The sequence below is a fragment of the Musca autumnalis genome, unplaced genomic scaffold (genome assembly GCF_047663935.1).
Source record: "Musca autumnalis isolate F117 unplaced genomic scaffold, ASM4766393v1 scaffold_3, whole genome shotgun sequence".
NCBI classification, from domain to species: Eukaryota; Metazoa; Arthropoda; class Insecta; order Diptera; family Muscidae; genus Musca; species Musca autumnalis.
Genome location: NW_027411866.1, coordinates 36507707 through 36632389, shown reverse-complemented (window position 1 = coordinate 36632389; position 124683 = coordinate 36507707). Strand labels below are relative to the sequence as shown.

Here is a 124683-nt window from a genome sequence, read left to right as displayed (position 1 = left end):
GTTTCGAAAATCTTGTTATGTCAAGACATATCGGAAATTACGAGAAAAAATAGATAATTAAGAGCAAAATTTTCACCGAAAATAATGCATTTCTTCAATAGGTTACACCACGTTCTTTCTTGGCAAATTTACTTAATTCTTTTGACATTTATGCATTCATGTAGGACCGTTTGGTAAAAAAATATAATTTTCTACAAATAAAAGTCATTGTTTTTGCAATTTTATCAATCGTAACCCTCGTGATAGTAAGCGTAAAACTTCAGTCGCACGGAGACAGTATAAAGACTTCTACAGTTTGATTGTTCCTCATAATTTTCTACAGTTTTCGATATAAAATGATTTTTGAAACCCTATTCTAATACTTCAATACATTTTGTGCCAGATATAAGACAGAAATTGCGATTTTTACGACGTAGAAACCAAAACATGTCTTTACGTTGCCTTAACCCGGATTACGTTTCGTTGCATTTCCGAACGCTGACAACATTTATTTTCATATAAGACCTTGAATATTATTGCAGAAGGACTGCTATTAGCTATTTCCGTTCAAAATTCGAGAAAAATTTGCCATACTTAATCGTTTCTTTGACATTTTTCTTAAGTATTTCGGATGTTCGTCCGACTTTTTATTCATGCAAAATGTTTAATTAAATTATCGCTATTTTTACATTTTTCTACAGCTGAGGCAGTCTAAAAGAAGAAAACAACAAAAATTGGTGGTATTTTGCTTTAAAAATCCTTAAATACGACAAATATATAGTGCATCTAGGTGTACGAATACGAACTTTGCCACCCACACAGGCGCCATCTATACCTAAATGACGGAATAAATTAAAACTTTATTTTCTTATTTTTAAATCTTTCTTCGTTATAGTAATCCCCATAAATTGTGTCATATTTGCATATAAAATATGGAATTAATAACGAATTTATTCATTTTTGAAGTTTGTACGAATATGAACTTTGCATACTGTATGTATGTATACAATACTTTGTTTATTTTATGCTAAGGACTAAAAATAATGTATACAGTAAGATTTTTTAGAAATAAAAGAAGCTATTTAATGAACATAACCTCAAAACAGACTTTTTAATAAGATAATCTATAAATGTTTTCTTCGAACAGTGGGTCTTTCTATTCCAAAGAGCAATATCCGCAATAAACCTCAAGATGTCTCTTCCGAGAAATGTTTTCTTCGAACAGTGGGTCTTTCTATTCCAAAGAGCAATATCCGCAATAAACCTCAAGATGTCTCTTCCGATTTTTTACTGAAATGTTATGCAATGTTATATGTAGGGTTTATAGTAATATAGCTGAACATACCCTATACCATGAAAGTAAATATTTGCAAGAAAGCTTAAGCTGGCTACACACGATCAGTTTTGACTGTCTAAAATAATAAAAAATTTTAAAACGATCCGAGAGATACTCTAAAACTACACTTTTTTCACTACACTTTCATTCCATTTGCGTTGCATTTTTTTGTGGAATAATGTTCGTCCCATTTATTCAATTGCATTTATTGGATTATTGTACATATTTTATTGTTGCACAGAACATACGTATTTATATAAAAACAAACCTACCTTTATTTTAATTTGTTTTTTATGTTTATTTTATTTGTATGTGATTTTCAAAAAAAAAAAAAAATGAAAACAGAAAATTCAAGCAATGCTTGTTTGTATTAAAAAAAATGAAAACTGAAAATTCTTTGTTGTATTGTTTTATTTGTATGTGATTTTCAGGAAAACGAATACTGAAAATTCAATTATTGTTTTGCTTGTATTGCTTTGTCACAAACAAATAATTTTTTATATACCGATTTACTCATTTTTAGAATAAAAAATGAATATCACAGTGATATTATTCAAGATTTTTTAAACTGTTGGCGCAAGGAAGACGCCAACAAGGATGTGCGGTGAAAAGACATGAACTACTTTTGACTGCCCACTGTCGTAGCAGGGATTTCCCTACATTTATGAAGGACTGTATCATCCTTGACGCACCAAATTCAATTTTAAAGCCTTTAATGTATGTAATTCATATATGAAGACGAATGCAGTATCGATATACATAGATTAATATATTGATATTGCAAAAGCATTGCATATGCTACAGTTCACAGCGCACGTGACCAGTGAATATTTCACTTGTCCCGCTTGTCCTTCTGTGGTGCCAAGTCAGCATCTTGGAGATCCACCTTCATTGAAAAATCAGCATGGAGATCCGCCGCCTTCATTAGAAAATCAGTATGGAGATCCACCGCCTTCATTGAAAAATAATGATCAGCAGAATTATACAGATGAATTGAATGATAATATTGAAGATGATGATAGCATTCAAAATTTACTATTTGCTGTATTCAATGAAGATAGTGGTCAAAATGCTGATAGCGAAGATGACGATGGTCAAGATGATGCTGAGTGCGGTGATGATGGTGGTGGTCAAGGTCAAGGTGGTGAGCGCGAGCTTAATTTGGACAATTATGATTATGATGATGCGGAAGATAGAGAGAAAAGATTACAAAAACGATGGAGGCAGTTATGGATGGAGGTTTTAATATAACCTTTGCCGCTAGATATTTTAAAGTGTCAAGAAGCACTCTCGGACGCAGGATTAAAGCAACACGTGAAAGCCAGATTGAAGAATATGAAGAAAATGCTTCTGATGAAGAAATGGCTGCAGAATACAGGAGAAGAAAAAGAATAAGAATTCAAAATTTGATTATAAGAAAAGGACGTGATTATACACCTGAAGAAATGGTTAAGGCAATATTTTTATGTAATAGTCCAGATTTGGGTATGAGCGTACCGTACTATGCAGCTATGTACAATATCCAAGAACGTAGTTTACGAGAAAAACTATACGGAACATAGACCTGACAGAAACACCAATAAGAAAATATGAAAATTTGTAATTTGTAACATTGAATCTCTTGCTCCAAATGTGCTGATCCAAATGCTACAAAATGTAAACAAATCCACGACTTGTCTTTGTAACATTAGGTGTGTTCGTTTACTCAATAATTTGTACAAATTTGTAAAAGTCCAGTAACTTCTTGTAATCGACAAATGTCTTTTGCATAGCACTGGAGAGTAAAAGAACAACATCCAGTAACAATTTGTACAAATTTTGAGTAAATGAAAACACATATTGAATCTCTTGCTCCAAATGTGCTAATCCTAATGCTAGAAAATGTAAACAACAAATCCACGCCTTGACTTTGTAACATTGAATCTCTTGCTCCAAATTTGCTGATCCAAACGCTAGAAAAGTTAAACAACAAATCCACGCCTTGACTTTGTAACATTGAATCTCTTGCTCCAAATGTGCTAATTCTAATGCTAGAAAATGCAAACAACAAATCCACGCCTTGACTTTGTAAAATTGTACACAATGAACCTCTTTGCTCGAAACTTGCTGATCCAAACGCTAGAAAAGTTAAACAACAAATCCACGCCTTGTCTTTGGCGGCTCCAAAATTTAAAGAACAAATCCACGTCTTGAAAACCAGTGAAGAAATAACAGCCATTTCATTGTGTACCACCCTAGAGCAAACCCGTTCGTTGGTATTGATATGGTTACGAAGTTTTTCGGCAAATCACACACACGCGACCCGAACACAAAGTAAGAGAGCAAATGTTTTGATTTTTTTACTTCAGTTTTGTACTGAATGTCATGCAAGCAGGTTGATGCCGCTTTATTTGTTTTTCTTTTTTTTTTGGTACACTGAAAAGATTTTGCAGTTGTACAGCAAATACATATGTGGAGGGAAGAATTTGAAAATGATTTTTTGTTTTGTATTAATATTTCTAATGACGCAGAATGCCTCATCTGCAATGCAACAATAAAAAATGTATAGTGAGTGTCAAAAATATTCGGTATTCAATTTCACCAATAATAACAACTCAGTATTTTAGAAGCCCATGCCCAATATCAAAAAAACCAAATACTTAAAAAAATGTTGGTCCTGTGGCAATTAAAAAGTGTATGTAACATGGATCCATGGCAACCCTATAAGCGAGAATAACAAGGAAAACTTTGTTAACCCTGTTTTCTATGCGTCAAAAATATTCGGTTTTCGTAACTTTTGTTAAATATTTTGCCAAAAAACAGGTCATTATCGAACTTTTTCTGCAATATTAGTATACATTTTAATAGTTGCAAACAGTATCTTTGTTCCTGTGTGCAAAAATATTATATTTTATAGCAAATTATTAAAATTTAGCGCTAAGGAAAAACACAATCCCAGAAAAGAGAAAACTGGCAATATTTCATTATAAAAACAGCAGAAATAAACGGAAATTTTGCTTATTTTTTAATATTTAGTCGAATATAGTTGAAATAATGTGCAAAAACTGGGAGGGAAGGTAGAGGAACCTCCGGAAAAATTGCGGCTAAACAGCCTTAATTTTCTTGAAATTGGTCACTGAGTCCTAAATGACTTTCAGAAGATAGAAAATATGCACTTACATTACAAAAAAATCGTAAGGATAAAGCCATTCATGGCCTTGTAACAAATCACAAACCATCGGCTTAAAGTCCATTTAGACTACGCTGGATTTAGCAATTATCTGGTTTTATTTGACATATGTGGTATGAAAATGACAACTTAAATCCACTGGATTTGCTAAATCCAGCATAGTCTAAATCAGCCATAATTTACGAAACCAAATATCTAGTTCAAGTTTCGCCTTGATGTACCTTCAAAACTTGATGTACATCAGAAACTTGGTGACATGGAGCTAGTTTTGAATGCCTAAGCAGGAAAATCAGTATACCACCAAGTTTCCGGCCTTTCTGTGTACTCCAACACAAAAAGTACAAAGGAGCTTCTAGGAGACATGTATTTATCAATGACTTACGATGTGTTACAAGGCCATGAAAGGCTTTATTCTTGCGATTTTTTTGGAATGTAAGTGCATATTTTGTATCTTCTGAAAGTCATTTAGGACTCAGTGACCAATTTCAAGAAAATTAACGGCGGTTTAGCCGTAATTTATCAGGAGATTCCTCTACCTTCCCTCCAAGATATTGGTTTTGCCTAGCTTATGTGTTTCACGAAATCGAATATTTCTATATTTTCGTGACTTTTGCACATTATTTCAACTTTATTCGACTAAATATTCAAAAATAAGCAACATTTCCTTTTATTTCTGCGGTTTTTATAATGAAATATGACCAGTTTTCTCTTTTCTGGGATAGCGTTTTTCCTTAGCGCTAAATTTTAATAATTTTCTATAAAATATAAAATTTTTGCGCACAGGAACAAAGATTCTGTTCGCAATTATTAAAATGTATACTAATATTGCAGAAAAAGTTCGATAACTACATGTTTTTTGGCAAAATATTTAACAAAAGTTACAAAAACCCATGGTATAAGTAAAGAGGTAGATTTAAATGGAAAAATCTATAGAACCCTTGTTTTTCCTGAATTCCTAAAACATCAAAATTAGTAAACAAAAAAGCAACAAGTGGGTTTGTTTATATCACTTTATTTTGAGCATTTTATAAAAAACGCGAAAAATGAATGAAGTGTCAAGGTTTCTCCACATAATCGAATTGTGGATATTATGAAATGATTGTTTCAATGCAAAGCTGAAGAATTTCTTCCATACAAATATTCTAAAAACAATTTTAAAAATCATTGAATTCGATTGTTTTTAAAATTGTTTGGCATATTTTTCAAACAATACACACACATACACAGATTGTGTACTTTGTTTTGACATTTTAGGAATACTCGAATGAAAAAAATTAAATTGACTGAAAGCTTTAGCTAACCTTTCTTATTAAACCATGCAAAAACCGAATATTTTTGACGCATAGAAAACAGGGTTAACAACGTTTTCTTTGTTATTCTCGCTTATAGGGTTGCCATGGATCCATGTTACACACACTTTTTAATTGCCACAGGAGCAACATTTTTTTAAGTATTTGGTTTTTTGGATATTGGGCATGGGCTTCTAAAATACTGAGGTGTTATTATTGGTGAAATTTAAAACCTAATATTTTTGACACTCACTGTATATCCATCTTACATTAGGCGTCATTATAATACGCATACAAAATATCTTTTAATGACAGGAAATGTGCGAAAAAAAATAATATGAGTGGATAATTTTCACTGTGAGGTAGAAATCGATGTTATTTAACAATTTTTATTTTTTTATCTAAATTTACCCGAATTTCGTTAATTTTATTTTATTATATTTATGTAAGTTAAGACCCTAATGTACAAATATAAAAAAGAACGAAATCGCTATCATTAATCAACTCTTAGCAATCGCAGTTTTAATAAAAGAAACTGAAGTGGATACTTTTGACTGTGATTCACTGTATATTATTTTAAATTTTAGTCATACAACGCGAACGCGCCAACAATATGTATTTTTTCTATTTGAAAATTTTGCCTTTTTAGGCGAAGATCATTTTTAGTATTATTTTTTTAACTTATTAATCGAGCTTTATATATATATAATGCAAATGAAAAAGGAAAGCCAACGATGTTTGACTCTGAACGCTAACACGTCGTGACAACTTTTTTCCTGTGTTTTTTATTTCATACTCAATTTACTGTTTATATAACCTGGTACCTTTTTCGTACATCTGGAAACCCTCCTGATTTAATTATTCTGAAGGTAATTTTTTTTATAGTTGATGACAATCCGTCCTAGCGAACTAAAGAAACTCATTAAACGTCTTAGTTTTCAAATATCCCCGGTTTAAAACCTACAGGACCCTGTTTACATGTAATATGAACTGGTACTCCCTTGGTCCATATGGTAACCTTCCTAGTACGGATATTCGATGACTAATATTGTTGATACTTGTTAGTAGTTACTCCCTGTTAAAAATAAAATTTATAAATTGTCCTGATTTTCAGGTATTTACTGAAAATATGGGGTATATTGGAACCTCCATTACATTTCGAAAACATTTATTTGACAACTTGCATTACATGTAGTTATTGCTTTCCGTTATTTTTGTTGGACCACGTGGGTTAATTTTTTATTTATACATCCAATCTTGTCTTAAATAAGTCGTCCAACTAATTTTTGCAAAAAACCCGACATTTTTATCACAATTATTAGTAATTTTTTCATTAATTAATACAGAAAAAATTTAGTTTTCTTGGTTCGAAAACAATTACTTGACAAACTGTATTTTTTCTATTTGAAAATTTTGCCTTTTTAGGCGAAAATCATTTTTAGTATTATTTTTTTTTTTAATTTATTAATCGAGCTTTTTTATGATCTATAATGCAAATGAAAAAGGAAAGCCAACGATGTTTGGCTCTGAACGCTAACACGTCGTGACAACTTTTTTCCTGTGTTTTTTATTTCATACTCAATATGAAAATCATCACCCTTTTCTGTTCTGTCAGTGTAATTTTACCCACACATAAACAATTTAAGCGCTCGCTCTTCTTGGTCGGCTATGCCCTAGAGGCAAGGCTTTTTACCATTGACCATACCAACAGCCATCATCATTGTTCTTCCATCAATTACTGACTCTTTCCGAGGCTGAGGATTCAACTCTTATGAAATTGGATTGTTACAAGAATGTTAGTGACCACGGCGCATAAGTGCTTTGAGGGCAGGAAATGTACGCTAATCGGACGCAATCATCATTAAAAATGTAAACACATAGAATAGCAAGTATGAGACCTTTGTTCACCTAATTCTGTTTTTACACGATTGTTGGTTGTTATAACACGGGCCGATGTAAAGAATTTCTATAGAAAGAAGACCATGTGTTGATATTTTTTAAGTAGAAAATCTTCAACCGAGTTATTTTATGGATTGATGATCTTCAACAATACTAATATTTTATTAAAATATCGCCAGATGGCATTTGGAAGACTGTTTTTCCAAAAATCACATTGAGGAGTCTTTTTAGAGTCCTATTGGTGATCAAAAATTGATTAAGTCGCTTGTATGACCAGAAAGGGACTCGAAAGTGACTCCCTGTAATGATTAAAAAGAGTTTAATTAAAAATACAACAACAAATGTGTAGGAATCACAAATAATTTATTGAGGTGTTTAAAATGTGATCATTTTTTTGTTATTTATGGTCACATTTTGATCATCTCGAAGATTGAAAAATGCTTAATCAAAAAAGGGTCATGCAGGTGTTTAAAAAGTGATTATAATTCTGATTAAAACTGAAAACTTTGGAGTAAATGTCAAAGAGTTTGATTTTTGTTCATTTATAAAAGTTTCGGGAAGGAGTGAACATAATTTTATTTAAAAGTGAAATATAACCAGTAGGAAAAGACCAAAGTCGGGCGGGGCCGACTATGTAATACCCTACACCAGTCGAAATATGTAAAAATGGAATAATTAGTATACATTCCAATACGCAAATTGGAGCCATATTTGGAGAAAATCGTTAAAATACCTAAAATCGGGAGGTACCGTTATATGGGGGCTACAAAAAAACATGGACCTATCTTAACAATTTTAAGTGGCGAAATTTCGTGGCCACTGGGAACCACATATGTATGTAAAATTTCAGCTAGTTCAAGCAAAAAATGTGGCTAAGATCCCTAAAATACCTTAAATCGGGAGGTATCGTTATATGGGGACTATACCGAACCGTGGACCTACCTTGACAATTTTTAGTGGAGCAATTTCGCGGCCATTGAGAACCTCAAATGTAAAATTTCAGCTAGTTTGGGCAAAAAATGTGGCTAAGATCCATAAAATACCTTAAATCGGGAGATATTGTTATCTTCACAATTTTTAGTGGAGCAATTTCGCGGCCGTTGGGAACCTTAAATGTAAAATTTCAGCTGGTTTGGGCAACAAATGCGGTTAAGACCCTTAAAATACCTTAAATCGGGAGGTACCGTTATATGGGGGCTATACCAAAACTTGGACCGATATAGCCCATCTTCGAACTTGATCTTCCGACGGCTAAAAAAATGGTATTCCCCAATTTTCAGCGAAATCGGTCAACAAATGCGACCTGTATGTTGCGAACGGACGGACGGACGGACATGCATAAATCGACTCAGAAAGTGATTCTATGTATATCCCTAGAAGGAACTATGGGTCTATCTCGCTTCCTTTTGTATGTTACATACAAATGCACTAACACATAATACCCCTTACCACATAGTGGTGTAGGGTATAAAAATAAAAGAATATATATTCTACAAGATTTAAGATTTATTTTACAATCTTCCCAAAAAGGGTAAGCAAATATATTTTCTTTTTTATTTGCTTATAAAATATATTTACTTTTTTATTTTGCCTTACTTTTAGTAAAAAGGATAATGTCAGCTAAACAAATAAGAACGGAAAAAGCCCAAATAAAAAGATTGGCAAAAAAGAGGCCGAAAATTTAATTTCGCCAAAAATATACAAATTGGATAAATTTGCAGATCATAGTGAAGAAAATGTTCAAGAAGCTGATGAGCCAATACAAAATTTGAATGAACACGGTGTTGAACGTGACTATTTTTACGAATCAAGTGAAGGGAGTGGAAGTGATGCAAATGAATTTAATTTATGTGAAGGACTAGCAAACTGGGCAATTCAATTCCAAGTGAGCTTTGTTGCAATCAATAGCTCTGTTCCTTTACGTTCAAGAATCTTCAAGTTTTACAACTTTTTACTCGAAACGCGTTCCTTTACTTCAGACACAATTCAATTCATATGAGAGCAGTTTTCAACTTTTACTACTTTTGCCGGTTTTACCATTTTCAAGAGTAAAGGAACAGACCAAATGCATTGTTGAATAAGACTTGTTTTCATTTCATTTATTTCAAATAATATTACAAATTTTTGGATACAATTCATAAGGATTTAGAGTTCAAGAATACATCTTTTTCTTCTATGATATTAATAAAAAAAATTAAAATATGTATACGTATTTAAGCATGACTTTTTGGAAGGAAAAATTGGAAAAACATATTTGAAGACTAATAAGACTTGTTATTCCTCTTATTATTATTATGTTCTCTTACTATTATTATACTTATAATCTTTTTTACTTTTATTATTAAACTTTTAATCCTTTGATCTAGTCAAGTACACATCTCAATTTCCATGAAATGAATTATAATTTGAAGTACAAGTTATGTTATTTTTATTATATTTCAAAACGAAGATTAATTATTTTTATTTCGAATAAAAATCATGTAAATATAATAACTTGTTGTTTTTATAATACATGTCTATAGGGACACCCGTATGTTTACAAATCTCATACGTGATTTATAAAATCCTAATCAGGCATACATTACTGATAAATGTCTCAAATTCTACACATAAATGAGTTAAAAGAGACTCGTAAATGAATATATAAATGAGTGATGTATGACAATAACTAGACTCATAAATGACTCCCCCAAAGACTCATAAACGATTATAAACATTACTAAAAAAGGCTCGAAAAAGAGTCCGAAATTAATCTACAAATCACCAATAAATGCTTGAAATACGACTCGAAAAAGACTTTATATACCATCAGAAAATGAACAAGAATGACTCGAAACTAATGCAGAGGAAGACTCATTTGTGATTTGCTTAGACGAGTCGCCTGAGGTTATGTTTTTCTACCGACAAAGGAGTCATTTATGATCAGAAAATGAGCTCATATTCCAGCTTTTTAATCGTGCAGCCGGATCAAAAAAGACTCGACTTTGATTAGAATTTTAAAAAAATGCTGGCTGTGTCCCCAGTATTAAAAAAAATTGAAGATATTTTAAAAAAAAATTCCTAAAAAATTCAAGCTATTTAAAAAATCCACGAAACACACCGAAATAAATCGAGAAACTGAAAATGGAGATAATGCGGAAAATGTTTACAAAGCAATAACATATGTACCTGGCCTCTCTGAAAGATTCTGCAATTCCAATATTTACAATAAGGACCGTTACCAATTAGCATTAAGAACTAACAATAATGTCAATAATTTATTTAGCAAAACGAAATGTAGGATAAAAAAGGAAAACAAGTGCAATGTAGTATACAAAATTAAATGTAAAGGCCTGCGCACATAAGCTGCCTTGCCTGCTTACTTCTGATAAAAGAATAAAAAAGAAAAGGGCAACCCAGTTCGAAATTTCCTCGGCCTTCTTAATTCTTTTATTTTCATTATGTCAAAAAATGAAGCAGGAAAGCAAGGCAATCAGGCAGAGCAGCTTATGTACGCAGGCCTTAAGGGGGACGGAGCCAACATATGCCAAAAGGTATATGTTGGTACAACAAAAACAAAATTAAAAACTAGCCTTTCCGGACATAAGTCGGGTCAAAAAACGGACAAGCCCATGGAGCAAAATACGGCCTTAGCAGCACATTGCACTTTGACGGGACATAAGCCAAATTTTAATGAAGTTGACATATTGGCACAAAAAACAACTACAAACGACGATTTACATTAGAAATGCTACATATAATTAAATTACCAAATGACATTAGAATGAACTATAAAAGCGATACAGACCACTGCGCACACCTGTACAGAAACTTAGTACAAAAGCACACACGTCATAAAAGTTACAGGGTGTTTTTGTAAAAATGCTTGCCTGTCACACGAACCGTTCGTACTAAAACGTATACGTTCAAAATTTGGTTCTTGTAAAATTTTACGAACCATTCGTTTTTATCTGAAAGCTTTCGTCTATTTTATAAAAGCTTTTATATTTCAGGGTTTCCATGATACTTATTTTGTGAATTTTGCATAGGCATCTGCACGTAAAATGTGTTACTTGATGGCAACCCCGATACACAGATGTCAAACAAAAAATAAGAAAAAAATGTAATCAAATTTGTCCAAAAATAATAGTGATAATATGAAGAAACAGATGTACATATACGCGTGTGCTTCTATGGAAATAAATAAAACTGCATTCCCTTCCAGTTTTCGTGTGTTTTGTGCCATTAATTACTCAAATTATTTAATTTTCTTTCAAAACGATGGGTCTTTTCCATTCGTTTATTTTTGACGTATTCGTTCGTCTGATTTTACGAAAACCAAAAAATTACGAAAATAAAAAGCTTTCATTTGTTTGTCACACGAATACAAACGTCAACCGCTATGAAAACCAAATTGTATCCTCGTTCATGAAATCGACGAACGAATGGGCAAAAACTTTTTACAAAAACACGCTGTTAGTTTAGCAATATCGGAATAAATAAAGAAAATCATTAAATGAATGTTTCAGTTTTTTCGACCTTTTTATTGTTAATAAAAGAAGAGTTTTTTCGAGCTTGAGGCCTTTGTTGTTTTATTTATTTATTTAATTTCCAATATTTCGAAATTCTGTGAATTTCATCTTCAGGGAAATGTTGTGTAAATACTAAAAATAATAAAAACTTAAAAACTACTGTAGTGTTCCTACTCCGTCAAGTTGAGTGCAATAATAGAACTTGACGGAGTAGGAACACTACAGTAGTTTTTAAGTTTTAATTATTTTTAGTATTTACACAACATTTCCCTGAAGATGAAATTCACAGAATTTCGAAATATTGGAAATTAAATAAATAAATAAAACAACAAAGGCCTCAAGATCGAAAAAACTCTTCCTTTATTGAAAATCATTAAAAATAAACAACGCTTTTTACTGACCTTAAGCCGAAAAATATCATCATATAAAAAAACCACGATATTTAAAAAATATTGTTAATAAATTCCAAGGCATTTTAACAAATCCTTGGTCTGTTCCAGAACTGCAAGAATCTATGTACTAATTTTAACTAATTTTTCCGATAACATAAAGGAAAAAATGTTATCGTAGTAAAAAATAGTAGCTTCTTGCAGGTTCTGGAACAGAGCACCTATTAAAATAGTACATAATATTTTAAAAAATATTTTAAGAAAAATCCACGACATTAAGAATGTTTTAAAAAAAAATCTCGCCATTGTGGTGAAGGTGGACCCTCTCAAATAGGTTTGTTCCGTGTCATTCCCGCAGTACTGCGTTCTATCCTTCGGATGCTGTCAGTTGTGAATATTCCGTAGAATTGTCCGATTTATTCTTGATCCCTTCACGCTTTAGATGTTGATTTGATTGCGAAGGTTGTCGCAATTGTGATTATCAAAAGTAGGTAATTTATAATTGCTCTGTTCCAGAACCTGCAAGAATATACTAATTTTTACTACGATAATTTTTTTTTCCTTTATGTTATCGAAAAAAAGTAAAAATTAGTAGATTCTTGTAGACTGGAACATACTTTAACTTTCCCATATTCCCGCCTTTTTTAAGTTGAGCAGAGATACTACAACACTTACAACACTACAACTCTCAATGCGAATATCCGAATATCTATGCGTCGCAATGGACCACCTATGCCTCAAATTCCGCCCACGATTCCCCCACGCATGATATCGCCGACACCCTTTATTATTGCTGGCGGAAAAATTAAGAAGAATAAATTGAGTCCCAACAAAAAGATTATCAAGGAAAGGGCCGTACCGTTAAAACACTAAAAAATTTAATAAATCAATATCCAATCGACAAGCCCTGGATGACCAATGAAATACGCAAAGAACATGATAAGAAAGCTGATATTGTAAATCGTCTGAAAGGTAATAAGGACGATGAATTGTTTGCACAATTACAAGTTTAGCGTGACAAATTTGTGGCCATGTATGAGGCTGCCAGAGAGGAATATTTGAAAAAGGAAGCTGCATCGGTAAAGACTAAGGTAAATTTATTTGATAACACCTGAACAATATTATATGTAGATTTTATGCTTTTGTGTCATCGTACAAGGAAACTTAAATACATACATATGTAATTAAGCAGCGGAAATTGCAAAGAAATGCATTTGTAGAGAAATTACAGTATAGTCAACATTATCGAATAAGCCATGTGAAATAATATGGGATAGCTATAAAATGTAGTAGGTAATGAGGAAAACAAAGTAATCAATTTTTGATGACAAGAAGCATATAAGCGGAACAAGCCGAACTTCAACCAGCATGAATTTATACATATACACTTTTAGTGAGGAAAAAGAGAAATAACCCTCAAGGTGACTGTGGCTGACGACCCAAAGCATCGTTTTAGTTACGAAATCTTTGTCAATAGTATTCATATTCCTCGAGCTTAATCAATTTCTCAATTGGCAAATAAAAATTCAAAGATCGAAAAACTCCAAATAAAACACAATCAAGTGGTATAGTTAGACATGATTTTCGAGCTTGGGAAGTACACATTCAATCATTTCCACTCTAAACCAGCCATAATAACCAGTATCTTAATTGGTATTGGCATCATATTTTGCGGTGCTGCCATGGTCTATAATGTATTCGTTTGGCAGAAGGAGAAAACCATTAGCTATCGCAGTCCAGCCGCAATGCAGCACATTTCATTGATATCACAAATTGGTCCCCTTACACCACCAGTTCAATTCCTAAATCATCATCCGCAGCACTTGAATTTTAATCAATCGGCTATAAGCAATCTCTTGCATCCCACGTCGATTACCCCAGTCTCACCCAATCATTCGCATGGTAGTTTTAATCCCCTGACGGCCTTAAGTTCCTCGTTTATAATGCGTCCTTCTACGGCCACACCGCCCACTCCTAAACCCATTGCCAATGGTAATTGTTTGTCACCAATGGGTGCGGCGGCTGCGGCACGAGAAGCTAGTGACTCTGTTAGTCCTGGCCTACCACCCACACTGGATATGAGCAATATCACGAGCATATCATTGCATGAATTGTCTACATTAGTTTAGAGATAAGTATCTCGCTTATTGTTACTTGTAATTGCCGTCTATAGTTTTAGAGATATAGGACCCCCAACAATATTAAGCATGGAAACTTCTCTTGCCTGATCCAGTGAAAGTGTACTTATATAGTTTTAGAAACAATTGTAAATATTTGATATATTTTTATTTGTATGTATACAATACTTTGTTTATTTTATGCTAAGGACTAAAAATAATGTAAGATTTTTTAGAAATAAAAGAAGCTATTTAATGAACATAACCTCAAAACAGACTTTTTAATAACATAACCTATAAATGTTTTCTTCGAACTAACAACAGTGAATCTTTCTATTCCAAAGAGCAATATCCGCAATAAACCTCATGATGTCTCTTCCGATTTTTTACTGAAATGTAATTCAATGTTATTTGTAGTGTTTATAGTATTATAGATGAACATACCCTATAACATGAAAGTAAATATTTGCAAGAAATCTTAAGCGGTCTACACACGATCAGTTTTGACTGTCTATTTTTCGGAAATATCGATTACTATTAAACTATCCAACAATATCAAAACATTCTGTGGTTGCCTGATGACTGGCAAAAATGAACGGACACACCGACAAGCAACCGATTATTTGAGCAAAACTGATCGTCTGTACCCCTTTTACGTAAGCGCGCTTTATAAAAATGAGAAATCGAGTGTATCCATTTTTTTCAAAATCTCTTCTGAGATGAGAAGAAGCTTAAAAAAAGGTCCCCAATTTATTTCTGCATTATATATACATACTCAATGCTATAATGTAACGATCTCAGAAACGTCTTAATTACAAAGGTGTGTGCAATGACACTACAATGATACTTCAGTGGGTCTTTATATTCCAAAGAGAGTTTCTTCTTATATTAGCAATATGATCTCAAGGAATCTCTACCCATTTTCACTGAAAGCGCTACAACATCACAACAATGGCTCTTGAATGGATATTTGTATTACAAAAAGTATGTCTATATTCTATTGGGTGTAGTAAATACAGTGGATATAAATTTTCAATTCCATTGCGTATTTACATAAAAGAGGATAACCCAGCAAAAAAGGTCTAATGTAAACCATTGGTATGTTCCAGAACTACAAGAATCGACAAAACTGTTAAAGTAACTACACCATGTGATAGGTATTTCCATAAGCTTTCATACCATACCCATTTTGTAGTAATCGGTTCAGCAGAACTGGGTCTAACCCGGTTTTGAATCTGGACTTTCGGGTCAAATAACCGGTTAACCGAATCCGCCCCGTGGAAACTATACATTAACTCAATAAGCCCAATTGCTGCAAATATCAAAGAATATATTGTTTGTACTGCTGTTTAGTTTTGAAATAATGTGGGTTACGGGTGGGTCTTCCGGCATTTATGGTAACGATATATAAAAGAGCTTAGTGATAAGTGAGTGAGTGAGTGACATGTATATCATCGCCCAGACGATTTTGCTAGTATATTATAAAAATAGCTAATTTTTTTTTAAATAATATTTTCCAGATTTCAATCCAAATGGCAGTCTAACAAATGTAAATGTAGTACACATGCTTCCACCGCAAATTCATCCACCCAAACCGAGAATGCTTCCACCGCAGATGCTTCCACTCAAACCGACTTGGTATGGGTGAAAGCACCACCAGCAACATCATCCCGTCGTGCACTACCACAACCTCAAATGGCATCAAAAGCCGCCCGTACATCACCACCATCACCATTTCTATCATCAACCTGTCTTACCACCACACCATCAACAACACCCCGTCACCGTCCTACACTACTACCGACGCCAACAACCGCCCGTACACTACCACCATCACCATTTCTCACAACCCATCTTAGCACACCATCAACAACACCCCGTCACCGTCCTACACTACTACCGACGCCAACAACCTCCCGTACCGCCCGTACACTACCACCATCACCACCATTTCTCACAACCCGTCTTACCACCACACCATCAACAACACCCCGTCACCGTCCTACACTACTATCGACGCCAACAACCTCCCGTACCGCCCGTACACTACCACCATCACCATTTCTCACAACCCGTCTTACCACACCATCAACAACACCCCGTCACCGACCTACACTACTACCAATAATGACGCCAACAACCTCCCGTACACCACCACCATCACCATTTCTCTCATCAACAACCCCCCGTACACGACCACCTTTTCGCTGTATAATGAGCCGTATATGTACACCAAATCCCCCCCCCCACTAAGTACCCCCACCACTAAGACACCAACACCACCCACCCCAACCACCACAGCAACTAAACCCTCAGCCCTTGCAAAACCACCCCCTCTCACCTCACCTGATGACACTGATGAAGACAATAAGTATCTGAAATCTATATAAATATTGTTCAAGATATTCAAAGGATGGAAGGGCCTGAAGGGGAAGGGGCTGAAGGGATGGAACGGCCTGAAGGGGAAGGGGCTGAAGGGATGGAAGATGCTGAAGGGATGGAAGGGGCTGAAGGGGGGATAGACAGGGCATTACCAATGCTGCTTGCCTCTATTGATGCCAATAAACAAAGATGCCAAGAACGGCAGAACGCACGTGCAACGTGCACTGTGGTAAGTTTCAAGTTTTACATTATTAAATATATTATTACATGTATTTGTATTTTCTTTTAGTGTAACAAAGAATTATCTGTCTTTAGTATGAGGAGACACATGGTGACCCATTCCACTGAGAAGCCATACACATGCAAGGAATGTGGGAAAGGTTTTGTGCGATCCCTCCAATTAGAAAACCATATGAAAACGCATACGAAACCTTACAGATGCACGATTTGTCAATCGGAATTCCTAGCGTACTACGAGTAAGTTATCAAAGTCTACTTTTATTTACTTTTACTTACTTTTTAATTTTTTTATTGTTAAATTCTCTTTTTCAGGCTTAGGGATCACGTGAAAAATGTACATCCTCAAAATTAGATGCAAAATTTTAAATGAAAAACATCCATTTCCTTTTGTTTTCAGGTCGCATATTTTATTATACTTAATTTTCATTTATCTCACTTCTTTTAAAAAAATGTAAAAAATATATAATAATTTAAATATTTGTATTTAAAGACAATTTGTCATTTGTACATAAGTACTATGTATTTTTATATTAAACCCGGCAATCGTTTGTAAATTTGCAATTTGGCAATTTGTTTGTAAAAGTGTACAATTTGTATATTACATATGTATGTATGTATACATACTACATTCGTTAAACTTATATCTATTGAATATATGGAAAGTAGTATTACATAGGTATAAACTTATGTATATTGTACATGGAGAAGGCAACATTGGAATGACTTTGTCTTTTATATATTTTTCAATAAAAATAAAATTAAACAAAAACGATTTTACAGAATTACATACAAACTCATAAACTGCAAAACATACATACATACGTTTTTCTTTTCGACGAAATAATGCATATATGCCCGAAATACTTCTATAAAAGTTCATCGTACCCGATTGATGAACCAATTCAACCGTTGATAAGATAGGGTATCATTGCTTTTCGGGTCATTTGTTTGTTTAGGCACAATTCAGCGATTTAGTTTTAAAGTTTAAACAAATAAAAATATTAATAATAAATACAAATAAATAGAAAATATGTTTTGTATAAATAAATACTTTTGTTTCATTCAATAGCACCTCTCTCTGGTCCTTAATGCGTGTGGTGGGTTGTTTTTGTACAGATTCCTGCTTAACATCTGTCGAAAAACTACTACTGGACGATACTCTACTCTGAAGATTTCCCGTTTCCACATTGCTACCGGCTGAGGGTGGAGGTCTTAGATTATTTGGTATGGAATTCTGTTTGTTGGCATGACGTTTAAGTCGCTGCTCTGATTTATGTACAACCCAGAAGATTTTGGTATAACATGCAATAATAATCAGGCATGGTGTGTGGTTTTACTGCTGTGACCATGGTCGTCTTCACGAATCGAACAAGTGCCCAGTTTCGGATCATACCCAAATGTACCCCAAGCTCCAACTAGAGTGGGTAACTGCATGCCATAGGAGAATACCCAGCAAAATACAATCATTGCAGCAATCCAGTGCCGTTTATAAATTTTTCCATAGGAGTTGTGATGGGCAATCATAACATATCTGCAAAGAGGTGCGAGAATGGTTTTGGAATGATATATGAATAAAATCAAATAAGGATATTTATGTTCCACGTTAGCAAAATAATGTCGACTTACCTATTGATCGTTATCATAGCTATACACAGAAGCGATACACCAATATTGCCGTACTGAATGAAGGGAATCATTTTACATAGGACGTCTCTTGGCTCCCAGGTTCCCTCTATGAAGCGATAGGCGCTGAATGGTAATACCAGAGCACAAAATAATAAATCGGCTATACATAAGCTGGAATGACAAAAAGGGGGAAACAAAACATTTTTTAAAAATATTATTCTTTCAATGCAAACAGAAAATTGTAACACGTATGTAACAATGGTGTACTAGGCGCGTCTTTCCGGGTGGCGGATGGGAAGGGGGTCTCTGCGATGTGTGGGGTCGGATCGGGTAATTCCCTTAAAAAATTAACTAAGATGTGAAAAAAGAATATGGTCAGCAGCAACCACCATTACCACCCCTGCTACCACCACCTACAATTACCGGAAATGGTAATGGCAATACCACTGCACCAACACCTGTAACCCCCATCAATAGTCATTTGACACCACCAAATGGTCTCAGCGGTATTGGGAACAATTTACACACCTATACAAATCAACATATTGCCTTGGCTCAAGTGGCTGCGAACAGCAACAACAACAACAATAATGATGGTAGCGGTGGTGGGGGTGTTTCGGTCGCAGCTACTGCAACTTGCAGTGGTAATGGCTTGGCCAACCACACAAATCTCCACAACACCACTCAACACACAAACTACACCAATTATACAAATCCTAATGTAACAACCATGCACAATAAGTCAAAACATGATCCTGGTCCGAGGGAGGCATTAACAAGTTTGGGTCTTTTGTGTTTGGGTAAGTGGATTTGAGTTTATGTTAAGTTTTAAGAAACTTTAACTTATTTTTAATCTTTGCAGTTTCCTTGCTCCTGGCTTTGTTGTCCTTAATTTTCCTGCTTAAAATTTCTCCAAATGCCAGAGAAGATGCCCTAACACGAAGCTCTCCAGAGGATTTTATTATTGTCTACGATGTAACGCTGGCCCTGTGTGCCCTATCGCTTTCTTTGAACTTGTGTTGCCTGTTGGTGTGTGCAATACAATTTTTGTTTGCTGTTAAGTTGGTGAGATCACCGATGTTTGATGGAAGGTAAGGAAATGAGGTTAGATTTTTTAAATAAACAACACCTAACTCCACTTTTTATTTTATTTCTTTTTTTAGGGACAATCGTTATTTGGAAAAGTCTAGTACAAGGCGCACCTGTGCGGTGGGTGGTTTCTTTATATCCATACCCATTTTCTTAACTGGTAAGTGCGGCAAAATTTAAATATAAACTTAAAAACTTAACCTCAAATTTTCTTTCTTTTCCCTTCCCTTACAGGCATAATTTTGTACACCTTCAATCATTTCCACTCAACACCAGCCATAATAACCAGTATCTTAATTGGTATTGGCATCATATTTTGCGGTGCTGCCATGGTCCATAATGTATTCGTTTGGCAGAAGGAGAAAACCATTAGCTATCGCAGTCCAGCCGCAATGCAGCACATGTCATTGATATCCCAAATTGGTCCCCTAACACCACCAGTTCAATTCCTAAATCATCATCCGCAGCACTTGAATTTTAATCAATCGGCTATAAGCAATATCTTGCATCCCACATCGATTACCCCAGTCTCACCCAATCATTCGCATGGTAGTTTTAATCCCCTGACGGCCTTAAGTTCCTCGTTTATGATGCGTCCTTCTACGGCCACACCGCCCACTCCTAAACCCATTGCCAATGGTAATTGTTTGTCACCAATGGGTGCGGCGGCGGCGGCACGAGAAGCCAGTGGCTCTGTTAGTCCTGGCCTACCACCCACACTGGATATGAGCAATGTCACGAGCATATCATTGCATGAATTGTCTACATTAGTTTAGAGATAAGTATCTCGCTTATTGTTACTTGTAATTGTTGTCTATAGTTTTAGAGATATAGGATCCCCAACAATATTAAGCATGGAAACTTCTCTTGCCTGACTGTCTATTTTTCGGACTGTCTATTTTTCGGAAATATCGATTACTATTAAACTATCCAACAATATCAAAACATTCTGTGGTTGCCTGATGACTGGCAAAAATGAACGGACACACCGACAAGCAACCGATTATTTGAGCAAAACTGATCGTCTGTACCCCTTTTACGTAAGCGCGCTTTATAAAAATGAGAAATCGAGTGTATCCATTTTTTTCAAAATCTCTTCTGAGATTTCTGAGAAGAAGCTTAAAAAAAGGTCCCCAATTTATTTATATTCAATGTAACGATCTCAGAAACGTCTTAATTACAAAGGTGTGTGCAATGACACTACAATGATACTTCAGTGGGTCTTTATATTCCAAAGAGAGTTTCTTCTTATATTAGCAATATGATCTCAAGGAATCTCTACCCATTTTCACTGAAAGCGCTACAACATCACAACAATGGCTCTTGAATGGATATTTGTATTACAAAAAGTATGTCTATATTCTATTGGGTGTAGTAAATACAGTGGATATAAATTTTCAATTCCATTGCGTATTTACATAAAAGAGGATAACCCAGCAAAAAAGGTCTAATGTAAACCATTGGTATGTTCCAGAACTACAAGAATCTACAAATTTTTACTATTTTTTTCGATAACATAAAGGGAAAATTGCTATCGTAGTAAAAATTAGTAGCTTCTTGCAGGTTCTGGAACAGAGCACATATTTGTGGGTAAAATTACACTGACAGAACAGGGTGATGATTTTCGTATTGAGTGTGCAATGAAAAAATATACAGGGCAATCATGAATATTTCCCTCGGAATTTTCCGCACGGAGAATAATTTTAAAAAGTTAAATTCTTTTAATATCAAATATCTTAAGACGTTGAAAACTACTTGAGTCATTCAACTATGAAATATTCTCGGACAATCAACAAAAAAAAATTCAGTTTTTAAGCATAAATATGGAATTAAAAAATTGCGAAATTGGGGAAAGGGAACAAATTCCGCACGGAATATTTATTCATGATTGCCCTCATATTGTTGGCGCGTTCGCTTTGTATGACTTAAATTAAAAATAATATACAACCCAATCATGAACATCATTTCACCGCCTCCTCTCGCCTCCTTCCTTATTATAACCATCATAAGGGAGAACAAAATTCACGTTCGTGAGAAAAGTAGCTATCATAAATGTAAAAAAGTGAGAATGTGAGGCATTTTTCTCCCACTACAGAAATCAAGGTGAGTTGAACAAAAAAATGTAAATATGAACATTTTTTACAGAAAAAAATCGACGAAAACAAATATTTTGCATTTGTAATGATAATTAATTGCATTTATATATGTATTTGTGTTTTACGTTGAATGGAACAAATAAAAAACAATTAGAAATTATTTTGGAAACTGTACATGTTCATCCGTGTTTTAATGCAGCAAGGAAGACCTCATCAAGTTTGGCGTAATTTGGAGTCGGAGCTGAAGTTGGCCAATATTTTTCAGATATGGGAAGCGTTCAGAATCATTGGATGGCAACAGAAATGGAAGAGGACCCAATCAGAAGCATCCCCTTTCTGCAATTGTTGTTCCTCGATAGAACAATGTGCATATTACTCAATGTGCATACATATGTACAAACTTTGCTGCAACTCAAGATAATAAGTGACATATCGTAAGTGCCTTTGAATTGTTCTTTGTTCGCTAAGGTTCCCAGCAAAATATTCGGTGCCAAAGATGCTATTCAAGCATGAGTGCAAGTGACATGTCACCTTTTTACCACCTCAATCATTCTTTTTACAAGACCGTTACCCCCAAAAAATCCAAATCATTTTGGATGGCATCTTCAATAAACCAGTGGAATGGTATCTTAACCCAACTTGGCATGACATCACTAACGCTTTGTCATGTCATATGCCACGAACAAGAAAGAGTCAAAATATGAAGGATTAAATTCATAAAGTAAAATATAAAAATATTTGTTCTGTTCCAGTACTGCAAGAATCTACTAGTTTTTACTATTTTTTTCGATAACATAAAGGAAAAAAATGTTATCGTAGCAAAAATTAGTAGCTTCTTGCAGGTTCTGGAACAGAGCAATTATAAATAAAAACATAAGTCCCAATTTACATTGGGCGAGTTTACTTGCGGCAATTGTCAGTTTGTAGGTGAGAGAGGGTGCTGAGAGGCAAAGGGTTACCATATGCCTCACCTCTCTCTCCTACAAAATGACAATTGCCGCAAGTAAACTCGCCCAATGTAAATTGGGACATAACAAAAAGAAAGATAACACTTGATCTGTTCCAGAACTTGCAAGAATCTACTATTTTTTACTACGATAACGTTTTTTCATTTATGTTATCGGAAAAAATAGTAAGAATTGGTAGATTCTTGCAGTACTGGAACGGACCAATTATGAAATTGGTTTAAATGTTGAAGAAAGGAATTTAATTGAATTGTACTTAGCATTCATAAAATTGGTCCTAATGCTGGAGAAAATATCGGATGTTTCACGTATTGTATTTATTTACAATTATTGAAATTCCTTCAAATGCTGAAGATGGAATCTTTCACAACTTCATTTGAACTAATACAAAAGATCCATTGAGATATTGGCGGCATCGCATGGAACAACTTCCACAAAATTTTGCTTGATTTTCTTTGTATTCCTCAGCGTTTGTCGTTTCGGCCATCATCCAAAATGCAATATTAAACATTTTCATTTTTTTGCCATTTAATGAACTTTAAACGATATTTGTTCCTTTTTTGCAATTTGCAAATTGCAGAAATTTTTCGGGCGTAAATAAACAATTTTTACATTGTATCTGTCAAAACAAAAAAAAAAAAAAAAACAGCTGTTACAGATGTTGCCACATTTCAAACATTTAATATTTTTATCAATTACCAAGTATTTTTAAAGTGGATTATTGATAAAAAGTATTTTTCGTTTTAGAAATATTAATTTAATTTAAAATAAAGTAGTGTTTTATAAAAAAATTACGAATTTAGTTATTGCAAAATTATTTGTAAATAAAATAACGATATGGCAACACAAATTATATTTTCAAGGGTTCACAAAATGCGGCACTATTTTCAATTTTCCAACTTGTTAACCCTTCTTCACTTTTTTCGCTCCTCCCTTGTCATTTGTGATAGGTCGAGAAGTGAGCTGCAACTCACTCGTAAGAAGTATTCATGATCGCTATGATAAATGATAAATAACTAATTTGAAGAGTATTTTTCTTCATATGTTATTTTTTTTTTTTTTTTTTTTTTTTGAGAGAAAAAAGCAGATTGTATATAATCTTCAAAAGGTCTACATTTCTTGACCAATTCCAAAGCAATCTTATATGAGGCCTTGATTGTGACACTATCATAATTGCCTTTGTCTTTTATAATATTAAGACACCTATTATTTTTATTTGCTGGCATATTATTTTTTTCGCTCATTTCCCGTCATTAAATGATATTTTGTATGCGATATTTTGTAATACTGTCTAATTCATTTGAATTAGGTAGTACTTGACCTTTAGTCTTTTACATGAAACTGAGCGTGAAAAAGCGGCGTATTTCATTCTGTTCACACCTTTAATTTCATTTTCTTCGACGTTGCAATGACCTGTGACCCAATTCAAAGCATCGGTCGCAAAACCTTCGATTTAGAGAGTCACATGTCCAACTGTATCCATTTCAATATTGGCTTAAGGTGTGAACAGAATGAACTACGCCGCTTTTTTCACGCTCAGTTTCATGTAAAAGGTTAAAGGCCAAGTACTACCTAATTCAAATACTGCCTAATTCATTTGAATTAGGTAGTACTTGGCCTTTAGTCTTTTACATGGAACTGAGCGTGGAAAAGCGGCATATTTCATTGTGTTTCTACCTTTACAGCTTTGCAGAGATTTGGGTTGGAAGGCACTAAAGGTAGAAACACAGTGAAATACGCCGCTTTATCACGATCAGTGAAGTATGTTCACATTTATTGGCTTGAAGTTCATTTGTAATGGTATGTAATCACTAAAGGCCTCGGTACATAAGCTGCTTTGCCTGGTTGCCATGGTAGAACAAATACAAGGTAAAGTTAATACTACAACAAATACAACTCGAACAACAACCACAAAGGAATTTGTTTTTGTTTGTAAACCTTAGTGTCAACGTAAATGTAAACAAAACAAGGAAATGTCTATAAATTATTGGAATTTAAAAAACTAATATTTTTTCACATTTGATTGAATATTTTGGAAAACATGAATGAAAACTCGTTAGATTTTCAATTTGAATGTTTCCATATCATTCCACTAAATGCATAATTTTTCGCAGAAAGTAGAATACTTGCAAAAATGTTTCGGGTCGCTGGTAATTCATTGAAAAAAGAGAAGATGTTTCAATCATTTGCTTTTGAAAACAAAAAAGCACATGTTTATTAGGGCTTTATTCTTTTCAAGTTTAACAAAATACCACACATATTAACAAATATTGTACCGCCTCTATAAGCGATGTTTTAGTGTGCGGCATGTCGTTCGGACCTGGAGGAGGTTACATGTCAATGATATGAAGCCGTCTTTATGTGAAATAGTTTTTTTTCTGATGAATAAATTTGTTCTTCAAAAATATATATCCCTAATATACATCGAACATAGAAATAAATACATAAAATGTCGAATGGAATTTGACACTAACACTACAACCCAGTTCAGTCAGCTGGGTATTGCTGCTACCTTTTCTTGTTCTACCATGCCTGGTTGCCTTGCTTTCCTGCTTCATTTTTGAAATAATAAAAATAAAAGAATAAAGGAGGCCGAGCAAATTTCGAACTGGGTTGCCCTTTTCTTTTTTATTCATTTATCAGAAGCAAGCGAGGCAGCTTATGTACACAGGCCTTTATTGTCTCCGAGCTCAGTATTAGTTCTGATCGCCGTAGAATCGCGTCGTGATCTTATTCGCAGCTGCGCCATAAATTTAGATCCTTGAGTGATCCGTAGTTCACTCTTGGCTGCCAATTACTGCACTACAAAATCCAGTGTTTGGAAATCAAGTAACACACTGAGGGCAGCCTTTAAGGCCTGAGTACATAAGCTACCTCACCTGCTTACCTTGCTTTCTTGCTTCATTTCTGACATAATAAAAATAAAAGAATAGAGAAGAAAAGAGCAACCTAGTTCGAAATTAGATCGGCCTTCTTTATTCTTTTATTTTTGTTGTGTCAGAAATGAAGCAGGAAAGCAAGGCAAGCAGGCGAGGCAGCTTATGTACCCAGGCCTTTAGAGTGCTCTTCATGGCCACCAGTGATTAGTATTGATGCCGCCCTTTAACTAAAGGTAAGGTCACATTAGGAAATTATTTGCTACAGCGTCAGTGTGTGCGCTTACTGAGAGTAAGCGCACACTGACTGCCGCTGAAGCAAATATTTACCTAATGTGACCTTGCCTTTACGAACTTAACTTGCTCAACACCAGAGAACTATAAGCAGGACTTAGGAGTACGATGGTCGTGAAAATCCAATGGATGACTTGTGGTCTCAGTCCCCAGCTATTAAACTTCTACTGGCTCATTTGTCGTCATTTCTTTTCCACATTATTTGATGGTCCTGAATAATGGCGAGGAACTTGGCTTCTAAAGAGATCTGAAGGCTGACTCCATCCAGAATTGGGTATTTGGTGCCACTACGATACAAAAGACTTTCTTACCTCACAGCTGTCGTAATAGATCTTCCATTACCCACCTAAAGAATACCAACTGACGATGACGTGCGATTCTTACAAACTGACATCCCAAACTGTTGAGAGATAAACTTACACTTTGGATTTGCTTTGGCTACCGATTACCTAGCATCAAATTTTTGATTGAGATTTCATGTGGCGTCTATCGATTAGTTTTCACACTACTAGTAGTCCCCAACTATTAGAACCATTAAACCTTGGCTATTATGGGGGCTTTTTGGGGAATACTCGAATTTTTAATATCAACAATCAGATATTGACTGGCGCCCAACGCAAAAATTTATAGAGGACGTTGATTGTGGAAGTTTACTACCGACTACCTTATCTAGCTGGTGACGTCTGGCGCCCAACGTTATCGATGTACTAGCACTTTAAGATCTTTCCTGACGGGGGATGATTTGTATGGTGCATAGGCAAACTATAGCACTCGACACCATCTGAGGTGCCGTCGCACCGGCTAGATCTTAGCATTCTCGTGTAAGTGGGTCACCGTAGACATGAGGGGATACCCTACCCTGTTGCAGTTCACAGGGCTATATTCTGGCATGTTTCTTTCATTACGTGCGCTTACAACGACATATCGCGTTGTATCTTCTTAACAAGTTTTCTTTATAAATTCCCGAAGTTCTGCTGGGACTTCAGAATCTTGTTCCTACTTCTCACCTTAACCAAGGTGTGTGACGCGCGGATTACTTGTATAAGCTATAGAATCTGACCCCAAGGACTTTGGAGTAATTAGTGGTCGGAGTTATTGATCCATCGACCTGCACATATAGTGGGAGCTTTATCTCCACAGTCCATTGGTCAGTATGATTCACCTTTGTTGGCAACTTGTCAGGCTTCCACCTACCATAAGTTGATGACTTTGCTCAGATATGTATGTAGTCGACTCCTGCTTCATCCAGCTTCTTTGCCATCACCTTTGAAATTCCATCAGGTCCAAGCGCTTTGTGTTAATTTACTTCTCGTGCTAGGTTTACATTTACGAAATCCACTCGATTTCAACTGTCAATTCCTCTGCGCATACGTCAAATGAAAACTCATTTGAAATCCATTGGACTTCATTTGACGTTTAAACAATGAAATGTAAACCAAGCATGGGAAAACATCTGCAACATCACCCATCATAAACTGTGGTGGTTTCTCCTCGGCTGAAAGAGATCACAAACAACGTAAAACGTTTCTCTTCGCCCTGTCGCTCTGACCCTGGCTCATTCATTGGTTTACTATCTACATTTTTTCTGTTGGCTTTCTCATGGTTGACGAATGTGCCGCTTTCAGAAGTGATAACGTCGGTAACTATGCTGATGTTGACGATAATAGAAGATGGACAGAAATAACACTTCGCCAGGTGATGTTGTCAGACCACACGATGGTTATGTTTGGCGAACTCTGTCGCTTTCCACTAATACTATGAGGGAGTCCTCATCTATCGTGAAAAACACAGGCCACTAGCCTGCTTTGAGGTTGATGGACCACCGGTCGTATCAGACAAACTTGTTCCATTTTTCCCTGAGGAACTGGTCTTGTTTGTTGATACCGAATTTGCAGTTATCTGTTTATCAGATTTCTTAAGCTTTAACAGCAGTCGCAGACGGAACTGCTACACTAGCTGATGCCTTCTTTGGTTCCTCTGGTTCTACGACTTTGGAGCGGGAGCCAGCATGGTGGAGTTCGATCATGTTGTTGGGCCCAATAGAACAAAGTTGACTGGTCCTGCCGGACAGATTGCGACAATCTGACTTGACTGACTGGATCCAGGGTAGGCATCGCAATATTTCGACTGGATCCGGAATAGATCCTCTGTAGTCATCGCAGTTTTTGGAAGGGTCAATATCTCCGGCCAGGCAACGAAATCTGTGCAATAGGTAGCCAACGCTTCACAACTTGAAGATACTTCATCTCGGAGCGCGTTACAAAGGAAAGCTTCAACCTTATCTCCTGCAATTCCGCCTGCGAAATATCTCCTGGAAATTTGTCCACAAACTTGGAGCAGTACGAGTGATCCATGTGGATGAAGACATCCACAGCCTCATGCGCCAAGACGTCCTACCTGGGATTGACAGGTCTGTCGGAAGCGACCGAAGTTTCATACTCTGGCGAGCTGCTCCTTTTGGTGCTTCCTAGAGCAACTGAGGAGGAAGTCACTCGGTTTGATTGAGATGGGATGACTGTAGTGTTCATCTCTTCGACCGTTGCTCACTGGATAACATTACCGACTCAGACCTAAAGTCACACTCTCCCTAAGGAGATCGAGCAGTTTTCTGATCTGCGTCTGCATTGCGTCACTCACAACGTCCACTTTCGGTAGGTAGAAGATTTGTCTGGTTTTAGAATGGAAATATGCGAGACACCTTCCAAATCTCCGGGAATTGATAGTTCTAGGACTTTTGTGAAGCCGTCGAAATTAAGGGCTTGTATGATTTGGCTTGGAGATAATTCTCTCAATTTCATTGGATGTGAAGGAGATGGGCTGCAAATCACGCATAGAGACTTGCATTTCCGGAATACAGCTCGGCTGGACCTGTTTGGCAAGGTTGGTTGTTGCTCAATACGGAGAGCCAGAGATTGACGAAGGAAATCTCCAGAAAGCTTGAATAATTGGCTGTAACTATAGTGGAGCATTCCTCATTGATGAAGCTAACTCATACTCATCTATCTGGTTTGCAATAAAAACACCGCGTGGGTTGTTATGCAGCTGAGGATTCCATATCAATTGATAAGCATTGAAATCGTCAAGGACAATTCCATTATCACTTTGGAGATATCAGTATCATTGGAATGAACTGAGATGACTATGACTTCAAGGAAAGGTTATGAGATTCTGATGCCATAGGTGTTGCCGCATGGTCTTATTTGGTTTAAACCGTATACAATGTTGTTGTCGATAACAAATGACGTTACCTGGCAACCCGTCATTTCCCTTGGATCAGACCATCTCCCCATAATTGTCTCCATTAGCAGACCACCCGACTTCATCACCTCTGAACGCCGCACGTTCGTCAATCATAAAAAAGCTGATTGGCCGAGTTTCAGAGAGTTCACCAATCACCGCTTCAGAGAATTGCCCAATCCTTCTGATGTTCGGGTAGCGGAAAGGACGTTCCGGGGCATCATCACTGCTGCAGCCGCTCGCCATATCCCTGCTGGTCGAATACCCGAAGTAAGACCAAATTTCCCAGCAGAGGCGACGGGATTAGCAAACGAGCGTGATGAGCTTCGTCGTATCAACCCCAATGACCCCAGAGTCAGGGAGCTGACACTGGAAGTTAACAGGCTGGTCGGCGAGCATAAGCGGAACAAATGGTTAAATCATCTGAAGAGCTGCAACATTGGAGCCGGTATAGGTGAATTGTGGGCAACGGTTAAGTCACTCTCGAACCCTGGAAGAAGGGAAGATAGGACCTCAGTCACGTTTGGCGACGTTACGTTGACTGACCCGAAGTGGTGCGCAAGTAATTTCAATCGACAGTTTGTCGAGCATCCCGAGAGTGACAGGGCGAAGAGAAGAGTATTACGTCGCATCAGATCTCTTCCTGCCGAGGATGAACCACCACAATTTACAATGGATGATGTTGCCAATGCCATCAGGAACGCTAAATCATCCAAAGCGTTGGGCCCTGATGGAATCTCCATGGTAATGTTGAAGCAGCTGGATGAGCCGGGAGTCGAGTATCTCACCAAAGTCTTCAACTTGTCGCTAGCCACCCTCGTTGTTCCCGAAGTCTGGAAAATGGGCAGGGTGGTCCCACTACGGAAGCCAGGCAAGGATGCCAGCAAAAGTGAATCGTACAGACCGATTTCGCTTTTGTCGCCCGTAGCAAAGACACTTGAGGCCTTGATCCTCCCTAGTATCAGAAATAGCTATCAAGTTGCCGATCATCAACATGGATTCCGTAAGCAGCACAGCACGACAACAGCGCTGCACGCCATTACCACATATATCTGTAAAGGACTCAACCAGAGACGGCCGTGCGATAGAACAGTGATGGTGGCTCTTGACTTATCAAAAGCCTTTGATACAGTCAGGCACTCCACGCTGTTCGAGGACATTGAGCAGACAACCCTCCGGCCAAGCTTGAAACGTTGGATAGTCAACTATATGTGTGGACGCCAGTCGTACGTGGAATTCAGGAATAAGAAGTCCAAACCCCGTAGAGTGAAGCAGGGAGTTCCCCAAGGTGGGGTGATATCTCCGGAACTGTTTAACCTCTACCTCTCCTGTATTCCACCCCCTCCAGACGGCATTGAGATCGTGACGTATGCGGATGATTGCACGATCTTGGCGTTGGGTACCTATCCTGATGACATCTGTGAGAGACTGAACAACTATTTAACCGATCTTACCACCTTTTTCCATTCGAGGAATATGCAGATTTCCCCCACAAAATCTACAGCCACTCTGTTCACCACATGGACAGCGCAGTTTGGACGTGAGTTGAATGTCGTGGTCGACGGTAGCAGAATTCCGACCACAAACTGCCCTAAAATTTTAGGGGTCACATTCGACACTACATTCACGTCGTGCGCACACGCCACAGCTATCTGCGACAAGTTGAAAAGTAGGAACAAGGTCCTCAAGTCCCTGGCCGGCAGCACTTGGGGTGCAGATAAAGAAACCTTGTTGACCACATATAACGCGATAGGTCGGTCTGTGGTAAGCTATGCGGCTCCAGTCTGGTCCCCGAGATTGTGTGATTCGAACTGGAAAAAGATTCAAACTTGCCAAAATGCAGCCCTGAGAACAGCGACAGGGTGCCTCCTCAAATCTTCAGTGGACCATCTACATGAGGAGGCAAAAATTCTTCCTGTAAAGCAACACAATGAGATGCTTTCGTTGCAGTACCTGCTTGGATGTTATCGTGTGAGCCATCCCAATCACCATCTTGTGGGTAGGCCCGGCCCATTCAGGGAGATCAGGAAGGATATCCATGCTCTAGAGGGAGAGGTCCAACGATACAGGAGAGAACCCCTAGATCAACAAGCATATCAAGCAGGATTGAATAGCATTCACACGGACGCAGTTGCCAAGGCCTTAAGCAATTATAGTGTGAATAAAGTACTCGGAGTACTTCCTCCATCTATCGCAGCTGAGGAGCGTCAGCTGCCACGACAAACTAGAGTAGTTTTGGCCCAACTACGCTCGGGATATTGCAGTCGCCTAAATTCTTATTGGGCGGAAATCGATCGCACCGTGCAAAACATCTGCCCAGTATGCGGCATGGGCCCGCACGACACACAACACCTTTTTAACTGCCCCGCCAAACCTACCCATCTAACTCCAATGGATCTATGGCTACATCCCATCGAAGCAGCCACTTTTCTTGAACTGGAGATAGACCCAGAGCCAGATTGAACAGAGGAACGAACAAATAAACATAACAAAAACACTGTTACAACAACAACAACAACATAACTGTGAGAGCTGTGGTGTTGCGGAATCCATGTGAAATTCATGGTGTGCTGAAGATGTGCTACACGAAAATGTTCAGTCATGCTAGGTAGCAGTAGAGATTCCAAAACCTTGGCTAGCGGTGACAAGAGGGAGATTTGGATGAAATGATATGTTTTTGCAATGAAACACCCCCTCATTTAATTTTTTGATATTTGTATTTATTATGCAAAGCGTTTTCGCTTGAATCCAGAATAATAATTAACTCATAATTAGTAAAAACAATTTCGAAATATGTGTGTATGTATAATAATATAGTTTGTGTATATATGTAAGTATGTATAAAAACTATCCATGCAAACTGAAAAAAAAACGTATTGAAAAATAAACAAAACAATACACTAATGTTTGGTGGAGGCTCGACCACGTTTCTTAGCTTCAACAGGAGCTGGAATATAAACAAAAAAAGTATTTAGAAAACAAGACATAAAATGGATGTTGTCGTTTTCAAACTCACCATCCTCTGGTATGGACGAGAGCACCGAATTAGGCGATCCTTTATCCTTGGAACGACGTGATCGTGTATTTTTTTCACTACCCACTGAACTGGCAATGCTGGCGGCGTCATCATCATGGTCCTCCTAAAAAGCAAAAGAATTTTAGAGTTTTCTTACGTTTTTTTGGACGAGAGAGGGAGAGAAATATAGCCAGCTACTCATTCTCGAACTCATTCCTTTTTCTCTCTTCTCACCCACAAACTCTCTCTCTCTCTCTCTTGTCCTTTTTTTCTTACCTTTTCCTTAATCGATTTTCTAGTTGTCCTTCTTTTGCTGGTGCCTGTAACATTCGATGAGGCAGCACTGCGTTTGGAGGATACCGATTCGGCATCATCACTATCATGTGAGACATTTGTGGCCGAGGATGAAGGCCGCCCTCCCTTACTACTCGTCGTACGTTTATTTTTGGGCGGTGATTCCTTTGGTGGACTTTCCATATTGCTGGTTAAATTTGCTGATTTTTCCATCATTGCCAATTGGGTGCGTGTGAGGCGACGGGATGATGAATATTGAGATGAGGCAGCAGCTTCACCACTGTTAGGTGAAATTGATTTCTTCGCTTCCGTTTGTTCTTCCTGGGGTGGCTTTTCATCTGTGCTAACTTTACGTTTGGCAGCCGGTTTTCTTTGACTTTCGGAGGGTTTGGGTGAGGGTGGTATACTTTCATTATCCTCTTCGGGAACGGATAATATACTGCGTCCCCTTAAAGTGCGGGGTGTAACAGCTGCAGCCGTCTCTGATTGTGAACTAATGCTGTTGCGCCGTGTAATTTTGGGAGTTACAGGGAGTTCGCCGGCAGTAGTGCTGGAAAGTGAAGTTCGCCGTGTGCGTTTTGTTTGTGTAGTGGAAGCTGCGTCGGCATCTATTACCGAAGAATTGTGTTCACTTTCATTGGAATTAAGACGACTCCTAAAACGTGTGTGACTTGAGGGAGAATCCACACCAGCTGTGGAGCCATCTTCCGTAATGGCATCCAGTAGAATTGATCGCCTTCTTGTTGACACCTTTCCAGATGCCGGCACCGAGGTACCTCGTATGGAACGTGAGGTGGAGGCTTCACTTCCTTGCAATTTCTCTCTTTTACTGGGAGTGGCACCCAAATCTGCCTCTGTTTCCTCTTCCTCTGCTTCGTCTAGCTTAGATTTTGGCTGCAATGAGCTGGCCCTTAGGCTACGTCTGCGTGAGGGAGTACTGGGCGCCACCGCTTCTTCGGTTATAACACTTTGTGGTGGTACTGATATACCTCTGGTACTTCTTAGACGTGGTGAGGCAACCACTTCTGCAGAAATTTCCATGGGTGGTACTGAGGAACCCCTTATGCTACGTCTTGATGGTTTGGCGTCACTAGTTGTGGCGGGCTCACTGCTTTCGCCAGGTGCTACCGAGGAGGCTCTAATGCTACGCCGCGAAGCAGTTGTTGTTTTAGTGGTTGTCACTTCTTCTGTGGGAGGTACTGAAGTGCCTCTAGTTGCACGTCTGGGCGAAGCCGTGACAGTTGGTTGCAAATCCAAAGGTGGCACTGAACTACCTCGTGTTGTTCGCCTTGGTGAGGCCAACGCTGAGGGTTCTATTGCCGTTGATATGGAAGTTCGGCGCGTTCTTTTATTCCTATTGGGAAGTTCGGCTATGGTTTCTTTAGCTTCCTGCTCTTCTTGTAACTTTTTCCGCAATCTCATTTCAGCGGCTTCCGCTGCATTCATGGAGTCTTCATCATCAATGCGTAGAGTTATTTGTTCTTCTTCGGCGGCAGCGGTGGCAGCTGATGATTCTTCCTTGGTTGCATTGTCTTCCTTGTTGGTAGAGGAAGTTTCTTGGGAAGCTTCTAAGGGTGTATTTTCTTCCTTGTTAGTAGAGGAAGTTTCTTGGGAAGCTTCTAAGGTATCCATTTCTTCTGGTTCCTCTGCCACCTTTGGACTTTCAGTAGCTTTTGCAGGAGCTTCCATAGGGCCATCATCTGCAACCTTTGAGCTTTCGATAGATTCTTGTTCGATCCCTTTTGGGCTTCCAACAGCCTTAGTTTCGTTAACAACTGTACCTTCTTCTGTTGCTTCAGCTTTGTTTCCTTCCTCTATAGCCTCTTTGGGATCCGTAGTTGAAGTTTGCACTTCCGTTCCGGTTTCCTCTACGGCCATTTTAGAAGTTGTTGCATCTGCAATTGTTGTTTTCTCTGCCGATTTTGATTGATCTTCAGTCGGTGTTTCCTCTGCGATTTCCTTTGTTGAGCTGCTGATCTGTTGTTTTTCTTCAATGGCTTTTTCTTCCGTTACTTTAGTGCTGGGGCTAACAGCTTCCTGATCCACCGCTTTTACAGTGGTGGTGCTGACAGCTTCTCCGGCATCTTCTCTTTCAACTTTTTGTTTTAAATCGGCTTCATTTGAACCCTTGAACTCCTCCACAAACTTAACATCTTCACTATTGCTTTCCTCCTCTTGTTGATAGTTGGCGGAACTTTTTCGTGTATCCGATGATGAGTCATCTATAACCTCAACAACTTCATCATCCTCCTCTTCAGGTTTACCATTATCTGAGGTGTCCTGCGATTCAATTTCATCCTCATAATCATTATAGCCTGCTCCACCTTGCTCCGCATAATCATCATATTCATTGGTATCAAAACTACTTTCGCTATCAACATCGGCTCGCTCAGCAGCTTTTGTTGGTGATTCTTCGCCATCTGTTTCTCGTATTTCAAAGGGACGTCCATAGTCGTTGTCATCAATATAGGATGAGGATGAAGATAAAACAATGCACTCATCTTCATCGGAACTGCAAAGCAGATCACCCCAACCACGCTTTGGTTCATCTTCTGTTTCATCACTGATATCAGCCGGTTTGAGTATGATTTTTTCTTCTTCTTCTTCTTCTTCTTCTTCTTCTTCTGCTGTTTCCTCAATGCCTTCCATTTGTTTGTCTTCCTCATCTGCTTCTGTCTTTTGTTGTGGGGATATGACTTCTGTTTTGACTTCTATTTGCATGGAGGCCTCATCTGTTTTGCTTGTTTTTTCTTCTTCCTCCTCCTTCTTAGAGACTTCTTCAATAGCTTCCTTCTGTTTGTCTTCTTTTGTTTCCCTTTCTTCTCCAACAACATTTTTCTCTTCACTTTTAGCCTTGCCCTCATCTAGGTCCTTGGCAGACATATTTTCCTCGTCTTGCTTTTCATCTTCCTTGGAGGTTATGTCATCCCTTGCCGTTACCATAAGTGACGACTTAGCCGCCTGCAAAGATGTACTGTCCAATACCGAAAAATCATATGTACTCATACCCAATGTGGTATCCAACATTTGTTGTTTTTGTTCCTCTGTGGGTAGTTTTTCCTTGGGTAATCTTTCGCCCAGTTGTGCTGGTATACTGGGCATGGCAAATATATTATTGGAATTACCACTTGTTGAATTGGTATAATCAAATGAACCCACCACGGTGGTACATTCGGAAAGTTTTGTTGCTTTCACCTCCATTTTGGTGTCACTTTTAAATGGTGTTGAGAATCCACCCACCTTGGAGGAGGATACCTTGGGTATAAAATCATTTATTCTACTACTACCTGCCAGGGTACTGCGTGCTGATAAACTTCCAAACCCGCTGGAAGTTTGTGAAATGGGGAAATTTCTACTACCCACCTTATCTAAGGCTGTGGTAAAGGCCAAACTGGTTTGCGACTCTATTGTTTTTTGGGGGACCATTGGACTGCTTACACTTGCCAAGGATTTGCGTGTGGAAATGTTAAAAAGACTAGGACCAGCCGCAGTAACATAATGTTCGGAAAGGGTAACATCTTCCTTAGTTACAATGCCGCTTTCATTGGCATCTTCACCAACATCTTCTTCTGGTTTTTCAGTTTCTTCCATAGGTGCTGTTTGCTTTTCCACTGATCTTCTTCCACTTGCTTCCCGTTCTTTTTCCATTGATATCCTCTTGTCTTGGAATTCACTTTCCATTGATCTCCTTTTTTCTTCGTGTTCCTTTTCAATTGATTTCCTTCCTTCTTCCTGCTCCCTTTCTCCTGATAACCTGGATATGGGTCTCCTTGGCTTGGGACCGGTTATAAAACTTCCTCTACCACTCATTGTAGAAGAATCCAATTTGGAGTTATTTTGTGATGACAGGGGAGAATAGAAATTATCCTCAGAATGGTTGCTGGAGCTAACTGAACTTTTATTGGATTCCACTGACAAGGATCGAGCAATTTGTGGTTTCCTTAACCGGGAGGAAACTTCCAAGGTTGGAGGTGGTTTCGATACAGCCTGTTCTTCCTCTTCCTGGTCCTCACATTCCATATCTTCCTCTTCTTCTTCCTCCTCTGCTCTAATCCCTTCTCCTTGTTGGGAAATAATGGAGTTATTCAAATCCCTAGAGGGTAAGCGGAACCTTAAATTCTTTTCCTCTTCTTGTGGGCCAGCACATTCACTGGCCGTGGGTTTTAAAATTCCTTGTAATTCTTGATGGGTTTCCTCTTGAGTCCTTAGATTAGATACCGTTCTTTGGGTTGCCACAGGTTTTGTCAACAAATCCAATTGCTTATCCTCTGGAGTGGTTACCTCTGTTGTTGTTCTTTCAGTTTCCTTGAATTTAAAATCACTGGCATCCAATTTAACCGACTTTTGTTTATTCATTTCCATGAATTGTTTCAAATCATTGACAATATCCTGGCCTACCAAACGTCGTTTCTTTTTGGGATTTAATTGATTTTCCAATTTCTGCCTTTCCAATAGCTCCTGGTCATCCGTGGCCAATATCTCACTTTCAATGAGATTACGTTTCTCCCGCACCTTATAGGCCTGGGGATAGGATATGGCAGGCTTGTTAAGAAAATCCACAAAGTTGGTGTCATTTTGAGGCTTCCTCAGGAAGGGAGCATTATTGGAACTCAACAAATGTTTGGCCCCATTTTGGTGTCTTTCCTCATCCATTTCACCCCAATAGTAGGTGGCAAAATGGGCACTCAATGCGGAGCTGTGATAAATGCCGCCCAATAGACTATTGGCATTTTGTTTGATTAGTTGGCAACTCAATGGCACCGGAGATTTGTTGTCCACATCCTTTTTCTTGATTTTGTTCTTAATTCGAAAGTAGACATCCGTCAAGCCCTGGGTGACCGGTGTCATGGTGGTATTAAAAGCCGATAACACCATATTTGGTGTTTCCATTTGGGCCGGATTTGTTTGGTGGATATTTCCCCGTAAAGTTTTGGGCCGCGAGGACAACTCATCCATATACGAGACAGCCTCAATGTACTTGGATTTTTGTAGCAAATAAACAAAATGTAAACTTTCTGCACCCGGAGCCTTACTGCGTTTCAGAATGTTTTGCAAGACCATGCCCTCATTTTCGCTTAAAGCCAAATCGCGTATAACCCCAAATTGCCCTTGACTTAGGCAGCGCGTAAAGAAATATTCCAATAGAGAGTTGTCATTCTTCGAACGCACAAAGTGGAAGGCCTCGGATATTAAATCATTGGCCAAAAGTGTCTTTAGCTTTAGCATGGGAGAGATCAAGGAAGGTTGAGACTCCAAAATACGCAAGGCCAAGTTGGCTGCATCTTGACTCAACAAAGATTCCAATAGCAACTCCACCAACCACTGAGGATAGGTTTGATTTTTATTGAAAGGGGAAATAAACTCCTCCACAGCAGGCTGGCGAGAAAAATTTACACAATTTTACAATAAAGAAAAAATAAAAAATATATAACCCTTACCAAAAACTGACCATGATCCAAATTCCAAAATGACTGCACCGTCTTTATCAATGCTGCCGACAACTTAAACACACTTGGAAACTTAATAAAATTGGCCACCACATTCTTATAGGCCTCCTCATCAATGGCCATATTTAAATCCAAAAAGAAATACAATAAAATGGCATATTTGTTTTCATAATCCAATTCCGGCACCAGCATTACCCTTAACATTGCCTCCAAAGAATTTGGGGGATATAAACCATCACCATCATTTTCCGACCAATATTCATGTAAAATATTACCCTTACACGAGTGATCTATGAAGGCATCAATATACAAGAGCCGGCAACTGCCGGACTTTTTCGAAATGTTTAGGTCATTGATTTTACGAAAATATGATCTCTTTTTAATATAGAATTCTTTCAATTCTCTATATGGATAGGGTACCAATTCATATTGGGAATTCACTTGATTATTAAATGGTGAGGCCTCAGGCAGCAAACCAATATTTAAAAGCCACAGTAACAAATCTTGATAATTGGAGGCCATACGCAAAGAACTGTAGTTATTCTCTAGACTAGAATAAACTGGAAACGAAAGTCACAAATATAATTAAAACATAATAACAATATTGTATTCTTATCTTACCTCTTTCCGGTATTTGTTTGCGTCCAATTTGCAAAATCTCTCCCAAAAGATCAAACAGCAACTTTAATTGCCTTGTAATAAAACACAGTTCTTTTTGTTCCCTTTGATCCAAAGGATAGCCACCAAATTCGAAGAGACCCTTGCACAAATCATTGGATCTCGCTTTTATGGCGTTTGCCCTTTTCCATATCCAATCGGTAAGGGTGGATAGTGACAATCCTGTGGCAACAGCAAAATCACCCATAAAACTACCATCAATCCATGATTTGGCACAATCACGCAGCAGGCTAATGCAATTATTTTCCAATGCCGTGGATAACATAACCTCGTACTTCGCTTGCTACAAAAAGAAAAGAGAAAGACAAAAAAAACACACATAAAAAATGATCTTCATGGAGCATAAAATAATTTTTTTATTTTTATTATCGTATATAATGTAACATCGATAACTAACATCGCACAAAAAAAAACTATTTTTATATGTATTTTTTTTATAAAAGAAAGTAAACATTCGTTCTTCTTCAAAAGATCAAAAAGGTTTTTAACTTAACGCCTAAAAGTGTGCTTTAATTTTGTTTGTGTACATCAAACAATAATCAATTACAGGGCGACATATAGAAAATTACAACTGGCCAATTACAGGGTGATATAGAGAAAATTACAACTGGTTAAGAGCAAAAGAAAAATAATCACGGAATTTTACCGTTGTTGTTGTTGTTGTAACAAGTTAAGCCGTAAACACATCCAACGTTTCTAATAAAAGAATAAAGAAAAATTCTATTTAGCTTGCCCTTGCTCTTTTGTTATTTTATCACAAATGAAATGTTGGATGTGTTTACGGCTTTAAGCTCTATCGTGTCAGGGTTGCTTTCCGCAATAATACACATTTGGTTTAAGTTAAATTATAAACAAACGAAACATTAATGCTAAAAGTACTATATAAAACCCCATTATTTAGTAAGGATTTTTTTTTTTTTTGCTGGGTATAATTTGAGGTTGGCAAAGCAAGACGAAGAATCGACACTTAAGAAAATTCACACTTAAAAAACGTAATCCATTTGGTACGCACTTTTATATTTGTAAGGACTTTCTATTCCTAAAGTACAATATCTGTCTTCATTTTGCTGCCTCCACTTCGAGGTTGAATGTCAAATAACAGGAATATTATGAGATAATTATATAGTAACGATATCGTTATACTTAATTTACCATTTGTCGCACATTTTTAATAAAAATATTTATCAATTACACTGTGCAACAAAATTCAATTTTTTTCAAAATGATGGGAAAAATCGAGTAGATTATGAAAGTAGAGCTAAAAATATGAGATACGTGTATCGGCGTTTTAAAAGTTTACGTCGGAAAGTAACCAAAATAGGCGGGGCAAGTTCCGCCCATTTTTAATTTTTTCGAAATATTCGAGTTAAGACATCTTTGAATCCTTGCATTTCAGGTATATAGTGTCTTTGGCAATTTTACAGAAGAGAATGTGGGCAATATTTTTGTTAAAAACCCAAAATTAAAACATATAATTTCATCCTAATATATATAAATTTGTAATCTAATTTTTTTAAGGAAATAGTGTACATAGATTTATGGTTTATTTTGAAACTCATAGTGAAATTTTGTGTAGAATTTTTCATCTTTTGACACTTTTAACCCATAACCAAGTTTTATATTACTTCCATGTATCAACTCGAAAAAAGAAGGAAAAATTTTTCATCAAAAAAATTGGGAAATATTTTCATGTTTTTTCAGCAAAATTGATACTGATATTTTCATGCTATAAAATGTAAATAGACATTTCATTTCCTTGGTGTCCCATAGTGAAATTTGACGAAGAATATTTTTGTCTCTGACATCATCTCTCTAAAATTATGTTTTGTGGGACAATTTTAAATAAACTCAGATGAAGTCCGACTTTAACCCTAAAACGTGTTTTTCATTTTTAGAGATTCCTGGCGATTAGACAAGAGTTACAGATTTGGTGTATTCTGAGACCTATAGTAAAATTTTATGGCGAACAATTTTGTAGAATATTTGGATTTGATACAATCACATTTTTAAGGAGTTTTTGAAAGATTTTTGAAAAAAGGACAAAAAAGACCACTTTGATGAACCGCATGAGGGTTAAAATTTTTAACAAAAATATTGCCCACATACTCTTCTGTAAAATTGCCAAAGACACTATATACCTGAAATGCAAGGATTCAAAGATATCTTAACTCGAATATTTCGAAAAAATTAAAAATGGGCGGAACTTGCCCCGCCTATTTTGGTTACTTTCCGACGTAAACTTTTAAAACGCCGATACACGTGTCTCATATTTTTAGCTCTACTTTCATAATGTACTCGATTTTCCTCGTAATTTTTTTGTTGTCGCACAGTGTTATGAACTATTTTGTACCTATTTAACAAAACCGGTTAACCGGGTTTGAAAATTTTTCAAAACCGAAAAATGGTTTTTGCAAAAATGGATAATTTTGGTTAACCGAAAGCCGTTTTGTTTGGAAAACCCGGTTTGTTTTTTGGACACACTAATATGAATTGAGCCGGCTGCATCATCCGGATCCTAACAGGACTAAAACCAGCAGGCTTCTACTGCTATGGATGAGGGTGGTCTCCGAGTACGGCATTCTCACTGCACCTGCGTATTGCCTGCGCAGCTGCATTAGTGTGAATGCTATTCAAGCCAGCCTGATAGGCTCGTTGATCTTGAGGTTCTCTTTTATACCTTTGGATCTCTCTATAGATCATGAAGATCATTAAATAGTGACAGGGATGCTCACTGCGATAACAACCAAGCAGGTATTGTGGTACTGTATCGACAATATTCTGTTATGCTGATGCAGCTGTAAAACCTTCGTCTCCTCATGAAAATGGTCCACTGATACCATGAGAAGGCAGCCTGTTCCAGTTTTCAGGACGGCATTCTGGAAGGCTTGAATATTATTCCACTGCGTAGCGCTAACGTTTGCATACCGCGCTGGTGCCGCATAGCTTATCACAGACCGGCCAATTGCTATGTAAGAGGTCAAAAAGGTTTCTACTGCCGGCCAGCTACTTGAGGACCTTGTTCCTACTACTAATCTTATCGCAAATAGCTATGGCTTGCGCGGACGCCTTAAACATGTAAGAGAACGTAACACCCAACATCTTGGGATCGTTAGTGGACAGTGAACAGTGTGGCTGTGGATTTAGTGGCGGATATTTTCATATTTTCCAGATGGACATTTAGCCTGGCACATATGTATGACGATATGACCCGACTCCAAGATCGTACGATTATCTGCATACATTAAGATCTCTACGCCGTCTGGCGAAAGTGTGTATTTTTAGATATGTGGATTGGGAAACTCCCTGTTTCCCTGTACGGGCCTTCAATTTATTATGTCATATAGTTGATTATCCAACGTTTCAAATACGTATTTCGAACAGCTTGAACCGTATCGAAGCCATTCTAGGTCGAGTAAAACCCTCGTCTGATATGTGTGAATATGACATGTAAGGTTGATGTGGTAATATGCATTTTCCGGAATTCATATTGATGTTAGACGGGTAACTGTTTCTCATCATTAAAGGATTAGTGCCTCTGGGCACTGCAAAGTTGTGTAGGATGTTGCTGAAGACCTCAGTTCATTAACTTATACGGCTTGCTTCAAATTGGCACTAAGGACCAAAGGTGAAGAGGATACAGTTCTTCGGTGTTCGCATATCTGAAATCCTAACGTACGAATTGAATTCTTCGATGTAGTCGATTAAAAATGCGATTGAAAGGGTCTATTAGGTTGATATTTTGGTATAACCAGACCCCACTTTCAACGAAAGCGAAAAAAAAGTCAACAACGAAATTTCAATATTCCTGTTTCACAAATGACCTACAATTTTACTTACCTTAGAAAATGTTGAATTCAAATTCAACTCTGAAAATTGTGGCATTAGGCGGGTCCTTAAGATTTCATTGAAGCAATTACTTGGTTCCAAAAATATTGAAGCATTGCTAACACGCAATAAATTTATTAAACGATTTTGAGCACCTTCCCAGTTGTAGCGTCTGGAACCTTCGTTATGCAACAGGGAACAATCTGGAAGAAGCATTCAACACAGCAATTAAACATATATATATTCCAAAGAACCCCCTTTTCTCAACGTACATACCAAAACTCAAAGAATTTGGATAGAAATGTTCCTCAAAACGTTGCATAGAATTAAAATGTGTAATGGAACTGGGCTGTAGATAGGCATTTAAACCATTGCATTCTCCGTTCAAAATATAGCCCGCCAAATAACTTGGTTGTTGGCCATACATTAGTGTTGAAGGCATTTCCTCTTTATACCACTGATTCAGATCAAATATAAGCAGCTTATTTTTTCCTTCCAATACGGAATACCATGATATGGCACAAAGACAATTGGCATCCTCATAACTGTGGCTGGAGCGTGTGGAAATGGCTTGACAAGCCAGTACTTCACTTTTAGTTGCCTCCAGAGGCAATTCCAAACGGACATTACTGCTGAGAAATGACTAAGGAAGAAATATTGTAATTATTTCATTATACATAAAAGGAAATTTACTTCTTCTACTTACCTCAAAATAATATTGTCCCTCCTCAGCGGTAACATCTTCCTCATCCTCGCTTATACGCTTTTCATACATTAAATTATGCAACATGGCATAAAGATTTTCTCCATTCTCATGCAGAGTCCATATATACAGACATGGCCTTGGATCATCTGGTGGTTCAAGATAATCGATTTTTACCAATGGCGACATTGCAATCTCTGGCTTCGGTCTTGCTATGTAAAATATTTGCATTTCAGCCAAATCGTAGAGAGCCAAACGTCCATCTTCTAAGCCTATGGCAAGACCCATTATCAAATCGATGGATTGGATGTATTGTATGGAACAGGGACTTTCTATAACTGGAAGTAGAAGAGAAGAGATGGGAAATTAGAACGACTATTACTGTAAAAAACTTGTAACTTCGGTGCGCAACCGATGAAGGAGTGGCGAGTCCTAAATATTCGACTGATACATGCAACAGCGGCAAGACGAATAAAAAACAAAATGTTGGGAAAGCAACATTTTGGGAAGATGCTACTAATATTTTGCGACAATTCGGGACGCTTATCACAGAAAGTATGGAGTAATATACCTGGTTTTATAATGTTTTAACCACAAAGGATACTCTTTCGGTAAAATTTTCGAAACTATTTTCGAACAGCTATTTAACTGCACTTAAATTTTGAACTTTTGTGGGGAAGGTACGCGGACAACTCGGATATAGTCAATTTGAGGTTGAGAAAAATATTTGAATGTGCTAAGTTTGGACCAATATGAAGTATGGAGAAAATGTTATGTCGGGATGTTCCCGAAGGACTGGACCGATATGGTACATATTCCAACCTGACACATGACTAGATGAAACAATACGATGTGCAAAGTTTGAACAATAAAAAAGCGAGATTTATCTTGCGGATTTGCCATTTTAGTTGGCGACGTCAAGAATCGGTTTCATCATCGTTCGAGAGATATCGTACTCACCAACCACCTAGATAGAGGTACGGACATGGCTAAATCGACTCCAAATTATCTAAAATAAAATTTCGTCCAAACATACTTGGGGGGGTCTAAAACCATTATTTCAATAAGGCTGGGAGTATAGAAATGTGTTTATTTATATTTTTAATAAAAATATGATTGTTATAAAAATAATTTTTATTTATAAAAATTTTCTCTGTACCAGAAGAAACTTAACATTCTACTACCATAATAATGTTTTCCTTTATAATATCGAAAAAAATATTAAAAATAGTAGATTCTTGCAGGTTTTATAATATTTTTAAAAGTTGTATTTTTTCTTCAATTTTATTAACTTTCTCAGAATATTTTTTTAAAATAATTTTTATAATATAATTGTACAAAAATATTTTATATTATTCTATTGTTATTTTTAATTTTATTATAATATTTTTATTTAAAAATATCATTTAATTATATGTAATTTTCTTAATTTTTTATAATATTTTTAATTAAAGATATTTTTATTTAAAAATATTATATTATTAAAAAATATTATTTTAATTTTTTATAGAATTTTTATTTAAAACTGTATAAAAAATAAAAATTATTTTTATAAATTTTATTAATATATGTATGTTTTTCTTTAACTTTTTAAATTTTTTATATTTTTAGTTAAAGATTTTTTTTTATTAAAAATATAACATTTTTATTAAAAAAATATATATTTTTTAACTTAATTTTTTAATTTAATTTTTTTAAATTTATTTAATATTTTTTTATATTTTTATTTAAAAATATTTTTTCTAGTATTTTTATTAAAAAATATTTTTAAATAAAAATTATTTTTATATAAGGTTCATTAATTTATGGTTTGTTCCAGAACTGCAAGAATCTACTAATTTTTACTATTTTTCCCGATAACATAAAGGAAAAAATGCTATCGTAGTAAAAAATAGTAGCTTCTTGCAAGTTCTGGAACAGAGCATTAATTTTTCTTTAAATTTATATTTTTTTTATAAAATTTTTATATAAAAATAGTTTAAAATATTTTTATTACAAAATATAATGTTCTATTACTTTTATTTAAAAATACTACTTTATTTCATACATTTTTATTAATATTTTTATTTATTTATATATATATATCGATCATCTTATGAGGATGATTCGGAAATTCCAAGAAGAGGGACGCCTATAACGCAGAGCGAAGTAGAACGCGCTATAAAATCATTGAAAGACAGAAAGGCTACAGGACCGGACGAAATCCCATCAGAATTACTGAAACTTATTGATTCCAGCAATATACACCTACTAGTCAACCTTTTTAATTACATATACAACACTGGAAACTATCCACAAGAATGGCTAAAATCAACCTTCATAGCAATACCCAAGAAAAATAATGCAAAACAATGCAGTGACTTCAGACTCATTAGCTTAATGAGTCATGCCTTGAAGATATTTCTAAAGATTATTCATAGTAGAATATACAAAATATGTGAAGCACACATGGGAAATACCTACTGCATCCAAATTATAACACAAAAATGTAGGGATGCCCAGAAGGATGTATTCATGTGTTTTATTGACTACGAAAAAGCTTTCGATACCGTCAAACACGATAAATTAATGGAAATATTACATGATATAGGAATGCAAGACAATGAACTTATGTGCATAAAAAGTCTCTATTGGAATCAGTCGGCAAGAATTGAAGTAAGTGGAGAACCAACAAAAGAAATTGGCATCTCAAGGGGTGTTAGACAGGGCTGTCTTCTATCTCCCTTATTGTTTAATGTATATTCTGAGAAAATATTCCAAGAAACGCTAGAAGGAGAAAACGTCGGAATAAAAATTCATGGGAAAATAATTAATAACATAAGGTATGCGGACGATGCCACGTTACTGGCTGGAAGTATATCCGGTCTCCAGAAACTTGTGGAGAAACTTGCACGTGTAAGTGAGAAATATGGCCTTAAAATAAACATGAAGAAGACGAAATATATGGTCATAAGCAGAAAAAATTCCCATGCAGATGTGACCTTAAAAGTTCAAGGTACAGAAATTGAAAGAGTGCGATCTTTTAGATATCTAGGGATACTAATAAACGACCAATGGGATCCCTCGAAAGAGATTAAAAGTCGTATAGAGATGGCGCGAGATGCTTTTTGTAAATACAACAAACTTATGAAAAGCCATGACATAAACGTAACAACGAAAGTACGTTTTATAAAATGCTATATTTGGTCGGTGCTGCTATATGGAACAGAAGTTTGGACGCTTAAATCCTCTGATGAAAGAAAATTGGAAGCCTTCGAAATGTGGATTTACCGGCGAGTACTGAAAATACCATGGACTGCGAAAATTTCTAATGACGAAGTACTAAGAAGGATGAATGTAAGCCGGCAGTTAATAACAACAATAAAAAGTCGCAAAATAGCATATCTTGGACACGTATTAAGGAACAATAAATACAACATTTTACAAGCAATTTTAAAAGGAAAAATTGATGGAAGGCGTGCTAGAGGAAGAAAAGAAACATCTTGGCTCAAAAACATCATGGACTGGACAGGTTATACCGACGAAACTGATCTGCTGAATGCTGCAAGACACAGAGAGCTGACAACCACTATACTATAACATAAATATAATGCGATAAATATTAAAAAACAAAATGAATTGTACGATCACTTATATCCGGATAACGGATGAGTAAATAAAGAAGAAGATATATATATATATATATATATATATATATATATATATATATATATATATATATGTAGGTTAAGTTAGATTAGGTTGATACAAGATCAACACATGTCCGTATGGACATACACATAAGCCATAAATGAGTCCCGTTGGGCGCTCTAATTTTCGGGTCATGATTCAATTTTGTCAGAGCAGGAGTAGCTGCCACCATTATAGTATTTAGGACCATGCCAAAATCATGGATGTTAGGACTCGTATGTTAGATATAATCACTGGAGAATAGCCGTAGACTATTCCCGCATTTTCACATACAATATCAGGAACCTATGACTTATCTTTATGACGTTATTTTAGTTTATAGCACTAAAATACGTAATTTTTCAAAGTCCGATCTGGGTTATCAATATTTTCCCTATATATATTCACCATAGATATTTCAAAAACAGTTTGGATCGAGCACGCATAATCTTCTGAAAGAATTTATTATGAAAAACATCAATAAAATATATTTTGTGACCGCAGATAACGAAAATGTGAATAAAAACTGTAGAATATGCTCCTAAATCGTATATGAAAAGCGAAAGCTTCTGGAGATGTTGAATTTTAAGCTACTAATTTCTTTCTTAAACATAGTACACACGGTCCAACAAAACTGACAGTCATTGAGGTCTATTTCGTTAATATCAAAATCTAGCTGAATAATTACTTTCCTTATCACTAAATTATACCTTAAATGTTGTATTTCAATCATTTTTAGCTTATAAAAAAATTTTATTTGCCAGAAAATTGCCGTAAAAGTACGTTGAGTGTCAGTTTTGTTGGACCGTGTGTACTATGCTTTAAAGGTTAGCAAATAATTCTTACCTATAATATATAATTTTGCAAAGTAATTTTCTTAACAAAGTATTTTACTTAGATATATAGTTTGTTCTGGGACTTATAGCGAAATTTTATGTAGAATATTTCTTCTTTTAACAACTTTCGTCTAAAACTAAATTTCATGTTACTTTCATGCATCAACCCGAAAAATGAACAAAACAAATTTATTCAAAAAATATTTGGGTGTTTTGTCGGCAAATTTGATGTATATATTTTCTTGATATATATTGTAAATACATATTTCATTTATTTGGCGACTTATATTGAAATTTGATGCAGAATATTTTTGTCTTTGACGTCTTCTATCGAGAATGAAGTTTTGTGGGACAAAACGTAATAAACTCAGATAAAGTACAACATTAACCCTAAAACGTGATTTTACTTTTGGCAGATTCCTGGCGTTTAGGTACGATTTAGAGTTTTGGTGTATTCGGGGACCTATAGTAAAATTTTATGACAAATAATTTTGTGGAATATTTTGATTTGATACGATCTCATTTTAAAGGAGTTTTTAAACTTTTTTGAAAAAATGGACCAAAAAGACCCCTTTAGTGACTCGCATGAGGGTTAATTTTTTTCATAAAAAGATACCCCGTATTGTTGTGGCCACCGTGGTGCAATGGTTAGCACGTCCGCCTTGCACTCAGAAGGTCTGCGGTTCGAATCCCAGGCCAAGCAACATCAAATTTTCAACGGTGGCAAAATTCCCCCTCAGTAATGCTGGCGACATTTCCTGAGTATTTACGCCATGAAAAACTTCTCTACAAGTGGTGTCGTAAGACACGCCGTTCGGACTCGGCAATAAAAAGTAGGTCCCATATCATTGAGCCAATATGAATCGGCGTGCACTCATTGATATGAGAGAAGTCTCCCTTGTCCCTTCAGGGATGTTGTGGGAACATATGTATGTATGTATGTATTGTTGTCAGTAATATTGCCAAAGACACTTTAAACCTAAAATGCAAGGATTCCAAGAAATCTGATGTCGAATATTTCAAAATCTGTAGAAATGGGCGGAACTTGCCACGCCTATTTAGGTTACTTCTCGACGTAAACTTTCAAAACGCCGATACACGTGTCTTCTTTTTTTCGGTGTTCTTTCATAATCTGCGCGGTGTTTCTTGTAATTTTAAAAAAGTTCAATTTTGTTGTACAGTGTAATTGTCGGTAACTAGTTACAGAATCACAAAACGGATCACTATTTTTAACATTAATCGTCAACATTTTGCGTTTGTTCCGCTATGAGAAACTTCTTAGTCGGCTATGTTCGTAGAAAATTAATAACACTCCAAGTAAAACGTGACCCAGTGTGTTATCCCACACTACGAGCAATCCTCATCCTTTCAACCAAGCAAAAGGGAATCCACTATTATGTATATCTGAAGGCCAAAACTAGCGCCAGAAAAAAATTGGAAAATTTAAAATTTTTTTATTGAATTCAGTTTTATTTTCATTTTTAAGCATTTTTTATAAAATAACTGTTTTTCCTAAAACTTATAGTTTTTCCGGAATCGGGTGTCCGTTAAAACGGACAATGGCAAAATCAAGTTTTCGGAGACGGAGTCGGAGTCTACGAGTCGGAGTCGAGCAATTTTATTGACAAAGTCTCTTTTTTTGTTTGTTTAACTCGATTGTTCTTATTTTAAAAATATTATTACATAAAAAAATCTTTCAATATTTGTATAATTTTTATTAACTTAATTTTTTCTTTGGTATTATTTTTTTATAGAAATAAATAAAAATTATTTTTATATATTTTTTTTAATTTTAATTAATTTAATTGTTTTCTTTAAATTTATTAATTTTTTATAAAATATTTATTAAAAAAATATCTTTTTAATAATTTTATTCAAAAATATTTTATATTTATATTTATTTTTATATTTTTTATTTTATTACTTTTTTATAGTAGTATAATATTATTATTTTATTATTTTTAAATATTATTTTATTATTTTTAATTCTGCTAAAACAAGTCTCTCCATGATTATTTTTAATAATTTAATTTGTTCTTTATTTTTATTAATTTTTTATAATATTTTTACTTAAAAATATTGTTTTAAAATATTTTTATTCAAAAATATTTCATTTTTTAATTTAGTTTATTTTTAAAATTTTATTAATTTATTTTGATTTTTTTTTAATTTTATTACAATTTTTGTGTTATATATTTTTTAATATTTTATTTAAAAATATTATTTTACTATTTTTAATTTTCTTAATCTATATATATAAAAGAGCAACGCCCAGGCAAAACCGCTGAAGGTAGAACCTTGAATTGTAAATGTTTAGTGTTTGGAAATTCGTACTGGAAGGAAATGCTGTGTTAGTGAAGGGGTAAAGCCAGAAGTCAATTCTGAAATTTGCAATATGAGTCGCTGTTGGTGTATGTCTGTGATGTGAGGTCGTAGTTTTGGAAATTCGAAATAAAAAATATGGTAGCTGTGTAGGGATGTGATACGGCAGATCTTTTTTTTTTTTTTTTTTTTTTGATATTCTAACTACATTGTACATTACTAAAAGGACTTAAATCGATTAACCCCCTGTTTTTGTAAAAGTTTTTATTCTTCTCACACGAATTGTCAAATTTTGTAGATCGATTTACTCGCCTCAGGGCAAATGTAGAGCTCTGATTTTTAAAAGAGGAATTCTTAGCTATATATGGAACGCGTCTACGAAAAATTAGGTCCGTATGTCATCTAGGGGCTGAACTATGGATGCCTAAATTATTACGAATATAGACGAACGAACAAAAAATAGTTACAAAAACTGGGGGTTAATATTGGTAATAAAAATAGGTTTTACCCCCCGTTTACACATGCAAGTGGCAGTTCGAAAAACACAAATACACTCACACATATTCATTGCCACACCAACTAACAACCTCACTGCCGACAAAATTTTCTTGTCAGTAATCAATGTAAGTGCTTTGAAAGTAACTTCAATTTTTTTCCGAACGTCTACACATGCAAGTGTCAGTTCGAAAAAATTGAAGTTTCGACTATAATATGTATACACAACTGTCTGTAAGTTACTTGCATGTGTAATCATTGGGTTAGTACGACAGAATCTCCAGTGTTCACCATTTCCATATTAAATATTGTTGATAAAGGTATATATAAATATCAACAAAATATTTTTAAATAAAAATTATTAATAATTTATTAATTCCATTTTTCTTTAAATTTGTATATTTTTTTAAATAGTTTTTTTGTAATATTTATTCAAAAATATTTTATATTTTTTTAGATTAGTTTAATTTTTTTTCAATTTTATTATGTTTTTTACAATATTTTTATTTTATTTATTTATTTAAAAATATTACATACTTTAATATTTTTAGTTTTCTTAATTTTTATAATATTTTTATTTAAAAATATTATATTAATAAAAATATTTTTATTTCGATTATCAATTTTTTTTTTTGTTATCGAAAATTATGCCCAAAATGAAAATGGGCAAAAACTCTAAACAAAATCCCTCTATGATTACCATTCAAAAACGATGGACGTTGGTTACCCTGGCATTCTGCATTTCAAGTTTTTAGTACAACCTAAAACAGCTAGCCAGTGAACAGAACAAAGTGGAAAGGAAAAAAGAAAAAAAATTTAGCATACAATCGTCTAAATTGCTTTGAAACATTTGAAAACACTTTGGCCAACAAATGCGAACACATTACGAAGCCGTGCATTATGGAGTTTTGTGCTAAAACATTGTAAAAGAGTTTTTCGGAAGAAACATTATTAGTGTGGACGTCGTTGGATTTGGTATCAACTGCGTTGTGCCTTGTGCTGCTGACCCGTGTTTGTTCGTTTGTATGTAATAATTAATATTTCTTTCTACATGTGTGTGTGTGTGTTTGGTAAAGTGTGGTACTAAAAAAAAAACCGTGAAACTTTTTGGTCGCTACTATTCTGTTGCAACCCTGCTACTCGTTTGACGAAAATGAATTGAGCGACTCTGAAAAGATGAAAAAAAGTAGTGTGTCAAAAACGCGCTGTCGTCTGTCTTTTCTACCCATTGTCGTTCGCTCGTTTTGCTGCTAGTGGAAAATTGTTTTTGTTTAGTTTTGGTTTTTTTCCTTCCTTTCCTTGTACAAAAGTCAAACAACATTTGCCGATTGTCAATTGTGACAGCAGCGTTTTCAAAGGCAATGAATGAAAATTAAGACGGCCCCAAAAGAAATGTGTAAATAATTTAGATACTAACGGAGACGGGGACGGGCATATCATAATTTTCGGCCATTAAATTTCTTTTCTACACCAAACAACAAAAATTTTTCATTGGTAAATTCTTTTTTTCGTTAATTTTTTTGTATCTTTACTTTTTATTTTGTACATGTGTGTATTTTTTGCTTTGATAGTGTTGGTGTATTTAAAACTTAAAATTTATGTCAGAAAGGCAATTTGCGGCTGGGGTAACCAAAAGAAACAGTGGGCCCACGAAGTGCAAAAAATTCCGGTTCAAAAAATCAAGTGGAAAGCAATAATCATCTCATAGTAAAGTGTAAATGTGTGTGCTAGTGTGTTGTCAACGAACATGGAGCAGAGGAGGCGGCATTGCAAAATTTGGACATTCAAATGTTTATGTTTATTGTTTTGCTTGTCAAACAAAACATACATTGAGAGAGGGGAAGCAGGGAGAGAGACGTATGTATGTGAATGAGAGTCAATGTAAACAACAGTCTGCTCAAAATCAAACTCTCTGTGTTTATCTATTGCTCAACAAATGAAAAACCCCGCCAAAATACAATGTTATTGAACTGTACCGGAAAAAACAAAACAAGTGTGTGTCATCACAAATGAAGTGTAATGGGGGTGAAGTTGTGCGATCAGATTTGTTTGACAAAAAATTTGTGAAAGCCTATTTCCCCGCTATTGTCCCACTGTACAGTGTGCTGCTAAACCCCAATAAATGTGCTTAGCACTAACCACCTCCGCCGCCGCTTCAGTTCTGCTAGCTACCTTGTTGTTTCGTGTGTAAGAAATGTGAATGTACAAAATTTTAGCAAAGAGTTTTATACTTTTCGAAACTTATTTCATCCCTCTTCAGTGCTTGTTTTGCAGGGCAAAAAAGGATTAACAAATTTTGGAATGTATAATAGGACAGGTATAGCTTTTATAGCTGAGAGAAAAAGATCTCCAAAAAGCGATTTGTGACGTCACACTGTGTTTTAGCAGCATCACCAATATTTCTATTTTGTTAATGCCTGCCTGTCTTGTTTGCCTGATAGTTCAGTTCATGGTTATCTATAATGAATGTATTGGAATAATAAGCAAAGCAGAGTACAGTATCGTTTGTTGCTGTCTTCTATAGGAATAGGCAACAATAGAAGGGAATTGTATTGTGAAGTAAATGCCCTATTCCTAGAAGTAATGGAGAACAATCATAAGATGTGTGGGTTAGAAGCTCCAAAATCAAACATTTCATGGTCAGAAGGAGCTCTAAATCTCATGATGGCAATGTTCATTGACAGTTGGGTAAACATATTTTTGCTAGGAATAATATCCATAATGTGTGCTGCTCGCTGTATTCCACAGCAAACAGAAGAATTTATGGCCATAAGAAACTGGCTATAGATTGTACCTATTGCTTTGTGTATAGCCGAATAAGAAATTCCCACATGGTCGGTCAAATGTTGATGCCATTTTGGATATTAGCAATTCTTTTGTTTAGTCAACAATGACATAACACATTTAAAGGCGTACGCCAATCGAGACTTTAATGAAGATAACATGTCTGTTTACTTACCCAACAGGGCTATTGACTATTTGTGAAAGAACAGACAATGATGCTCTGTAAGGCCTCCAAATATAAGGAAAAGATCATAGAGAGGGCGGACGAGGTTCTACAAAGTCTCCAAATTTTTATGAATGTCCATGTTTTCATATTATTTACCCTTTTCCGGCCGCATAGGTACCATATATTGTCTGTCCAACACAAAGAAAATACACCACAATACATTCTTGTATTTTTCACAGATTGAGGGGCTAGGAGATCATTCAACCAAACAAAGAGTGGAGTTAACAACACACATGACCTTGATATACTCCCCTATTAAAAGTTATGTTGATCTAAATGTTTTGGAACAACCGACCGACCATTGGCCATGAGCCTTTGTGCTGTAATTCCATTTTGCAATATCTCTCCAGTAGCAGATTATGAGACACCTTCAAAATTTATAATATATAACAAAAGAGAAGGCATCTTGAATATACTAAGTGAACTTATGTGAAATATACTCAACCACAGATACAGGAGCGGCAAAACCATACAGAGTGAATGTAGTCCCATGGAAACATTGCCCGTTTCACTCAAGCAAACCAGAATTAAATTCTTCCAAATAAGATCAGTCCTCTTGCAGAGGTCGGAAATTTGCATATTGCAGACTCCATATTATGTTACTCTTCCTTCCTCAATGGTCTTTTGACAAAGCCGAAACAGACCAAAGTGAAGTTCTCTACGACCATCATCTGAAGTAATTGTCGGTAGTAATAAAATATCGCATTTTTATCTTTTCCCTAACATAACCACAAAATAATCCGGCAGACCATCGACATTTCCGTCCTTCTTTTGATACTATTAACGATGAGTTACAAATTATGTTAGTTTTTTCTTAGGCGGGAGGGTCCAAGAACCTTATTCCGAGGTAATTTACAAGGCATTTATTTATTTTGTTAGTTAACATAACCTCAAAAGTTTTATACTTAGTATCTAAAATTAATCTAGGACTACCACCTATAAAAAGTTGATATTCTTCCATAGTGTAGGACAGGAAGAAATGACTTATAGCGGTCGAAATTAATGTAATTTTCAATCTTTTTTTAGCATGGCGGTACTTCGACTACAAAATTCAGCAAATGTTGTTTTTTTTTTTTTTTCTTTCTGAGGAAGTTAACAAAATTTAATGTCAATTTCCCAATTTTATACAACATAACCTCAGCATTTGTTTAGTTCTATAAAGTAAAAGATCGATGTCAACTTGGATATACATATCTCAATTTTGTATTTTTTTTTTACAACATAACCTCAAAATGTTTTCATCATGCTATACACTAAAATATAAAAACAACACTATTTTGGAGAATTTTTTGGCCGAAATAATACTACAAACTTGGACTATAGTTGTAGAAATTATAAAATCCAACGATTTGTATTAGAAAATATTTGCAACCTAACCTCAAATTTAAGATAACCCCAAAATTTTTAATAAAAACATTAATTCCATTTTTTTCTTCTTTAAAATTTTAGGCACCCACACAACGTAGATAATGAATAACGAAGTAAAAGATAACCAAGAAGAAGAACCTGTCAATATTCCAACGAAGTCAACATTAAATCCCAACATGGAGAAACTAGAAACTCAAACCGAATCACAAGAAAACCCAATTGAGAAACAAGGAAAATCCAATGAAGATAGTAGTGAAACTTCACAGGATTCCAAAAAAGAAGAAGATAAAACAATCAGTGTTCTGAAGGAGTTAGACAAGGAACCTTGTGAAAGTCAGGAGCATATAGAAGAAAAAGAAAATAAACTGAAAAATGCCAACAATAATGATGTGGTGGAAGATGAAAAACTTATATCAAATAAGGATAAAGTGACAAAAGATGGCAGCGATGGTAAGGAAGATTGTAAAGAAACAGCTAAGGATAGCACAGAATCAGAGCAAAAAATCGACATCAGCCGCAGTGGTGAAAGAGAAAAATCAACAAAAGAAGATGCCTGTGAGGAAAAAAGTAGTGCTAAGAAGGAAACAGATTCCAATGGCGACTACAACAAAGTTTCTAATGACAATGAAAAATCTACGGAGACAGATAGTTCTCAGGACAAAGCTACCAATGAGAAAGAGAAAGAAGGAAACTCTAAGGAATCTAAAGTCAAAGAAAATACACAAAGAGATAAAATAGATGAAAAATATGAAGATTCCAATGAGGACTGCCAGGTCTCTAAAGGCAACGAAGACGTTAAGGAAGATTCAAATGCAGACTCCAAAGTCGCCAAAGACAATGATGTTTCTAAGAAAGATGCAAACAATGAAGACCAAGAAAAAGTACCACCGGATAACAACACAGATTTGAATTCATCTCGTCAAGACGACGAAGAAGACGTGGAATATGAAGATGTTGAAATACCTGAAAATGAAGAAGAGGAACTGATAGTGCCCGACACTGCTGATTTGTGTAATGGCGATGAAATGGAAGACGATGATGGTGGTGATGAGGGACAGGAAGAGGGAAATTGTAACAAAACAGATGAAGATGACAGCAATACCAGCAAGCCAATAGAGGAGATGGATGAAGAAGATGGAACAGAATTTACAAATCAAGAACCAGAACTGGTGGCGATAGAGGAGGCCAATGCAAAAGAAACCGAAATTGCCAATGATGAGGAAGATGAAGATGCTGGCGCAAATGCGGCCAATGATCCATTAAATTGTTTGGCAGATAGTCAAGAAGTGACAGAGGCCGAAGAGGAAACAACCAAGGATAGCAATGCCACCAGTAGTAAAACTAATGATGAAAGTAGTAATACCGGCAAGGAAAGTGAAACCAATGAAGCCACGTCAATGGACAAAGAAAACGAAGAAGACGATGACGATGATGAGGTATTATTTGTAGAAACACGCAACTCTCCCATTTGTATAGAATCAGATGAGGATGATGATACGGAAGTTTCCAAAACACCTACACCTCAAAGTGTGCCCGCCATTCCTAGTGCCACCACAGTAACCCAAGTTGAAACCCCTGTAACCCCCGTGGAAACTAGAAGAGAAACACGCAGCAGTGTGAATGCCAGGAGATCCAATGAAAGTGAAAGGCAAACAATCAATTTACCCAAGGCCACCATAACTGTACCCAAAAATCTAACAGTTACAAGGACAAGTGCACGCAAGTCAACGGCTAGACCGTCCCAGGCAGCAACACCTTCCTCCTCGCCATCAGTGCCGCCCGCTCGCGAGTCACCTCAAAATCGTCCCAAAAACTTCCAATATTTACAAAATGCCACAAATTTCCGACGTTCCCTACCACAGCAACAGCCAAGGCAGGTTGTGGACACCATTGAGCTGTTGGATAGTTCCGATGAGGAGAGTCAAGGCAGTTCTTCCTCCTCCTCCAATAATAGGGCATATTTAAATCGTTCCTTACCAAATCAGTTTGGTACACCACCCAAACGCACATTGATGGCTGCTAAAAATCCCAACAAGAAAAGTCCCAACAAAATGCCAAATTTCGGTTTTATTATGCCCAAAAATTTTCCACCACAAATCAGAAGGCAACCCCAGAAACCGGCACCACCGCCATTACCACCAGCCACACCCCAATCAAATTTCTTAAATAACTTCAAACTACAACCAGCCACGGTGGATGTGGCCAATCCTCCAGCCTTCTCAGCATTGCTTTCGAATAAGAATGTAATTATACCAAATGCTTTCTATGGTAATCCACCAGGCATAAGGACGCCAGATAGTGAAGTGGAGCGACGTTATGCCCGTTGGCTGGATACATTTATAGGACACTTTTGTAATCCCCAATTGGTGGCATCCCATTCCTGTTTATCATTCCTACAAAAGGCCTTAAAGTACACAGACTTTGTGCGCATCAAAGCCACACGCACCGACATGAACGCAGAAGCCCAAGGGGCTGCGGAACAACCCAACACTCAAATGACATTGGAGTTGCGATCAATATTTCTGAAAAGCTCCAAAGAATTGACACCTCACGGTAGGCGTTTTTGTGAGCTATGCTGCGCTATAGGTCAAAATAAACCCATTACCCTATTGGTCCATGCCGTAACCAGTAAAGTTATACTAAAAACATGTAATTTGGAAATACCCACTTCGTCGTCTTCCAGTGGTGGGGGAGGATCAGCGAATAATGCCAATTCCTCATCGGCCAATCGGAAACGTCAACTAGAAGATGATGAGGAGGAATATGTACCTGGTAAAAAGAAACAACACACTGCCGCCGCCGCCGCAGCAAGTTCGGCCGCTTCCGCTTCGCATGAGAATACAGATCAAAGTAGTGGTGATGGTGAGGGACCTAAGCGATCCTTACGTTCAAAGCGTAACAAACGTTTGGACAATAGCTTTAGCTACAACGAAGACGATTTGGCCGAATACGATTTGGAAGATGAAGATGAGCAGGCCGAACGTTTGGCCCGTGAGGCAATACAAAGGAAAATTGATCAGAAACGCATCGAGGCCCAAAGGCAAAGACAAAAGCAAGCCCAATCATTTGAAATGGCATTCCTTAAGACTTTTGCCCGCACAGCAGATGGCAAGATTTTGACAAATCTACCACCCGCAAAAAAGGGTAAGTTAGGATTAATAAACATTTTGGGTTCTATACTAAGACTTGTTATTTTTTATTCCTACAGCCGTAGCAGCAACACCACCACAACGGCGTCCTGTTGCGGTAAACCAACACCACATGGGACAGCACAGAGATGCCGAGGAACATTTAAGGGCAAACTGGATAGAAAATGTGGAAAATGAAGATACCCAAGTAATATCCGACGATGATGAGCCAAGGGAACATCGCATTTACAAGCAAACAAAACAACATCACCCCTCTCAGCTTCAGAGACAACAGCAACAACAAAATCAACGACAAAGAGCCCGAGCAGACACCACCACATCATCATCATCTGCCTCCTCTTCACCCAAAGAAAATCCTCGTTGTAACACCACGAATCCCCGCAATTGGCCCAAAAACACCAATATAAGTCACACCGTCATTTCCAAAAACAAAGATGTTTGCTTCGTCTGCAAGCTAAGTGTACAACGCATAGTCCACCACTATGTCAATGAACATCGGGGCTGTGAGGTATACAATTCACGTCTGGCCGCCTATCAAGTGGATCAATTAAAACGTGGAATGTGCAACATAAAAAATGTAAGCATCTATAAAAATGGTCAACCCCAATATGAGGCCTATTGCGTCTTCTGTCAAAAATATTCACGTTTTATGTTTCCCTATTGGGTGCAACATTTCACAATGCATACCGGAGAATATGCCTATCGTTGTTCCGCATGTGGTATGCGTAAACCGACAAGATCTCTGCTAACACAACATCAATCCCAGGGTTGTGCAGAAGGTGGTGGTTCAGTATTGGTGGACTATAACTATGACCCGAGAAAGATACGTGTGGAGGCCAGAATTTGTACTCTGTGCAATTATATCCAGTTGCACAGGAACAATATTGTTAAACATTTACATCAGCAGCATAATATTAAACAAATTCTGCCCAAACATATACAAACAATTGTATTGCTAAAGGAAGCTGCTGATGGAGGAGGTAGTGCGGCGGATTCTTCAATGTCCACTGGTGGGGAAATAAGAAATCACTCATCAAGACGTTCTTCGGTAGTTACCTCACAAAACAGCAATGTTTCATATACCATTATTGAAGACGACGACGATGATGATGATAATACCCTACTCTTCAGTGAAGATGCCCTACCGCCCATTATGACACAACAACAACAGCAACAACTTGTGGAAGCGACACAACAACAAAATCATTATTACAACTACATACCACCATATATGATGAATCAAATCAATCAACAGCAACAACAACAACAAAACTTCACCTGGGAGGACAATGACCCCACTGATGATTTGTCATTTATGATATGCGGCATGTTGGATGTACAAATGAATAATAATAAAAAGGACTAAAAGGGAACACCTAAATGCAACTTCCTAAATAATCCACCACCTCCCCTTACAAGGCATAGTTTTATATGATCCACACCTAATCCTCCAACTACTATCCATTCTAATTTGTATGCGAAGAAATCTAGTTTTTACAACAACAATTATAACACTTAAGTATATATTAGGTATAAAAAGTAAACAAAAAATTTATTCCACCTAATATTCAAAACCAATTAGCAAGAAAGCAATCAATTCAGAATACCATATGTTAAAAGAAAAGATACGTAAAAAAAAGATGCGAAAACAAGAGATTGTTATTTGTTGTGGAGAATTGAGCAGAGTTAGTGAGAGCTGGCAGAAGATGAGAATTATATTTATATGAATTTTTGATTTTCAATTAATTAATTATATATATTTTAAGTTTTTTTTTTTTAACATAGAAGCTGGAGTGGAGTAGAACGCTTTAAGGTATTTGTTAAAATTACAAGAAAATCTATTTAAGTTTTTTTCTTTTATTTTTTTAATATTATTTTGTAATTAATAAAAACCAACATCAAATATCAAATTCTTTGTAATTTAAATAAATCGGGCAAATGGAGTCAGCTTTGTAGACCTAATCATGCAATTATTGCAGTCATTTCAAGCAATACAAAAAAAAAAACAAAACAAATGAAGTAAATTGCAATAACTGTGGAGGAGGTGTCAACAATAAAAGCACAATGATAGAAAACAGTTTGGGGTAGAGTTCCACAGTGCGCCTGATATAACCGCCATGCCCTGTGCGATATAACTCTTCCAAAAGGTCAGAGATACATATATCGAATTTGGCCCCACTGGCCAGAGGGGATTGATTGGAAGCGGCAAATTCCGCTTCTGGGACGGAGGAGAATGCTGTACAAATATGCTGTACACAAAAAACTTCGCTGATATGAAAGTGAAGTAGAGAGTGGTTGCTTTTAAAGGGTTGCTTCGGACTGAGCCATGTTAACAATAAGTACGGACTGTGTTGCATCATGCCCATAGTTACCCCTGCAGCAACCACAGACGCGCAAGCATTTAGAAGTGAGTTTCTCACGCAAGCTACAAAAAGCAATCGCATTCGACTCTTATTTTCTCTAAAAAAAACGACACTTTAGAATTTTACAATAACAAAATTATTGCAGTCCTTTTTTTTTGTGTCGTCTTGAATAACTACTTAGTGCCAGGGAAAAAGATGGAAATGCGATTATTGATTGTTTATACAAACAATCCTTACGGTGTGCGACTATAGCGTGTCAGACACTTTCTATCGCCTATGCAGACACTTTCGTTTGTTTAAATTCATTTAAGGCGTGTGCAAGACATTCGGGAATTCACCGTGTATCCATTTCACATCACACATGCACTTCACCTGTGAAAGCAATTGATGTTCTGTATTTCACGTGAACAGAGCTTTCATATTTCACGAAAGAACTTTGGAAAGCTTTATTACAGCTTTCAAACTTAATCATTAACAATAAAAAAATATCAGTCTGTGTTGGCGCATCAACGAATACACATGCGTGTGGGGGTATGTAACGCTTTGTTCTTTTGATTGTTTACGAAACAGACGTAAACAAAGAAACGAACTTCTACAAGAGCGCGTACATGCTGAATTTGGTACTTTAAGAAAAAATAAATTTTTTAGTCATATTTTGTTAAGAAAATTAAATATTTTTTTAAATGCTAATAGAAAACACATTAAATTTTAGTCCTATGCAGTTTATTGTAGAAAATTTCAATTAATTTCTTTAAAAAATTAAGAATTCACTCAGCTCTCGCCATCAAAATTACAGTGTGAGGAATACACCCCAACTAGGTGTAAAGTGTGTTGCAGAACAGCTTTAGGTGTGTTCGATAAACGTGAGGTGCAGAGGTGAATGCCAGAACATGCCCGATTAGTCTGTCTGATATTTATAATGCACGGCGGTGCAGTGGTAAGCATGTTCGCTTTGCACTCTTAAATGTCCCGGGTTTGATTCCCAGGCCAGTAGGGCGATTCTCTAACTCATTTTTTTTTTGCAGGGCAATTATGAATAAAAATTCCGTGCGAAATTTGTTCCCTTTTCCAAATTTTTCAATTTTTTATATATATTTTTATGTACAAAAAGCATGGTGGGTGACGTAGGGGATGGAAGATACCAAGCAACGGTCCTGACCGGTTTTAACATGGCAAAGCCCAGGATTTATCTTGGTCCCTCTTTCATCTCAAGTGGACACTGACCTCCCCGTGGTGTCACCTGGGGAACTGCCTTTAACACCCGTTAAAGGTAGTGAGCTAACATGTGCCGCGCGTTCTCCCATAAGGGTTAGTAACCCTCCCCTAGAAAAAACAGTCTACTATGAAAAAACGAAAGAAAAGAAAAACAACCCCCTCTAAAGTTGACGAACCCCGCAAACGTTTTAAGGACCATGATCTGCGAATCTGCACCTGGAATGTTCGCACTCTTTATAGAGAAGGTGCAGTCTTCGCATTGGCAGACGTACTTGAAAAGTACAAGGCCGATATTACTGCCATACAGGAAATACGATGGATTGGGAAAAGCGTCACAACAACACCTAAAGGTGACCCATTGTATTATAGCTGCCATGACGTAAAGCATGAGTTTGGTTGCGGATTTGTAGTTAGTCGGAGACTAAAACATCTGGTATCCAGCTTCACTCCAGTGAATGAAAGACTTGCTGCAATTCAAATAAAAGCTAAATTCTTCAACATCAGCTTTATTTGCGCTCATGCTCCCACTGAAGAAAAGGACGAACAGACCAAAGATATATTTTACGAGCGCTTAGAAGAAACATATGACCGTTGCCCTGCCCATGACTTTAAAATCATTCTAGGCGATTTTAATGCCAAAATTGGAAAGGAGAATATCTTTGGTCCAACAGTCGGGAAATTCAGTCTCCACAGTGAAACATCTGACAATGGTATGAGGCTGATAGACTTTGCAGCTGCAAAAAGCATGGTTGTTGGCAGTACCAGATTTAATCATCTCGATATTCATAAGGGCACCTAGCTGTCTCCAGATCAGAAAACAAGAAATCAAATTGATCATGTTGTGATAGATGGAAGACATTCATCGAGCGTGTTGGATGTACGATCGTTCCGAGGCGCAAACATTGATTCGGACCACTACCTTGTGGCAGCAAAGGTACGCACCCGCATAAACGTAGCAAACAAAGTACGAACAGACACGACATCGGTAAGCTGCAATCACAACAGATTAGAGTTGTGCCAAAGGAACTATATGGAACTATCTAGTTCACTTCACAGTTCCAATGGCCCACATTTTTTCTTTGAACAAACTGCGTATACTTACTATCACACGTTATATTTCATGATGTTACTCATACGCTTTGGAACTAGTACGAGGAACTAGGAACTGGATAACCCAACTCTACAACAGATAGCCACAGCATATTCCACTCAACTAGCCCAATTGCTTAATCAAAGCACTCCTCATCCCGATAACATATCAGGGCAATGACAAAGAATTTCCCACTCCATGCAAACAGCCGCAAAATTCATACTTGGATACCAGAGACCTCCACAAAGGAATCCATGGTATGATCAGGAGTGTCGTGCTGCCACCGAAGAGAAAAATGCGGCATATAGGGCTACTTTACAATCCGTAGCAACGCGTAGCGCACGGAAGAGATACAGGGAGAAAAGGAGAGAGGAGAAACGTCTTTTCCGCAGGAAAAAGAGAGAGATGGAAAAGCGGGAGTGTGAAAAAATGTACAGGAGCCAGAATGAAGTCCGAAAATTCTACCAAAGAGTCAAGCATCAAACTGATGGCTTTGGTACAGGCACATCCTCCTGTAGAGACCAGCAAGGTAATTTGGTAACTGATACAGATAGTGTACTCAGGATATGGAAAGAATATTTTTAAAACTGTTGGTATCCAATAGCAGCGAAGACGACGAAGATACCACAGTCCCAATCCCAGAAGATGGATGGATGTATACCGCCCAGCCAAGATGAGGTAAAGACAGCAATAAATCGGCTGAAGAATAATAAGGCAGCAGGAGCCGATGGCTTACCAGCCGAGCTGTTCAAAACCGGAGGCGACACGCTGATAAGGTGTATTCATCAGCTAGTTAGCACCATCTGGCAGGAAGAACGAGTACCCGACGATTGGAACCTGAGTATCCTGTACCCCGTCCACAAGAAGGGAGATAAGACTGTATGCTCTAACTATAGGGGCATAAGTCTACTCCCTATTGCCTACAAGATCGTGTCAGGGATATTGTGCGAACGACTAAAGCCTATGGTCAACGAGATAATTGGACCATACCAATGCGGCTTTAGATCTGGCAAGTCCACCATTGACCAGATATTTACCCTGCGGCAAATCCTGGAGAAGACCCAAGAGAGGCAGATCGACACCTACCACCTTTTTGTCGATTATAAAGCAGCCTTCGACAGCCCGCTGCGTTCAAAGGTATTCCAAGCCATGTCTGAATTTGGTATCCCCGCTAAGATCATCCGGCTTTGCAAAATGACTTTAACTGACACGAGGTCCTCAGTTAAAATATGAAAGAACCTTTCCGAAGAGTTTGGTACCAAAAGAGGTTTCATACAAGGAGACAGCCTTTCGTGTGATCTCTTTAACATCCTGCTGGAAAAGGTAATACGAGAGGCAAACGTCAAAAGAACTGGCACAATCTACACCAATAGTCACATGTTACTTGCTTATGCTGATGATATAGACATCATAGGCCGATCAGTAAAAGAAGTAACCGATACCTTTATGAAGGTCGAAGGTGAATCTGCTGAATCAGTGGTCGAAGGAGAATCTGCTGAATCGGTGGGTCTGGCGGTAAACGGTGAGAAGACCAAGTTGATGGTGTCGACGCGCAATGCGTCCATTGAGCTCGGACCGACTATGGAAGTTGGTTCCTATAATATTGAGGTAGTAAAAGACTTTGTCTACCTCGGCACCTCCGTAAACACAACAAACGACATGAGTTGTGAAATAAAAAGAAGAATTGTATTGTCCAACAGCTGCTACTTTGGTATAAGTAAGCAGTTTAAAAACAAAGTCACATCTCGTCAAACAAAAATAACCCTCTACAAAACACTGATATTACCCGTGCTGATGTATGGCTCCTGGGTACTTGCGCAAACAGACATGGCAGTGCTTGGTGTGTTTGATAGAAAAATTCTTCGAAAGATCTACAGACCAATCTGCGTTGACGGTGAATATCGACGTCGCATGAACCACGAGCTGTATCTGCTGTACAACGACATCAATATTGTTAAACGTATCGAGATGCAGCGAATGCGCCGCTTGGCGGTGCACGCAGAATTGGCAGGCCAAGGAATAGATGGCGCAAACAAGTGGATGATGAGATGAAAAGGCGCGGTATTCCAGAAAGCGAAGCAACAAATAGAGAGAATTGGAGATCTTTTCTTAGTTCGGCCTATAGAACAAATGTTCTGTAATGTAAGTAAGTAAGTACCAGTGCCCCCAAACATTTTTGCAAGAATTCTACTTTCTGTGAGAAATTATGCATTTAGTGGAATGATGTGGAAACATTCAAAATGCCACGGATTTGCATTCTTGTTTTCCAAATATTCAATCAAATGTGAAAAATTATTAGTTTTTTAATTTCAAATAATTTATAGACATTTCCTTGTTTTGTTTACATATACCTTTGGCACTAACGTTACAAACAAAAACGAATTTTTATGTGGTTGTTGTTGAGTTGTATTTGTTGTAGTATTTACTTCACCTTATATTTGTTCTACCATGTACAAAAAGAGAATGGGGGTTATCATGAACGGCAATTCCCCCTGAATTTTTTCACTTTCTCCCTTAAGTTGTTGCAACGGCGGAAAAACAAAACTCACGGGGAAATTTCATTCATGATAACCTCCCAATATTTTTGTCGATTGGGCGAGAATATTTCATAACTAAGTTATTACAGTAGTTTTCACAGTTTTTTAATAAATTAATTTTAAAAGAATTTCACGTTTTAAAATTATTTTCCGTGCGGAAAATTCCGAGGGAAATTTTCACGATTGCGCTGATTAAGCGTAAGTTAGCGAACAATAAAAGATAGCCGTAAAGTTCTATCGATATCAACAGTGTTGTCAACTTTTATTTGAGCCTTTCATTCATAACTTTGAGTTTTAATGTTACCGCGATCTCTGTCGGTAACTCAAAAAATGAGTTAGAGGATCGCACTGTAGAAACATTTTCAACATGACAAAATTAATTTAGACGACAATTACAACTAAGAATAGTCGTGGAGCTCTTGAACCAACTTTAAATGAAAGGAGCTTACACCTGGGAAGTTTTTGCGGATTCTGAAACTACAATGTTCATAGATGAGAAAAATCAAAAAACAAACAAAAATCGCCGGAGCGCTTTTTTAAATAGCGGTCAAAGTTTTTTAGGGTTTTTTTATTTTGGTTTTGCCGACTTTGCGTGGAAATTGCAAGCCCTATCAAAATGGAACTAAAGAAAGTGTTGTTGTGTGTTAGTAAGCTCCTTTCATTTAAAGTTGGTTCAAGAGCACCGTGCAGTTCTTTGAAAACATATGAACGTTGGAAAAATAATTAAAATAATAAAAAAATAAAAGAAATTTAAAGAATGGCCGTGATTTATTTCTTCCGCACGGTTAGCCTTTATCGATAATAATGCGAGCTCGCGGACGTGTGTTTCTATCATCATGCAGTGACTGTTTCCGGTAATGCGCGATTAGATGCTTGCTGGGTAGTCACCACATTTCTACAGGGAAAGATATCTCCACCAAAATCAACTGCAAAAACAACTGCAGCTTATTATCTAAATCTAATTGTCAAAAATCCAAAAATCTGGGAATTACCTTCGACGACCTGTTGGCATTCTCTAGACCTGCATCAGTCGGGAAGACAAAAGTTCAGAAACGGGAGGATGAGGAGATATTACCGAATGGACTTCCTTCATTATTGACATTAAGTTGAAAGGGTTGCGGACAACACAGAACAATGTCCTTCGCACAGCCACGTCCCATCCGCCTACGCATTTCCAACCGCCCCACCATATAGTGCCTTAACATCTACCCATCGAGACATCAAGCGATACAGCCCCGATATCCAAAATGTCATACCACCGAATATCGATCAATTGTCACAGGCTGAATCGCTTCTCCATACACAGGCAACATCGAGCCCTGGCAGAAGTTGAACGATCTGACTAGGAGAACCATAACCATCTTAGCGCAACTTTGATCACTCGACACCTACCAGTCGAGAATAATTATAGGTTTTGAAGATATCTCCCCTTGTACAGACCTAGGCATCTATTCGCCCAATCCACAGACCTTCGCCCCATAAATCTGTGGTTAAGACAAATAGAAGTGGCAAACTAACTAAGCGACCACGTGTCCATCGGTGTTTCAGGTTTGCAGTCAGGATGCCGACTGTAATAGAACGGATCCTCGTTGGCACCTGGGCGCAAAAACAACTACATGAAAAAAGTGTAAGTGATTCCAAGTTAAAGTTTTCATGTGGTTGTTGTAACGCGGCACTCAACGGAGGCCTTTAGTTGCCAAGTCCTAATCATGGTAGTGGAAGGCTATGCCATGACATTTCTCAGTTCCCTCAGTTATAAATTCCGCATGGATGAATTAAACACCCAACAACAAAATATAGCACCCTCGTTGATGACCACTTTACAACAAGGGTGTGTGAAGAGAGTTAGGCCTTCCCAAGATCCACAGCCAGGTGTTAAGTGGATCATCCGTCGAGCCGAGTGGCCCCTCGCCAGGCTGTAAATGGGGCAGAAACCCCCAAAACCTCATGGTGAGGAGCCACATAAACCACCCACACCTGCGAGGAAGATAGCACCATATGAAATTCTGGAAACAATCAGTGATAAGTCTAATCCTGAAGGCAGGATCGGTGAAGATCTTTGGTGGAAAGTTGACTGAGGTAGGCAAAAACTTGTGACGAGGTGGACTGTTGGTTACCACGGCCCTGCAATATTGAGGGAAATGAGACAGTTGGTGAACTGGTAGTCTTCTGACCTTCGCTTTGCTTCTTCCTCGACAAATGCTGTAATTACTACGCAGAAAAAAAAAAACGTAAAGATTTAGCAAGACGTAAGGTTGTAAAATCGAAGTCAATCTGGCCAACTATCTCTCATGACGTAGAACTGCGTATCTTCTCTCGCTGGGTAAATCAAAGATCTGAATCGTCTACAACTATGTGGGAGGACAAACTTATTGAGTATTGCAGGTTATTTGAAAATGTGGAAGAGACTAAAAATGTCGAGCACATTCTCTGCTGGTGTTCTAGGCTGGCTGTGAAAAGACAAAGGCTGTTTGGTATCCATGCGATTGTATCTCTCTCATAGTCTTCCTTCACAGATCTCGCTGCCCTGTTAACTTATTGCAGGATTCTTAAGTGGCTCCAACATCTTTCTCGCTTCCTTTCCCCTTCCTACCCTTTGGGTGCAGATAAAGAAACCTTGTTGACCACATATAATGCTATAGGTCAGTCTGTGGTAAGCTATGCGGCGTTGGTGGGGTCCGCGAGTAGAGGTGCAATCCAGTAGAATATCAGTCAGTCCTATCTGAATATTATGATACTAGAAGGCTAACAAAATCTTGCCCAGTATCAGAATAAAGACTTCGGTTTAACCCTCCTTGACCAAATGACATTTGGAAGTTAATATTGCAGTAGGAATCATTAGGGGACACTGTCGTGTATGTTTCAGAATCTGTTGGTAGGAATAAAACGACGTAAATTAAAGCAGGTTATGCGAAAATGGGGAGACAGGTTGTTTCGCACCCTATATTGCCATTGCCCAATGTTATATATAAAGACAGACTGTGTACTCCCTAGCACTCGAAAACGATTCTGGTAAGGATTTCTCTTGAAATCCGTGTTTAGACACACAAATTTCTCGGGAAAGTAAATTCAGTTTTTAGGCAATAGGGGGTAGGAAAGAGTATTGAGGAGCTTTTTCCTCTCCGCTCTCTCCCAAAAAAATCAATTTACTTTCCCGAGAAATTTGTGTGTCTAAACACAGACGTAGCGGTGTAAACCTGGATTAGCGAAGTATCCATACATAGCTATTTCTCGTCCGTCAAAGGTAAGTCCCCCCAAATTCGTCAGGGTCAGGAGAGAATTTCGGGGGACATGAGGAGTAACCTGTCTATCTTTCTACAACTGTCAATAAGATCCGGTTGATATTTTACGGAAGATCATGAGCAGAATCGCGGTCAGTGTTTACAGTAACCATCAAAGATAGGCAGCTTAAGGAGGCCCAATTAATGTGACAACATGTAATGAAACTATAATATCAGCTAATAACAATTACGAGGCCTATCTGTAGTAAAAATTATCAAACGATCCTAGTGGTCCCCATCAGCTCATTCACAACACACCCAGGTTGACATTAGTTCCTATTGGAACGACCTCTAATGCTTATTAACAATATTCTAATTGGAATCTTACTCAATAAGAATCCCACAAAGATTGTTGCTTTTCAAAAAAAAAAAATCCATTGCACTTACCTTCCATTTGCAGGCCAAATGTTACACCATCCTGTTTACATTGGCGAAAATTACGATGAATATCCTTCAATGGTATACTATAGTCTACAATGTGACATGGAGTAAATGTTGATTCAGCAACTTCCGATTGTATACGACTCATCTGTCCCATATTCAAATCCAATAGAACAATTACACCTTCTTCACTGCCCACCGATAGGCAACCATCGAAATTTTGTAACAAAGTACGTTTACATGTTGCTGCATTGAGGAAGCGAGCACAAGTTAAATGTAAACTTAGCTCATAGGTACACAAAACACAACTAAGTTCCACCGAGTACAACACCACAAAGCTACCGCCACCACTGGGGCCGTGAAAATTTTCTAAAATCACAGCCAATACCATTATTTCGGGATTGTTGGGAAATATTTCTTCGACACATTTGATGCAACAATTGTCATAGCCGCGCGATTCACAAAACTCATAGGTGCTTATTGTTTGACCATTGCGCAAAGAAACTATTTGCAGCATAGCGTTTTTGGCCAACCATGCCCACTCGCCATGCCTTATAATGCCGCCAAGTTTTTTATCTGCAAAAAAATAGACACAAATAAATAAATTCTTTATCTCCAAACCCCATTCTTACCAATAAAGGGCTCCTCTTCATTTGGCGATCTTGGAGAGCTAGATGATGATGCTGTTGGGCTCAATAACGGCAAGTGGAGGTCTGCAAATTTAACTGTTTGCCGGCCATCAACTTCAAGGTCATACCACTCCATTTCCAACAATTATTAAGGCTATTTATTTTGTAATTTGTTGTTCATAAATGTTTTGTGATGCGGTTGTAATTTCTGGTTAATGTTCTATTTAAATTTGTTTAAAAAATCAACAAAAATAATCCCAATTCTTCACGTTTTTCGCGGTGTTTTCTTTGTGGCCTTCTTCCAATACACGCTCTGAATAAATTCCAAAGCTTTTTGACAAAAAATGACGCCGACCGACCAGACAATCAGAAACAAGAAAATGAGACGAAGAAGAATTGAACGATAAAGACGAGGAATCAAAACAAATGATTCAATAATGAATAACAGGTTTATATAAATCGACAGTTTTGCCATCGTATGTTCAGTGAGAAAACAAAAGCTTTGTTCCCGTACTTTTTAATAGTAAAACTCGTGAACGAGAGAAAGAGAGAAAAATTGTTGTCACACAAATGTTTTTTCAAAAAGTTCGGGAACGCAAAAATGGAAAAAACGTCAAAAAAGCTGGAACAAATGTCAAAGTCGGCGTACCAGCCAATCAGACGCCGGCATCCATGTTACTATTTTTTACACGCTCAAATTTGTCGAGTAAAAAGTTTTTAAAGAGAGCGTCATTCAGCGCCATTATTGTTTAAAGAGAAGTGAACATTTTACAACTTTTTTGTGTACGGGAACGGGTTTTCCGGTAAAATGTGTAAAAGTCGTAAAAATTGTAAAAACTTTTTAGTTCTGGAACAAAGCTAAAATGTCTGCAAAATTATAAAAAACAAACTTTTTTAAAAGATTTATTATTGGTCTGTTCCAGTACTGCAAGAATCTACTAATTTTTACTATTTTTTCCGATAACATAAAGGGAAAATTGTTATCGTAGTAAAAAATAGTAGCTTCTTGCAGGTTCTGGAACAGGCCATATTTAAATACATATATCATTGGATGGGAAAATTACAAATTCTTCTTTTGTATATCACGGAAAAAGTGATGACAATATGTGTGTTCGTTTATTCAATAATTTGTACAAGTCCAGTAAAGCTGTAAACACATCCAATGTTTGGATAAAATTTTGCGTTTGGCATTGACGTCGGAAAATGTCTCTTGTTCTATTTCTTCGTGTTGGATAGAACAACGCTCAGTTTTAGACTTCAAAATTAAAAATGTTTGAATTTGACGTCGGTGTCAAAGCTAAAATTTTTGGCCTGTTCCCGTACTTTATAAAGTGGTAAAAGTTGTAAAAGTCGTAAGTGATGTTCATATAAATTGTGTGTACGGGAACGCAAAATGTGTAAAAGTGGCAAAAATTGTAAAAACTTTTTAGTTCCAGCGGATTTTAGAGCTCAAGTATAAACATGGCATAATAGAGCTTTTATAATATAAGCTGTGTTCCAGAACTAAAAAGTTTTTACAATTTTTACGACTTTTACACATTTTACTCGAAAAAGCGTTCCCGTACACAAAAAGTTGTAAAATGTTCACTTCTCTTTAAACAAAAATGGCGCTGAATGACGCTCTCTTTAAAACTTTTTACACGACGAATTTGGGCGAGTAAAAAAATAGTAACATGGTTGCCGGCGTCTGATTGGCTGATACGCCGACTTTGACATTTGTTCCAGTTTTTTTGACGTATTTTCCATTTTTCCGTTCCCGAACTATTTCAAAAAACTTGTGTGTGAAAACAAATTTTTTGCAGTTTTCTCTTTTTTGAGTTTTACTATTAAAAAGTACGGGAACGAAGCTATAATAAAAAGTATATAACATGGCACAATTACCAAGGTAGTGTTGTTGTTCGAATATGAAATGCCAAATCCCTTTATTAAAAAAAATCGTTTTGTTGTAATTTCCCCAACAACATAAAGAACATTTTGACATAACATATTCAACATTTTACGCATGGCACAATTATAGAAGGTAGAAGTGACAATCAGCTGTCTCTCTACTTTTTTTAATTATATTTGTGAAATCAGTTGTCAAATTCAAATACTGACGTAACGACTTTTCAAATTGATGTCGATTTAAATAAATTTATTTGTCAAACAAATCTGTTTGTTTTTAATTTTGCTTAATATTTCGATTGTTTGCATAAAAATAAAAATGCGAAAGTGTATCGTTTGCAAAAAACGAGAAGTTCACGGAAACGGATCTTTTTTTAATGTCCCGAAGGACGAAAAGAGGAGACGTAACTGGAGCGAAATATGTGGTATTGAATTGTCGGTTAAATCATGTGTTTGTGAAGACCATTTTTCCCTTTCTTATATTATAAGGGGAGCGCAAAAAAACGTTTACTGCCAAATGCTGAGCCAAACCCATTCTATAATTTAATTGGGCTTCATATAGAAGAATGGAAGGTACGATTATCTTTCGTGGGTAAAAATGATTGATTTTGTTTGATTAGCGGAAGTATACACGAGATGGATACATTGGATGATTGCAATTATTACGAAGAAACGGAATGCCTGAACAATGATTACGCTAATTTCAAAGAAATGGAAACACAAACAGAGTACATGTAGTTTGTTCCGATGCTGGATACATAATCAAGAAGTTAAGTCTTCGTGAATATGAAAGCCTAGAGGATTCAAATACTTGGGTTGACCATGTGTCAAAGGGTGCCCTCAGAAAACCGAGTCCGCAGTTTTTGGAGGGCCTTGAAAAAGTATTTCTCTAAATAAATGGTATGGAGATTGCAGAAACTAAAAATCTTACGAAAGAATTACTTGATGCGAGTACTTTTGCTTGTCTGCCACTAAATGTAAAACGCTTATTTTTCAAATGTCGTATTCACTTTAGAATACGCAACTTAAACGCTAAGCTTAAGGACCAAAAATTAAAAAAAAGCATTAGCCTACAATAAACTTTTAAAAACTAATCTTTAACTTTGTTTTTTTTTCGCCAATGTAATATAATATCTTGTTTTCTTTGTTTATCGTTTTTATTTGAGCCAATCTTAAATATATGAACAAATACATAAATTCAAATTAATTGCGTTTTACGTGTTAATAGACTTATGGTTTTTCTTTTTACAAGTTTTGATACACTTAAGATGATATATACACTTCGTTATGTTGTTTACAGAGAAATATATATTTTATAATATTGTAGATATTGTAGATACATCAGCGTAATGTAGATGAAATTGTTTTTATTTCAGCCATGTAACTCTCCTTTACAAGAAGGTGTCATGTTGTATTAAAGGATACTTCTCAAAAATTCGATAGAAACATGCGTCTGTAAATGAGTTTGTGGACAGAGTCCTTTGGAAAGATTAGCGGTTAAAGAACGAAAGTATATAAATAGATTATATTGCATACATTCGTGTTTCTTTTTTTTTGCAGTTATTTTTGATTTACTTTTTTGTTTTTCTCTCCATTATTTCCATGATACAATGATACAAGGTAACCTCACGCTCACAGCTCACAGAGTTGTATTCGCTTTGCCGTCCCTTCATTGACAAAATGATTTTGACAAACTTTGTATGTATATGTTAAAATATACATATGTCAGTTATGTTTATATTTTCAATTTCAACCCCAATATTATTATTTCAAACTTTTCAATTTAAATTTTTCATATAATTTGGAGTCAATTATTCCTGCTCGTTCGTCCGGCTGGAGTATAACTTTCCAACGGATCAGCCGATGTGGTACACATTTTGGTCCTCGTAATAATATGTCCAGACTTTGATCAATTATGAGGAGGATCCATATCAGCCCACTTCTTCCGGTACCACCCCCAAAAAAGTTCAATATTTTTCGCTTATATGGTGCCCACGGTGAGCAACCGGTTTGGTCCAATTTCTGCACATAGTAATAGGTATTTCTTTCTGACATAGATCAAATTCGAATATGGAATATATCGGTATTTTCTGTGCAGTCGAAAAAAGCGTGCAATTGCTTATTTACTTCTGAGGACTGAAGGAAAGTTTTGAATGTTGTAAAAATTTCCATTAGAACGAATGCCGATGTTCAATGTTCAATTCAACCCCAAAGCAAGCAACTACCTACTATGCCCATGGAAACGGAAGAGGAAAAGAAGAAAAACAACAAGAAAAGCAGCAACTTTATTCGAAGCAGCGAAAGACTCTATGAGTGACGAAGAAACAAGGCTTGATCACATACGGTTCGTTGAGTGTCGCGTTACAACAACCACATGCAAATTTCAATAACAAATTTGGCATCTTGCTTACACATTTTTCATGCGGTTGTTGTTTTTGACAAATGACGACTCACAACGGACCGTATGTGCCGGGGCTTTAAGCGCTTTTGAGGCCAGTTAAAGGCTTAGTTAATGGGAGGACGTTTCCGTTTTCTCAATGAACAACCCCGAAATGACACCATGTTTAGGGCCACTCCTTCATACATATCTCGCACTAAAGTTTTTAGTAGCCTTTATTACAAAGCTATAAATGTATTTTGTGTATGTTCATTAGGTCTGTCAATGGACAAATTAGGCCCACTCTTTATAATACCTACCCCACAAACGTATAAAAAGACGGCCGCGACGGAAGACCTTCTTGCGTGGGCCAGGGAGCATCATGCAGATTTAAGAAGGCGAGACAAATCGGTGCTACCCATCTTGGCTTGAAGAAGGTTGTATCATTCTTTAAGATAGAAACAGATATCCAGCTATCCCAATAAAAACGCATAAACATATTTTTGCCATTAGCCTGTAGGGGCGAAGAGCATTTTCAAAATTATTTTTTATTAATTTCTCGTTGGGCCTAAGTTGAGTGGTCAAGATTTTTATAAATGGAAATAGAAATAATAAATCAAATAAAAATATCGTTTGTTGTCTTTTTTCGCTTCGTATTCAGTGTGGAAAACCCAACCAAATCGACAGCATCCTTGGCCACAACTGATGTAGGGGGTATATTATTTCTTGACTTAAGTTATCACGTTACAAAGTAATAAAAACTCAATATAGGGATTCATGTTGATGAGTAGGAGAACATTAGACAGTCGATTAATACGACGGAAGATCTTAGCTTTTATTTTAGCGAATTTTCATACCGTTTCTCAATTTCTATATTTTCACACAAATTTTTTATTTTCACAGACCGTTTTGGTCTGCTGCTTACCATTTTTCTTGGCAATTCCTTCCAAACTTATGAAAATATTTTATTTTGCATCCGCAGACCAATTAAAGATCGAAGATAAAAACTTAACACAATTTCTCCCAAATTAAGACCAAATATTCAGCTTGACTTATTTATTACCGCAATCGTTACAATTTATTCAATTATGTACAAAATATAAATAAAACGTAAACAAATTGTCATTGACTCTTACAAAAACAACATTTGTGTATACTGTTTCGATACAGGGTTGTATTTGACAGCGATTTCAACTGTCAATTCCATTGCATAAACGTCAAATGAAATCCTATGGATTTCAGATGAGTTTTCATTTGACGTATACGCAAGGGAATTGACAGTTGAAATCGAGTGGATTTTGTAAATGTAAACAAAGCATTAGTGTCAAATTTATATATTTATTTCTATGTTCGATGTCAATTAGGGATATATGTATATTTATCGAAGAATTTATTCATCGGAATAAAAACCTATTTCCCATAAAGACTCCTTCATATAATTGACATGTAAAGGCCTGGGTACATAAGCTGCTTTGCTTGCTTCTGATAAAAGAATAAAAACGAAAAAGGCAAACCAGTTCGAAATTTGCTCGGCCTTCTTTATTCTTTTATGTTTATTATGTCAGAAATGAAGCAGGAAGGCAAGGCAGCTTATGTACCCAGGCCTTAACTTCCTCCAGTCCGAACGACATGCCGCACACTAAAACACCGCTTATAGTGGCGGTACAATATTTGTTAATATGTGTGGTATTCTGTTAATCTTGAAAAGAACTAATGCCATGTTTACACTTGCGCTCTAAAATCCACTGGATTTCACGAAATCCTGAAATACATCCCGGTGGTTACACTTATTTTTATGTTGATTTCAAACATACCACAATGATCAAGGTAGATGCATATGCGCAGCTAATCGAACATGAATTTTCAAAACAAGTTGTTGTAAATTGAATTAATTATCAAAAATATACGACAATATAGAACTTTACAACTTTATTTCGAAAATTATCGTAAAATTATCTATATTAAAAATAAAAAATGATTTTTTCGTTGAGACATCATAATAATAAATTTTGATAGATACAAGTTGTTTTCAGAACTTGCAGCAGTTTTCCCGTTTAGTGCTAAAAATGCGTTCCCGTACTCCGAAGTTTAGCAAGACTTGCACTTCTCTTTAAACAAAAACAGCGCCGAATAACACCCTATTCTCCTGTTTTTTGCCGTACAATTTTGGCATAGTAGAAACTAGCAACATGTTCATTATCATCTAAATACGATAGCTGATACGTTGATTTGCTGCAGTTTTTGCAATTTGTATGGGGAATCAATTTTTGACAATTCGCTCTTTATTAGTTATTTGGTATGTATACGTAAACAAACATCAGCTGACAGTTTATATCCTCGAAAAGCTAAGTGTAACCAGCAAAGATTAACCCACTGGATCTATTAAACCAGTGGGTTAACCTTCAATAGTGTAACCAGGGTATAACCCTGCAAAAGGCTATAGTAAAAACATGGCCTCATATTTGTACATTTCTTAAATGTTGAGCGCCAAACATATGTTTATTGTTTACATAAAACATACCCGCCCAGCAAACATTTTTAGAATTTGTGCATGTGGAGTTATGAAAAATGCAGGTAGTTGGATACAATTTATAAGCAGTTGCCTTTAGAGATCCCTACAAAAAAAACAGTTGGTTGATCCCTACCCGCCGCTGGCGAAATAATTTTTTCCAAAAAAAAAGTGTATACATGTATAAGCATTTGTTATAAAAAAGAAATAGAAACTTAAAGGCCTCGTCACATAATGTGTTTTTTGCATTAGCACGAAAAACAGGTTTTAGGGCTTTTTCGTAATTTATTTGCTAATAGCTGGTTTACATTACGAACAAACTGTCAATTCCTTTGTGTATACGTCAAATGAAAATTCAAATGAAATCAATTCGATTTCATTTGACGTTTGAGCAAAGGAATTGACAGTTTGAAATCGACTCGATTTCGTAATGTAAACCAGTCATAAAACAGCCAACATTTTGCGTCATTTACCCTACAAAAATAAATGACGATAGCTGCGTCATTTATTCTGAACAACGCACGAAAACACCATACTATTATACGCAACCCTGCTTTTTCGTCATAAACTACCAAAAAATGCAACTGTTTTATGATGTCTTTGTTTGTGTGTATTGTAGAAAAACAAAAATACTCAAACGATGACAAAAGTGAAAATAAATGTTTTTAACCATTGCAAAATTATGTATTTTTTAATTTTGAATTAAGTCAAGTTAGTTGGTAAACATTTGTGTTGTGCAATTCTTATTTTTCTGATATAAAATTGTGTGCTTGTGTGTGTGTTATTGCATAAGTGTGTATGTGCGATTGTGTGCGTAAGCAAATGACGCAAAAAACAGATTTAAATACATTTCATTTGATTCTAGGATTTAGTAAAACGAAATCATTTAATGTGCATATGTAAATTGGACTTAGGGGATTTTTGGCTTGATTTATTATGTCGCATGTGTTTGACTTTTGACTTATGGTTGGTTTAAATTTACGAAATCCACTTGATTTCAACTGTCAAATCCATAGGTTAAACGTCAAATGAAATCCAGATGCGAGAAACATATGTATGTATTTCGAAGAATTTGTTATAAAATAAAAATAATACAAAACTAAAGTTGCGAACATTTTTGCGGTAATTTACAAGATGGAAATTTTTAATGGAGTGGAGTTGGAGTACATGTCAAATGCTGAACTAGTGATGGGAATGAAACATAAAAAACCTTTAGGATAATGAAGCAAATCAGATGCGCTTGGATTAAAGGGAGAATGGAGGAAATAAGCTCAAATGTGATTTAATTTAATGGAAACTTTTTCAATTTGTGTTTATGTAATAAAGTTCTTTGTATTATTGTTTTACACAAATAATAAAAGCATTTTATTTATTCTGGGATATTTCCTCATAGCTTGCATTTTTATTTCTTTACACTGATTAAAATGCAATCAGAAAAATGTCTTTATTTATTTATACATTGCGATAGAAGCCTATTGGCCAATTGCCATCGCAACACAGCAAGAAACTACAACATTCGTGTGTTCGTTTACTCAAAATTTGTACAAATTGTTACTGGATGTTGTTCGTTTACTCTACAGTGCAATGCAAAATACCTTAGTCGTTTACAAGAAGTTACTGGACTTGTACAAATTTGTACAAATTATTGAGTAAACGAACACACCTATTATTTCATATTACAAAGTCCCATGGTATAAGTAAAGAGGTAGATTTAAATGAAAAAAATCTATAGAACCCTTGTTTTCCTGAATTCCTAAAACTTCAAAATTAAGCAACAAGTGGGTTTGTTTACAACACCAATTTTGAGCATTTTATAAAAATCGCGAAAAATGAATGAAGGACCAATATTTCTCCGCATAATCAAGTTGTGGATATGATAAAATGTTTGTTTCAATGATAACCTGACGAATTATTTCCATACAAATGTTCCAAAAATAATTTTAAAAATCATTGAATTCGATTGTTTTTAAAATTGTTTGACATATTATTCAAACACCACACACACATACACAGTTTGTGTATATTGTTTTGAAGTTTTAGGAATACTCGAATGAAAAAATTTAAATTGACATAAAGCTTTGGCTAACCTTTCTTATTAAACCATGCAAAGTCCCAATTTACATTGGGCGAGTTTACTTGCGGCAATTGTCATTTTGTAGGAGAGAGAGGTGAGGCATATGGTAACCCTTTGCCTCTCAGCACCCTCACCTACAAACTGACAATTGCCGCAAGTAAACTCGCCTAATGTAAATTGGGACAAAATGACTTATGTCAAGTTTACACTAGCGCTCCAAAATCCACTGGATTTCACGAAATCCTGAAATACACCCCGGTGTTCACACTCATATTTTGTTGATTTCAAACATATCACAATGATCAAGGTAGATGCATATGCGCAGCTGATCGAACATGAATTTTCACAACTTGTTGTAAATTGAATTAATCATCTAAAATATAAAAATATAGAACTTTACAACTTTATTTGGAAAACTATCGTAAAATTATCTATATATTGTATTAATTCTAACAAATGAAAAATAAAAAAATGATTTTATCGTTGATACATCATAATAATAAATTATGATAGATAAAAGTTGTGCTCAGAACCAATAAATGGGATTATTCGTGTTCATTATGTTTCCAAATATATTATTCTTGTTCTTATGCAGTAGTTTTCCCGTTTAGTGCTAAAAATGCGTTCCCGTACTCCGAAATGTAGCAAGACTTGCACTTCTCTTTAAACAAAAATAGCGCCGAATAACACCTTCTTCTCCTGTTTTCTGCCATACAATTTTGGCCTAGTAGAAACTAGCAGCAAGTATTTTCATTGGTATCTAATATGATAGCTGATACGTTGATTTTGACATTTATGCAGGAGTTTCTGCAATTTCCGCCATTTTTCCGTTCCCGTTAAGAAATTTGTATGAGGAAGCAATTTTTGACAATTCGCTTTTTTCTAACATTAGCCCTGTTCCTTTACGTGCAAGAATCTTCAAGTTTTACCACTTTTTACTCGAAAAGCGTTCCTTTACTTCAGAGACCATACAATTCATATGGGAGCAGTTTAAAACTTTTGCTACTTTTGCCGGTTTTGCCACTTTCAAAAGTAAAGGAACAGACCAATTGCCATTAAAATAGTACAGGAATACAATAAAAAATAGCATTGTAACCATGGAACAACAAAAATAATTTTTTTTTATAAAAATAGATTTGACTTTTCATATTCGATCAGGTGGTGAGATACCACTACCTGGTAGTTCTGCCATGATTGTAAGGCCATGTTTATATTATAGCCTTTTACAGGGTTAACCTTCTTTATGAGGATTTATTTGACGTATACGCAAAGGAATTGACATTTGAAACCCAGTGGGTTTGTTAAATCCGGTTATATATAAACGTACTATAACAAAGTAATTTAATAATTTTGTCACATTAGCTGTGTCTGGTTACCCTAAAATTTGTAACAATTTGTACCAATTGTTGCTGGAAGTCGTCTGTTAACACAAAAAACCAGCAAAAGAGAGCGATTCGAGAGAGACATTTTGACAAGTCTTTCACTGAGAGCTTGCAAATTCTTGCTGGACAAATTTCTTCTAGCAAGCACTTGCAAGCTCTTCTTCTTCCTGAAAACAATCAATCAGCCGTTTTTAGTTTTTTGTTGATTTATGTTTTTGAACATTAAAAACAATTTTATTGTGGAAATAACATAGTCTAATTGTATTGTGGCCACTGCGGCATTAGATCTATGACGTGCAAGTGGGATGGCAACAGCATTGAGTACTGTAGGCTATGTGAGGATGAGGAGGAAACGGAGACAATTGAGCACCTTTTATGTAAATGTCCTAGACTAATTGTCAAACGGCATTTACTTTTTGGTGTACACGTGATTGAATCTCTTTCCTACTTTTCCTCTGTCGACCCAAAAATCTTGGTAACGTACTGCAAGAGCCTTAAGTGGCTCTGGGGCATTACAGTGCGGTCTTAATCTGCATCCGTATGTAGCATGTAGTATACCTATATTTACATATTTACTTATATCCATATTTTCCTTACTTTCATTTACTCTTCTCCTACTCTTGATCATTACTAATTACTGTATTTTCTTCTCCCTCCTCTCATCTATTCTGTACACTTCCATTTTCTCCCTCTCCTTCCTATCCAAACCCCCTACATAACCAACCATATCCCAAACACATAGCATTGGAACTCTCACAGTATCATCTTTGGCATCACCATAACAAACACCCTAACCAGCAAAAAAATCATCATCTCCATTATGCATGCAATCACAATATATTCAACACAATAACCTGATTTACATCACAACAACAACACCAGCAATCACCAATAACAAACACATTAACCAGCAACAATCATCTGGTCTGTTCCTTTACTTTTGAAAATGGTAAAACCGGCAAAAGTTGTAAAAGTTGTAAACTGCTTCCATATGAATTGTATGGTGTCTGAAGAAAAGGAACGCTTTTCGAGTAAAAAGTGGTAAAACTTGAAGATTCTTGCACGTAAAGGAACGGAGCTATCATCTCCATTATGCACACAATCACCATATACTCAACACAATAACCGGATTCACCTAAGTACATCACAACAAAACACCATAAATCAACAATAACAACAATAGTCTGGATGATCACAATGGACCTCAAGGTCTCCGAGTAGAGTGGCTGTCAGCATTGGCAGTCACGCATCCTGAACCTAACCTAACCTTTATGGACAACAAATTTGTAAAGTGGAAAAATACTTTTTTGTTTCATTTTCTTTTTTATTTTTAATAAAATACAACGTGTTTGCTTCCTTTGTTGGCGGACAAATTGTTCTGTTTTGGCAAGTCAGCTGATTGCTTGCTGGTTTTTGCTGGGAAGGTGTCTGTTTACTTTTTACAATTTTCTAGCAAAAGAGAATAAAAACCCCTTACTCTCTGAGAAAGTTCTTGCTGGACAATTCTTGCTGGGAAAGTAACCAGACAGACTTATTGTTTACAAATTTTTATACTAACATTTTTTGTTGCAGCAATTGACCATCTACCTTATTTATTATGATATGTGAAAAGTGTTGTTGTTGGCAATATCATTAATGTATAAAATAAACAGAAGAGGACCCAGGATGGAACCCTGGGGTACTCCACTGTATATATTACGAATATTGGAAACACTACCATTGAATGTAACGAATTGGGAGCGACCTAATAAAAAAGATGAAATTAATGCACAAGCAAATTAATCGAATAAATAATTGGATCGAAGTTTACTTATCATCTTCGAAATATCCACTCGATCAAATGCTTTGGTTAAATCCAATGCTACGAGAACTCCATTTTCACCTCTTTCAACTGTCTCTCTAATGGCATCAGTTAAATCAATCTGAAGCGAGGTAGTACTAAGCTCTCGTCTGAAACCATACTGGCATGATTTAAGAAGACGATTCTCATGTAAAATTCATAGATGAATTCATAGAATAAGAGGTACTCCAACGGCAATTGTACTGTGCACTTGTAGTGATTAAATTGCATCCGCGGATGCAACTTTTTGCTGGGATACTATACCAAGGCTACCAATCATCCTGAATGAATGCTATGTTGTCAATTCACTGTGCAACAGCAAAAAAGAAGAAACACTACTGGCTAAAATACATCTATTGATCCCTATTAATTGGTTTGCGAGAATTTGCGGCGATCTTCTTTATGAAAAAAATTTAAAAAAGAAAATTTTTGGCATAAACAGAGAATAGAAGCAATCAAACGAATGTAATACAAATATTGCCGCAAAATAATTAACTGAATAACGAGCACAAAACGAACAAAAAAGCGGCTTACGAAAATTCACCGAAGTTTTGAAATTACAAAAAAGAAGAACAAGCACCACCAACACGCTATTTTTTTATGCCTTGCTACTGCTAAAAATTCCTTAAGAACAATTTGCAACACGAAGAAAAAAAAGACTGCTTTCCTGGACCTTTCCCCTACAATACTTACAAATATGGCACAACAACAAATGTTGGCCGATGAACTGGCCAAAGCCGTGGAATTAATAATGCATCCACATACAGCTCAACAGGCACGTATGGAAGCATACATGGCATGTGAACGTTTTAAGGAAGAGAGTCCTTTGTGTGCCCAAGTGGGTTTGTTTTTGGCCAGTGGTCAATATTCACAAAATGTTAAACATTTTGGTCTACAACTAATGGAGTACACCATCAAATTCAAATGGAATTGTATTTCCCAGGAGGAGAAAATCTTCATTAAAGAGCATGCAATGAAATTGTTGCTATTGGGCGTTGGACCGGCCGAAGATCGCTCATTGTCACACTTAAAGGATGCCTTGTCACGTATTATTGTGGAAATGATTAAAAGGGAGTGGCCACAACAATGGACCACACTACTGGCTGAGCTGTCAGATGCATGTACGAAGGGTGAGGCTCAAACAGAATTGGTTTTGTTGGTATTTTTGCGTTTGGTAGAGGATGTGGCCCTTTTGCAGACCATTGAGTCAAATCAGCGGCGTAAGGACATGTATCAAGCATTGACGAATAATATGAATGATATATTTGAATTCTTCCTGCGTTTGGTGGAACTGCATGTTACCTCGTTTAGAGAAGCCACTGGCCAGGGAAATTATCAAAAAGCCAATGCCCATAGTCGTGTGGTTGAAATGGTTCTGCTAACTTTGACAGGATTTGTGGAATGGGTTTCCATAAATCACATTACCTGTAACAATGGAAAATTGTTGCAAATCCTTTGTATACTGCTCAATGACAAAGCATTCCAGTGCAATGCCGCAGAATGTCTATCCCAGATTACAAATCGCAAAGGACAAGTTAAGGAAAGAAAGCCATTGCTGATGCTTTTTGGTGAGGAACCAATGCGTTATATGTATTCAGCCTCCCAGATGACACCCACGGATGATAGTGTAGCCAGCTTGGAACAAAATCACACTTTTCTAAAGAAATTGGTACAGGTTTTGAGTGGTATGGCTCAACAATTGATTGCCTTGTGGGGCAAGGAAGATGGTGCCATACAACGTCCAGCCCATTTGGAGATATTCTTGGAATGTTTGTTGAGCCTAACAAGACATGCATCGTTGAATGTTTCCCATGGCTCGGCTCTCATATGGAATGTGCTGCTTAAACATGATGCAATTTCCAAGGATGCCGGGGTAATGGTTTACATTCCCAAAATAATTGAGGTGGTGGGACCGAGGATTATCAAAACACCATATCCAACGGCAAGAAGTTTGACTGGGGGAGCCAACGCTGGTACGGCCTCTTATATATGCTTGGAGTATGACTCGGAAGATGAATTTGCAGTTTTCTTTTATCGCTGCCGTACGGATTACTTGGAAATCTTTCGCCAATCCACTTTGGTGCAGCCTTTGGTCACCTTTGCCTATTGTGAGCAATGGTTGAATATGCGTTTGGCCAAAGCCCACAGTGAAAGAGGAAATAATGTTCAGTGTAGCGTCCTTGATCCTAACTATTTGGAATGGGAGGCATTGGTTTCGGTGCTAGATGGTGTACTAAGTCGCATTCTTATGGTAGCTGAAAGACCCTCGGTGCAAGCAGGTCTACGTCTATTGGAGGAATGCCTCAAAGTTGATACTGACAATCCATTGACACTCTCCATATTGTTGTCATGTATTTCCACTTTGTTTGTATTCCTCAGTATGTCCTCGTGTCAAATTACTCCCAACAATTGTGTGGCCATGACGGGGGTGTCACTTTTGCCAAGAGTACTGGAGAAAATCTTCAATGCCTTGGTATTCCGTGATCCTTTAGATCAGTCGCCACCAATACCACAACAACCCCTAACACCCCGGGTGCAGGCATGTAAGAATCTGAGACGTCATGCTGCTTCCCTGATTGTGAAATTGGGCCACAAATACCCCTTGCTATTGTTGCCGGTATTTGAGCAAATCAACACCCACATCAAAACGTTATTCCAACAACCACAACATACCATTAGCAAAATGGATAGGATTACCTTGCAGGAGGCTTTGTTGCTCATCTCGAATCACTTTTGTGACTATGAGCGGCAATTTGCCTTTATTGGTGAGGTAATGCGTGACAGTTTGCCACATTGGTCAGCATTTTCGCATGCATTTAAGTCGGCCTTGGATTTTATGCATTTCGTTGGTTTGGATCAGGCACCAGTTTATCCCATTGAAAATGATCCCTGTGGACCACATCGCAGCTCCTTGATTGATGCTCTTTACATTGTTTTGGGTGTTATTAAGCGTTGCACCTGGCCCGATGATCCAGATCGTGCTTCACGTGGCGGCTTTGTGGTTGGTTTTACGGAATTGGGTAAGTTGGTGCAATAAATCCACCCTTGGAATGTAAGTGGGGTAATGAATTCTGTTGTTTTCAGGTAATCCCATATGCCGTAATCCTGCCTCACCCCATGTCATACCACTGTTGCCCCACATTTTATCCCTGCTGCGTGTTTTGAATGAACTCTTCAAAGCCGAGGCTGTGGCTGGACTCTCTGAAGGCTATCGCAATATACACACCATGCTGGAACATGAAAAGAAGGTGCTAATGGGTGTTTGTGCTATACCCGCCGATCCTTTGGATCCCTCGGTGAAAAAACCCCCCACTCCCTTTGATAAAATGCAGCAATTTATGACATTACTCTATGAAGGTTGTTACCACATGATGGGATCTGCTGGTCCCTCTTTGGGTAGAGACCTTTATCAGCTGCAAGGGGTATCCGATGCTCTAATCAACAGCGCTTTTGCTTGCTTAGATGATTTACCGGATTATCGGCTAAGACCTATCATTAGAGTGTTCTTCAAGCCATTTGTCTACTCCTGTCCACCAGCATTTTATGATACGGTGCTATTGCCAATTTTTGCCCACATCTCACCCATAATGTGTCAGCGTCTCACTACTCGTTGGACATACATAACATCTCTATACGAATCGGGACAGCTAAATGATGAAGAACAATCCAATGACACCCAAGAAGTTTTGGAAGATATGTTGAATCGTTCATTGACACGTGAATATTTGGATGTACTAAAAGTGGCTTTGGTGGGAGGTCAAATTGGTCCCGAGAATAATGTCAACAATGTCGCCTCAGCAGCTACAAATATTGCTTCAGATGTAACAATGGATGCTGAAGAACATTCCATGGATGGTGTGGCCCATACGCGAGCTGCCCAGGCCGCCTTGCTCTCCGATATCATTAGTGATTTGGGGGCAAAACTTTTACGCAACCCATCAACCACAAATTATATACTAATGACCCTACTCAGTGCCCTCTCTTGGAATGACGGTACTTGCAATTTAAAAGCTGTTAATGTCTCGGCACCCGTTATGCGCTTCCTAGCCGGTGAACAGCTTATGGATGCCAATAAGGCGGTAACAGCATTTACAGCCGTTTTGCGTGGCCTACAAATCCACGGACAACATGAAGCCAATCAAGCGGGTCTAATCACCTTGGGTGTACAATTTTATGAATTGTTACGTCCCAAATACCCTGCCCTAACGGAGGTATTGCAAAGCATACCAAATGTTTCAACGGCGGATATACAAAAATTCGATGAAAAAATTGCCGTGGCCCCCGTAAAAGGCAACAAAGTGGACAAGGCCAAAAAGGATATATTCAAAAAGTTGACAGCTCCCTTGATCGGGCGTAGCATGAATCAATTATTCCGTCATGAAATCAAAATTGCCAATTTGCCTCCCATGCCATCACAGAAGCTTAAAAATCCCACAGCCGATATTATCGATACCAATCAAAATGCTGGTCTACCCACTCTATTTCAGACAACGGGCAATAAGTGACAACGCAGCTCTACATAAATGGCGATGATGATGATGATCAGGTAGAATGCAGAGACTATTATTAAATGTAAGTAAGTTTTGTAAGATTTATATGTATTCAGCCTTGGAACAAAACCATACATATCTAAAGAATTTGGGAAAGGTTTTGAGTAGTGAGGGTAAACATTTGATTGCCTTGTGAGTTAATGGGAATGGCGCCATACAACACCCAGCCCTTTTTTGTGAGAGTGTTTAATATTTCAGCCCACAATTTTCAGGTTCGTTTCGGAATTTTTTAATCCTTAGTTACAATGATATTCTCAGTTTCATGAGCTTGTTCATACTTACTTGCATCTTTGTCCACGAGCTTTGGAGATCGCTTTTCCCGAGGAAAAGCCCTTATCAGTACTCGACTTTTTCTCCTGGTTTTTGGTCAAGGAATGCTGCGTAGGTGCTCGATGGTTTGACTATCTGAGAAACTACCGTCTTCTGGCAAAGTCTGAGGCCCTTTGGAGGAGCGAACACGTTTCAGCGTTTTTTGAAGCGGAGCTTGGTCCGCCTTCTCAGACTGGATTATATTTTTCTGTAGAAAACGTTCGCTAAATTGACTTTTTATATAGAAAAAGTTCGCTGAATAAACTTTTTCCATAGAAAAATTAGTTTGAAGAGGCTTATTCTACAAAAACAAAATCGCTGAAGGACTTATTCCATAGAAATAGTTCTTTAGAAAAAGTTCGCTGAATCTACTTTTTCCTAGAACAAGTTCGCTGAATTGACTTTTTCTACAGTAGAAGTTTGCTGAATTAATTTCTATAGAAAAAAACGCTCAATTGACTTTTTCTATAGAAAAACTTCGTTGAATTGACTTTTTTACAGAAAGACTTAGCTGAATTCGCTGAATTGACTTTTCTACATGTTGGGGTCTTGGTTGGTAAAATGAGGAACACACAATTTATATTTTTATACAAAAGAACACAATGTTTATTTAAGGAAGTAAAGACTCAGACTGAAGAAAATTTTCATAATTTTCTGTGTATATGTAATAATATTGACAACTCATATTTCAATGGTATGTAGTTAGAAATATTATTTATGTTTACAGTGAATGTTTTACAAGTGTCTACAACATCTCCCTTTTTTAAGTTAATCGATAAATCTGGCTGGCGGTCTACGATTGCGAGTTGGTCTTGAAACTGGTGGAGGTGATGGAGCTGTAGGTGTGCTAAACATTACAGGTGATCGCCGTTCATCTTCAAGAGAGCTAGAAGAATCAGTAATGGAAACAGCATCTGGTTGGTGTTCTATATTTTCGGGATTCTGAATTTGCTGTCGATTTGGTGAATGTTCATCATGAATTACTTGTTCCATTTCTTGATGTGATTGCTGTTCAGTTTGAGTACAGGGCTTTATACCAAAAATCTCCATCATCATTTGAATAGAACCTGCCGTTGAATCGGGAATACCTTTGTCTGTTCTTTGGATCAGCTGATTAATATGAGATCTAATGAGTTTTGTTTTCTGACCTTCATAAATGTAGACGTTGTAGTTAACTACGCCCACTCGTTCCACTATTGTTCCGGGTATCCACATTTGTTTCCCATTCCTATAAATTTGAGCATATACGAGATCATTTGCTTTGAACCTTCTCCGCTTTGCTCCATGCTTTTTGTTGAACTGTTGTTCCATTTTGACATTTCGTTGTTTGTCCTTCGCATCATTTTGCGGCTTCAATAAATCGAGTGTTGTTTTGATTTTACGATTTAGAAACAATTCTGCAGGAGATTTTGAATTTTCCTTTGGAGTGGATCTATATGTTTGAAGGAATGTTTCCAGTATTGTATCACTATTTCCCTCACCCTTAAGTTTTTTCATGGCTCGTTTGAAAGTTCCAACGAATCTTTCTGCTTGTCCATTTGATTGGGGGTGATATGGAGCAGTTCTTATATGATTGATACCTCTTGATTTCATGAATTCCTGGAATTGATCACTGACAAATTGTGTGCCGTTGTCAGACACTAGTGTGTCACAGTTTCCGTAGCGTGAAAACATTTCCGTTAATTTTGAAATCATTGTTGTAGTTGTAATGTTTGAGACTTTGACAATCTCAGGCCATTTTGAGTAAGCATCGACAATTACAAGATAGTATTGACCATTGCATGGTCCCGCTATGTCGATATGAATTCTTTCCATTGGTCTGGATGCCAATGGCCATGACTGTAGAGTGTGTTTGACAGGTTTGGTTGATGCAAGTGCACATTTCTGACAATTTCTTACAAAGATAGCGATATCTTCATTTATCCCTGGCCAGTAAACGTGACTTCTTGCGAGTGTCTTCATACGCTCTTTACCTGGGTGTCCACGATGTAGTTGCTTTAGTATTTGCGGTCTAAGACACTCAGGCATTACGATTCTATCGTTGAACATGATGCAATCTTGAATGACACACAAATTTTCTCTTCGAGAGTGGTATTGAATTAAATCTGGTGATAATTCTGAAGGCCAACCATTCTGTAGTGATTTTATTACAGTTTGCAATGTTGAATTTTGCTGAGTGGCTTGTTTTACCATATTGAATGTGATAGGCAATTCGTTGAAATGATCTTGAAGTGATGCTGCGCAATCAGCTTCTAGTGTTACACATGCTATGACTATGTCTTCATCTGCTTTTGTGGTATTGTTGATAAGTCTTGATAACATGTCTACGCATCCAAAATCCTTGGTGTTTACGTATTGTATCTTGAAATTGTACATCATGAGTGTCAGTGCCCATCTTTGTAGTCTGTTTGCTGCGTATACCGGAATTCCCTTTTTGCTGCCAAAAATTGAAAGTAGGGGTTTATGATCCGTACATAAAATAAATTCTCTTCCATAGATGTACTTGTGGAATTTCTTCACTGCATAAACTAACCCTAAAGCTTCTTTTTCGATTTGGGAATAATTTTTCTCTGCCGGTGTCAATGTACGAGAAGCATGTTCAATTACCTTTTCCGAACCGATTTGTTTGTTGGCGGTGGTAGATCTAAGATTGTTTTGATCTTGTTTGCATCTGGTTTTAGCCCTGATGGTGTAATGTTGTTTCCCAGATATGTGACTTGTTTTGAGAAAAAATGTGCATTTCTCAAACTTGATATGGAAATTGTACTCACGGAGCTTCTTTAGAACTTTGTGTACGTTTTCCAAATGTTTTTCCGCTGTATTACCTCCAATGATAATGTCATCAATGTAGGCTGCCGTATCGTCGATTCCTGTTAGCATGGTGTCCATTAGCTGTTGGAAAGCGCCTGGAGCACTTTTAACCCCTGGAGCTAGACGATTGAATTTGAATAACCCTTTGTGGGTATTTATTGTGAGAAGTTTTGCAGAATCCGGTGTAACTTCTGTCTGCAAATATGCATCCGACAAATCAATATGGGTGAACATGCAGCTCTTACTGATCTTTGCATACAAATCTTCCGGACGGTGTAATGGATATTTGTGTGGTTCCAAACTATCATTTAGTCCTGATGAGTAGTCTCCACAGATCCGTACCGTGCCATTTGATTTCTTTACTGCCACAATTGGAGCTGCCCAATCAGAGTATTCAACTGGAGTTATGACGTTCAATGATTGCAATCGTTGTAACTCATCCTCAATTAATGGGAGCATTGCGTAAGCGACTGGTCTTTTTGCTCTAAAAATTGGTGTAGCACCGGGTTTTAGATGTAGTTCTACTTGTGTTTTTGAGCATTTAGATGGAGTGTTTTGAAATACGTCACTGTATTCTGATTTAATTTTCGACAGTTCATTATTGATAGATTCTTTTGTTTGTAATTGACAACAAATGCTGTTAAGTGGTTTGTCCCACAAGCCAAAAATTTCACACCAATCTGCACCAAAAATGCAAAGAGTATCAATGTCTACTACAGATAAAATACATTGTTGTACATCACCTGATAGCCGTACTTGACATGGAAACTCGGCTATGACTTTGATTTTGGTTTTGGAAGCACTTGTTACGAACTTGTCATCGCATTGCGTTCCTGGCTTTCCCATTTTCATCCAGAGTTTCTTACCAATAATGGAAATGTCTGAAGCGGTGTCGATTTGCATTTTGATATCATGACCTTTTCCTCCTGATGATGATGGGTTTATAGTGGCCATGACGAATTTCCGATTTGAAGCGGATGATAGTCGATTGACTTGAACGACACTTGTCTGAGGCGAATTTGATTTCTTGTGATGATTGAATTTCTTCTGACCTTGCATTGATTTGTTCGGTTTTTTAGAATTACAATAACCTTCCTTATGTCCTGTCACTTTGCATTGTGTACATGTGTGCTTTGCGTAGTTGCAAAATTTGGAGTAGTGCATCCCTCCACAATTCCAACATGGTGTTTTGGGAACTTTTGTGTTCTGATTAGCTTGATTTTTCCAATGTTTATTATGTGATCTCCAAAGTCTCCCTCAACCAAAGCCAATAAATCTCGGCAGAAAAAAGATAGATACAACTATCGTAGAGCTGTCTTCTACTGCCAGAGGTTTATTGGCAAAGACCCTTCCGAGGTGACCCAGTCGGAATTTAGGGAAATTGGCCTGAAGATCCGATTTGTGAGGCGTTTCGAACGGAAATACCCTCACATTGAAAAGATCTTCCTGCCAATCGACCAAATTCCGACCCCTGTCGAGGCTGCAGTCTCCAGCCCAGCGGCTGAGACAAAGGCAACCTCTACAGGGAAAAATGCAAATCCGGTGCTGTCAAACTGCTCGAGCCCTTTGCGGACGTCCTTGACGACCGCGGTAGGATCGAGCAGGTTGGCTCCACCGGCCCCGAAAACGACGGAACGCAAGGGAAACACTGGTGTGATCCCTTCCGTTTCGAAGTTGGCGCAGGGAAGATCGCAGCCACAAGCTAGACAGCCGCCAAAGGTACCGCCTATGTCGACTGTCTCGTCGGTGGCTGCCATCGGACCCGCCGGGGTAAAGAAAGGTGCGGATCTAGTAGGGGCGACTGTGCAGAGGACTGGGCAACAGACCACTGTTAAGCCATCGTCACCTGCTAGACCTCACCCTTCTGATGTGAAGGGCGGTGCTGGCACTGTGAAAGGCCATGGGGTGGTGGCGGGAGATGGACCATCGACCTCTAAGCAGAGCGGATACTCAAGGACATCTGCGCAGGAATGCGTTAAGAGGGTCAGGTCCTCTGAGGATCCGCATCCTGTTGCCAAGAGGGTGGTGGATCGTCGACCGACCAACCTAATGGACCCGCGCTCACAGGGGACCGGTCATATGAAGACAGTAGGGGCTCAACCTGGGAGGGCCAGTAAAGCTGACCCAAGTCCGATGCCCTCACGGTCTTCAAATGACAGGACACCGAAGCCAGCGAGCCTAGAAGGCGTGATCGCCCCGGAGAATCTCCGTGTGGCAATCATCAATAAGGCTGATCTGGATGGGAGGATCAGCGATACGCACTGGATCGCAGTGGAACGCCTTCTCCGGAAGGCCATCACCTCCGATGAGGTTGACGCCGGCAAGACCGGCTTCGGCAGGGCGGTTATCCAAAGGGGAATCAGAATCCTCTATTGCCAGGATGAGGAGTCGAGAGACTTCCTCATCCAGTTGATAGAGGGTGCTGGTGACCTCTGGGACGGCTGCATGCTGGCTGCTGTCCCTGTTGACGAGATACCCAGGAGGAGTGTAGCCACAACGTGGGTGCCTCCTCCTGACTCTGATGCAGGGGAAGTAGTCAAGATGCTGAGGAAGCAGAACCGGGGCCTTTCTGTGGATGGCTGGAGGCTCCTCAAGCACTTTAAGGAGAGAGACGGCATGGTGATGCGATTCACCATAGATGATGAGAGTGCGGACTACATCAGAGACTGTGGGGGAGTGCTGTTTTTCGGGTCCGGAGGACTTCGGTTCCGGCTCTCGAAGTCGCAGTAAGGTAGTTCAGCAGCATGGCCTTCGGGTGCTGCAGATCAATCTGCATCACTGTAAGGCTGCGGCTGCTGAACTCCTTCTCTCCCTCACAGACTCTGCAGTAGATATTGCTTTGGTCCAGGAACCCTATTTGTATAAAAATAGGGTTTCTGGACTAAACAATGAGCACTTCTCATTATTCTATACGAATAATGGAGACAAGGTAAGAACCTGTATTGTAGCTAGGAAAAGTCTAAACCTTATTCAACTCTACAATTACAGTGATGGCGATACGACTGTAGTGAGGCTAGACGAAGTTACCGGTAGGGCTTTAGTTCTGGCCTCGGTCTACATGCCGTATGAGGCTCCCGACCCACCTAGCGGATTGGTGCGCAAACTAGTGGAGGAGACGACGGGCAGATGCAGGTTGGTGATGGGCTGCGATGCAAATGCACATCACTTCCACTGGGGAAGTAGAGACACCAATGCGAGAGGTGAGTCCATATTCGATTTTATTTTAGCTAATAATCTACGAGTATGTAATAGGGGTAACACTGCCACCTTCCATAATAGGGTAAGGGAGGAGGTTATTGATCTCACCCTTACAAATATGGAAGATACAGCCATAGTGGACTGGAGGGTATCGGAGGAGTGCTCCTTTTCAGATCACAGAGCGATACACTTTCAAGTCCACCATGGAAGTAAAAGGCAACCGCCTCATAGGAATCCAAGGAGGACAAACTGGGAAATCTACAGCTCCCTCGTTTCCTCGAGGTTGTGTGAGTTCCCTGAACCACGCACAACGGAGGAAATAGATGGCCAAGTTGCAGATCTCACGCGTGTCCTCCAGGGTTGTTATGAGAAGTCTTGCCCATTATCTTATCCTGGTAGGAGAACTCAACCAGTCTGGTGGAACAACGAGCTAGCAAAGCTTAGGAAAAATAGCAGGAAAGCCTTTAATAAAGCTAACAGCACCAAATCTGATACCGATTGGAACCTCTACAGAGAGAGTTTCAATCGGTATAAAAGTGAAATCAGGAAAGCTAAGAGAGACTCGTGGAAAAGCTTTAGTGAATCCATAGAGGGGGTTAATGCAGCAGCGAGATTTCGTAAGGTGATCTCGAAGGACCCTAAACCCTTTGGGAGCATCAAACGGGATGACGGTACCTGGACTAACTCCGCTCTAGAGACTCTAGATCTGTTGACAGGAACACATTTCCCCGGAAGTGAGGATGCCAGCTCGAGTACACCTTGTGTGGACAGAAGCAGGACCCGCACTCCGGGGGAAGTGGCTCTTGTCAATAGATTAATAAGCCACCACAAAATCTCATGGGCGATTAGTACTTTTCAGCCATATAAGTCTCCTGGACCTGATGGAATCATTCCAGCGATGCTTCAGAACGCACCGACTGTTTTGATAACCATTCTTCAGAAGATTTTTAGGGCTTGTTTACTACTATCGCACATACCGGCACTGTGGAAAGAGGTAACAGTGACCTATATTCCCAAAGCTGGGAAACCAAGTCACTCACTGCCGAAGGACTACAGGCCGATTAGCCTTTCCTCCTTTCTCTTAAAGACTTTGGAAAGGTTGTTAGACTTAGAAATTAGAACTTTCTTCAGACGAGACCTTATTAGCGAATCACAACACGCTTATATTAAAGGGAAATCAACAGAAACAGCGCTACATTGTGTCGTGGGTTATATAGAGAAGAATATGGTTGAATCGAATTTCACCTTGGCTGCCTTTCTGGATATAGAGGGTGCCTTTAACAACGTGAAACTCGAATCGATCCACTCCTCTCTTGAATCGCTGGGTGTCCCCCCTATCCTAATAGATTGGATTGACAGCATGCTTAGAAGCAGGCTTATCAATTCAAATATTGGGGAGAGCTCCATTAGGAGATCTGTCACCAGAGGCACACCGCAGGGGGGAGTCCTATCGCCCTTGCTCTGGCTACTGGTGATAAATGGGATACTCAGGGAATTCGACAATCTAGGAACTAAGGTAGTTGCTTATGCGGATGATGTGGTCATCCTGATTAGCGGGAAATTTCTGTCCACATTGTCTGATTTAATGCAAAGAGCACTTGCCAAACTCTCACGCTGGGCTCACACCAATGGACTTGGCGTGAATCCGGCAAAGACAGAGCTGGTGCTCTTTACTAGAAAAAGAAAGACAGCCGAGTTCGTTCCACCAACACTAGATGGAGTGCAGCTAAATCTTTCTACGGAGGCGAAGTACCTGGGAGTGATTCTTGACCATCAACTTAGATGGAAAAGGAACACGGAGGAGCGCACTAAGAGGGGTCTAATTGCACTCTATTCTTGCAAGAACTCAATAGGTAGGAGCTGGGGTCTGAGACCACATATCATACACTGGTTGTTCTTGACAGTGGTATGCCCCATTTTGACCTATGGGTGTCTTGTTTGGTGGCAGGCCCTGAATAGCAAGTCCAATTTGTCCAGGTTAGCTACTGTGCAAAGATCTGCTTCAGTTCTTATTACAGGAGCAGTGAGAAGCACCCCTCAAGCGGCACTGAGTGCAATACTGAACATCCAGCCACTGGACATTTCTGTTCAGTATCTAGCATCCCGTAGTGCCTTGAGGCTCAAGGAGCTTAATCTTTGGCGATCCTCTGGGTCTGGACATGCTAGTATCTTACACCAGCTCAGCGGTCTGATCGGACTCAGTGACGTAGGGAGTGTAACTGACTACATTTCGCCTTCGCTGGATTTCGATGCAGCGAAGGTCTCTATCCCTGACAGAAGTGAATGGGAGCATGGCAGGCCACTACCCGATAGCCTCTCCATCTTTACTGATGGTTCTAAGATGGCTGAAGGTACTGGAGCGGGGGTGTACTGTGAGGAGTTGAACATTAGGCGTTCATATAAACTCAATACAAATTGCAGTGTTTTTCAAGCGGAAGTCTTCGCAGTATTGAAGGCCCTGGAATTGGTAGTAGGACTGACGGATCAAGTAGGTAGGACAGTCACAGTCTACGTAGATAGTCAGGCTGCCCTTAAGGCGCTTGGGTCATATACTATCAAATCTAGGATCGTTCAAAATTGTAGGTCCACCTTAAAAACATGTAATTTAAGCGTAAACCTTTGTTGGGTGCCAGGACACTGCAATGTTGAAGGAAACGAGATTGTTGACGAATTAGCAAGGCGTGGTTCCCAGTCCCCTGACCTTACGGTAGAGGAATATGTCAGGCCACCGCTCTGCTACTTCCTCGGCAAACTCAGTCAGTTCTATGCAGAGAAAACCGTAAGAATTTGGCAAGACGCACCTGGTTGCAAGGTGTCGAAGTCAATCTGGCCGGCAATCTCAGGGCGTAGAACTGCGTCCCTTCTCTCACTATGCAAGTCGGAAATCAGAATAGCTACAGGGGTCATTACTGGCCACTGTAGAATAAGATCTTTGACATGTAAGTGGGATGATAATAACATTGAGTACTGTAGGTTATGCGAGGATGAGGAGGAAACGGAGACAATCGAACACCTTTTATGTAGATGTCCTAGACTGATGGCCAAAAGGCATAGACTATTTGGTGCACATGTGATTGACTCTCTATCTTACTTCTCCTCTATTGACCCTACTATCCTGGTGGTTTACTGTAAGAGTCTAAAGTGGCTCTGGGGCGGGTCAGAACAGGCTTAACACAGTCTAGGAAAATAATCTCTTTCTCTTCTTCTTAAAACAATCTGTTACTCTCCTTTACAAATACTCACTCTTCTTATTCTTTTCTCTTTTGTCTTATCATTTTCACCTTCCCTCCTTCCCATCTTTCCACCTAATCCACAATCTCCTCCCACATAGCTCACCATATCATCATAAACAGCCTGCATCATCATCTGCAGGCCTACAGCACCGTTCAGAATATAATCTGCAGCCTCACAACATCATACAGAATCGCTCACAACAAGGAACACATCACACCATCTGCACTCACGCACCACCGTATACCGTATGCACAAATCACCATATACCCATCAGTCACACAACACCATAATCTGTAGTCACGCAACATTATGCAGTCTCGCCAATAACAAGAATCACATCACACTTTCCACTACACATCAACATCATCAGCACTCACACATCACCACATAGCAGCATCTAATATCATCTCATCCATAGTCCACATTGAATCTTCCCTTCAACACTATCCATCATCCATCCATAAAATCCACAACCGCACACTTTATCATCATCAACAGCCTTGTATCAACATATGCACCATTCAAAACATACATCATAACTCATGACTCCTGTACACCATCATCACCACACGTAACATCAAATAACAAATCCATAATAATAAACAACATATCACACTTCTACTTCACACCATCACCTACTATGTACACTTCACCATACAGCAGCATCTATTATCACTTCATCAAATACGACATATATACTTCAATAGTCAGGATGATCACAATGGACCTCAAGGTCTCCGAGTGGAGTGGCTGCCAGCACGGCAGCTGCGCATCCTAAACCTAACCTAACCTTATTATGTGATTTGACAACATGTACATTTGTTGGTGAATTTTCTTGTACCATGGCTGTATCATGTTTCAAATTAAGCAGTCTTTGGGCTTGAGTGACTAACTTATTCAGAGAATTGTTAGAATCATCCTCCAATGATGACAAACATCTCGTTCGAACTTCTGAATCGTTGTGCGCTTGTAGGCCACAAACAAAAACAAGACACTTAAACTGATCTGGAGTCATTTCCGAGAGCTTGAAATTTTCACATGCTACATTTACCCTTGCCGCGTAGGCAACCAGATCCTCTTGAGGTTTTTTAGTTATTTGCAAACATTTGTATCTTGTGCTGAACAAAGATTCTTGTAATCCAAAAATTTCTTTCAAGATTTTGACTGACTCTGCAAACGAATTGTCCCTTGGATTCTTAGGTAAAATGAATGATGCGTATTTGCTATATGCAACAGAATTCAGTTTCCGCATTAACAATCGTACTTTGGCAGCATCGTCCAGCGAATTTCCTTCAACCAAGAATATATCTTCATATCTGGAATACCAATTATTGAATGTTAAACCTTCTGCTTCATCGTAGCAAAATTCGGAAATGCTGTTTGATAATTTTTCAATTAATTGTTCATTATTGAGAGGAGTTCCATTCGTCAAGCTTGCTAGGAGTTTGCTCTGCAATTCCAATAGTTCCAAAACTTTTTGATCTGCCATAATCCTCGTCGCCAATTTGTTGGGGTCTTGGTTGGTAAAATGAGGAACACACAATTTATATTTTTATACAAAAGAACACAATGTTTATTTAAGGAAGTAAAGACTCAGACTGAAGAAAATTTTCATAATTTTCTGTGTATATGTAATAATATTGACAACTCATATTTCAATGGTATGTAGTTAGAAATATTATTTATGTTTACAGTGAATGTTTTACAAGTGTCTACAACACTACAATTAAAAGTTCACTAGGAAAAGTTAGCTGAATTTGATTTTTTATTAGAAAATGTTACCTTTTTCTATAGAAATAGTTCGTTGAATTGACTTTTTCTATAGAAAAGTTCGGTGAATTGATTTCTTCTATAGAAAAAGTTCAGCAAATTGACTTTTTCAGTTGCAAAAGTTAGCTGAATTAACTTTTTCCATAGAAAAAGTTCTCGGTAGAGGCTATTTCTATACAAACATTTTTTCTATAGAAAAAGGTAGCTGAATTTATTTTTTCAATAGGAAAATTTCGCTAACATGGCTTTTTCAATAGAAAACGTTTTCTGAATTGACTTTTTCAATAGAAAAGGTTTGCTGAATTGCCTTTTTTAATAGGAAAAGTTGGCTATATTGGCTTTTTCAATGGAAAAGGTTTATAAAAGTTTCGCTGAATTGGCTTTTTCAATAGAAAAGGTTTGCTGAATTGGCTTTTTCAATAGAAAAGGTTTGCTGAATAAACTTTTTCAATAGAAAAGGTTTGCTGAATTGACTTTTTCAATAGAAAAGGTTTGCTGAATTGAATTTCAATAGAAAAGGCATGCTGAATTGACTACATTTTTGCTGAATTGACTTTTTTATAGAAAAATACGTTTTTTTTTTGTTTGTGGTAACCCTATGAATGTTTATCGTTCTTATTATTTATTACTAAAACCTAACATTCTATATATTTTTTTATTTATTTACAGATAAACGCATCTAAACTTAAAAATATATATTGTATGTATATTTTATTGAATATAATCCACGTAAATTTTTAATTGGAACGAATAAGAAATCATTGATAACAAGACACAAATCGAATTGCTATGTTTATTATATATTGAAAATTGAAACAAAAACACGATTTTTTATATTCCCGAGTAAAACTCCTTTCTTCTGTATGAATATAGATACGCATTATGCTAAGCTTTCTTTTCCCTGTAACGGAAAGTGTGGCGTATAATTCCAACTTATTATTATGATTATGGCAACTCTGTTCTATATAATATTTTAAATAGGTTGTTATATGATAATAATGCAAGCAACTTACCCTCTAAACATAAAAACACACGGTACTGCTATCCACCTGTTTATTAAAATATTATAATTTATTATATAAATTCCCTGTTTTTTGTCTTTAACTTATATGCCTCATTTTTGTTTTGGCAAATTGTTAAAAAGGAATGCACATTTTTCAAATTTTAAAATTTGTTAGCTCTATTACCTGCCCCTCCCCTCCCTCCTATTGGCACTCAATTACTTGTGAGTGCTTCTTCCCTTTTACTCATTATTAAATTATTGTTTTTAATTTAAAAAATTATTAATTTTCATATTTGAATTCCGATGGTGATGCAAAATTTCTGTTAAAAAGAAATATATATTTTTATTTTATATAAACTTAGATTGAAAAAAAAAAACAATTCAAAATTAAGTGTAGAATTATTTAAATAAAATAATTATTATTAATAAATTGAATATTTAATTTATGTATGTATGTATATCGATTAAGGATTTTTTATTAAAACTATGGAATAAGAAATTTATTATTATATAAAATAAAAAAAAAACGAAAAATAAAGAACTTATTATGAATATATCTTAAAACTGATGCCATTTTGTTATTGAGTTTATTAGGGGGCATAAGAGGAAAAATATCATTGGGATTAGTCTATATGAATTTAAAAAATACAGCGATCAACATCCGATCAGAACCGAAGTCATTTACAAACAGAGATTTTCGCTAGATATAGCATTTTTGTATATTTAAAGTACGCTGAATTGACCTTTTCTAAAGAAAAAGTAGACAGAATTGACTATTCTATAGGAAAAGTATGCTGAATTGAATTCTCCAATAGAAAAGTTTCACTGAAATAAATTGGCCGAAGTGACTTTTTCTATAGAAAAAGTTGGCCGAAGTGACTTTTTCTACAGAAAAAGTTGGCCGAAGTGACTTTTTTCTACAGAAAAAGTTGGCCGAAGTGACTTTTTTCTACAGAACAAGTTCGCCGAAGTAAATTTTTTATAGAAAAAGTTGGCCGAATTGCCTTTTTCTATAGAAAAAGTTGACTGAATTGGTTTTTTCTATAGCAAAAGTTGGCTGAATTAACTTTTTCTATAGCAAACTTTGGCTGAATTGAATTTTTCTCTAGCAAAAGTTGGCTGAATTGACTATTTCTATAGCAAAAGTTAGCTGAATTGAATTTTTCCATAACAAAAGTTAGCTGAATTGACTTTTTCTATAGCAAAAGTTAGCTGAATTGAATTTTTTTATAGCAAAAGTTGGCTGAATTGACTTTTTCTATAGCAAAAGTTAGCTGAATTGAATTTTTCTATAGCAAATTTTGGCTGAATTGAATTTTTCTATAGCAAATTTTGGCTGAATTGACTTTTCCTACAGAAAAAGTTGGCTGGATTGACTTTTTCTATAGCAAAAGTTGGCTGAATTTACTTTTTCTATAGCAAGAGTTGGCTGAATTGACTTTTTCTATAGCAAAAGTTGGCTGAATTGACTTTTTCTGTACCAAAAGTTGGCTGAATTGACTATTTCGATAGCAAAAGTTGGCTGAATTGACTTTTTCTATAGCAAAAGTAGGCTGATTTGAATTTTTCTATAGCAAAAGTTGGCTAAATTGACTTTTTCTATAGCAAGAGTTGGCTGAATTGACTATTTCGATAGCAAAAGTTGGCTGAATTGACTTTTTCTATAGCAAAAGTAGGCTGATTTGAATTTTTCTATAGCAAAAGTTGGCTAAATTGACTTTTTCTATAGCAAGAGTTGGCTGAATTGACTTTTTCTATAGCAAAAGTAGGCTGATTTGAATTTTTCTATAGCAAAAGTTGGCTAAATTGACTTTTTCTATAGCAAGAGTTGGCTGAATTGACTTTTTCTATAGCAAAACTTGGCTGAATTGACTTTTTCTATAGCAAACGTTGGCTGAATTGACTTTTTCTATAGGATAAATTGGCCGAAGTGACTTTTTCTATAGAAAAAGTTGGCCGAAGTGACTTTTTCTATAGAAAAAGTTGGCCGAAGTGACTTTTTCTATAGAAAAAGTTGGCCGAAGTGACTTTTTCTATAGAAAAAGTTGGCCGAAGTGACTTTTTCTATAGAAAAAGTTGGCCGAAGTGACTTTTTCTATAGAAAAAGTTGGCCGAAGTGACTTTTTCTATAGAAAAAGTTGGCCGAAGTGACTTTTTCTATAGAAAAAGTTGGCCGAAGTGACTTTTTCTATAGAAAAAGTTGGCCGAAGTGACTTTTTCTATAGAAAAAGTTGGCCGAAGTGACTTTTTCTATAGAAAAAGTTGGCCGAAGTGACTTTTTCTATAGAAAAAGTTGGCCGAAGTGACTTTTTCTATAGAAAAAGTTGGCCGAAGTGACTTTTTCTATCAAAAAAATTTGCTGAATTGATGTTTTCTACAGAAAAAGTTGACAGAAAAGACTTTTTCAACAGAAAAGGTTTGTTGAATTGGCTTTTTCTATAAAAAAAAGTTTGCTTAATTTACTTTTTCTATAGAAAAAGTATGCTGAATTGTCTTTTTTCTATAGAAAAAGTATACTTAATTGACTATATCTATAGAAAAAGTAAGCTGAATTGATTTTTTCCAGGGAAAAAGTTTCGTTGAATTGACTTTTTTTATAGAAAAAGTTAGTTGAAATGACTTTCTATAGAAAAAGTTCTTTGAAATGACTTCTTATATAGAAAAAGTTAGTTGAAATGACTTTTTCTATGGAAAAAGTTCGTTGAAGTGACTTATCCAGCAGAAAAAGTTCGCTGAAATGACTTTTTCTATGGAAAAAGTTCGCTGAGTTGATCTATTACAGAAAAACTTCGCTGAATTTTACTTTTTCAAGAAAATAATCGCTGAATTGATTTTTCTACCTGAAAAATATCTAGAACTCACTATTATGTATATTGAAAAGGTTGGCTGAATTGATTTTTTATATAAAAAAAATACACTGAATTGATTTTTCTATAAAGTCGCGTTGCAATGATTTTTTTCCATAGAAAATGTTCGCTGAATTGACCTTTCCTATCCAAATGTTCGCTGAATTGACTTTTTCAATAGCAAAATTTCTTTGAATTGCTTTTTCTAGAGAAAATGTTCGCTGAATAGACTTTGTCTACAGAAAAAGTATGCTTAATTGACTTCTATAGGAAAGGTAAAGTGTGCTGAATTAATATTTCTATAGAGAATGTGTGCGTTCATGAATGCAGCAAAATGACACGTCTCTTTTTTGACAATGTCAGTGTTGCCACACATATTTACTTCATCTTTTTATGATATTGTAATTTTTTGCAATGTAAATACTGCATTTATCAAGTCAGCCAATATTGACATTTTTTATAGTAAAAGTTGCTGAATTGACTATTTCTACAGAAAAATCAAGCTGAATTGACTTTTCCATAGATAACGTCCGCTGAATAAAAAAGTGAGCTGAAAAAGACTGCTGAAATTGCTTTGTCTATAGAAAAAAGTATGCTGAATAGAGTTTTTCTGTTGAAAAAGTATGCTGTATACTTTTTCTATAGAAAATGTTCGCTGAATTGATTTTTTTTTCTATAGAAAATGTACTCTGAATCGACCCTTTCCCTACAAAAAGTACGCTGAATCGGCTTTTTCTCTACAAAAAGTTTGCTGAATTGACTTTTCTACAGAAAAATTTCGCTGAATTTACATTTTCAAGGAAAAAAGTTCGCTGAATTGAATTTTTCAATAGGAAAATAACGCTGGATTGCCTTTTTCAATATGAAAATTTACTTTTTCAATTGAAAAAGTTCGCTGAATTGACTTTTTCAATAGGGAAAGTTCGCTGAATTGACTTTGTCAATAGGGAAAGTTCGCTGAAATGATTTGTTCTATAGAAAAATATTTTGAATTGACATTTTTTATAGTAAAAGTTGCTGAATTGACTATTTCTACAGAAAAATCAAACTGAATTGACTTTTCCATAGATAACGTTCGCTGAATAAAAAAGTGAGCTGAAAAAGACTGCTGAAATTGCTTTGTCTATAGAAAAAAGTATGCTGAATAGAGTTTTTCTGTTGAAAAATGTTCGCTGAATCGACCTTATCCCTACAAAAAGTACGCTGAATCGGCTTTTTCTCTACAAAAAGTTCGCTGAATTGACTTTTTCTACAGAAAAATTTCGCTGAATTTACATTTTCAAGGAAAAAAGTTCGCTGAATTGAATTTTTCAATAGGAAAATAACGCTGGATTGCCTTTTTCAATATGAAAATTTACTTTTTCAATCGGAAAAGTTCGCTGAATTGACTTTTTCAATAGGGAAAGTTGTTACGACCCCATAGAAGCTAGGTTGGTCTGCCGGCTGCTCTACCTGGACCTCAGGGCGGTTCTCAACCCGCCATTCCCAGCCAAAAGGTCTAACAAAACGATAATGAACAAACACAATTACACTACACAACTATCACATGACATACACGGGGATATTCTTTAGGATGTGGGTCCTTGCTGTTCGGACCCCCCACTTGCCCTCCCAACCATGATCCTCATCTCCACATATCAATCTTCACGGGATCCCACTACTCTTCCTAGAACATGCCTTCCTTCAATCAACCGTCACCTTCCCCCCCAATATGAACACACTTACTCCATATTCATTTTTATCATGATTCTCTTAAAACATATTTTATTGGTAATATAAATGGGAAATTAAAATCAAGTTAATTCGAAATGACAATCTTTGAGAGTCAATATAAAAATATGAGCAAACATTAAATCGTAAAAAAAAGGTTACATTAACAAAAAAAAAAATCCTAACTAGGTTAAGAAAAGACTAGCTGGATAGGGTATACGGCTTCTCTTACAGCCAACTCTTTCTACATCAGATACGGTTCCTACCTAAATGAGCTCACTTAGATGGTCAACCTATTTGGACCTAATGGGTCCCATATGATATTCAAAAATTACCCTTCCCTATACTGTCTGTCTTTACCTTCACAGTGATATCTCAATATGAATAATAGATTCAAAAATTTGTCAAATTGGATAAAATATTAATATTAAAAAAAAAATTAAACAAATATAAAAATAACAAACAAAATAAAATAAGATATTAATAAGTACATATAAAATACGGCGAAAAACGTTTTTTTCTTTTTGCCAAAATTATTTGTCAGCGCCTAGTTGCCGACTACACAATTTAAACTATTATAATGGTGGATATTGGTTATGTCAGTTTATGATGGTTAGATAATAGTATACAACTTTTCCCAAACTGACCGAATTATCTTGAAATGGTTGGAGTCACAACTGCCATTAGTCAGCAGCTGATAGTCAGGGAACACTTTTTCCAATAACAGGGCGTCTCATATATTCAAACTTCTTAGCCGTAATGTCTGTCGCTCAACGCTTGAGGGCTGGACGGCCGTTTAAAAAAAGACTGACTTGTTTTTCAAACTTTTAAGGATAATTGATGCTATCACTGACTGGTTATATTGGTCTAGCAATTAATATTTGATTCTTTACGTCCTACCTGGACACAGAAAGCTCTTTGAATTTGCTGAACGTATCACTGTTTCGGCTCACTTTGCTCCTCGGTGGTCTTGCTTACCGATTTCTTATAGAGCCTGCCTCCTATGTGCCACAATATTCGCTCAGTGTCGAATCCTATGAACAAAATACTAGACTTTAGTCACATCATTCTTTAATCAACACAGCACTTGTAAGATAATTATCATCATTGTTCACTTACTTTTTTTATATGAAGCAACAACTTATATTTAAAAAAATAAAGCACTGAACAGTATGACGTGTTAAAAATGATATAATTATCCACACTATTTAGGAAAATACGTCCAGACACGAGTTTCTTCACAACCAATATGGCTGTTTTCCACTCTTTCCCCCTTTTTATATGAACCATTTCCCAACATAATTTCATTAGAAATATTCCCATATTAAATATGGCTAATTTTCTGTACCAGTCGTCCTTTTTCTACTCATGAAAAGTTGTTACTTTTCGAAATCCATTCCTAAAAAAATTAATTTGGAGATGGTATGTAACATATGTAAGTAACTACCTCTTACTGTACAATGGTGTAACATCGGCCACCTTATTGACAATCCAACTGTTATATGACAGCTGTCATCAACATACCACCACCACTCATAACAACACGTCTGATTTATTAAAGCCTTCGGACAGACAAGAAATATATTTGTTTTTATTCGTAAAAAAACTATTTTTGGGAAGAATATCGAGTTCCTGGGACAGAACATTAAGGAAGCTTCATGGATATGATGGACAATGAATCTCATACTATTTATTTCAACGAAATCCTGCTTTGTTTTCTGGCGTGAACATAGTAGTGTGTGTGCTTGTGTGTGCAATGTTTATTTTTCTTTGCCTTTTGCATTGTAGGCGAGAAGAAACATTCACAATAAACAGCTGGTAAGGTTGATTAAACATTGATGAAGCAATGTTTGTTCTTTTTTAACTTTATTATTATTTCTGTCTATCCAGGTCTGTAGCTGGTCCCCTGTTTGTTCTCCTAATTTTACCGAATATAATTCTCCCCTCTCGGTACCAGATAAAACACCATCTTCCATGTCACCGGGTGAAGGGTCTGTTCAAGTGGATTGATAGGATTTTTCCTCCGGGCCAACCGCAACAAAGTTCGCTGAAATGACGTTTTCAATAGGAAAAGTACGCTGAAATGATTCGTTCTATAGAAAAATATTTTGAATTGACATTTTTTATAGTAAAAGTTGCTGAATTGACTATTTCTATAGAAAAATCAAGCTGAATTGACTTTTCCATAGATAACGTTCGCTGAATAAAAAAGTGAGCTGAAAAAGACTGCTGAAATTGCTTTGTCTATAGAAAAAGTATGCTGAATAGAGTTTTTCTGTTGAAAAAGTATGCGGTATACTTTTTCTATAGAAAATGTTCGCTGAATTGATTTTTTTCTATAGAAAATGTTCGCTGAATCGACATTTTCCCTACAAAAAGTACGCTGAATCGGCTTTTTCTGTACGAAAAGTTTGCTGAATTGACTTTTTCTACAGAAAAATTTCGCTGAATTTACATTTTCAAGAAAAAAAGTTCGCTGAATTGAATTTTTCAATAGGAAAATAACGCTGGATTGCCTTTTTCAATATGAAAATTTACTTTTTCAATCGGAAAAGTTCGCTGAGATGACTTTTTCAAAAGGAAAAGTACGCTGAAATGATTTGTTCTATAGAAAAATATTTTGAATTGACATTTTCTATAGAAAAAGTATGCTGAATTGACTATTTCTACAGAAAAATCAAGCTGAATTGACTTTTCCACAGATAACGTTCGCTGAATAAAAAAGTGAGCTGAAAAAGACTGCTGAAATTGCTTTGTCTATAGAAAAAAGTATGCTGAATAGAGTTTTTCTGTTGAAAAAGTATGCTGTATACTTTTTTTTTTATAGAAAATGTTCGCTGAATTGATTTTTTTCTATAGAAAATGTACTCTGAATCGACCTTTTCCCTACAAAAAGTACGCTGAATCGGCTTTTTCTCTACAAAAAGTTCGCTGAATTGACTTTTTCTACAGAAAAATTTCGCTGAATTTACATTTTCAAGGAAAAAAGTTCGCTGAATTGAATTTTTCAATAGGAAAATAACGCTGGATTGCCTTTTTCAATATGAAAATTTACTTTTTCAATCGGAAAAGTTCGCTGAATTGACTTTTTCAATAGGGAAAGTTCGCTGAAATGACTTTTTCAACAGGAAAAGTACGCTGAAATGATTTGTTCTATAGAAAAATAGTTTGAATTGACATTTTCTGTAGAAAAAGTATGCTGAATTGACTATTTCTACAGAAAAATCAAGCTGAATTGACTTTTCCATAGATAACGTCCGCTGAATAAAAAAGTGAGCTGAAAAAGACTGCTGAAATTGCTTTGTCTATAGAAAAAAGTATGCTGAATAGAGTTTTTCTGTTGAAAAAGTATGCTGTATACTGTTTCTATAGAAAATGTTCGCTGAATTGATTTTTTTCTATAGAAAATGTACTCTGAATCGACATTTTCCCTACAAAAAGTACGCTGAATCGGCTTTTTCTCTACAAAAAGTTTGCTGAATTGACTTTTTCTACAGAAAAATTTCGCTGAATTTACATTTTCAAGGAAAAAAGTTCGCTGAATTGAATTTTTCAATAGGAAAATAACGCTGGATTGCCTTTTTCAATATGAAAATTTACTTTTTCAATCGGAAAAGTTCGCTGAATTGACTCTTTCAATAGGGAAAGTTCGCTGAAATGACTTTTTCAACAGGAAAAGTACGCTGAAATGATTTGTTCTATAGAAAAATAGTTTGAATTGACATTTTTTATAGAAAAAGTTGCTGAATTGACTATTTCTACAGAAAAATCAAGCTGAATTGACTTTTCCATAGATAACGTCCGCTGAATAAAAAAGTGAGCTGAAAAAGACTGCTGAAATTGCTTTGTCTATAGAAAAAAAGTATGCTGAATAGAGTTTTTCTGTTGAAAAAGTATGCTGTATACTTTTTCTATAGAAAATGTTAGCTGAATTGATTTTTTTCTATAGAAAATGTTCGCTGAATCGGCTTTTTCCCTACAAAAAGTACGCTGAATTGGCTTTTTCTCTACAAAAAGTTCGCTGAATTGACTTTTTCTACAGAAAAATTTCTCTGAATTTACATTTTCAAGGAAAAAAGTTCGCTGAATTGAATTTTTCAATAGGAAAATAACGCTAGATTGCCTTTTTCAATATGAAAATGTACTTTTTCAATCGGAAAAGTTCGCTGAATTGACTTTTTCAATAGGGAAAATTCGCTGAAATGACTTTTTCGAGAGGAAAAGTACGCTGAAATGATTTGTTCTATAGAAAAATATTTTGAATTGACATTTTCTATAGAAAAAGTATGCTGAATTGACGTTTTCGCAAAATTGAGTTTTTCTGTAGAAAAAGTTCGTTGGGCCCTATAACTTACCACAAAACAGCCGATTGTATAGTAAGAGATCAAAAAATTTTCTTTGCCTTGTCGCATTAGGTAATTAACGTTAGATGTTTATCTTTGTTTATTCTTTTTTTTTTAATATTTTGATTCATGATTATCTTATCACCGATGTCATCATCGGTGACAGTAATCGACGGCGTTTTTGTAAAAAGACTTGCACCTTACCTTTTGCTATCTCCCTCCATACCATCTAGGGAGAAATTTTAAGATAACATCCCCCATTTGGGAACTACGACGAGTCCTTCAAATATTTCATAGTATTATATTTAAGAAAATACCACACCTTTGGCAACTCCTAGCTAGTAGTTTTGAAAGAATTCCCTTATTTTATGTGGCTTATAATAAAACAAATACACAGGAGGTTTAAATACAAATACACAATAGATTTATTGGTTTGTTTTTATATTTCAAAAATCATAAAGCAATTGTAGGATTGATTTTGTTTTACAAAAAAATTTAAGGCCGCATACTTAAAAAAAATATATAAATAAAAGTTTCTTGTTCTTCTTTTGATATCAAGAAATTTTAAGTACATATGCTTGGAGACATCATGGATTGAGCAAGATATCAAGTATACAAATAACTTAAATTCTAGGATGATAATGATAACTCTTTCTGTGGGCAAAGGGCAAAGTGGTTGGTGGTGGGGATTAAATACATATGTATATCATATATTTCAAATGAAAATATGAACATAGTGACAAGGAAATATTGATGGGATAATGGATGAGTATTATTTAACTATGATGGGCGCAATAATGGATAATAGTTTACAACAATTTTTTAAATATTAAAATGTAATAAAATGAATCAAAACAAAAATGTATGTTTTATAAAGAAAAATAAAAAAAATCACAATAGGGTTTTTTCGCATAGGAAAGATTTGTGGTTTCCATCCATTCTTGCATGGGGCGGTTAGTAGTAGTAAAGTAATAATAAATTTAAACCTTACAACTAGACTTATTTCTAGCAAAAAAATACAATTGATTTGATCTCTACAAAATTTTTTAAAATTAAAATACTTTTTTGTGTATGGGGGGTTGTTGGCGGTTAGCAACAAAGAATTCATTCGTTTGAGAAAACGTAAAGAAACTTACAAAATATAGATTTTAAAGCTTCACTGAGAACGAATGAAGTTTTGTTTGTTTTAACTAAGGGAAATTTTGGGGATACTACAGCTATTCAAAAGTATGGACGTTTCATAGGAGATTACATGTATTGTTATTGTAAATAGCTTTTATTTGTATTTTAGTAGGAAAATATATATTCGCTTAGGAAGCCAGCTCTCTGTTTTAAATAGTTTCTTCAAATTAATTCAACTTTGTTCAATTTTCTCTTTTTATTGTTGGTTAACTTAATTTAAACACTTAAAACACATAATTTATTTTCAGTTCTTGTCACAAAGAAAAACAACAGCAATGTGTTTGATTGACTTCCAAAATGTCCCAAATCTGATTAGGTTAAGGTAGGGAAGAAAAAAATGTGTAAGAGGCCAAGGTTTTAGTGGGATTAAACAATCCAAACAAAGCGTCTTCAAAGGGCCAACAGTTTAATGCGAATTATGGAGGTTTTCGATTTATAGGAGTACGAATTATGGCGGGAACTTCGCTCGGGGAATACTGTATTTTAGGTTAGAATGTATAAATCCACCTCAACAACTATTTAAAAGAAAGGAAGAGAGGGATGGGAGGGGAGCATGCTGAGCATTTCCCAAAAAAAAGTCAACAAATTTAGACTGCATCATTTGTTTCCATTTTGGAAGTCAGAGTTCCACTTTTGTGTTATTACATCTTTCTTATTGTTGTTGCTGTTGTTGGCCAAATATATTCAAATCCTGTTGCGTAACATACCCAGAAATTAAACCACCCATAGTTGATGTGGTTTTGGGACCCTCAGCTGCTGTTTGATTTATTATATCATGGTGAAGGACCGGCGGCTGCGGCGCTGTATTTCCTCCTTGCGCATCTATTCTTCTGTTAACAGGATTTTGTATTTGTTGTAATTTAGCCAAATCATCCAAAGTGGTATAACCACTTACAAACGGACTTGGGTTTGTTTCATTTGTGGCCGTTTGCTGCTGGGAAGGATTATTATTAAAGAATTTTTGTAAATCTTGGGCCATTACATAGCCTGATGTAGTTGGGAGCGGTGGTGCTGCTGCTTCGGCCACTACTGGTTGTAATGCCTGCAAACTTTGTACTGATATATAACCACCATTTGTATTGGCCATGTTGCCGCCAACTGGGTGCATTTTATTTTCCTCAAAATCTTGCCAGGGTTGTAACAGTGCCGATTGTTTGATATAACCGCTATCATTGGTCAAGGGGGTGTGTTCAATATCTGAATGTGCGGCCATAGATTCTGAATCATCTGTACTATCAACCAAAGAATCCACAGATGAGGATATATCCGCCTCTTTTGGTTCCCCGTTTTCAGCCGTTTTGTTATCGTTACCATCACTAACACCACCACCACACCGTTCACCACCCGCTCCCAAATAACCCGAATCATTACCCAAAGAGGCCAATAGATGATGATGTTCATTACGGAAATTATATTCGTGCATGCGTCCTGCACTCAGCCATTCAGCGTCTTTGCTAGCCAAATTGCAAGACTTTTCCATTTCAGGATTATTAAAATCAGGACCCATACCATTGCCGGGAAATGCGCCACCATTATCTTTTGTAAAATAACTTTCCAGACCAGCCGGCAAAGTACAATTGATATTGGCCATTTTATTGTATTTTTTACGGGCCATATACAAGGCGGCCATAACACCCAATGACATGGCTATCACCACCAAGGCAATGGTTGTTATTTTACCTAAACGACCTGTGGAACAGGAATATATGGCCGATGTTTGATATGGTGATTTGTAAAGATGATATATGGACCTATTGAAATATCGCTCAATTTGATTTAGCTTTTCTCTGCTCATCTGTCCACTGGGGGCTTTACATGTTAAATCTTCATTATCATCGTAATGATCAGCATCAACATCATGGCGATAATATGGCTCCATTGTGGTTGTCAGAAAAGCTGCCTCATCAATTTCATGCAATAGGGCGGCATTTACCGCTCGTACCTCAACAATAGTTTTATATTCAACACCAATACAAGGTGGCTCTTGGAAGGTACATGAACTCTCCCCACCCAAAATAATACTTGTCTTTTCCCTTACCACATCATCGTAACGCTTCTGAGTAACCAAAACTTCATAGAACTCCAGACGACCATTGGGTTTCAGAGGTTTATTCCATTGTATCATGTTGGCATTATTCGAGGTGGAGGCTTGACCCGGCGGGGAAGGAGCTGAAAGGAAGACAAGGTGAAGGTGATTCCTTGAAAAATATTTAAAAATTCTTAAACTAAGATATTTAAAAAATCCACCTCATCTTTGAACGATTTTTTATTCAAAAATATTCTTAGGTCAATTTTTCAGCTATTTGACGGTATTTAATTCAAAAATATTCTTTGGTCGGTTTTTTATTCAAAAATATTTTTGGTCGTTTTTTTTTTGTCTCTCTGCTATTAAAACTTAAAGGAGAGAGTGAGAAATCTGGAGTTGATATTCATGATCGGTCTGATTATTTAAAATTCCACGTTTTTGGTCGCTTTCTTACTAAAAATTTTCTTTAATAAATCCACATTTTTGGTCGCTTCCTTACTAAAAATTTTCTTTAATAAATCCACATTTTTAGTCGCTTTCTTACTAAAAATTTTCTTTAATAAATCCAAGGTTTTGGTCGCTTTCTTACTAAAAATATTCTTTAATAAATCCACGTTTTTGGTCGCTTTCTTACTAAAAATTTCCTACTAAAAATTTTCTTTAATAAATCCAAGGTTTTGGTCGCTTTCTTACTAAAAATTTTCTTTAATAAATCCACGTTTTTGGTGGCTTTCTAACTAAAAATTTTCTTTAATAAATCTACGTTTTTGGTCGCTTTCTTACTAAAAATTTTCTTTAATAAATCCAAGTTTTTGGTCGGTTTCTTACTAAAAATTTTCTTTAATAAATCCACGTTTTTGGTCGGTTTCTTACTAAAAATGTTCTTTAATAAATCCACGTTTTTGGTCGAAAATTTTCTTTAATAAATCCACGTTTTTGGTCGAAAATTTTCTTTAATAAATCCACGTTTTTGGTCGGTTTCTTACTAAAAATTTTCTTTAATAAATCCACGTTTTTGGTCGAAAATTTTCTTTAATAAATCCACGTTTTTGGTCGGTTTCTTACTAAAAATTTTCTTTAATAAATCCACGTTTTTGGTAGCTTTCTTACTAAAAATTTTCTTTAATAAATCCACGTTTTTGGTCGGTTTCTTACTAAAAATTTTCTTTAATAAATCCACGTTTTTGGTCGGTTTCTTACTAAAAATTTTCTTTAATAAATCCACGTTTTTGGTCGCTTTCTTACTAAAAATTTTCTTTAATAAATCCACGTTTTTGGTCGCTTTCTTACTAAAAATTTTCTTTAATAAATCAACGTTTTTGGTCGCGTTCTTACTAAAAATTTTCTTTAATAAATCCAAGTTTTTGGTCGCTTTCTTACTAAAAATTTTCTTTAATAAATCCACGTTTTTGGTCGCTTTCTTACTAAAAATTTTCTTTAATAAATCCACGTTTTTGGTCGCTTTCTTACTAAAAATTTTCTTTAATAAATCCACGTTTTTGGTCACTTTCTTACTAAAAATTTTCTTTAATAAATCCACGTTTTTGGTCGCTTTCTTACTAAAAATTCTCTTTAATAAATCCACGTTTTTGGTCGCTTTCTTACTAAAAATTTTCTTTAATAAATCCACGTTTTTGGTCGCTTTCTTACTAAAAATTTTCTTTAATAAATCCACGTTTTTGGTCGGTTTCTTACTAAACATTTTCTTTAATAAATCCACGTTTTTGGTCGCTTTCTTACTAAAAATTTTCTTTAATAAATCCACGTTTTTGGTCGCTTTCTTACTAAAAATTTTCTTTAATAAATCCACGTTTTTGGTCGCTTTCTTACTAAAAATTTTCTTTAGTAAATCCACGTTTTGGTCGCTTTCTTACTAAAAATTTTCTTTAATAAATCCACGTTTTTGGTCGCTTTCTTACTAAAAATATTCTTTAATAAATCCACGTTTTTGGTCGGTTTCTTACTAAAAATGTTCTTTAATAAATCCACGTTTTTGGTCGGTTTCTTACTAAAAATTTTCTTTAATAAATCAACGTTTTTGGTCGGTTTCTTACTAAAAATTTTCTTTAATAAAACCACGTTTTTGGTCGCTTTCTTACTAAAAATTTTCCTTAATAAATCCACGTTTTTGGTCGCTTTCTAACTAAAAATTTTCTTTAATAAATCCACGATTTTGGTCGGTTTCTTACTAAAAATTTCTTTAATAAATCCACGTTTTTGGTCGCTTTCTTACTAAAAATTTTCTTTAATAAATCCACGTTTTTGGTCGGTTTCTTACTAAAAATTTTCTTTAATAATTCCACGATTTTGGTCGGTTTCTTACTAAAAATTTTCTTTAATAAAACCACGTTTGGGTTTTGTTTCTTACTAAAAATTGTCTTTAATAAATCCACGTTTTTGGTCGCTTTCTTACCAAAAATTTTCTTTAATAAATCCACGTATTTTTATAAAAAATCCACGATTTGTGGTCCATTTTTCATTCAAAAATATTCTTTACACTTTTTTTGACCAATATTTCATTGAAAAATATTTAGAATAAATTCACATTTTCCATTCAAAACATATTTCTTAAAAAAGCTACGTTTTTGGTCGATTTTTGGTCATGATTTAATAAATTACAAAACTAACAGCCTGTTTCACTATGTCGAACGAAAATGAAAAAGAAAGAAAAACCACTAAACTCGTGTATGATTTTTAAATTTTGTATTTGTTTTAAAGTAAACACAAAGTCAATATTGCCATAAAAACCAAAGTTTAGGTGTTTTTCGTTCGCAATAATTTTCTTTCGACATAGTGAACAAATCCTAAGTTTTTTGGCCGATATTTCATCAAAAAAATATACTTTAAAAATTCAAATTTTTTGTTCAATTTTTTGGTAAAAAATATTCTTTAAAAAAAAAAAAACACCATTTTGGTCGATTCTTTAATCAAAAGTTATTTAATTTAATTTTAATTAAAAGCAACGATTTTGCTCGATCTTTTATTCGAAAATTATTCTTTAAAAACTCCACGTTTTTTTGATAGATAAAAAACAAATTTTGGCCTATTTTTCATTCAAAATGTATTCTTAAAAAAAATTCAGTTTCTTTGCTAGATTTTTTATTCAAAAATTATTCTTTAAAAAATCCACGTTTTTTTGATAGATAAAAACAAATTTTGGCCTATTTTTCATTCAAAATGTATTCTTTAAAAAAATTCAGTTTCTTTGCTAGTTTTTTTATTCAAAAATTATTCTTTAAAAAATCCACGTTTTTTGATAGATAAAAAACAAATGTTGGCCTGTTTTTCATTCAAAATGTATTCTTAAAAAAAATTCAGTTTCTTTGCTAGATTTTTTATTAAAAAAAAAACTTTATAAAATTCGCATTTTTGGTCGATTTATAACGATTTGTAATTCATCAAAGATTCTTAAAAAAATCCATGATTTGGTCCATTTTTTCATTCAAAAAATATTCTTTAAAAAATTCACGTTTTTCTTTAAAAAAAAAAATCCACGTTTTTATCTATATTTCATTCAAAAAATATCCTTTAAAAATTCCACTCTTTTAGTCGATTTTTCATTCAAAATACATACATATATTGTCTAAATATCCCAAGTTTGTCACTCAAAAATTTTCTTGAAAAAAATCTACACTTATTGGTCTGAAAACCCTCGTTTTTTGTTTTGTTTACCCTTTAACAACCTCGCTAATTGTTCATTGTACTCACTCACCTCCAATTGCCGTTGTGAAATGTACATCATTACTGGTATCCGATATTTCCACTGTCTGGGCCAATACATAAACTTTATACGATGTGAAACTCTCCAAGTGTGTCAAGGCAAATTCCAGTGTTGTACCATTAACCTCAAACCGATCATTGTTTAACATAATAATATATTTTCGTATGTGGCCATTTTTTTGACTTGGCTCCAACCATTTAATCCAGGCACTATTTCTGGTAACATTAAAATATTTAAGATGTCGTGGCGGTGATGGTGCTCCTTCCAAGGTACGCATTAGTTGCGGATCACTTGGTTTACCAATTTTATTACGTGAAAACATATACATTGATACCTTATACATGGTGTAGGGCTTCAGTTTGTCGATGTTGTAAACTTTGTCGTTATTTCTTAAAGTCACCGTTTGTGGCTCATCTAAGCAGGTTGCATTTTCAGCTGGTACATTATCGGCCACTTCACAATATGTTAAATTGAAACCCAGCAATATGGAGGTACAAACTCTTTCGACCCGCCATTGTACTTTGATGCTGTTGCTCATGGAGGTTAGTTCGGGGTCAGCCTTAACTAAATCACTATTGACATCCATCGTACAGGCAGTCCAGTGTAGACCGGTGTTGAAATTGTCATAATTTGCGGAGATTGCCAAGTTAAGTGTGTGCTCCTCCAAGGCATTTTGTTTTTCTGTGGTAAAATTCAATTGCGAGGCGGGAACCTCTTTGAAATGCATTGATTCCTGCAAAAGGCAATGAAAAGGATTTTTAGGGAATGATCAAATATTGCAACATTGGGGGTTATTAACTTACCTTGCACTCATTGGGCAACGCCCGCTTGGGATAACACCAAAACACTGTGTAACTTTTGAGACCAGATGAATTTATGGGTCTAGACCAGGTAAGGGTATATGTACGATTATTGGCATGATAGACATTATTAATATCGTTGGGTGTATGAAGTTTGGGTGCCACTGTTTCAAATGAGTAAATAACAAGCCGACTGGTTTCCATGGAATCACCCACATGATTACGGCTACCAATTTCAAATTCATAATGTGATGATTTGCTCCAGGGAAACACAGCAAGATTGTGCTCCAGACGCAAGGGTTTTAAATCTCTGGAAATAAGAAAATTTTTATTTGAAAAATCATTCGGGTCATATAACCTCACATCAAATGCAAATTTTCACAGAAGTAGTCAATAAAGTGGATATAAGGCTCAGAAGCCATAAACGAACAAGATCTACATTTACAAAAGTTCACATAAACTCAATTCCAAATATTTTTTATATGGAAACAAGAAAAACAAATCCATACTTACATCAACTGACCATCCCTGCGCACCGAACGTATGGCATAGGTAAAATTGTCTCCATTATATTCATAGGTCGGTAGCTCTTCCCAATAGATGGTGACCATTGTTTCGGCAGAATTTATATAAAAACTACCAGCATCCATGCGTGGTGGTCTCTGTGGCTTACGAGCAGCGGTACGAAATGGAAACACCAATTGTTCGCTCCATTGGGCCTTGGAGTGCTTGACACGTACTCTCAACTTTAGTTCATAACGCCAATAGGCATAGGGTAAATTAGCTAGACGCAACTTCAATTCATTGTGATCGCGCACCGGCGCCTCTCCTCGAATCTCTGTACCATTTTCCGGTTGTATCAACACCTCCCATTGTAAACCTTTTGTACGATACTTTTCCCAATTGATCATTTGCCATGTCAAACGTATACCGTCTACGGAGACACTGTCAATGCGAATATTCTCTCCAGGTTTTGAGGGAATCATTACCTCGAAATTATTTATAGCAAAATATTGGATGAGGGGTTTATCATTGGCCCGCACCAAAGCATTCTTTGATTCAATAATAAAATGATAAAATTCTTGATTACGATCTTTTAGCGATATATTGCAAACCACCAAGCTGCGATCATCATAACTGCATACAGGTTGGAAAATATAATTCGGCATGTCATTGTAATAGGTAACATTGTAGGTGGTGAGAATGGGATTGGGTGGTTTGGTGAAATTACAGATCATATGATCGAAATCATAACTATTACAACTGAAATTTTTCACTGCCTTAGGGGGAGTGCCCACGAATACTTTCGCCTCCATTATGGCATCGGAACCACATTTACAACGATATTCGGTTTGTTGTTCACTAGCATTGCGTACCATATAAACAATACTGGAACTATTCTGTATGACAATATTTTCATGCGGCAGTACATAGTCCGTGCGGCCATTAACAAAATACAAACTTGTCGAGTTTTTTCCAGGAAAGGCATTGGGATTCATGTAGCAGGTAATATTAAAGGAGTCGCCTATAGCCGCTTCAATGGTAACCGGTTGGGTTTCTCCAGGATGATGATAGTGCATACGACCGCAGCACAATGATAAGCACCATGATAACATCAATATGACGATCAAATTGTCATCAAGATTAGTCATATTGTTATTGTTTGATAATCAAGTACTTCGATAGATTGTTCATTAAATTAAAGGGTTTTTAGTTTATCACTTTTCTAGTCCTTTTGTCCACCCAAAGAGCTTTAACCACTTGTCGTATACTGTATTTTTGGGTATTTCCAGCTAAAACCAGTTCATGTAGCTGTGTGTGATTTCAAATTCATTCCTAGAATCCGTTTAATTTTAGTGTATGTTTTTCTTGGAATTTGAATTTTCTTCACTTGATAATTTTGCAATTTTCTCCACAAATCTTTAACGATTTTTCATTTTTATGTTAAAATTAGATTCCTCACACAACATTACACGCATTTTATTGAGGTTTTATTGATAAATTTTAGAAATTACTTGTATATGTTGGGCACTTAAATTTGAATTCTTGGAATTTTGTTTTGCTTTGTGTGACTTGTTGTTGTTGTTGTCGCGTTTTGCTTGTCCGCTTGTTCTCGTCTTGACCGTACTCTTTCTCTCATGTGGTTGACTTGATTTGTTTTCATTTGTTGTAGGGATGACTAAGTCGACTTTCAATTAGTAGACTTTTTGGCTTAAAAAGTCGAAGAGTCGACTTTTCATTGTCGGTCATGGGGCTTATACATGATATGTTTTATACATGTTATGTATAGCAACTGTCACTGTTTTTCCGCGCATATGTAATTTCTTCTGCACAACAAAATTGTATATTTCATTCGTTTTCTTCATTTTGTTGTACAGTCGAGATGTATACCCGCATCACTTCGATTAGTAGAAATTTTTGTATAGTTCACACCATGTGTAATTCAGATTTGTAAAAAGTGACCTTGTTGGATTTCGTAAATGTAAACCAAGCATTAAATTATTCCATCCCAGCAAAAAGTTTGCCTCCAAAGAGACAGTTAAATGATATGTACAAATGATTTGGAAGTGCATCAAATTATGCATTTTCACTCATGATTTTTACAAGGGAGTGACCCCGGAAAGAGACACTCCATTGCACCTCATTTTAACTGACCCTTTGGCATTGCATTTTAACTGAACCTTTGGCACTGCATTTTTACTGACCCTTTGGCATTGCATTTTAACTGACCCTTTGGGGTAGAATAGGAGGCAGTCCAGAGCACGTGTTTTGAATAACAAAATAAAATGCATTTATTATTTGTGTAAAACAAAAATATTAATAACTTTATTAAATTAACACAAATTATGAAAATTCTCTATTGAATTCAATCGCAAACATGTGTGTTTCCTCCGCTCTTCATTTAATCCAAGCTTAAGTGCTTTTGCTTCATCTGCTAAATGGGTCCCATCACCAGTTAAGATTTCGACATGTACTCCAACAGCATTCCATCGGGAAATTTTCTTCTCGTGAGTTACCGTAAAAATGTTCACAAATTAAATATTATTTAGTTTGTATTAGCAAATGTTTGGAAATGTTAACACGATTATCTCTTTTTGGAAATGTATTCCGCTGCCTGTAGAAAGTACAAACTGATTTATGTACATGTAGGGATCTCTAACAACTGCTAATAAAATGTAGCGAACGGAGTGCCTTTTTCACGACACCGTTTGCACTGCATCCGGATGCTGTTAAATTGTGAGGAATTGGAGTGCCTTTTTCACGACTCCGTTGAACTGCCTCCGGATGTTGTTAACATGTGACAAATGGATGTGATTCTTTGGATTGCATCCAAATGCGGTTAAAATGTGAGGACTGGAGTGCCTTTTTCACGACTCCGGTTGAACTGCATCAAAACATGCCGTGACAGAACTAGTCCACATTGCACTACTTCCAATTTACTTTGCTGGGATATGTTACCATGAAATCATGGTACAATAATACAGGTAGCATTATCATGCCAGCTGATGGTAACATAATGTGTCAACTGCATTGAATTGATGTCAAATTTTGACACCTTATGTTACCAACAATTGCCGATGCGGCTACCTGTGTATTTGTACCATGCATGAAATAAAGCAGTAAATTTCTATATTGTCGTATATTTTTAACAAAAAAATAAATATATGCAAACTTGTTTTGAAAATTCATGTTCGATCACACATATGCATCTACTTGGATTATGAAGTCAACAAAAGTAATGCTTGGTTTACATTTACGAAATCCACTCGATTTCAACTGTCAAATCCATAGGTTAAACGTCAAATGAAATCCAGATGAGATTTCATTTGACGTTTGAGCTATGGAATTGACAGTTGAAATCGAGTGGATTTCGTAAATGTAAACTTAGCATAAGTATAAACAACAGGGTGTATTTATGGATATAAGGTAATGTAAATACTACAACAAATACAACTCAACAACAACGACATAGAAATTTGTTTTTGGCTGTTAAGCTAGTTTCAAATGTACATGTAAACAAAATAAGAAAAGGCTTGGCGTTTTTTATTTGGGATGGCGACTTCTATTTTGTTTTTCAAAATAGTCAGGCTTAATCCCATAGCCGATGTTTTAATATTTTTTTTTTTAAACAACTTTGATTTATTAGTCGAAATTTTGTTTATTGCTGTAGTATGCAATACCAACAAACTAGTTTCGTGTTTTTTCGTTGAGAATCGACGAACGCATAGCAGTAGGAAAGATTTGGTTTTGTTTGCAAGTGAAGTTGCTCGAGTTTAGGTAGTGCCAAAGAAATTCTCGATCAGAGTGTTTCTTTGCACACGTATCTATTTGAGCGAGCAATTGACACTTGGGTATAAAAAGTTTCTTGTTGAAAAACAAGATCTGTGGCGAGATCTGAAACTATAGTCTTCCCTGCCTTACCCCTGGGTAAACATCTCCAATTTTTTACCACTAATAAATTAAAGTTGTTTTAATAAAATATTAAAACAACGACTATGGGATTAATGCCCGTAATTTCTACGCGTAGTTATCTATGAGTTCATAGATATCCCCCGTGTAAGCAAAATTTCATAATTTCAATCCATAGGTAACTTTACCGGGTCGAAAATGGCCGTATTACTTCCCAGCAAAAAATTTTGGAAGTTGTGCAATTTGAGTTATGATTTCACAACATCTTTCGATGTAGGCCAACAGAGTTATGAAAAATGCACTCCGTTCGATACATTTTATAAGCAGTTGCTGTAGAGATCCCTACAGAAAAAAACAGTTGGTTGATCCCTACACATTTCTTCAACAGATAAACAAGAGTGTATACATTTCGGAGAATTTGTTATAAAATAAAGAAATAAAAACTTAAGTTGCGAAAATAAAAAATGCATTTTATTTATTTTGGGATATTTCGCAATGGCTTGCATTTTAATTGCATCTTTGGACTGATTAAAAATGCAATCCGAAGAGTGACTTTAAATTCAATCCAAAACACTACATCAAAAGCTGTGATTTGGATCGAAAATGGAGTGCATCCTAGCTGTGTGCCTTGGAAGCAAAATGGAGTGCATCCTAGCTGCGCGTTCTCTTGTAAAATTCATAAGTGAATTCATATGAAAAGATGTAATCCAACAGCAAATGTACCGTACACTTGTAGTGATTCAACTGCATCCGCGGATGCAAACTTTTTGCTGGGGCTGAATAGCTTTCTCTTTAGAAATTTTTTACACGACAAATTTGGGCGAGCAAAACTGTGCAACATGTTTGCCGGCTTCTGATTGGTTGATTCGCCGACTTTGACATTTGTTCCAGTTTTTTTTTGACGTTTCTGCGATTTTTACGTTCCTGTACATTTTGGAAAAATGTGTATGTGGAACTCATTTTCGACAGTTTGCTCGGTTGACACTTTTATCATTAAAAAAGTACTGGAACGAAGCTTGTATGTTATTTTATTCACAATAGCTCTGTTCCTTTACGTTCAAGAATCTTCAAGTTTTACTACTTTTTACTCGAAAAGCGTTCCTTTACTTCGGACACCATACAATTCATATGGGAACAGTTTACAACTTTTGCCGGTTTTACCATTTTCAAAAGTAAAGGAACAGGCCATATGTGTACAACATTTACAGGTAGCAAATTCGACATCTCATATGACATTAGCACTGTTCAGTAAATCAGAGTTGTATTCGAATACAAACTGTCTGGTGTAAACGCCTAGTTATTGTGCCATGATTTTTGACATAATCAAAATAAAAATAAAGAAGAAAAGGGCAAACTATAGGTCTGTACGATAACCCAAAAGTTTGTGCAAATTTGCACAAATTTGCTGTTCGATAACAAACTTGCAAAGTAAAAGAGAGAGAATTTGGAGACAAATGTGAGAGAATATTGGAGACTTTTGTTTACAAGTTTTTGCAAGGAAAAATTTTCTTGGAAGAATTTGCAAGTTAGATCAGCTGATTTAAATTCGAATGTTTTGTGGCGGACTCTTGGCAATAACATGAACAATCGTTTGGCTATTAAAATAAATAGATATAAAAAAGGGAAAAAATTATTAAATAAATTATGGAAAACTTATTTTGTAGTTTGTGGTGACTATTTTTTTATTTTAAAGGTATCAAATCCCAGCAAAAAGCGGTGCATCCATGGAGTAGGAGAAACGCAATATAGACGGCCAGGTATTCTCAACGATATCAATAAATATGTATGCCAAACATCTCACTGCGTTCCATTATGTTTTATATTTGTGCATTGGAAAGGGAATTATAGTTGTAGCAACACTAAGGGCCTCGTCACATAAGAGGCAGAAATGATTTCAGCCAGAAAGCAATGCTTCTTATGTACCGAGGCCTTAACACGATAGCCGGGTGGAACTCAGTTCCGGATCATTGGCGCAAGTCAAGTCAACGGGGTTGCCTGCATAAGTCAATCGACCACTTTCAAATAAGAACGAGGAAGGAGAGCCACTATATTTGAAGGCACAAGCTACAACACCATTGGATTTTCGTGTCTTGGATATCCGTATTGCCCTATCTCACAAACTTGTGTCATAATCCAATCCGCATTCTCGCACTCAGAACAAGATGTAGGAAAGGCCAGAGAAGGAGAAGAGATTATTTTTACATCTTTTGATACAAAATCAAATAATATAGCTGTTAACAGTGTGTTTTTGTAAAAATGCTTGCCTGTCACACGAACCGTTCGTACTAAAACGTATACGTTCAAAATTTGGTTCTTGTAAAATTTTACGAACCATTCGTTTTTATCTGAAAGCTTTCGTCTATTTCATAAAAGCTTTTATATTTCAGGGTTTCCATGATACTTATTTTGTGAATTTTACATAGGCATCTGCACGTAAAATGTGTTACTTGATGTCAACCCCGATAAACAGATGACAAACAAAAAATAAGACAAAAATGTAATCAAATTTGTCCAAAAATAATTGTGATAATATGAAGAAACGGATGTACGCGTGTGCTTCTATGGAAATAAATAAAATTGCATTCCCTTCCAGTTTTCGTGTGTTTTGTGCCATTTATTACTCAAATTATTTAATTTTAATTCAAAACGATGGGTCTTTTGCATTGTCAACCGCTATGAAAACCAAATTGTGTCTTCGTTCATGAAATCGACGAACGAATGGGCAAAAACTTTTTACAAAAACACGCTGTAAGTGTGTACAAGATTTTATGGATCAAAGAAGAATTTTAAATGGAAAATAAAAAAATGGTAGACACCTTCAATTGTTAATTTTAATCTTTTCCGCCAACTTCTTCTTTTTTAAAGGTGTTCTACACGGTATGTTTTTTACATAATTGTGCATACCAACTGTCACTTTTCACAAATCTGAATTTTGTACACATGGTGTGAACCATACCGAAATTTCAATGCATCAAATGCCCTGTTCCAGAACCTGCAAGAAGCTACTACTTTTTACTACGATAACATATTTTCCTTTATGTTATCGGGAAAAATAGTAAAAATTAGTAGATTCTTGTAGTACTGGAACAAACCAAAAGTGTTATGTGCATTCATATGTATATTTTTCGAATAGAACGCGCTCTATTCTCGTCTGTACAACCAAAGGTAAACAGCTGTTTTGTTTGTACGCGATATAAATAAAGAAAACAACAGAAAACGAATGAAAAATAAAATTTTGCCGTACAGAAGGAATTACATATGGGCGAAAAAAAGTGACAGTCGCTATGCATGAATATGTAAAAAACATATCGTGTAGAAACCTCATTATCAAATCAGCTGACTACTTGCAAGTTTTTGGAAATTGCTGTTCGATAACAATCTGCAAATTGTTTGCTTCGAGAGAGTAAAATTGGTGGAAAGAGGTTACTGAGAACTTGCTGAGTGCTTGCAAGTACTTTTCACTTGCCAAATTATCGTACACACCTTATGTATGTCAATAAATTTGTCAATGCATATAAGCTCTGTTCCAGAACTCAAAAGTTTTTTACAATTTTTACCACTTATACGCATTTTGCGTTCCCTTACATAAAATTTATATGAAAATCGTAAACAACTTTTACCACTTTATAAAGTACTGGAACAGGCCAATAATTTTATTACACTCAAATGTTGAAATAATAAATGGATTTATAATAAGCATGTATTTTTTTTTAATTTTTTATAAAAAAACCTTAAATATTTTTTCCAAATATATGTTGTGGTGCTATCAATGAGCCCTTGTTCGCCTCTTCCATTTTAAATTGGACTAATATAATGACATATGAAGATATAAGCAACAGCATCTGTAATCAAAACAAAAAAAAAAAAAAATACATGATAAACATACATATGTATATACGTAAGTTGATTTATTTGAGAAAATAGAAATGACTTAAGAAATAAAGCCAGTTGCTTATGTTCTGTTCATATGAATAAAGAAGGAACGAGCAAAATTCAAACTAGGTTACCCTTTGTCTTTTAGTCTTTTACCAAATACGACTTAAGCAAGAAAGCCAGTCATTATGTACCGAAGCCATGCTACTACCGGTAGCAACAACCGGTAGCAATTTTATTTTAAACTTTTCATTCATAATTATTCTATTAATTTTTACTGTTTTTTGCCGGTCCCTTAAGAAAAATTTGCAGAATTCCATTAATGTTATATTTACCTTTCCGAAACATTTAAAATCAATATCCATATATCCGTTACATGTGAAAATCAGATTCTGGTGCATCATTTGCATTGAATATTCCCGCAAACGCATAAATAAATCACATTCATCAGTGGAGACATTTACATTGTGGATCAATGCGCCAATCGAGTTGTACTGTAATTGTTATAAAATATTAAGGCCTAATAACAAAACAAAAATATTGAAACAGCTTCTCCTTTTTAATGAATTTTTAGCGACCCCGCACCATTTTGTAAGAATTCTACTTTCTGCAAGAAATTAATCACTTAAGGCCTCGGCACATACGGCGCGTTGAGCGTTGTGTTACAACAACCACATGAAAACTTCAAGAACAAACTTGGCATCACTTACACATTTTTCATGTGGTTGTTGTTTTCAACGCGCAACGCGTCGCACAACGTACTGTATGTGCCGGGGGCTTTAGTGGAATGATACAGAAACATTCAAATTCAAAATGTAACGAATGTTCATTCATATTGTTATTAGTTTTTCAAGACATTTCAATTATTATCTCACTTATTTTTACAAAAAATGTCAAAAATTTGTTAACTCAACTGTCAGTGAAATGATGGACAGCTGAAAGACAGACGATAAATGTATGTATGTATGTGTTACTAAGTCAGAGTTGTATTTGAAGACAAACTGTCTTGTGTAAACGCCTAGTAAGTCA

At 36.4% G+C, this 124683-nt stretch overlaps 9 protein-coding genes and 1 long non-coding RNA gene across 16 annotated transcripts in view; 6 read left to right on the top strand and 4 right to left on the bottom strand.

The window, feature by feature from the left end:
- The first annotated feature begins 17189 nt into the window (after positions 1-17189).
- LOC141397514 (zinc finger and BTB domain-containing protein 8A.1-B-like) lies at positions 17190-17805 on the top strand. Its single transcript, XM_073973887.1, has 3 exons — positions 17190-17300; positions 17361-17548; positions 17624-17805. Exons 1-3 carry the CDS (start codon positions 17226-17228, stop codon positions 17661-17663), a joined length of 303 nt encoding a protein of 100 aa, XP_073829988.1. The 5' UTR covers positions 17190-17225; the 3' UTR covers positions 17664-17805.
- Positions 17697-23369, bottom strand: LOC141397513 (G-protein coupled receptor moody-like). The gene is made up of 3 exons (XM_073973885.1): positions 23344-23369; positions 18938-19108; positions 17697-18842 (listed from the first exon to the last, which is right to left on the bottom strand). Exons 1-3 carry the CDS (start codon positions 23352-23354, stop codon positions 18626-18628), a joined length of 399 nt encoding a protein of 132 aa, XP_073829986.1. The 5' UTR covers positions 23355-23369; the 3' UTR covers positions 17697-18625.
- Positions 19249-20906, top strand: LOC141396657 (uncharacterized). Its single transcript, XM_073972283.1, has 5 exons — positions 19249-19252; positions 19294-19737; positions 19800-20028; positions 20101-20186; positions 20261-20906. The coding sequence occupies exons 1-5, from the start codon at positions 19249-19251 to the stop codon at positions 20800-20802; spliced, it is 1305 nt and encodes a 434-aa protein (XP_073828384.1). The 3' UTR covers positions 20803-20906.
- Positions 23370-32288: 8919 nt separating the features above from the next.
- On the bottom strand, positions 32289-87409 carry Elys (AT hook containing transcription factor 1 homolog). Of its 3 annotated transcripts, none has more exons than XM_073978608.1 (12): positions 87227-87409; positions 86701-86951; positions 69806-70132; positions 69180-69749; positions 43461-43795; positions 43031-43397; positions 42767-42957; positions 38873-39212; positions 38243-38811; positions 32787-38180; positions 32511-32634; positions 32289-32441 (listed from the first exon to the last, which is right to left on the bottom strand). In XM_073978608.1, the coding sequence occupies exons 3-12, from the start codon at positions 69936-69938 to the stop codon at positions 32395-32397; spliced, it is 8070 nt and encodes a 2689-aa protein (XP_073834709.1). In that variant the 5' UTR covers positions 69939-70132; positions 86701-86951; positions 87227-87409; the 3' UTR covers positions 32289-32394. The 3 variants fall into 3 exon arrangements, with proteins under 3 accessions (XP_073834709.1, XP_073834710.1, XP_073834708.1); XM_073978609.1 differs by having other exon boundaries at positions 86701-86935; positions 87227-87371; XM_073978607.1 differs by having other exon boundaries at positions 86701-86960; positions 87227-87353.
- On the top strand, positions 51523-60216 carry LOC141399588 (uncharacterized). 5 transcript variants are annotated; one of them, XM_073978614.1, is made up of 4 exons: positions 51928-52273; positions 52351-52636; positions 55239-58301; positions 58366-60216. In XM_073978614.1, the coding sequence occupies exons 3-4, from the start codon at positions 55259-55261 to the stop codon at positions 59670-59672; spliced, it is 4350 nt and encodes a 1449-aa protein (XP_073834715.1). In that variant the 5' UTR covers positions 51928-52273; positions 52351-52636; positions 55239-55258; the 3' UTR covers positions 59673-60216. The 5 variants fall into 5 exon arrangements, with proteins under 5 accessions (XP_073834713.1, XP_073834711.1, XP_073834715.1 ...); XM_073978613.1 differs by having other exon boundaries at positions 52351-52640; XM_073978612.1 differs by lacking the exons at positions 51928-52273; positions 52351-52636 and adding an exon at positions 51523-51802.
- Ranbp21 (exportin-5-like protein Ranbp21) lies at positions 82171-99077 on the top strand. Its single transcript, XM_073978616.1, has 3 exons — positions 82171-84888; positions 84953-86440; positions 98410-99077. Exons 1-2 carry the CDS (start codon positions 82566-82568, stop codon positions 86371-86373), a joined length of 3744 nt encoding a protein of 1247 aa, XP_073834717.1. The 5' UTR covers positions 82171-82565; the 3' UTR covers positions 86374-86440; positions 98410-99077.
- On the top strand, positions 92177-96267 carry LOC141399590 (uncharacterized). Its single transcript, XM_073978617.1, has 2 exons — positions 92177-92738; positions 96068-96267. The coding sequence occupies exons 1-2, from the start codon at positions 92177-92179 to the stop codon at positions 96265-96267; spliced, it is 762 nt and encodes a 253-aa protein (XP_073834718.1).
- A 5721-nt stretch (positions 99078-104798) lies between the features above and the next one.
- Positions 104799-105342, top strand: LOC141400178 (uncharacterized). Its single transcript, XR_012412097.1, has 2 exons — positions 104799-105117; positions 105190-105342. It is a non-coding gene; the product is annotated as an uncharacterized lncRNA (long non-coding RNA).
- Positions 105343-108043: 2701 nt separating this feature from the next.
- On the bottom strand, positions 108044-117548 carry dome (cytokine receptor domeless). The gene is made up of 4 exons (XM_073979628.1): positions 115885-117548; positions 115375-115681; positions 114563-115304; positions 108044-110993 (listed from the first exon to the last, which is right to left on the bottom strand). Exons 1-4 carry the CDS (start codon positions 117021-117023, stop codon positions 109477-109479), a joined length of 3705 nt encoding a protein of 1234 aa, XP_073835729.1. The 5' UTR covers positions 117024-117548; the 3' UTR covers positions 108044-109476.
- Positions 117549-123395: 5847 nt separating this feature from the next.
- Positions 123396-124683, bottom strand: part of LOC141399547 (putative gustatory receptor 98b) — a 6795-nt gene continuing 5507 nt past the window's right edge. Inside the window, exons 3-4 of the mRNA XM_073978523.1 lie at positions 123990-124148; positions 123396-123623 (exon numbers count right to left, since the gene is read on the bottom strand). Of these exons, the coding sequence (XP_073834624.1) occupies positions 123513-123623; positions 123990-124148 (270 nt within the window). The 3' untranslated portion in view covers positions 123396-123512. The remainder of the gene's footprint in view (positions 123624-123989; positions 124149-124683) is intronic.

Bases quoted from the DNA above. Each gene is read 5' to 3' on its own strand.
- Elys (XM_073978608.1), bottom strand. From the start codon at position 69,938: ATGGAGTGGTATGACCTTGAAGTTGATGGCCGGCAAACAGTTAAATTT. The intron at 43,796-69,179 runs GTAAGTGCAATG...TTCTACTTCCAG, and splicing joins ATTTGGCCTGCAAATGGAAG to TTATAGAAAGTCCCTGTTCC. The intron at 38,181-38,242 runs GTAAGGGTTATA...TTTTCTCGCCAG, and splicing joins TGGATCATGGTCAGTTTTTG to CCTGCTGTGGAGGAGTTTAT.
- LOC141397513 (XM_073973885.1), bottom strand. The intron at 18,843-18,937 runs GTAAGTCGACAT...ACCTCTTTGCAG, and splicing joins GCTATGATAACGATCAATAG to ATATGTTATGATTGCCCATC.
- LOC141399590 (XM_073978617.1), top strand. From the start codon at position 92,177: ATGATGAGAGTGCGGACTACATCAGAGACTGTGGGGGAGTGCTGTTTT. The intron at 92,739-96,067 runs GTGAGTCCATAT...CCTCCCACATAG, and splicing joins TAGAGACACCAATGCGAGAG to CTCACCATATCATCATAAAC.
- LOC141396657 (XM_073972283.1), top strand. The intron at 20,029-20,100 runs GTAAGGAAATGA...TTCTTTTTTTAG, and splicing joins TCACCGATGTTTGATGGAAG to GGACAATCGTTATTTGGAAA. The intron at 20,187-20,260 runs GTAAGTGCGGCA...CTTCCCTTACAG, and splicing joins CATACCCATTTTCTTAACTG to GCATAATTTTGTACACCTTC.
- LOC141399588 (XM_073978612.1), top strand. From the start codon at position 55,259: ATGAATAACGAAGTAAAAGATAACCAAGAAGAAGAACCTGTCAATATT. The intron at 58,302-58,365 runs GTAAGTTAGGAT...TTATTCCTACAG, and splicing joins TCTACCACCCGCAAAAAAGG to CCGTAGCAGCAACACCACCA.
- LOC141397514 (XM_073973887.1), top strand. From the start codon at position 17,226: ATGCTGCTTGCCTCTATTGATGCCAATAAACAAAGATGCCAAGAACGG. The intron at 17,301-17,360 runs GTAAGTTTCAAG...ATTTTCTTTTAG, and splicing joins CACGTGCAACGTGCACTGTG to TGTAACAAAGAATTATCTGT. The intron at 17,549-17,623 runs GTAAGTTATCAA...TCTCTTTTTCAG, and splicing joins GAATTCCTAGCGTACTACGA to GCTTAGGGATCACGTGAAAA.
- dome (XM_073979628.1), bottom strand. From the start codon at position 117,023: ATGACTAATCTTGATGACAATTTGATCGTCATATTGATGTTATCATGG. The intron at 115,682-115,884 runs GTAAGTATGGAT...TCTTATTTCCAG, and splicing joins CGCAGGGATGGTCAGTTGAT to AGATTTAAAACCCTTGCGTC. The intron at 115,305-115,374 runs GTAAGTTAATAA...TGCCTTTTGCAG, and splicing joins CGTTGCCCAATGAGTGCAAG to GAATCAATGCATTTCAAAGA.
- Ranbp21 (XM_073978616.1), top strand. From the start codon at position 82,566: ATGGCACAACAACAAATGTTGGCCGATGAACTGGCCAAAGCCGTGGAA. The intron at 84,889-84,952 runs GTAAGTTGGTGC...TGTTGTTTTCAG, and splicing joins GGTTGGTTTTACGGAATTGG to GTAATCCCATATGCCGTAAT.